A 112,779-nucleotide genomic window follows, 5' to 3' on the forward strand; every position below is an offset into this window, starting at 1 on the left:
AACTGATGTCACCGCTAGACAGATTAAAATTGCAGCTCAATAGAGGAACTCACTGTTACCAAGCAATTTCATAAATGAAGTATGTTCTGGCAGAGCGTCTCTGAAAGGTATTGACAGTGATCCAGACACTAGAACCTAGTAAATTTCTTGGGTGAAATCCTGGCTCCGTTAAAGCCAATGGCAAAACTCCCAGGCGCCTCAATAGAGCCAGGATTTTAATCTCTCATGCCAGTTGCAACACATTTCTATAGCCTTGGGCAAACTATGCTAACTCTACCTCCCCAGTTATAAAAATGGGTCACTACTAACCACTGCTCTTAGAGATACTGTGAGGGATTTGCAAAAGTGCTTTAGCAATCATGAGCCCTAAACAGAAAAGGGAAGGATTATCAAAGAGTGCAATCCAGCAAACAGGCTACTTCTGCAACTCGTAGTCAGGGAAATACTCCATTGATATAAGCACCGTTTCAGGAAGATTAATTTCTTGTCCTGTGGAAGCTGGGTAAAAATATCATTTTTATGTATTCCATGCATAGAAGATTGGTCCAAGCTCTGCTGCAATCCCCTTTCACAAGAATGCAAAATCAGTATCTTCATTATTTTGATATTTTGGAAAATTGTATTTGTATGATCATTTATGGTCTCATGCACTTCATATGCCAATTATGCTCCTTCGTAGGCAAATTATGCATGTGAGTAGCAGTCGTAGCAAGTCTGAGATTAACAAACACCCACTGCTACACAAATGCACACACTAACTTCGCGTAATGCACACATTTGTTAAAAATTAATTCTGGTGTGTTCTTGCAAATAAGTTTTATGGTTGTATGAAGAGAGGCTATAAAATGAGATTGGGCTCCTCGGTAGGTGGCATGTTACACACTTTTTAAAGAAATATTACTCCTCCCATATAAATGCACAACAGATGTAACATTCGACCTAAGCAATAAGATTTATTACTATTTTTAAAACAAATTCAGCACAGCTTAAGAGAACACTGCACAGAATTCTTTTAAGTTAGGAAGAGGTTCTTCTTGTCATCAGTGCATGTTTTGCATTTGCTAATTCTTGCCCTCAAAGCCAACTCAGTGTAGTATTTTAGGCCTCTAACAAAAGTGATGATCCTGCAATCCAATTTGCTAACATAGCACAGAATAGTCTCCCTCTAGTCACTGCAGGCATGGACTCATATCTCTTTTAATAAGTAAAAGATATCAGCATGCCCTCTTTCTGAGCCCAAAAATATTTCAGGTAATTTACGTTAAGCATATTACCAGCAGTACATGCAATCCAAAGCAATTTTCACACATTGTTTGGCAATGAAAAAGTAAAACATTACAGCTGTGATCAAACAATGGAGTTTCATTTATATTGTTTTATATTCATTTCTTTACCTCATGCACTTTTGTATATTTATCTTGTTTCATATTTTCTTCAGAGGCCACAGTTCTTCTGTTTTCTAAAAATAACCTGCCTATGCATAATCTTCTCCTTTCAAAACACTGTTGATCTTCCTCTTGTTAGGTCCATTTCCAAGATCTCTGCGTGTGGAAAGCAGTGAGAGAGGGATATGTGCAATTTTACTAACACAAACATGTTGAAAATACCTCAAAATAAGGGACAGTTCTGGAAAAACACCTTAAATGGTAAACAGTTCTGTGAAAAATCAGTAGGCCTACACATCATGTGGTAATCTTGCATTTTGAGTGAGGGCAAGAAACATGAAAATCAAAACATAACTGGACGTAGTATTAAGATCACATTTAAAGGAAACAGTTTTGCTGCTCAACAGCTTCATCTATTAAATCATTTTTCAGATTTTGCATTTCACTGCATATTGCATAATCCAGAATGGTCCAGCAGGCAGCCCCTGCACAGTCCTCTCCACTTGTCTCAGGAGAGCTGCCACTGTGGAAATTAACATTGGAGAAATCAATGCATCTGAAAGTACATCTCCTACCACACTATGCACATAGCCAAGCATTTAAAATTGTGAACTTCCACGCAGCCTATTAAGAGAATCTCAGCACTGGTATTCAGCTTCCACTTCATTTTCCCTGATACAGTTAACTATCATCTTCTAGCCAAAATCACCTTCTGATCCTCATCAAGTTCAAAGCATTGTCCCAAACTTAGGGCTGCCCAAGAAGTCAAACACATTCTCTTCCTGGAGAAAGGCACGGCACAAAATTCTTGGGCACTTGTCTAGATGACCCAGGCAAAATTGGGAACAGTGCAGGATCTAAAATCATATCAAACACATCATCTCAATTTAAATGGATACTTTCCCAATTCCTACATCATCACAATTACAAATGCCTGGAGGTTCTCTTTGAATCACTGTTCTCCAAAGACATTAGTCAGGGAGTGGGTGGTCACTTGGGTCCCTTGACATGGGGCACTTTAGGTAGTTTTTTAGGAGATATGTTGACAGTCTTTAAGAAAGGCTGTAATGCCACTGTCTCCCCTAGGTAACTGCACATCAGCCAGCTTCTAGGACAAGAGGTTCCCAGATCTTTTGTAGGGATGCATCAGTTCTGTGCCAGGAAAAAAAATCACACTAAGTTTTCACCTTTCATTAAGAGCTGTCAAATTCAGGGTACTGACACATGGACAGATGTTGCATGTTCCATTTAAAAAGCATCTGAGTGCATTTGCAGTGAGCATTGTGATTAGATCCACAGACCAGGGAAGTTTCTACCTGTCTAGTGCACAAGCACTTGCTTACAGCAGTAAAAGCAGTTGAAGAGATGTCTAAAACAAACAGCTCAGCCTGTTTCTATATCCCCTTTAGGATATGGCTTTCTGCTAAGGCTTTGTGGTGTCTGGAACAGTGTCTGGCTTCCTCCAACACACTGGGAATGTCCATCTCTACTGTATCCCATCTGTTTGGGGTAAGACTTGACATCCAAAAGAAGAGAGTGCTGTTTTCACTCATCCTTTCAAGAAGTCAGTAGCTATACCTGCTGTGTGCTTTGCTGTGATGAGGAAAAGATGATTCTCTGTCCACCTGCAGAGATACAGGGCCTCTCAGACTTGGAAGAATGTCCTCATTCAGAGGCAGAGATCCGTGAGCAGCTGACCACCAAACTGCCTAACATGTACAAAAGACTGACTAGGGCATATAGCACAATTAGGCTTGTGTAATCCATTACAGTAGTGCATTCTTACCTATCCTTTGAGTAAATTTAAGTACCATGTTTGGAGATTTCAAAGTATCATTTTAAGATCCACCCCTATTAAGAAGCAAATCATGGAACTGCTCCTCTCAAACTGCAAAGATGAGGGGTGTTTATATTTCTGTATCAGCTGTACATGTCAAATGAGGGACTTTGTTCTGTAGATACACATGCAACAGATAGACCACATAGCTTCATGACCAAAAGCACTTAAACTTTAAGTTTTATCTTTTCAGATATTTTGAATATCCCCTGAAATGTCTGATAACATAACGGTTGGCAAGGGGAAAGAAAGGAGGGAGAAAAATGGGCTAAAAGGTATTCTGGAAACAAAGGATAGTTAATCATTCGTGTTGTCTGCAATTCCTTTGGCTCACAAAAGTCTCAAGACAGATTCCTGCTTTATAATGACAAAAAGTCCTCTACTGCCTTACCTTCTCTCATCTACAATATATGATGGAATCCAGAGATACAAACTGCTTGTACTTCATAGGCAAATGGCATGTCCTATAGCAGTTCATTTCATATCTCCCCAACAGCCCATAGGCACGGTTCCCCCCTAAAGCAAAGAATATCACCATATCATTGTGTCACTTATTCTCTCGAAGCACATCCATTTCAATCAGACTGTGCATGTGTGGGGTTTTTTTGTTTTGTTTGGTTTGGTTTGTTTCTTACTTTTTCCTTAGCTTGATATTCTCCTCTCTTCCTGGAGCTGGCCATTTTGCTTTGTTATACAAGCAAACCACATACTTCAACTTTGAAAGAAAAAGAGCAAAAAGAAGCAGCCAAAACATGTGGTGATTCTTATTTTCCTTTTAAGAGTGACAAAACAGCATTTGAAATTCAACACCCAGGATCAGTTAATTTTATCTGAAAAAGAAGCTTATCGTATAAGTTAACATTTGCTATGATTATAACCTATACAATGCCAATTTCATACGTAAAGTCCCCATGGTGCCCATTTAAGTTATCTTCACACTCTGGGAACATGGGCATGGGGCAACACAGGTTACTGGTTATCAGCCTTTGTTTTATTTTACAATACATTCATGAGTCTGTATTTCCAGCGGCAACTAGATCATGCTTGGTTAGCCGTTGCTGGTATTTGAAATTCAATGATTACCTTGGCTTCAAAGCGAGACAGTAATGCACATTTGTGTTACTCTCCCTTTAATGTAGTACAAAGCTGGACACAACTCAGGAAGAAATCCTTAAAATCCATTACCTATTTATGATCATGTACAAACGGATATTTATCATGTTAAAAGAGAACCATATGTTAAAGGGGAGGCTAGAGCCCAATAAATCTTCTTGAATGAAATTCCTTTCAAAAAAGGAATAAAATAATTAATGTTTGCTTTTGCCAGTAGAAACATTTGCTCATGAATCTCCTGGGAAGGGAAGGGCATTTAACCCTTTTACATGCCATCCCCTCAGACATCTCTGACCTCAACTGAAAAATAAGACAACAAAGATTCCCGACTCCATGCTGATGATTAAATTTCTTGTAAGAAACATCTGGATGAAATTTTCTTGGCAGTTGACTGGAAAAGTGTACAAGAAGCAGAAACAGGGAGCAGCCATAGTTCAGCTGAGTGACACAAAGATGATGCTGTGCAAAAGCAGATTTTTCCTTGAGCACATTAACTTCTAAATATTAGTTTGTGACTGTGCAGGCAACCTCATTAGTAGAAGAAAAATAAATCCCTTTTCTACTCTGCATGTCAGTGTAGAGAGGGAAAAAGGGCTTTGAAAGAAATCTCACTTGACAGACTCATTTTTATAAATAAATTAATAAAGGCCTTAAACATTTCACCTGCCTAATTCCTAACTTCGATTGCCAGGTAAGAGAAAAGTCGTCAACAAACTTTAGTTCCAAAAACCACTTTTTAAATTTGTGAATGATTTCAAAACTTCTGTGGTTTCCGAGAAATTCACCAACAAACTTGACGTAACGCCTTCCTACCATTTCAGTCAATACTAAATTAGCAAAAGTGACCAGTGATTTTCATGGCCTGACTTTTAAAACAGAGGTGTGAGGCCCTGCTCTCTGCTGTTTGAACTTAAAGAGCCTAATGCAGCCTAATGCAGTTCAACATATTGTTGAGTTTTGAAAATACAGACCCTGTGCTTCTTACAGTTTTCTATATGTACAACAGACCTAGAAGAGGGAAATTTTCACTGTTGCTATTGAATGAATAGCAGCAGGGAAAAACCTACACGAACCAGGCCCATTTTCCTCTGCAGCTACTGTGAAAAACAGGAGCAGCAGAGAACAGCACTGGAGAGAGTCTGACACAAAGACTCAGGAACACAGAAAGCAGCCAGGAACCTCCTGCTCCCTAAGTGCGAGCATGAGGAGATCCCAGGGTATGGGGCAAGGAGAAAGACAGAGACACTATGGCCTTGTCCTGAAGCCAGGGAGTAGAGAGCTTCAGATTTATCAGACTGAAATATTATTACTCCGACATGTATATAAAAAATGAAAGCTTCAGCACAGAGCAGGGCCAGTAATCTGCAATTCTTTGCAATTGTTGAAAATTTGATGGGGTAAAGGAAGGGCTTTGACTTTTCAGTTGAGACACTGCTCCAAAGAAATACTTATCCACATGTGGTTAGCATTGCTCAGTAAATGTATTTAAGTCACAGAGAAATTAACATACAGAGACAAAATCTGGATTAAAAAGTCTCCAACCCAAGCTTCAAGATGCTTACACTTTCTAAAGCACCCCTATTTATTTAGTCTATACCACTGTGATCTAGACAAGGGGCACCTATCCAAATTAGATTTCTCATATGGTAAGTTTCTCACTACATGAACATATTCACAAAGGTCCAGTAACATGTATTTGAATTTATGAGAACTTGATCTTTGAGATTTAGGAAAAAAATCTGGCAGATAATTAAATTTCAGCATGGGACAAGAAGAGCCAAATGGAATGCAGAGCAGAAATTCAAACACAGAAGTGCAAGAGTAAGAAGAAAAAAGTTTTGGAGCTGTTTTTCCTTCTACTGAGATAAATAAAATATTGTAAATATTTTGTACTACATTGTTCAGTACCACCACTGGAATGGTAATGAATGAATAAAAACAGAAGAGCAGTTTACAGGAGCCCAAATAAAATCCAATATTCAGTGAAAATAGTGAAGATAAAAAGTTGCCATGTAAAACATCTACATGCAAGGGCCACACCACTTCTGCAGGCAAGAGGTAATATCAATGTAGACTTAGGATATAAACCTGCCAGGTCATGTGTGCCATTACAACTCACGTGAGTTGATTTCATGGCTAGGGGAAATAAATTAAAACCACTGTATCAAGGGAAAATCTGCATTTTGTTAAGACACTTTCATGCCGCCAGTGTATGCTTTACAACTACAACAGACGCTTCCCTATACACGTTTGGTCTGCACCAAATAGGGAAGATGAGATAACATTCTGAATCCAGCAATGTGTATGCAACCAACGAACAATTAAATTATGTAGTAAAAGGCAGATAACAGGAAAACATGGACCCAAGACTTACAGTGTATCTAGAAATGTCCTTACACTTAAAAAATTATAATGCACTCCAAAATTCATTTGTTCAGGCAATCCACGTACAACAGAAGGCACTGTTATCCATATGAATCTATCAATTCTGCACAGCAAAAACCTGAGAAGTGCAACTCAATTAGATGCAACCTGGTCCCCTCCCAGTCATTCAGGTTCCTTGAGGACAAATGTTTCCTTTTCAGTCCATCAAATTATAAAAACACCACAAGAATTTGTACATTACAGTAGCTGGTTAGAAAGAGCATTCTGGTGGGGGAAGCACACTGCTATATTCCAAGAAACCTTCAGCAGTATTAAATTACCCTCCCCTATCACTCAGAAGTCATGATGATTTTAATAAAATGTAACGATGAAACCCTTCCCATTGGCCTTTGTAGCTTCTCCTTCAGTTGCCACCAGGATTATTTCCAGCAAAGTTAAATGCTGTGATCAGTCCTTTGTTGTCAAATGTGTAGCCACTTTGTTGTTCTATTGTCTTAGTCTCTAGAATTCAAAGAAGGGAAAAGATATGAAAAATGGTCTATAGAGAATACTTTTGCCAGAGATAATACAGTTCAGCTAAGAATGGAAAGTTGCCGAGTCAAAATTTGATTCCCTAAATGCACTGAGAGCAATAAATTACACTCAGATTTTCTTTAAATGCATAAACACACACATCTCTAGAGCAGAACTGAGAAATTAATCCATTACAAAATAATTGTATGTGACACTATTCTGCATGCTTCTCAATTAAACTAGAAGTTATCTTCCACAATGAAAGCTTTTTAAACTTCCAAAACCTTACACTGACTGTGAAGGCAATGTTAGTGATTAAAAAGTTACAAAGCTGTTAAACGCAAAATGATCTACAGTAATTTTCACTAATGACTGGTTGACAGCTAGGTATTGCCTTCATTTGCTCTTCATTTCAAATGTCAGATTGCACACAACTAGTTTGGACCCTGTTCAAACAGCAGCATATGTCAATGAGGAGGCAATTAATTAGAGGCAACAGTAATCTCTCTGAGTAACACACGCTTCCAGGCAAGGAATAATATGGGCACAATTTCCTACTCACACTGCTCAGGCCTCCTGTATGACTCACATTAATTAGCACAAAGACTCATTCTCTCTGTTGTTGCAGATGAGATGCAGTTCCAACATCCCTGCAACACATAAAATGGCCCAGGAGAAGTGACTCACCTGCAACAGTTCGCCGGTGTTCTGCTAATGTATAAATTTCCTGTAGCTGTTTCTTCTGATCCTCACTCAACGGTGCTGTCAGCGAATGGTACCAGCCTGCATCTCGGCTCTGCACCGCTGTCGGAACAGGAATGGATGAAAAGTGACAGCCAGCTTACACGGCAAGTCCATTTCAGAAGAACAAAATGTAACACGCAGAATCCCTAGTTGGTTTAAAAACAGAATGTGCACTGCACTGCAAAAAAGATCTAGTATATCCATCAGTTTGTTAGAACAGAATCCCTCTGTAATAGAAGCAATCCATTTGGGGGAACTTAATTACACGCTCTGCTTTCTGAAACAGGGAATTAACAATGCGGCCATTATTCACGGGCAATGATGAAGTTAATCTTTTAATTTAAGACTCATATCAAAAATAAAAGTAACAGGGTTTGTCAAACATTCTGGAGAAGGAGAAAACAATTTTTCCATTACGATTTTAACGTCTAGACAGTGACAAATGTTTCTACATATAGGATTCTCTCTAGTGACTGAGACCCACACATTTAGGCTGTGGCTGAAAAGTTCTGAAAGAGAACATGAAGAGAATTAGTTTCAGGCTGTATTTGCTGCCATCTGCTTTTTGTGGTACTCGCTAGCCAAACAATTTTAGGACTAGCATTAGAAAGTAAAATCATGTTTTTCAATTTCAATAATCTAAATTTTTACTCATAACACAGAAAAGGGTTTTCACCAATGATGACCATAGACATCTCCAAACCATTTTGTCATGTTATAGCATTCTGCCAACTAGCATACACCTACCTAAAAGTGCTTGTGCAAAAAACTGGTATTCATCAACACCATTTTCAAGGTCAAGAGGTGTGCTGAACCCTTCAAGAGCAGTCTCTTCCAAAGCGTCTTCATCCCAGTCATCGTCATCGTCATCATCGTCCTCCTCCTCTCCACCACCATCACCACTGCCTCCACCATGGTTCTCTTGCATCGCCTGGCTCACTTCATTTGCCTCCTCCTCATCACTTGGTATTTCTTCTGCAAAAGCATTGACTTATTTTGTAAAATACAGTTTAAAAATTATTAAGAAACAATGACTGATGAATGAAGAACAATGAATGAATCTATTTTTTCGGTTGAAAAAGAGACCCTCTGTTAATACCCCTCCCTCTTAGAAGAACTGGAGGAATGAAGCTGTTAAAATGTTTCCTACATTCAAGATTAGTAATACTTCTGTTTCTAGCAAGAACTGGGGAATGTGAAACTGACCTCTTTTTTCTTTTTTCATGTGTGCACAGTCATTGCGCAACCACAGAATCCTGAAATTTTGAGCAAATTTGTCTACGATAGTGTCCCATCACTGTGCTTTTTAAATGATGAACAAATAAAGACTTGCACATACTTTACAAATTGACACAAAATAAAGAGAAAACTAGATGGACACCAAATGTCCTGCTTGCTGTTCTTCAGCGTGTTCCTTTACTAGCTTTACTTTCCATCCTGTTTATGAAACAACTGTTATACCCTGGATTAAAAGCAACTCCAACATGCAATTACAAAACAAAAATTCTCCCCTCCAATCCCAAACCTTTAGTTCTTCCAGTGTTAACATGATAGACAGAATAAAGACAACCATATCTACAATAAGCAGAGGGACAGAACCACAGCACACAGATTTGAAAATTACTGTGCAGTTTCCATACTGTATTCCTATGCATTGAGAAGAATTCTGTAATTCCATTCCAGAATAACCATGTGTGAAATTTTAATGGATTATATAATCTGCTTAAACCCAATCTAATTTTCAGACCTCAAACCATCTATTTCCCGTTGCAAGTCAAGTAGATTCACATGTATCTGCCTGCAAAGTTGTCCAAAAATTTACTCCTCCTAACTCCTTCTCCCACCTATTCTTTGGACAGTTTTTTCCTTCTGCCAGCCACAGTAATAAGAGGTCTGTCTATGCAAGGAACCTTCAAACATCTGAAACACACTTTTCAAATCACTGTGTGCCACTTTCCATCTGGACCAAGACGACTTGCCAGGATTTCTTTCAAAGTTCACTGAAACAGGTCTTTAAAACAGCTGGCTACCAGGAACAGTTTCTTTCCAGCAATCAAGAGTATGGCCAGCACAGTCCTGGCAAATGCCTGCTACCTATGTGAGACAGCCTTGGGTGTTGATGGATGCAGCATATTCACAAAACAGCACAGTGGACTTGCAAGTTTTATTGTTACTTCTAAACCAAAACTACCCTTTCACAACATGTTAGCTATTATACATGGAAATAGGGCTTTTGATTACATTTTGGGAGGAAAAATCAATTCCTAAGGTGATCTTTCAAGCACCCAGTAAGCCTAGCTATTTTCAGCAGACTAATGAGTCTTAGAAATGAACTGCCATTTCTTTCCCCCTTTAAATTAAATCCAGACAAAATCCACAGTGTGAAAAGGGGAGATTTTACCATTATCTTCTGCAACGTGTTTTTCATCTTTGGCATGATCCTCATGTTCTGTGAGTTCTCGTGAGGCGCAAACTTGTTTTAAGCCCAGGAAGAGGAGTAGGATTGAAGGGACAATCTGCGCAGCCACAGCATCCACTGCAGGTGGTCGGTTCTGCAATTCCATTAGGATGCTCAGTCCTATTATACACATCTTTCTGTCATGGAGTCTAAAACAACACACACTTGTTATACAAAAACAGATTTCCACTGCACAGATATGCAGAGAAAAATAACATTGTTGCTCCACTCCTAAGCACTACTTCAGCTAAAAGTCCTGGTACTTGCCATGGCAGAAGACAGAGACAATGTCATAGAGACCACCTGTCTTAAGTCCATATTCTAAGCTCCTAAATACATTTTTCTTTTGTTCTGAATGCAAGTTCCCCACTGGAAGGTACTGTATCCGATAACAATTACATACCTTTTAGGCACTGGCCAAATTCCTGGGACAATTGTTTGTGATTCCCAAATGCACAGTTTGTAATGCTAAATAAACACTGTCTAATGATTATGTAAAGTACCTTGTCTTTAGCAAAACATTTGATATAGATTATCATCATCCAATAGGACAGAAAATTAATTTGCATTGGCTTAGATAGGAGCGCTGTTGCAGGGACTGAAATTAGCAAAAAGACTATCAATAAAGAGTAACAAGAAGGAGGAATGCACGGAATTGTGGGGTGCTGTTAGGGAATGCCACAGGGCTTGCTGTATTTAAACATATTAATGAGCAGTCCCTCAGAACAGCTGTATTACGCATTCAATTTCTGACACTAACTTGAGACATATTGCTAACTCCAGTGAGAGTAGAGAAATAATTCCACAGCGTCAAGAATAACAGGAAGTACGCTCAAATGGGGAACTTGCAAATGAGTAGACCCCATGAAAACAAACAAACAAGCAAACAAACAAACTATAGGTAAATGAAGGGAGAGAAACGCATGAAATAAGTAGCAGAACGATTTTTATGTGCCCATAGCCAGGAAACTAGGTAAGAACCTATGCTCTTAAAAATAATGATTTATTTTGAGTTCTATAAACAGAAGTCATTTGCAAACAAGACAAGGAAAAACTCTCTAACTGCCTCTACAGACAGTCTTAGGTCCTACTTTAGGATACTGGAAATGCCAGTATTCAATTCTTCTCTAACACTGTGGTATTTTATTATTAAGGGCTTGAGAGGAGGTTGTTTTGTTTGAACTATTCAATTTGATACTGACAGATTCTTTGCAAGTCTTCTGCAGGACAAGTAGCTCCAGCAAAAATGACCCGACAGAAGCAAAGCAAACCTCCAGAGCTGGCTGCTATGCAAGTTTCTCTCCCCCTGCATCCACGCTTCAGTTGATCTTAGCAAGTCTTCCATCCATGCACTAGCATGGCACTGTTAGCACAGCTGCAACAGGATGGGGCAGAAAAGCAAGAGAGCAGGGGAGCCCTTATAGCATTTTTAACTGTTTCCAACTGGTAGAAAATGGCCATCCTCCAGACTCCTGGTAGAGTCTGTTTGGAATGAAAAAGACAAAAGTTGAGAGGAAACTATGAAGATGTGCATGAGAGCCCGTACTGTTATAACAGAAACAGCAATAAAACTTATAGGGGATCAGGTAGCTTAAGCCATCATTTCAAAAATTAATACAGAAATGCAATTTTAAAACTCTTACAATTTCATTACCAAAGATCCCATGTGACATACTACTAAACTATAATATTCAAGTGATCATGTATTACAGCTTTCTGAACTTCACATGTGCTTAAACAAGGCTGGGGATCTGGACGGGTTTCATTATACCACCTACTTTGTTAGTTCTGTTAGGGCTTAGTGAAATGTTTCCATTCTCAGAGTAGTTGACAGTAACAATAAATTATATAAGATCATGCATAGCATTATGACCACAGAAGTCCTTCCAAGAAAAACAATGTCGCATGTGTTAAAAGACATGCTTTGTCATGCTGGGTTTGACTGCTTCCCTCCATTACACAGGTCGAAAAATGCACCAAACTGCAAGTGGGCAAAGAGTGTCCTTCCATCATTGCTAACTGCAATACTCAAATACTTTTTCTCAAAAGGAAAGTGGCAAAAAAAAGAGGGCATACAAAGGAAGGAAACTGAAGCTGGGGAACAGGGTCTGCTTTCATCTCTATTACAGAGCAAAAAGAAATTGAATTAAAAGAAATTAATTCAAAGAAATTAAAGCCCTTAGTCGCCACAGTTTACCTGAAAACAAATTCATCACCATTTGCTCACATGTCAACATTGTGCAGATTAAAATTCTACCTAAAGATGATGCTGCCTATGAACAAAGCATAACTTTTATGGAACAGTCAACTTTACTGTAAGTACAAAAGGAAAGCACTTTCTTCACCTCCCCTCTCTGGCAGCACCTTTATGTAAGTCTTACCACAGCTCTGTAATCCATGCATAAGACTTCTATCCTGCATTTCACACTGGGAAGCCATGAAATTTCTTCAAGCCCCAAATGTATAATGAAGCATGAGAGTAGTTAACGTCACTTGGCACTACCTTTTATAATACATTTGCATAACCTATAGTCATATAATGCCAATTCCAAAACTCAACACAGTAAAAAGTCAAGAAATTGTAGTAATCAGTGGTTTAACTTCATATTAAATTACCTCTTCTGGACAGCAAACGAAAGTGGAAGACTCAAGCACTGCTGTTTAAAAGGTCATCATTGGGAATTAGTCAAATGGCCAACAAATACAGTATATTTGTCATGCTCCATTTTCAAGAATCTAAATGGAGAGTTGTAAAATGAACACATGACTTTGGAATATGTACATTATTAGAATGCCCTGCAGGACCAAAGAAATTGAGGCATCAAGCCATCTTTCGTGAACCTGAGCCAGAAGGAGACTTGTTTCTTCCACCTGTCAGCACAGACAAACAGCAGGATGAGCATCCACCTTGGCAGAAGTTCAGCATTCTACCATGCCACAGCTGTATCAAGTACCAGCAAGATTCAACAAGCAGAACAGTTTAATGTCATTTATGTATTTTTGTAACAGCAAAGAAAGGCTTCAAGATCCTTCCATTCCCCTGCTATCAAAATGCTCACCATTTCAGCACCCTTTTGTCTGCACGAACAGGAGCCTCAATACAATTCTCTTTAGAGCTTTGTCCTTCAAGATCCCTACTTATTTGCCCAGCAACACAGAACAGTCCTCCCTAGCAATCGCAGACTCCGTTTGATCCCTCAATGGCATATTAAGCATGGAGTGCTAAACATGCAAACTCTGAGTTGCATATGGCAGTGCAATGCACAACTACAAGGCAAGTCTATTTTTAACGAGCTGTGTGTGGTCTTCATAATCTGCAGGACCTTTTGGAGCTAATACACTTGTTCCAATACAAGATAAAAAGATCTAAGAATCTTTTGTATTTTAAACTGAGTTGAAAGTATTTCAAAGGGAAATCACTAAGCCTTCCTCTCCTTTACTGGTATGCTGTGCTCCTTTTATGTGAGGATCAAGTTTCTATTACATCAGTGCACTTCCTGGACAAACTGCAAATAATTAGCCAATTCCTTCAAGTTACAAAGTCGGAACCAAACTTGCTTTATTGTATAAGTTTGGGATTTTATACATGACTCCAAGAAAAGTAGGGTTTCTAACTATTTAAACCCCTATCAAATAAATCCTCTCATTCAGCTTTAAAAAAGAAAATTCTTCTTTTTCCAAAACAAAAGTTAGGTTTTCCTTTCACCCCGGTTTCCACAGAATAATTTTTAATAAAAGAATAAGTCATGCACAAGTTTTGCCCACCTTTCAGGCTCTCAGGGAAAAGGTGGAAAGCAGTGAGGAGCAAATGTTTTTACAAATGGCTTTTCAGTCCTTTGCCCTTATTCAATTTGAAGTAATTGTAGAAAACATATTTAGAAATAAATATAGCATGCTGTGGTATATGGACACACCCACAGATGTGTAATATCCATGATGACATGCTGGATTTATGCACAGTCTTATGATGAGTTCTGAGCTGTTCTTGCCTGGTTTATTTCTAACATTCCAAAATTCTGAACAGTTTTAAACAGTTTCCATATTTTGAATAACATGAAAGAACAGTTACTTGTCTTACTGCAATGGCTTTTTTTCCCCAGATGTATTATTCACATGGATTCCATTTCATGAGCACAGAAGTCCTACTAAAGAAATATTGGGCTCTTTTGGCCAGTGCTGTCTTTGAAGGTAATACCTTCAAATTCAGACATGAATGGGGATCTGCCTACAGAGCCTACATACACCAAAGCAGTCAATTTCTCTTCTATCTCCACATAGTTTCATTGCTAGTAAGGTAGTCTATGCAGCAAGTCTACACACTGCTGTCCCTTCATCTTAACGCCACTAAACTGCATACTTAGGACAGGGGAGGGAAGAAAACACATTTTCACACAGTACATTTGGTATGCATTTTTAAAATATTACAAAGGACATGCTGAGAGCAAAAGCTGGGTATACTAGTTGGTCACTGATTAACTGGGAGTCACTGATGTATTGCAATTATGAAGAAACATAATGTAATGCTACCATGTACCACACAGTGTAAAACCAAGAGGGACACTAAGGCACTAATGCAGCTGTACCAAGACAATGTATAATTCTGTTCAAGAAAGATGAACTCAAATAAGAACTGGTACAGAGAAAAGCTATCTGGATGACTGGGGAGTGGAGAAACCATCTTATAAGAGGCCCACTAGAGCCTGTTTATCTTGTTTAGAACTGGGAGAAATAAGACTGTGCCAGTAAAGAACAGGAAGGAAAAGAATGACAAGCTAAAGGATAAGGTATGCATCCTTGGGGTCATCCTGGGGCCTCTTTTGGCCCTGTGCTCATTCATGGCTCGACTCTTAACACACTGACACTTCACTTAGTGTGTTGGCATATACTCTACACAGAGAAGGCATGTTCTAAGCCTGTCCATATATCTGCAGTCAGATGTCATGCCTCCAATGACAAAATGTAACTCATAGCAGGAAGATGAGAGCTGTCAACTACATCTGACTGTCTGCTTTGCCCTTAAGTGGATTTGAAGCTCTCGCAGCCAGGCATCACATCTCAGCTGAGAGGCAAGCACTAACAATTGAGCACTGGACTTCAGATCCACACAGCATCAAGCGCATGACAGCCTTGGTCCACTCCCTCCACTTACTTTACAAATGTTCAGCTCCTGCCTAAGTGCACACTAGTTCAGTGTACACACATATTCAAGGGAGGTGTGAATGCACTTTACGTTCAGGAGTGTGCCAAACAATCAATACATCATTGGTGTAAGGATAAATATGCAAAAACTGACATGAACAACTGGCAGAGATTAAAACCAGAGTGTGGGTTTTATTTTTCACCGGAGGGAATAACGTTTTTTAACATTAAATGGAGCAGTTAAAAATATTTCAGAAAATACAAAACAGAAAATATGTATACATAGTATTTGAGAAAAAAGTTAACATTTCCCTGAAATCCTGCTGGTCAGCTCTGAATATTACTCTCAATGCATGCTGGATCATCTCTTGAAGAAGCAGATAGTTCATGACTAAGAAACTTTAAAGAACTCTAATGTACAGTATGTATTGCACTCTCGTGTGTTACCTTGCAACACAGGAAATTCAGTGCATAACTCAACAGACAAAGAAAAAATAAATACACATAGGTCACCCTTACCTGCATCATAGCAATTAGACCTTGCTAGTGAGGGTTACTGTTATTTAGACTAACCTAGAAATGAGATCTTTTGCACCAGCATAACTAGGGATACAAGCCAGAAGTGAATAAAAAAAGCAAAAGCATGGACTTTGAAAAATAAAAACACAATACTTGCCCAAGAAAACAGTCTGTGTCATTCATCCACTGGTTTATGAACTGTGCAGTGATGGGCTCAGGATTGTGTGGAAATCTGATGTTCTCTAAGGTGTGTAGAAGTAGGTCAGGATTGTAGTAGAGTGCAGCTATGGCAACCTGAAGACACATAGTACGAAGCTCGCTTGTTTTAACTCCTCTTGTTAACCGCTCCAGAACAGCCTCCACAAAGAGTGGAATACACTGGGCATATAATTATGAAGGAGAAGGGGGGGAAAAAAAGGAAAAAAAAAAAGACATCATACATCCTGCCAGATTATACAAAAATTTAAAATACATTTATCAGAATCAACCTCCAGAGTTAGCTGAAGTCCAGGTATATTCTAAGAATGCATTCTATTCATTTCCTAGTATAAAAGCGTTTTAAGCCTCTGATTTCACGCTTATAAAAACAACTATTCTCTCAGCTAAAAATGCCAAGGTTATTCTCAACACAAAGGAGACTATTTGGGGCCATTTGGTGGAATTTGTTTAATCTGAAAAAAGTTTTAGAAAAGAATTCAAAGACATTCTCATCTTGAATAAAAACATCCAACAATTTTAAGACTAACAGGCATTAGGAACTGAAATGAGCTAAAATTGCAAGAAAAAGAAAAAGTTTTACCTAATAAATGTAAAGTGATGTTAAATTTCTTTGAAAAGTTTGAAACAAGTAAGTTTATTCAGATAAAAGCTAGTACACACATACTTCTACCTAACAAAATAAGCACCTACATATATTTAAAGGTGCAGGTTTATGCTATACATTAATTTGGGAAGCATTATAAATGTTTCAGTTTGAGTTTCAGTCAATGTGCAACCATTTTAATTCACAGAGTTGTGGAGCTCAGTTAAGCCTTCCCCACACACTTACTTCAATGCAAATGCATGCAATACACTTTAATTCCTTCCAGATTTCTTCTAAAAATAAAATCTTTCAGGGAACATTTTTATCTTCAATTATTTCAGTTCTACAGTAGTGAAATTATATTGGTTTCAGCAAAATTAATTGAAAATTAACCACTGAAGTCCATGGATTGCACTGTGGCAACATCAAACATGATATGTGAAAGTAATTTAGGCTGGAGTGTTATGTAGAACATGAGACCAGAATTTAGCCCTTAAGAGAAAAAAATACACCATCTAAAGTGTGTTCTAAGGAACTCCAAAAAACTGAGATTATGGTTCTCCCAGCAACCACAGTCTAGCCACCCTCTACATACAAAGTTATTTATTTCCACGTGCACTGGGTAATTCAAAATATTCAAAATGACCAAGTTCATACTGTTTGGAGAAACAATTTCAGTAGTTTGATGTATACAATTAACTTCTCAACCACAACAGTCTTAACAATGTTTGTTTTGCATCAGAGGGAAAATCCTATTAGGAGAAAGCAGGAAAAAACAAGCCTGCACATCACACTATACTCTTATTGTTCAGTTTACCTTCACATTCCAGGCACGCCCTCTAATCTCAAAAAACAAAACACAAACTCTCCTGAGCCCATTCACACCTTTCTATCTGTATTTCTTCCTTATTCCTACATTTTATATCTCCCTCAAATTCCCTCAAATTCTCTAATTCCAACTGCTTTTCTCAGGAATCATACACATATCATTAGACACCAGTAAAAAAGAAAGCCTGCTTAGTGTATATCACCTGGTCAATACCGCGTCCTTTGCATTGAAGAACAATTACTTCCAGGAGTTTGGCAGCATGGCACTCTGCATCTTCTCCTGCATCTCCTGTTAATACCTACCAATCCGAATGACAAATCAGTTTATCAATATTAATCAAAATCAGCTTTGAAAGCAAGTGCCCCTGTACCTCCATACATATATACTCAAACCTCTACATGGCATTTACATAACCATTCACCATATATTTTGGGATGAATTAAGAAAGATAAGAAATCATCTCTACAGGACACAAACAAGAAGAGATGGCTAAAGGTGAATTTAAAAATTCAGAAGAAATCTCTACAGCTCTTTATGAATGTTAGTATCTTTTATATGCTCTTTATTGCCTTTCCTTTTTTTAAGCAAAATGTTACCTAAAAGAATAATTGATGTTTTCTACATTCTGTTTTCACTTTGTGATTTCAGTTCTAATAGACACTGGCAGTTTAACAGCCTGGCAAAGTGAAGTCCTGTCTCTAGGCTAATTGCTGATTAAAAACAAGATGCATGCAATCACTCCATGTATATGTACATATGCGTGAAACTGACTGTTTCTTCTCAGTTCATTTCAACCCCAGGGCCAGTGTCAATCAAACCTGACAAAGGAGCAGAATTCTCAAACTCATAAGTTTCCTGAAAACAAGCAGGTAGCTAGATGCAGAAGACTCTATAATGCCCCAAGTCAGAGAAAAGATGCAGTGTGATCTCATACTTTATTACACACAAGAGAATAGGTAAAAAAGAGAAATATTACAAATGTGGGAAGAACTTCAGATGAGTTCGCACCTTAGCTGACAATTAGAGCACCCAATCACAAGATACAAAACCCAAGGTAATCAAGCCTCATGAATTCCTCTGCTTACTGAAATAGCTGCTCATAGAAGAGAGTCAACATAAGCAACAGCACTGCAACTTTCTCCCACAAATGTTTGTGCATATACTTTCCTATAAAAGTACGTCACTTATAAGTGTGAAGGTGTTAGGTCTATTTGAAACTCAGCTGAGACAAAACTTCATTTTGTTCTGAAATGATCAGCCACCAACTGGCATGTTCAGGTCACTCTGTTATTCTGTATGGTTGTTAAGCACCACTAATAAGCATAACAGTAAGAATCAGAAGCCTTACCTTTTTACACATAGCGTAAATGATTTCTAAATTCTTTGGGTTAGACAGTAAAGTATCAGTGTCAATGGTCACATAATTATGCAAGAGCGGCATCATATCTGGGGAAGAAGGAGAACAAAAGAGAAAAAATTACAAACTAATCCCTAAAAGTGCTAACCAATAGGGCCCTAGTCCCATAATGTAATTCATTAGCTCAGATTCCTGAACATGGTTGGAAATTCAAACTTTGCAAGTCTATGCTAACAGAATTCTTTGTAAGGTGCGCTCTGCAGGATGCATTTTCAGAATAAGAAACAGAATAGGCCTACAGTTAATCAATGAATTTGTAGTTTCATATTAACTTTGTATATATCAGTTTTCTTTGAGTTTAGGACCCCCTACAATAACTGAGCAAACTGACAGATTTGAACAAGCTTCTCCCAGCTAAATATGCTCTTGTTATACTCCCACACCAAACAGACGGTCAGGGTGTGACTCAAGTACATGATCATTTCAAACCAGGACACTAAAGGGAAGTGACCCTTAGAAGGTGGGATTTGGAGATGAATTCCCAAATGGTTGAAACATCAACAGAGTAGAAGTGGTCATACCTGCAAAGTACTCAAAGCAATCCTGCTGGAAAACCTCATATAAAACACCTAAAAGCTGCCACATTTGGGGTGAAATCATCTGGCATGTCAAGCTGTATGCCAAAGAGAGAATTTCTTCATAAAACTCTGGAGAGGAGAAACAATTTGAAGTAGGGTGCTGTAAAAGAGAAGTTTTGCTCGCAAATACCATGAAATCTCAAATGCAAGCCCTAGGTCATACAGCAACTAGAAGACAGCATTTAATAGCTAAATCAATATGTAGAAAAATAATACAAATTGGAAAAGATTCTTTTAGAGAGGCCTTATGTTGGCTATAATTGCAATGATATGCACTGTTTTTCATTATAAATGTACACTGGAAAACTATATTACCACCACACCAAAGACATTGCTTTTAAACCACTTACTGCACAATACTTTTATTATCTCAACCTTTGTTTTTCTTTAAAGGCCTTATCACAAAGCGTGCAGCTTTTTAATACAGGAAACTGATAAAATAGTAATGTAATTATGGACTATGTCCATAAAATAGTAATTTAATTGTAGACTTTGTCCTTTAACATAATTAGCCAAAACTATAATCAGAGCTGCATCTTCTGCTTTAGATCTGACCTCCAACAGATAGTAACTGACCTGACTGGTGTGAAAGAGGAGATCAGGAGAAACAAATCATAACTGAAAATTAACTTCTTTTTTTTCTCTAAAGAAGTAGCATAAAAAAAAGAGATGAAGTCCTGGACAGGAAGACAGTATTGTTCGCAATAATTAATTTTAAGAATTTTCTGTGTAAGGATGTGTAAGATTTTTCTAAAAATTAGTTTTAAAAGATACCTATAACATGTTTCTGCAAAACGAGGCCAATGATCTGCAAACAAATGCTCTCCAGCTGTTGAGTTATCTGAAATAAAAATATAAAGCAGTTTATTTAAAAAATCTAGAAAGAGAGTAATTTGATCAAGATATTTTACTAACTCCATTTAAGTGAGAAGTTCTTCAAAGCAAAATGCTTTTATCACTCTCTAAATTTAGCAATCACAAAAACATTATGAAATAAGGCCTCACTAATGTAAGTACTCACGTATTCAATAAGCAGTATTACTTTAGAACTTGTCACTTACAAAGTGTTCCGCTATTTTAATATTTCTTAATTAATGGTTATTCTACAGCTCCCACTGAAAACTCTCTGCTGCTTTTCCTGGTTACAAAGCAAAGGCAACATAAACACTATGCTCAAAGCGTTTGAGACAAGGCCTCCATTCAAAATCTTTGAAGAAGAAGGGGTTAAAAGGAAGAAAGGAAGAGAGGTTTTTGCCTCAGGTCCATGGATAGCTTCTCAGAGCAGGCTCAACAAGGGGAACACATGCAGAAATTGGGAGAATACAACTGTGTTGAGGTCAGGCAAAAGCTGTTGTGAGGCAAACAGCTGGAGTGAGCAGTTTTACCATGAGGAGATAGTTTATTAGACCTTGCTGCATTGGGCAGGGAAACTGCATTTAAGAATGATACTAAATTACAAGGAAAACTGTATGGCCACATTACAAGTCTAAGTAAAACCAGCAAATACAGGCCTTCCATTTTATTACCCACGGCCACTCATTACACACACAATCTTGCAGGATTTCAGGCTTCCTAGATCTGTTCTAGGAAAGGATTTAAGAATGTGACCCCAGCTTCTTCCACCTAACGTCAGGCAGCTGACTAAGACACTTGACTTAGAAGTGATGGTCCTCTAAGCTCCCTCCATAGATAAAAGCAAGAGGGAAAGGAACTTTTAAGGAGTTTTCAGCGTCATGTATTATTTATATATCACTTATATCACTTCTAATATCATATAAGATCCTAAGATGAAAAGCACTCTGCATGGTATTTTAGTTTGTGCTTCACACAATAGAAAAAGAAGCTGCTAAGTTCATCCTCAAAAGCTCCACTCCAGAGGTTTTCCCACCCTAAAACCTGAAGATCTACTTCAGACTATCATACCTAGTGCTCAGCTTAGCTACCAGATTTTATTGTGGTTTTCCAAAGATGCAAAGGGCTCTTAGAAAGGAATGGAAGATGTTTTGAAATCCAAAGGAAGACAATGTTCATATGAGAAAATAATTAGCATTTTAATCAAACTATTTTTAAAATTATAAGCTTCATAAAAAGATTTACTTCAGAGCTGCAATGAAACTTTCTCATTCTAAATCAAGGAAGCAAAACAACCTAGGACAAAGCACCTTTGTACTTTATGTCAACTGAGCTCAAAGTTACTGACTGACTGTGACTCTCTGGTCAGTCACTGAACTCCTTCCTACCTCAGTCAAACCCAGTGGTATGAGCCGAAAGAATCAGTCTCATTAGGAGCCAGGCAGCAATCCTAATCTTGTGCTTCCTTAAGCAGTGAGTTCAAAAAGGGGGTGGGCCTTCCCTAGTAACTTCTCTGAATATGTGAAGTGTAGATTTATACTGAACCACAACTGGGAAATCCACTGCTATCAATTCTATCCAAGAAACTGCTGGGTAAACAGCAAAATATGAGTCACCATTATCAAAAATTACCCTAATGCAAAATGTTCCTCTCTAAAATTTATTTTAAAAGTCTGTAATAACTATCCAATGAAGTGTTTACCAGAATAATGGTTATGGATTTTACCCTCAAGAGATAAATTCCCCTCAAAGGTGAGGGCTAAACAGTTCAGAAATCACAAACACAAACCAGGCTTTAAATTCATTTTTGTCAGAGATCATTTGCTACTAATTCACCATCCTACCTACAGTAAATAAATATTCATGTCAGTTCAAGGGATGAAACATACACAGAAGTGGTTTGTTATCATGAATGAAAGGCACAGATGGAATAGCAGGAGAAAAGATGTATAAAAAAAATCTCACCTCCTTGTGGTCTTCCACAACTGTCAAGATAGTGTCAATTGTGTGCAAGATGCCCATGGCCATAACTGTTTTGTCCTCCACTTCCTCATATTCCTCACTCTGAAGTACTTTACCAAATATTTCAGCCTATGAAAGAAAAGCAACCAATCTGATATTCAAGAGCCAACCTACTATTCTAATTTGTTACGCAAAACCAAGACAGCAAATGAAAAAGCAGTAATGCCTTATCTGTAACAGAACTGTCAGTGCTGAAAAATATGCTCCTTACTTTTGAAAGCGGAATATATATTATGAACACTATAAATGGAACTTTTATAAGGATCACTTTAAACAACATGCATTTCAAACAAAGCTCATAAAATGTTTACCAAACCAGTCATGTGCCTGTGACTGATCTGTTACTCTACTATTGTCTCTTACCAGGTGTTGTGTCATGTCAACAGCGATGGTAGCTACCTCTTGACTGTACTCACAGATCATCTTCTGGATTACATTTGTAAGATCATCATTTTCCGTCTCTCTAACAATGTGTAAGAGCTCTTGCATAACTGGCCTTACATATGGTTTCACATATTCTTTGGCTAAAAAGACAATCCAAATGAGACAAGATCAACTATTCATAAACAGCAAACACACAGTACCTCAAAATTACCAGGTGCCTGACTATTCTTGAATAAAATCATTTAAACAAAATTAATTCACAAAAAAAAGCAATTAGTCAAGGCATTTCTACAGCCCACAGCTAGTAAACTAACAAAGTAATTAAATAAATTGTACCTTCACCACATTCAATACTGAAAAGCCACCTACAACAGTATCCACTCTTCTGGGGGAATATGTGCCCTCATACACAGAGGGCATTCAGTCTTAAACATACACACTACTTCACTTCATTAAAAAGAAAACAAAGACAGGTATTATTTACTCTGTTAAATGAAATATGCTGAGTCTATGTTCTTTTTTGCAGAAACCTGTCAGAAATTTTGGGATGTACACAGTAGCTAACGGACAAGTGAAACTCTAAACATGATGAAATGGCCAGAAGACTATATCTTTAAATGCTAGAAATGTTTAAATACATCTGCACCAAATTATAACAACTTCTCCATCAAAAAAAACAGGTCAGTATATACAGTCAATGAACCACTTTAGCTTACCTTGCTCCTGGTTGCTTATTAATGTCTGAAGAGCTATTGCAGCTTCTACTTTGACAGGCATTTCCTTATCTTCAATCAGGCTCTTCTTTGCTAACTCTACTGCATTCCTTAAGTTTAGCTCATTGTGGAATTTCAAAGCACTGAATGAATGAAGAACCCAACAGGACTGCATGGCAAAAAGAAAAGCAAGTTAGGGGCTACTGCAATTTCTAACGTTTTTAAACTAATTTAAAAATGATGCTAACCATCTCTGTCTGTTCGCATATGCTGTTTTGTTTCCTTAATTATGGTGTATTCATGCAATAACACATAATACAGTTTTTGCATTCAAGTAATTCTTTCTTTTACTTCCCCAAATTCCAGTAAATTCAGTAAGCACATAATTGACATTCACAGTTTTAGTGCTTCTGGGGAAAATCAGAACAGAAATTTAAGAAAATTAGTAACTTCTTTCTGACTGATATGGACATTCAGGGATTTTGTCCAAGCTACACTTAAACTGGCAGCATCTACTCTGTAAAAACCCTACCCGTTTTTCACAGCTGTCAACAGCTTGAGTTATTGGGATCTGCTAAGGAAAAATGGTCATAAAATGGCCTTTATAGGTCACCATACAACCACTGCTCAAATTGTCCAGTCTGATCAAAGACATGGGCAATAACACAACACAGACTTTCTATCAATTCCTTTAACTGACAAATCATTTTTTAAATCAAAATGCTGAAAAACTACTGTACAAGTTAGTTGTTTGAAAGTATTATGTATTTGGATTGCTTTATTTCTTTTATTAACATCCAGAAAGAAGTTAAACTGCAAGGGAAAAAATCATGGCAAATATTGAAATTGATGTACTTTGTGAACTTACTCTAGCTCTGAGGTACCCCAGGTTAGACATGAACAATGGAAATACATGATTCTGTAACATCAGCTCCATTTGATCCTTGAATACACTCTTCTGTTGGTGTAAATAAAAATTTATTTTGGAGACTATTCATTTTATATACTCCATTTTAGCCAGTAATCTGTTTTAACCAACTTGTGAACCATCGGAAAATACAATGACTTGTAAACCTAATAAAAGTATTCTCTATCTCAAGAAGAGATCTACGTCTCATACCCTAAGCTGAAAAAACATTGCGAGGATAGTAAGTCAAAAGCCGGACAAGTGAAGAACTTGTATATATAATGTTGAAATCTACATTACTGTTTATAATACTGTACCTGGAATTTTTATTTTTTCTAACACAATTGATTCCAGCAGATTTTTACTCTTAAAAATGACTCAGGACCAAGCCTAGTATTCCCAGGCCTCCTACAAAGGAGTACATACATAGTTGAAGATAAATATAAGCTTTAGTATGAAACAGAGTTGAGGTTCAAATGCCCTGCTTTAACTATAAATAGTAAAAACAGTTATTTTACACACTACAACAATAACTTGCATCTTTTTACATACTAATTGGTCAACTAAGATAATCCCTTTGTGATAGAAATCTCCTTGTCTGGAGAAGGATATTCAATGAAAACTGTTCCTCATTATTCCAAACTTGGCAAATCCCAAGATATTCACAGGAAGCCAGGACCACCAGCATGGAGACTTGGGACTTTTCTAGCATCTATAGCTCCAGCATATTAGAAAGGATGTATGCTGGGGACTGTGCAACCATCTAAAGGAATGACTAAGATATGAAGAGGGTGAAAGGGCATATACAATACAAAATACATCTTAAGTGATCACAGTTTTACTTCACTAATCCATACATCAGTTTTTTCCACATGGATTTCCAAACCTTCAAGGAGGCAGATGAAGAACTGGGGAGAAAAAACAATACAGAGAAGGGAAAAGAATTTTCCCTTCTGCACACAGGTTAGAGATTTGCACGTATTAAACTGGAGTCTCTGTGGAGATGCAGATGGCTAAATCAGAGTCATAGTGTGTATAAGCTAGTTACAATCCCTATCTCAGTCAACTCACAAGTCAGAAGACACTTACAAATCAAATATTTTATGCAGAAACAGTTCACAGAATTCTTCAGTCTGACAAATCTCAAATACAAGAAATTCAGAGTAGAGAGAGGCAGTGTTTGGGAATCACTACTCTTTTATAAAGTGTATTATAACCTCATGTTTCAAGGCTGAAATTTTCAAATAGGAGCAGTATACTGGAATAAATCCCCCTTTTTCCTCAGGACAGCGATAAATGGGTTTAAAAACCCCCATTCAACATAAAAGGCTCCTCCCAACAGGGACAATGTCTTCCTCTTCACTGTTATACCCCAACAGGAGGGAGGGCGTTTACATTCCAATGCAATCTACAAACATTTTGCAAAAGGTTATTGACGTTCCAGGATTTCATATCAGCTGATGGACAGGTACATTAGCAAAAAGCAAAAGGTAAATGCTGGTAACATATTCCTTTTATATGAAGGCTAGATGACACAACCTGTACAGAAAGAAAACTTACATAAAATAAATTTTTTGCATACTTTCAAAAGGAAGCCTCCAGCACGAGGCCTCCATTCTCATTCTAAAAGTGACGACTTTTCAGCAGTTACTTTTGACATGGAGAGAGGGCATACCTTGGACTCCATACTCTACAAAAGCATAAGGGAAACTGTAATGAATATTACCTTATAGAACAAAAGTGTGGATTAAAAGTGTATTCAAACTTCAGAAAAATACTCAACCTTGTGAAGATACTGTGATATAAAGAATGGAGGAAGGACAGAAGCTCTGTGCTCCTTCCACTTATTTGCAAAATGCTCAACTGGCTGATGCAATGAGACTTAAAGCCACATATTGTACAGTAAGAAGGCTGAAAACTAGACAAAACATTCCTGCAATGTGTTAAGTAAATATTTTCCTGGAAACAGAAGCAGCCCACAATAGTGTAAGCTGTTGGGGGTTTTGCTAAAGGATCATAAGCAATGTTATTGATGGAATGCATATTTGTTTTCTTAACACCCTTCTATTTTACTAGTAAAGCAGGAGAGGACCAAGGGACTGTTCCATAGCAAAAAAGTGGAGTTTTGGAGAAACTTGGAAGAAAAATCTGGGTTTAAAATGGGAAGATAAAAAACAGCAAAGAATGTTAATAATTTTAAAGAAACAAACTGTCAAATTCTTACTATACAGTGCAATCTCTCTACAGACTTCATAAATATGATTAAGGGCTAGGCATACTTTATAGGCTAACCTTTTGGGGAGGAGGGGAAACTGCAGTTGATAACAAGAATTACAAACATAAACCTATTTCACTTCCTTACCCACTTACCTTCAGTAAAATATCAGCTAGGGATCCTATAACATGCAATGCTCCATCTTTTTTCCTTGGATCAATGTTTGGCTCTGTCAGAATCTGGTAGCAATATGCCATCATTTTTGGTAATACCTATATACAAGACAGAAAACACAAGATTTCCTTTTGTCAATGAGGTATCTAAACCAAATTATTTCAATAACATTGTTTTAGTTAAAAGATCCATATGATTTTTATAAGTAGATATTTTAACTTGGCCCAAGTAACTGTGAGGTACTACGTGTAGCACCTTTCCACAGTTAAAATTTAAAAGCTTCTTTTTTCAGCTTTTCACCCATACTTGTCAAAATTAAATTCATCTCCTTGAAATTTCACATTAGTAACTAAGGTATTTTTTTTGTTTTGCAGCAAATCAAAAAAGGTGATGAAAAGACAAGAGGCTCAAACAGTGTAGGTACGTCACTGATTTTTTTTTCCTCCTTACTTCCCTTCTGGCTTGTGCTATACATATATAAATATATGCGCGTGTGTATGTACATACATGCATGAACATATATATATTTAAGAACAGCTTGGACTAGAAGCTGAAGTTGTCTTCATGACTGATTTTAGTCTGTTGGTTTTGGCAATAACTTGTATATTTGACTAGATTTGGAAAGGTTTCTTGGCAACATCAATTATTTAATCTGGTTTCCACATACATTATGTGCTTTGTTGATTTTGTGAAATTTTATGACATTTGTGCATCTCTGTAGAAATTATGAAAACAAAGAGGTCAGAAGGCAAGGACTGTTTTGACAACAGAGAAGTAGAAAGGTCATAGGCTATTCCACCTGACATAAAGACTATGCTCTTCTCTGAAAATTTATCTAGAAAAGAAACTCCATGCTTACTGTATATCAAAATGGCATCCAAAAAAAAATTAGCAGCTTTAGCAAACTGACACATATTTTTCAGGGCTAGGCTGACTTCCCTTTGCACATATCACTGTAAGCATAGACAGATCTACAGAAAAGTTATGTCCTCATTTACAGAGCAGCCGTATGGAATTGGTTTCATTCTTGCTAATTTCATTGCTGTCAGCAGGATTTTAAATAGCATCAGTGAAAATTAACAAGGATCAGGTTCACTTTTCCCCCTGCTCCAGTTTGGGAAGCTCTGAACAGCCGTGACAGAGAGGCAGTTTGTAAACTTGGGAAAGTATCACTACATCTGTTCCAGCTCAGTTTGTATCTGGCAGGTTAACTGTTCAGCTGCAAGCGGAATCCTTTTATTTGTTTGTTTACTTGTTTACATTTTAGTTCTGCCAAAATTGATAGCACTCAGCCGGGAAAGCGTCTGACTATCTACTAGTAAGCAGGTTTTTCAAGAACACCTTTCTGTAGCAACTTGAAATTTAAGGAAAGATAATATTTTTAAGGAAACTTCAAACCATTATGAAGAATTAGTTCCATACCTCTTTTCTCTTCTTTGCTGCAGTATAAAGGAGATTCTGTGCTGCTGTTGTAGTGGACGCATAATCCTCAAATACATCTAACAAATTAAAAAAAAAAAAAAGAAAGAAATATCTCCTTCACTGAATACAACATAACAGTAAAATTCTGATAAACCACTTTGTCTTTCTGGGACATCACAAAATCGGGATGACTGCATAACTTCAAAACCCTTCATGGATGTTTTCACTTCATGGTTAAAGCATTTGGACCCAAGTTTAGGTCACATACGAAAGCATTTACTTCTTGCCTTCCTAACCTACTGACCACTCATCATTCTCTTTATTAGGAATGCATTATTTATTCATTAGCTCTTTTGAGAGCATGTATTTAAGGGATGAAAAATTCTGGCTTTTTTAATTAAAACCATTATAGAAAGAACACCTCTGCATTCCAGTGCCATCTGTATATCATATGTACACAATTTTGGATTGATTTTATTAAAATCTCATGGGAAACTTTGTATGTAAAAAATACTTGGATCTGGGGGAATCTTAAATCTGCTGAAAGTTGAAGCTTTTTAGCTTCTTTCATTACAAGTAAACCTCCTTTAATCATATTGAAAATGTAACTTATACCTTGAAAAATAACAATCTGTGCTGCCAAACATGTTCTAGCCCAAACACCTCTACACAAATCGAATTAAATAAAAAAAATCTAGAAAGATAATCTCAAAATGTGGTTGAAATTACACAATAACTTCTCCTGAGATCTTGAAGATAAAAAATGATTAAAAAAATACTACCATACTACTGAAATTCTTGTTCTAGACCAAAATACTAAACTTCAATTAAATGTACTTTTATGTTTGTTTTTTTACCTCCCATAATAATTCAAAACTGTATTTAATTGTCTCAGCTATACATAAAAATAGGATTCATTGTTTGCATAGAAAGAACTGAATTCAGATATTGAAAACCAGCTACGTATTTGCACCTCAGTGACCAACACTATCTTGTGATTCATTATTTTTCTATAATAGCCCTCCAAGTTTTTTTTAGTTATTCTATGAACACTTAAATTCTGTTTTTACATATGCTAGTCAAAAATCAACTAACTAAAAATTCCCAGATGCTACATGTCTCTGTGCTGCTTGGCTTACTCCAATTTTCCAGTTCAATTTGCTATATTTTTAAAGTACCCTTCTCTTTTCAATGACACGAATCTCGTAGTACGAGTAATTATTCATAATATGTTCAATGTGATATTCCCAAGTTTTTGCACCGCCTTTTTAAAGAATACGTTTTTCTAATTATTTCACAATTTAGTAAAAACAATTGGCAAAATATACTGAAAATATGAACCATTTTCAACAGGGAAAGAGCAAGTCAGGCCTCTTCTGGTCAAAGTGAGAGCTGCAAGAGCTTGCGGCCAGCTGTCATGCCTGTGCCGAGTTAACAACTTTGCATTCTGAAACTCACGTTGCCAAGTTAGTCAGCCAGTCTCCTGGGCTGCACAGGACACATCTGAAGTGGCAAACCAGCTCTCAGAGGATCATGTAGCTTAAGAGCACTAGCCAAAAGGCCAAAACTCGCTCAGTCTGCCTTCTTTTAACTACAGATGGGTGAGATTTAAGAAACCAATTTTCTCTTTCTATTGTTCATGAACACTGGTAAAGATAGAGAAATTACAGTGGCAAATGCAGGCATCCCATGACTGGGACTGCAGTTACAGTGAAAGCAGAAAATAAGTGCTAAGTACAAACATTTACCAAATTTCATGCGGATATATTCATATGGATCCTCTTGCCAGAGTTCTTCATCCTCATCTTTGTAGCACATTAGGGAGAATATCACGTCTTCTGTTATACTCTAATATTAGAGAAGTTAAATACATGTAAGTACAAGAAAATCAAATTCCAGCACAGCCTCCCTCCACTATGAACTAATTTACTAGACCTACTTTTCTGCGAAGAGTAAAATTCTTTCAACCAGTGCTCTTTTATTTTGGCTAGCAGAGATAATCTTGTAATACACATGCCTTCCTTTTGCAGCAGACCTAGACAGCAGGAACAATATAATCTGACTTTACTCTAATCCGGTGCCACACACAAAATACACTTCAGGACAAAGTTTACAAACAGAAGAACACAGATTTCTGCCGAAGGAGCTCACAATGCAACGCTTACATAAGAACGGGTTTCAAAGTTGTTCCTCTTAACATTCATGGGACAAGGGAATTTACGACATGAAAAAAATAAAAGTATGAAAATCACTTTTCACTTGTTCTTATACATACTAATTATAAAATAAGTCCTTAAAATAGAGGTTCAGTTCCTTATACTTCATGTTTTCTTTGGTCACTATCTTGCACTACCATCAATTATGAATTTCCAAACCCACGGTCATTTCTAAACACTAACAACTGATAAAAGCCAGAACATTAAGATTTTGTTGCAGACTTCAGCAAAAGAAAGAACTGGTGGAATAGAATCTTTATTTCAGTTAACAATATTTGCAATAAATAGTAGTAAAAACTAATCACATCAGTGTAGAAATGCTATTTTTCCCCAGGTTGACTGCTGCATGAGAGATTCATGAAATCTTTAAAACGGAAAAAAAAATTTTTTTTTTAATCATCCTGATGACATTCGGTGTTTATGACTGGGTTTTATGCACTGACCTGTATGTGTGGCTTCATCTGCTTCCATGTTACAGAATGAATGACACCTTGGTTCAGATAATTTAATGTTTGTTGAAGGACACGTGGAGCAACATAGTCTTTTTGTCTGTATTGGTCTAAGATTTTTAAAAGAACCTAAAGAAATAACAAATTGATATTTTTAAAGGAAGACCACATACTATATTTTACGCATACGTGTGCAGTGGACCCCCTCAGTGAATATACATGGACAGATAAATTAGTTTTACAGCAAAAGTTCCAGTGTTAGCAACCACTGCAATGCCTTTGATCCAAAGGTTGAAAATCATTTTAAACTTTAAGAATCTGGTACTGCAAGCATTTGTTTATGTGTTTACCTTTGCTACTCTAAATAATCCCACAATGTGATCACTTGTTATTGTAAACCAAAGCTACACTTAAATATTCACGGACTCACAGTTTACATACACCTCAGCAAAATTTGGAATAGGTAAGGAAAAGGTATAGGCAGGAGATTTTCAAATTTGAGTGCCTACAGGTTGGTTTCTAAATCTAAATCTATTCATTTGTAAAGGGCAGGCCTCTAAAGAAAATAAATGACCGTGGAAGAACAATGATAAAAATAGAAATACTAAGCTAAACAGGAAAACTAGGTTAGCACCTAAATCCGTTAATCAGAAGAGATGCCAAAACCTTAAACTCGGCTACCTGTTGTAACAATCAGATAGTATCACCTAGCATGCTACCACAAACTCTATTGCACAATGCTTCTTTATTATAAAGGCTTGCTACACTAAAAAAACACTACAGTACAAAGTCACTAATCTGCACTAACAGCAAATGAACTATATGTGTTAATAAATGTAAAGAATTGGCAAGTACATGAATAACAATAAAGGACAATTCATATAAAATATTCCTAAGTCATCTATTTTCAGAAGGACAATTCTGCTTCATAATTCTTCACAGCACTCTAATCAACCTTATTTTGAACATAACACCTTCCTTGGCGTACTGCATCTTCTCTTAGTCTTTTATACCATACACTCCTTGGACAAGGATTGTCTGTATCTGATATAGACTCTAGTATGATGTCAGCACTTAACAAGTGATAAATAAGTAATGAAGGCTTAGTAATGTAATAATGCATGATAGCACTGTAACTCTGCAGAGAAATGCAATGAATCAGCATTTAAGAGGCAGAAATGGAAGAAACGTGCAGATCATCCAGTCCATTTGTCTTGAAAGATTAGCTGCTCCTTTTGCTACAGTCTTTTAGCAGAGGTAAATTTTAAGTATTTCAAATTACCATTGCCCATGGGAATCTATTTCATCACTCAGGAGTTAACCATTGCAAAGAGTTTAGAATAAATAATAAACTGTTTCCCCTTTCTGCTTATTTCATACTTACAGTCTTACCACAAACATTTCTCTCCTTCTTTAGTTCTTATCATTTACATATATCCACAGAATGAATACACTGATTGATAAACTGCTTTTTTGTCAAAATGGATGGAGAAAAGTCATTTTGCTTTTTCACAACATCTTGGTATTTTGAAATCTAGTTCAATTCTGACTTCAAGTGACAACAACAGTTTGGCATCCTTCATAAAAGACACTGAAAATTTAAACTTGTGAGAAGCCTGCAGATGCCATGTCAGGGACATTTCATCTGGCAGTGTGCTGAGGAGCCACATACCCTGGAAATATAAATTATCCAAAGAGCTGTCACTTGATAACAAGCTTTCCCAGGTGTTTGTCAGGGTTTACAGGCCAAAGAAAATCAAGAGCCTAGAATCATGAGCAGGAGAGACTACTGCATTCTCCCGGCTTCTTAGGAGCCTGTTACGTAACCATGTTATATGTAACCCAAAAGCCTGGATGCCCAAGAGCATCTTTTGAGCCAAAAACCTGGGAACTACCGCTCCCAGTCATCCAGTATACAGCAGGCCAAATGAGAAACAGGAGGAGCTGTGCCAGAAACATCTGAGCTTGGGAGCCAACATTCTCAGGGTTTCCAGGCACCCAATTCCTATAGCCATTCCACCAAATCAGGGAGATGCTGGAAGTCTGGAAGCCCAGGTTCCAAGGGGCCGGCAGCTGAGCTGGCAGAAAAACACAGAAAATTCTGAAAGGAATTGCCTCTCTTCTATGCAACTTTATCAAAACTGAATTGTCTCCGCAATACAATGTTTATCACAAGCAAGCAGCATTCCCCAACAGAAATAATTTTTCTTGCAAACTGAATTTATGCTATATTTTCATAAAACTTGCCTTCTAGGCATGTAATAACTTTTATTGTTGTTCTCAAAACACCTTCCAATCTGCTTATATCTTCCAGAAATAAAACAGTCAGGCCAGAATCCAGTGTTCCTAGGCTGCTTGCAGCAAAAGTACTTACTAAAGACCAGCCTGAAAATACATCCTCCTGTGACGTGATGCCTCTGCATCATTGTTTTTTTCTGTCAGATATATCTAGAACATTTATACACAATACTAACACCTGCCTTTTCAGTACTCACCTTTTCTGAGAATTTACTGTGCAGCTTTTTTGAATCACTGAAAATTTGTGTTATTATACCTCAGTTGAGGATACCACTAAAAAGAGTTCTAAAGAACTTCTCAATGACCACAGTGAAAATTTGCCTGACTGTTCAGTTTTGTTTCCTGATTGGACTTCTATATGAGTGCCCTATTGAAAAATAAAAGTTTGTTCAGCAAAAATGATCTAATTCAGAAACAAATTAATTGTTCTTACCTGTTGTATTCCTACAGCATATGTTTTTAAGAAAAACTCAGAGAATTCAAAGTATTCTTTAGTTACATTTCCGGGACTTCCATACCTTTAAAAAAGAAGAGAACACAGATATTTACACTGTGAGAAGTCTTGTGCGTCAGGAAAACATAGTACTTTTCAATACACAAAGGACCCTGAGCAGCCGTCCATCCCCAAGGAATCCTCTTCCACAAATATCCTTCTAGGCCATTATCTCCTACACTATGCTCCACCTTCCTTTTCTTTTCTTAGATCCTCCTGAAGTACAATACCATAGCCAGGTAAATATAGATGCTTTTTTGTCACAAGATACGTAACTTCCATGCTTTTGGATTACTTTTCAAATCTTTCCATGCCTTTATACTTGATAATATAAGCATTGGTAACTGGCTGTAGTTAAAAAAAAAAAAAAAAGTACTCTTCTTGCAGGGCTAGTTTCCTCCCAGCTTAGAGCGCCAAATATTTCAGTAAGATCTCAAACCAGTGGCTGCACCAGTGTAAGTCAGAGCAAAGCAGCAGGACCATCTCTTTGGCAACAATGATCTCTTAAATCAACTGTAACTGCACCCCAAGTAACATTAAAGATTTGTAACCCCAAGATAATTTTTAATGTGTTCATTAGTTCATTACCGTTCAAAAAGACGAGCTACAATATGCAATGCCCACTTCTTGCATTTCCACCACACCAGCTCTGGCCTATCATCTTCATCAATTTGCAAAGTCTCCTATAAATAAATAAATTTATTTTAAATTAATTGTGTGCACTCTTGAGAAAAATTATGTTTTAAACATTCCTTACTTCTGAGTATACCAATATAAATTCATAGCATTGAGTAAAGCTTTGGTTCTATTAACAGTCGTACAACATTCAGGAATTTTTAATATCTTAACTGGACAATAAAACTGTGTATGTGCAAAACCCATACAATGCCTGTACTTTTAATTTTCAAAATGACAGACCTTCAAAAAACTGAAACTCTCACATATACTTAAATAATATACAATAGCTAGGACTTTTGCTTAAAAATGAAGCATACTATTCACCCAAAGCTACATACCCTAATCATATATTAACACAAAAGCTATTAAAATGATGCTAAGGTTGTGAAATATACTTCTAAAACTTGGGAAATATCAGTTAATGTTGCACACACCCAAGAACTGAATTACTGTTTTTATTTTGTTCTTCAAGAAAAGTAGAGAATGGATGAAGAAAAAGTCAGACAGAGACAAATGATGCGTTTGTGATGAGCTTTTGCTTCTTGTTTGAGAGAAACTGGTTAAAATGTTTGGAAACTTTCAAAATATCCAAGACTGGAATTTATATATTATCACTGCCTAAGATATTGAAACTATGACAGCCTACATGATCTTCCCGCATTTACGTCAGAAACAGCGCTTAAAAATAAGAATCTTAAATAGATGACGTCTTAAAAAAAGAACACTTAGAAAATCTTCACACAGATTGTTCCTCAAATGCCAGTACCCAAGTATTAAAAGTCTTTAGCAAACCAAATCTTACAGGAGGCACATTTCTATCAATGATAGTACGGAAGATCTCCATCCACTGAGTCATCGTCTGGTTATTCACCAACTGGAGTGGCAATGCATACTGAAATAAGAAAAGAAAACACAGTCATGAAATACTAATTTTCTCTGAAGAAGGTAGATGTTTCTATAGTATGTACATCCCCAGGAACACCAGGTTTTAAGTAAAACTAAAACTAATTATGTTTTCAATAACTGATTTCAATACTACTCTAATCATATCCTTGTTAGTACAATTGACAGAGGAATTTCTCAGCAGACACTATTTCTGAAAGTCCCTTGGCCTCAGAATTTACTGATTCTTTTTGTTTCTTCCCCTTCTTCATAATAGCCCAGCTCACTTTTAGGGACCACCGCAGTGTCACAGAGTTTTGGAAAACCAATAGCATTTTAGTAAATGTACTCTATTTTGCATTACTATCTAATAAATTTTATTTCTCTACAAAATCCAAAGCAACGCAACAATATTCAGCCAAGCATTTGGAAAATAAAATGTGATCTTTGGTTCCCTTTAATCCTTCTCCCATATAAAAACAAATTATTTTAGCTTTTTAATCCCCAGTAAGATCTTTCAGGCTGCTCCTTATACATATGATCTTGTTCTACTTCTCATTCACTAAGAGTACCTCCTTCACCAAACTCATCTCTGTAGAAGGTATGTGACTCAACAAATAATTTCTACCAAATTTTTAGAAGATCATGAGAAATGCCACCTACTGAAAAGCAGCCCTAGTTGACAGTAATACTACAATATGCACTACTGCCACTTTCAGGGGCTAAACAGCACAAACTAGGTACTCGTATATTTTCTATCAGATTACAAGTGACTGCCAGTTTTGAAAAAATAGGAACATTCCTCCAGCAAGCTTATAGGCAGGATGTGCATAAGTACCTAAGTTCTTTAAAAGTTTAATCTGGAGGATCATGTGACCAATTTTTAACCAGAAGAATCTATAAAGGTCATATTTTTATAGAAGATATTTATTGCAAATTTTTCCCATCAAAACTGGTATTCAACCACACCCATGTGTGCACTGAAGGGGATTGCTGTTCCCAGCAAAGTAAAATTTTGGTTTTCCTGTACACAGATGCCAACCTGAACAAGAGCATAGAAGATTTTTAAAATTTGTTTCTGAAGCAGTACAGAGTAATGGGAGTTATCAGGCAGAAGCTGTATCATCTGCTGCTGAATCCGAGGCAAAAATATTTGCATTGCTGCTATGAGAGGATCTCGTTCCTCTGCTTTCTTGTATCTGAAAGGAAACAAAAAGATTGGTCAAGGTCTATACAGTGGAAGTTCTAAAGCCTATTCCCCACCAGCAATTTAATTACTGTACCCTAAAAAAATTAATATCCAGCACTCACTCAATCACTCCCCCCTCCTCCAGCTCCCATCTCACAGTTCAAACAATTTGTGTAATTCTCTAGCCTATAAATAGAGAAATTAAAAACAACAAAAGTTACCTCATGTAAATGCACCTACTGGAAGGAAGGATTAATGTTCTTTGCTACTGGATTGTAAACTCATAGGAGCAGGGACTTGGATTTCTCTGACATTCATATTGGTGCCACATCCATATTGGATGATGAACAAATAGGAGTGAACAGCCTTTGAAAGGGAAAGACAACTCCTTTGTTTTATCAAGATTCTCCCTTTCTCCATTTATACTTCTTTTGTATAGTTTATACATATGTTTTTAACACCAGATAATTTTAAAAATGAGTGAGAGGGCTCATTAAGCTTCTGCTAATGTATGCTTAGCAGATCTAGACTATGAGGAAAATGGTATAGATAACAGAACATAGGACTATGTGACAAAGACAGTACTACATTCATGACATAAAAATAAAAAGTAATTTGCATTCATATATCCAGCATTTGGGGAACCTTCAAACAACAGAAGTTATAAACATTTAAGAAATCTTTCACAGATGGGTTAAATAGGATCAAAAGTTCAAAGTCTCAAGAAAAAAATGTCAGCAAACTTGTATAGATTATTGCTGGATTCTCTGCTTTCACTGATGATACAAAGATGATGAATAGTTTTCATTTATTTGCAGGAAAGGAAGCATGTGACAATTATTAATTCCCATTCTCCATCTGAATTCCTTGTAGAAGTGCTGGTGCTCTTAAGAATTTCATTCTCAGTAATCAGCCAAAAACAAAAGTGCTGACTCCTGGTATACTGATGGACATCAACTTACTCATAAGTCTTCACCAGCTGATACAGGCACAGGAGGCTCCCAAGCCAACTCGCACTGTTCTGAGACTGCAAGTAGTAGCCTATCTTGTCTACCACAGCCGTCCAATGGCCAGGAAAGTCATGTTTAATGATAGCACGGAGGCACATTGTCAGCTGGGCTCTAGAGCAGGAGAGGGAAAAAAAAAAACCAAAAAACACATTGTAAAGTAAATAAGATTATTGTTATATCGTTTAATATTAAAGGATTGATACCAAATCTTGGTTTAATGGCTACAATATACATATTATATCATATATACCACACATATTTTGACAGCACTGAAAGCATTCTGGGAGATGGCAGAGGAAAAGCAAGGAAAAAAAATCCCAGAGGATTTAACTTTAAGGAAGAAACTAATTTCAGGATATTTTAGCTACTTTTTCTCTCTTCCTCCTTACTCTCCACACCTACCAGGCAGTATTTAAAAAAATAACTTGCTTACAAAACCAGCTAGCTTTGTCCTTTGAAAATGAATGCTCACACTTTTACATGCTTATGAGGTTGAAAGCAACCAGAAAAACATGAATTTGTACATTTTTATTAAGCAATACTAGTTTGTGTTATGATCCAAGTCAGGATTTCCTCATAAAATTATGGTTTTTCTGAGATCTTCTAGAACAGCACTTCTCAACCTCTGAGGAAAACAAAGAGCAAATGAGGTAAAACATCATACCATTCCTCTCCCTCCATATACCTTCAGAGGTCACCCACTATGGTGTGGGAAGACAGGATTTTTAATTGACTGAAGTGAGGGTTGAGAGGCATTACACTAGAAGTTGTAAATGCTCTTAGCTTTGCCAAAGGATAAAAAAAAAAAAGTCTGCAAAAATATAATTTCTTATATATTTAGTCTTCCTTAGGTATCCTCTTGCAGTCCATCACATAAAGAACGACTGTCTCAAATCGGTTCAATAAGAGACTTTCCACCTACTGATCCTTTCAGCTTTGTACAAACTTACCTTCCCCCTCAAGCCTTTGGAGTTTGTGCTTCTTGCTGATTTGGTTTCTTCTCCCTCCCTATTCTCACAAGCAGACAGTGAAAATATCAATATCACAGCATCATACTAGTTATAATAAAGTTTCTTTGACATTTTTACCCATCTGGCAAATCTACAGGCTCCTACACAGTATTTAAAAACCCATATTTCATTTAACGTGATTGTCACAGGGTTTTCAACAATCCTTTCAGATGTAGATTGTCACTGCAATGTCAGGACATTTTGAGTATCAGGTTGTGAAAAGATGCCTGAACTAATTTGCCAAAAACTCCTCAAACGTCTATTATTGTGTGTTCTTTTGGATGAACTTAATATTGGTAATTATGATATGATGGTATGGGAAACTACACGCCTTTATTACATTATGGCAGAAATGACACAAGCTTCCTTATATTGTAGCGCAATCTTGGCAAGGAGCAACTATGTGTTTTAGTGGGGATTCTAATCATCTAAGTTAGAGAGTGTAAGAAAAGCTGAACTGGAAAAGATGTTTTAGTTCATTTTCTTGTCCCAGAGCAGGACCATTTATATCCCAAGCATTCCTGAAAGGTGTCTGTATAATCTATTCATACAGACCTCCAGTGATTGAGACTCTATAGCAACCTAATATATTAACAATGCTTCATTATTTTTTATTTAGAGGGTTTTCCCTAATTCTAATTTCAGTCCATCACTAATTTTCCTGATAAGACTGCTGACAAAAAAAAAAAAGGCGTCTTTGGGCACCTGGCAGGTGGAGAGGAGGAGAGATTTTCTTCCGGTTTTCAAGGATGAACATCCATACACTAGAGACTAATTCCATCCTATCAGCCTCATTTTACTTAGAGTGGTGAACAATCACAAATCGTAGTAAGTCTGTGAATCTTAACTATTCTTCCAGTAAAAGGAGAGCAGCATTTCTTCATTTTCCTAAATCTTAAGAAGAATGCTAAACACATTTAAAAAACTGGGATTACATACAGAAGTTGCAAAAGCAATTGAGAAAAGGGCTACTAGAAAAAACAGATCTTGGACAGTATTTCTCTGAATGGGTAATTCTGCATTCCACATTGACAGCAAACAGAGGGCTATCAGCCAAATAGACAGGATATCACTAGAGCAAGTTTTAGAAGCTGCTTTAAACTGCACCATAAAAGGATAAAACACATCAGTGCTCTTAGCCAGGTTAATACATTTCTGAAAAATAAGTGCACATAAATATGCTAAAATGGATTATTGTCATTATTATTATTATTATTATTACATTTCCAAAATAAGTAGACACTTTATTTCTCAAGAAATTAAGATTCGCACATTAACTAAATCTAGACCAGTAGGTCTGAAAACCTGACCTTTAGAAATATTTCTGCTTAACATAACATACCTCACTAAGTCAGGAGAACGAATTATTCCTTCTACAATGTTATCACGAATCTGTTGACGATCATTTTCATGAATATTGAATGGAAACACTGCTTCTCCAGGAGGTGGTTCACGGTCTGGCCAGTACTGTGTTACCATGTTCTTTAGGTAAATGGCAGCTAAGTATAAGCATTGTGGAAATAATAATTTAAATTTAATTCTACACAATCTCCACATTACTCTGTGCTTAACATGTAGTACAACTGAAAGTAGAAAAATGAGTAGAAAAGACGACTAGAAACCACTACAGGTTAACAATTATAAGCACTAAGCACAGCTGAGTCAGAAAACTGTTTTTTCATCATTACAGACATCAGGCTTAAGTGCCTCGTATTAAACTGAATGGAGCAGTATTTCTGTCAGCTTCAATTGGGGTATATTCTTCATTGCAACAGTCTTGCATATGGACATAATATTTTATCATTCTAGACAAGCAAACAAAAATCTACTTATCTACATTTTTACTCACCCTCACGATAACTACTCAGGTTCAGTAAGTGAAGTTTTGAAAGATTCATTTAAACAAACCATGGCACACACAGATAGGACATTTTGCTTGGGGAAATGCCCAGTATGAAACTGGCACACAGCCTACCTTCTTTTCGGACAGAAATGTTTGTTGTAAATTCCCTAAGCTTTATCTCAATATTAGGATTTCCCATAACCCTTTAGAATTGTTCCTGACTATCTCACATGCAACACCATGAAAAATAAAGTTAATCTTCAACTGAAAGTAAGCAGCATTTATGCCTCAAAATACTAAAATGCCTGTAGATGTTTTTTAGCAAACACAGGAAACATGGTGTAAGATATTAAAGGAATGTTCATAAAAAACTGTTATCCCTTTACTCTTTTGGTTGATTACTGACTAGGGACTTAAAGTATAAATAAGATATCCTTGGGTACAATCATTTTTCTTGATTATGACAAATTACAGAGTATGAAAATATTTAGTTTGTTTGTAAAATATTTAATAGGAGAAAAAGGAAAAACAGTTCTTTTTTTATGACATGCCAGAATATTCAGACAAAAGCCAAGTCCAGAAAGACCAGCCCAGGATTTTAATTTACTTTGTCCACAGATCATGATGGTGTGCAAATTCTTGGCTTTTTACAAAATCCCAGTGAAATCTATTGAATTACAAATTTAGTTTAAATGTACTTTTCTATTTTACACCCCCACTCTGTAAAAATGCTGAATTATGTTCTACGTACTTGCTTGTTTTTTAAGGAATGATACTAAAATGAGATTTTTCATTATTATTTCATCATTTCATTTTTATTATTTTATGAAAATGGCCTTATGGATTCTGGATTAAGCATCAAACTTTACCCTAGAATGGTTTAACAATGCCATTCAAAGTTGGATTCTCTTTGATAATATACACGCCAGCATGACAAACAGCATATGTCAGCATGCTTCAACACACTCAGGGGATTAATAGAATCTGTGCAGAAAAAACAGTGCTTCTACGGGAAATGCTTTTCCATAGGATAGAAACAGAACTGTGAATGAAGCAATACTCATCTTCTTCAAAAAGCTGAATATTTTCTATATCTGTAAAAAATATTGCATAGGAGTAGTTAAAATAGATTATGAGAATTTAGAATCTGATCCTACACTAATGCATGCCCTAAAGTTAACTACATCTCCACACCTGACATCACATACTGTTAGGCAATCTTTCTAGAGGTGCTCAGATTGTAAGTTTATGACTTACTTTTGATGTGGCCTTCCTTCATATCTACTTTTGTGAGTGGACACCATAGATACTAACTAAGCATACTCGGGTGCCCTTGATCTATAAACTATGTTTTCACTTTTTAAAAACTTACACTTTTCTAGGAAAAAGGATTAAAACAGAGAAACACTCGTTCAAATGAGATCCACTTTTTTTTTTTTTTTTAAACACCTTCTCCTCTTGGCTTTGTCACTGTTCCTGAGAAGAAAGGAGAATGCCTAAGGCTCCCTGGATACTGAGATTTGACCAGAAATCATTCTCTTTTAATAACAATATTACGGTAATCCAGTAGGGATCACTACAAACACAGGGAAGCCAAAGCAAAACTCTGTCCTATACCCATGGTTTTATCTGACCTTTATATAGGAAGGAAATGATGCAGAAAAGCTGCCCTGCTAAGTCTTTACATTTCCATGGTCAGAACAAACACAAAGTTGCTTACATCACAACAGCTCAATACTCTGTTGTAATAACAAACAGATTGACTTTATCTTTAAATAAAATTAAACAAGAATTTTAGCTCACCTGCTTGACGTACTGGAAATTCAACTTGATCTGATACTATGATTTGCAGTAGACTTGGAGCAAAATTGATGATCTTATAGGACTGAAATACATACAAAACAGTTAGTAAATCACTGTATTTAAAGAGGACTGTATTACCAAAAGCTGAATAAGAAATACAAATTAAGAATTTTGTACAGTGTTGACTATCCTCATGAAGTATGAAAGAAAGGTTTTGGCACCTGGATTTCCCAAATCAGCAGCATTCCAAATAATTACTTGTAAAAATGGAGCATATAATGGCACATAGGTGGAAGAAGTAACGTGACAAAGCTCTTATTAACAATAGTCAATATTTAAATAATTCTAACTATGCATAATGAGAAGCATTACATATCCATCTTTGAATTATTTAACTTAACCACAATGGATTGTGGTAATAGAAATACTGAATTTTGAAGGGATTTAAAAAATAATTTAAAATTATTTTCAAGTATAAATAGCATCTACATGAGCCATGTGTTATCCAGCTATTTTTTAACTAACTGGATGTATAGTGCATGACAACAGAAAAAACAGAAATTGGGGAAATATAGTGGAATAACCATTTTTAATTAAAACCAAGTGTAGACAGATAACTTTTCAAAACCCACAACTTTTCTGGGAACTTTTCAAACACCGCATTAGCTGCACAGCTGAAGAATTTCAAAGAGAAAACAATGCTCACAACTTCTGAGCAAAGCACACCAGATTTAAAAGATGTGAAAATCTGATAGTATTATACCGCTGTCACTCAACAGGGGTCCTTCAATGTGAAGAATCATTGACTCAGCATGGTGCAGTTACTGCTAAGCCTTGGCAACATCAGTAGTTACTAGCAGGTCAGATCTTTCATCATTAGATCCATGAGCTTGATGTTCAAAGACAGATGTTTCTTAGGGGCTAGATGACAGAAGTTTTCTCTATTTCGCCTTTTATAGTATTTCTTTTCAACCAGATTACGTCTGGCAGCTCTTTGGTTATTTCCAGAGCTGCACTTCATAGTATACTATATCCTCTCTTAGTGTCTGCATCCAAAAGCTGTGAAATAAGAAGTACGCTCTTCTCTTCATGTGCCCAATTCCTTGACCTAACATTTCCACAAGGTAAAACTACATAGCTTTCATGATGCCATGAGTGTAACATCTGCGCCACAACTCTATCATTCAATAATTTTGCCAAATCACTTAACTTTCTGGCCCTCATTTTACTCATTGTAATGATAGTGTAAGTCTAACTTACTTTGTGCTCATTTGATGTTTACAGAGCAATCTGAGATCCCAGATAAAAGCAGTAATGGCAGATCAAAAGCATACTCTCCTGCAATTCCCTTCTCTGTAAACTTTAGTTACTCATAAGCACTGCTCAAAATAAAATAAAAGCTGTAACAGAAAGCACAGGAACTCCATTCATCTATGGAGGCACTGAAATATTAGCTTTCAAAATCAAGTGGTTGAGGCATACTGAATTCCAAAGACCATCTTTTGATCAAGTATACTGGAGTCCAAAGACTGTTCTTCAATCATTAGAAGGGCAGAATCTCTACAGCATTGGTACGTTCGAACCCACGGGCCTGAGGTGCGCCCTAACAGCCTACAAGCACTCTATGCAACTTCCAGAGATTTAAGGAAAGCACAAGGAATCTCAACAGTGCAGAAAACCAAAAATGCGCACAACCTATAACTGTCTTTTTTCTTCTAAATGGTGCCAATATGCTGTCCTCAGACCCAATCCACACACAGCTTTTACTGCTGCAATTACATTAATTATGAATGCAACCTTTTTTTTTTTTTCCTTTTTTTCTCCTGCAGTAATCCTACCAGTATCACATTCAGGGTGAACACAGTGATAGCAGTATAAATTATTCTTCTTTCTCTATGCAAACAGCTTTTACTGAATCTACATTAAAGACACAGCTACTCCAGGGAGCTTTATTACTACCACTTGTGCTGGCACACAACTGCTATCCCTGATATTTTTCCAGGATATACATACATATGGTTATTTGGCCTGCAGAGTTCATTTTCTCAGCAAGTGCCTGGTGTGACAAAAGACACATTACACAGAAGATACGCACAGTGTCTCAGAGGAGGCCCCGTTCCTACCAGCACACTGTTAGGAGGGCTTCTTCACAAAACATTTGAAATACCAGCACTCCTAACAAGATTGCAGGAGCACAGTATCAAGTTCCCACTAAATCCTTCTATGCCATACTATTATCTTTACTTTTACATTATGATTTTTAACTATGCCCTAGCTTGATCATTCATCCTATAATTCACATTTTCACATAGCATCATCTTCTACCATCTCATTATCAGAAACATGAATGTTGTAGAGATCAGAGTTTGTGTGCCCATTTTAGAAACAAGACACCTGATTCTTTTACATTTGTGAAGCCAAAACACCATAGTGCTCACTTCTGCAGCACCAACCCAGTCAGGAAAATTACCCACTGCTTGCAATTTTCTGAACAGAGGACTTTTCAAAAAGCTGTGTGCAGCAACATTTTTCCCATACCAGCACATTCTCATTGATTTAATTGTCATGCTAATTGTGAACTTGGGATTTATCCTTCCCCTCCTTTGCTTGTGAAAACCATATAACAGGCACCTGGGCAACAGCAACTAAAGCTGTAAGTATCCTGTGAGTAGGTGCAGAACAGTTGTCAAATGTGCATCGTGTACATGGAAAAGACAATGAAGAGATCTCAGAGCTGGATGAGTTCAGCAAGACAGTTATTTGTATTGTTACAGCTGCAGGTGAAATCATACATAACATTTACAAACTGAGAACAGGAGCATCACCAGTCCCACGAAGGGAACACAGAGCTAGCTGCTGATTTTCAAGAGCTGTACACAGGAGCCACAATGAGGCACCAGATGGCTGAAAAAGACCTTCAGCAGAACTCTGATAACACCCTATTTATCTAGCAGCACACTGCTTTGTATGAATTTGTGAATAAATCCATTTGTCTTGCATTTACATTTTAATGATTTGGTAAAACTTTCTATGAATGTTCTGATCAATAAAGGCATGTTTATTTTGAAGGAAAATAAAAAAATTTTTGAAAAATAAACTTTGAAAAACAAATTTTTAAAGAACAATGATTATTTTAAAGCTGTGTAAAACATATACTGACTACTCTTGCATGAATCACAGATCAAAGCAGTTATATTAAAAAAAAATCACATTTAATTTCCATTGAAATTAAGACGAAGGGATACAGCGATGTGCAAGGCTAGCAGCTAAGCTGGAAGAGGCATACAGCTAAGCACTGAGAAGATATCACTAGGTATATTTAAAGCAATGACCGAGGAAATGCGTATGGCCCCAGGTGTCTTGTTCCATCTGTGTTCACTGCCTCAGGATCTGTACACTGGAGCTATATGTTTCCCTGCACTCTGTTCGTCCTTTTGCCTTTGGTCTAACATGCAATTCTTCCACTCCTCAACATCACAGCTGCACTCTTCAAAACACATCCTTTTGTGCCTATTTCCTCTTCCATTTCATCTTACATGCAACAGATGCCATCCAAGAAAGCCTCAGATGGGTCACTGAAAAACAGCAAGATGAACGCCATTACACATAAAGAATACAAGGAGAGATAAGCAAGAAAAATACGTACAAAATTGGATCAAATGGCTCCCCCAATGGATCCCTCTAAAGCAAATACTTTTCAAAGTTAATATTTAGATGTGGCTCCCAGGATATCATTCATTATATGCTACTAAATCTATTTCAATAACTGTTATTCTTGCATCTTGCTTGTTGCAACATCAAACGCCTAAAGCAAGCAGCTACTCAGTAGTCACATTTGTCAGTAATCTTCCCGCTATAGTAATAGCAACCACTGGGGCTGACTGCAGAATGGCAGGGGAAGATATTTCTTCCTCTGCAGGACAACAACAACAACAACAAAAAAAGGAGTCTTCTATCTAGTTCTGCAAGCCAAATCAAGACCATCTTTCTCTGTCAGCAGTAAACAAGATCTCCTTCTTTTTAATCTCTGAATCCAAGTATGGCACCTAAAAAATGGCTTTTCAGCTCTTGAATTAAAAAAATCAAGGCACATTTTTGTTCATAAAGATAAATACACAGGGGAAAAAAATGTAGCCTGAATATCTAGGCAATTAACTGTTTGCAAAGATTATTTTAAGGCTTTCATGTATTTGAGTTGAATGTTCTACTATATGTTTTACTGAGCTTTATTTTCTGCTTGCTATGCACTGAAAATGTGTTACTTTTAAACTCTATCAGTCTTTTTTACACTTGGGAATATTTTTGCAGTTGCTAATAGTATTCTCTTGTTTTTTAATTAGCAGTCACAGACAGGTTGTTAAAATAAGATAGAACTTCCAAAGACACTTCCTTCTTTCCCTGCCTACATGCAAAATCATTGTTTTGGGAGGGAGGAAAAAAAGCACACAGTGTTTCCACACACAGTGAAGATAAAGATGCATAAGAACACTCACCTGAGCTTCCTTCCTCTGTGGGTTCTGTTGCTGAACTCCTCCAGTCTCGAATAAACTCTGCTTTCCACAGAATTTCTAACATGCAAGTCAACCTTCCCATAAAATTTGTTTTGAGTATGAATATCTGAAATTCCTTCCTCTTGGTAACATGAGATGGTTATTGAAACTTTCACAGTGGCCTTAAGATCCCTGACTGCTACGATACCAGCTCAGCAAAGATGTGGAAGAAATGGAAGGAAGACTAATTTTATTCTGGACTCTTCTGCTTTTTGGCAGTCTTGTCACACTTTCTCTTCTCCCAGCACTGCTCACCAGTTCCTGTCAAAGCCAAATTCTGCGACTCCTTCTAAATGTTTGAAGAAACATCTGTATTTCTGCCACTGTGTTCACACTGTCCCCTTTGTCACAGGCCAAAGAAATGTATGACAGCAGGTTGAGCCAATGAAGATTAACATACAAAAATTGTAATGGTAATCCTATCTGAATTGGAATCAGTCAGAAATGATTTTGTATGTTCACATGATCAGACAATAACACTGCACCATATTCCAAGAACTGATGCACAGAAGCAATATTTAGCCATTACAATTTTTTTAAACAACAAAAACCTAAAGTCAACGAGCCAGACCAAAGAAGAATAAAAGCCTAGAACAGATATCAAAGAGGCATTATAGACAAGGAGGTGTATGGAAATCCAGTATCTTTCTTTGATATAATAATTGACTGTTCTAGTAAGTACAGTGTGATAAATATGTTCCTAAACTGCAGACCAACTATGTGACAGAACTGAGAAAAAAAAAAAGAAAAAGAAAAAAAGAGGGGGATGGAAAGATGAGTACATTTAGAAAAACAACAGGCTAACAGGGAAATGACAGTGGTTATGTGACAGAAATTACTGATCTGACAGGAAATTACTACTCTAGTTTATCAAGAATCACATTTCAGATCAATCCCACATTTGCATCTGTGCTCAGGTCACTGAGAGAAGTGAAGTTGTCTGATGACAGAGAAGTTGCAGGCATCACTAGAGGGGAAAGATTAGAAAAATTCTACAAAGAACTGAATGATCTTTAGAACTAGAGCAACAGAAATGGAATGGAATAACAGGACAAAGTACAAGGTCATGCACTCAAGGACTAATAGGAATTTCTACTAAAAGCTCGAAGCTTGTTAGTGAGGAACAACCACAGGAAAAAAGGACCTAGGGATATTAAGTGATAACAGATATATAGACCTTTAACATGAAGAAGATACCTCATTTGATAAATGTAGTTCTAGCATGTATCAGTGGCATTGAGCATGAGGCTACCTAGAATGCTGTGAACATAGATGACCAGATTTGCACAAGAATGATTAATTCAAAGGGAAACAAGTGCAGAGCAGAGCTGCGCTCTCATATAATTAGATTTTATAAATCCAATTTTATGATAAGGCAAAGGAAATATAGCTTATTGAAGCTAGGAAAATATAGGCTGCTGGGACCACAATTTTCTGTACTAATATGTCAGGGTGGGCACCAAGGGCTGAAGAAACCTCTTCTAGGTAAGAGACAGGATTGGCACAAACAGACACAAATGGACCACAAATTAATTTAGGTTGGAAAATGACATTCATTTCTAGCTATGAGAGGAAGAAAGTTCACAAACAACCTTCCAATAAAAATAATACAGGCAAATCAATAGTAATTTTTAAATGGAATCTTCATTCCATTTCTGAATGCAGTTGGATGATAACCCAGAAGGTAAACAGCAACTTCATCAGTTTAGCTGCAACTTTACACAGGTGCATAAACATACAGAATAGAACAGCAGGTATTTTCAGACACACTGGTGACTTTTTACAGGTAGACAAGTTTTCATTCACTTTAACTCCATTCAGCAGAGTTCAACATTGTAACCATATTAGGGAGTCAGGACTATTTTAAGATTGTCATTAAAGGACTCTCTGTATTGGTTCAAGCAATGAAGTGTCTACACAGAGACTAGTACCAGTAGGTTCTGTACAGTGTGGGAAAATCCAGATACTAACTGGATTCAAAATTGAAAGTAAATGCACACTGTGTATGGGCTAACACAAGACAAGTTTCACCTCAACTCTTCAGTGTATATCAGGAGCAGCACCGCTTTAGCTATTGCAGAGAATAAAGGTGACCCACTGTTTTGTTTGGACAAGTCTTGTATTACCACTTTAAGCTTTTTTTTTTTTTCTAGAACAATGTAAAAGTTAGAACAGCATCTGGATTCCAGTATTTCCAGGAACAGTTACATGTCAACACTATCATGAGCTACATGGAAGTCTGACACATTGCTTTGAAGTCTTGCTTCAAAAGCACTGAAAGGCTGCAAGATGTCAAAGGCTGGCAGTAGTGACATTCTTCAGAAAGAGTTGTGTTCCACTCATCCAAAAATTCATGTAAAATGCAACACTGCATCACTACATCATATCAGTCAGACATATCACACTCCATTTAGTAACAGGAAGCCTATACAATAATAGGTATGTCTTAATTTCAAGACTCATTTTTTATGATCATTAGAGAACAGAAATTGTGTCAACTATTTTAAATAAAAAACTCTTTTACAAGCTGTTCTCGATAAATACACTTGCAATCTTGAAACTAAACCCTGGGTCTTTCACAAGGATGGCATTATCCATCACATGGCTTTAAAACATTGTACATACTGTGATCTCAAAACTCTTGCAAACTTTTCTTGAGCCTTATAATACTTATAAGTAATGGTAAAATGATAACATTAGGAGTGCAACCCAGGAATCTGGACAGCTGCTTCTTTGTTCTAATCCTGCCAAACAAGCAACAGTTTATTGTTGTAGTTTTGATTCCTGTGCAACAGGCTGCTGACAGATATATTTATTTTTAATTTCCCCCTCAATCCTTAATACTAAAAATAAAAATAAACACTGAGCTTTTTTTTTAATGTGAGACATTTTTAAAGTAACTATGCCAAATAAAGAAAAAAGGTTTGCATGTTCATCTAGCTATTCCCTAGAGCATTCTCAATGCCCAGCACTTAATCCATCGATTTAGTAAAGGAACTTGCCAACCGCTAAAGTAAGGATTAGTTACATGCAATTCAGAAGGCGTTTTAAGTTGCCTGAATAGAAAATTAAGCCGGGGTAGCAAGTCTGAAGTAGCACTAATTCCCGATAGCCAGTCTGACCATTTTGTTAACACATAAACAAAGTGCAAAATCAAAGTTTTTTTTCCAGTATGATCTGTCACGCATTCCATGAAATTGTATACGTTACGGCATTATTAATGCCGTGCAAGAGAACTTCTTTTTACTTCCCCCTCCCCCCCCAATCGAAATGTCCACATCGCGATTGCGGCCACCGTTTTGATGGGGCGCAAACACTACATTAGCTGCGGGACCTCGTGATGTGTCACCCGCAAAAAAAAACCCGAGTATCTCACTAGCATCTCACGAGTCTTTCTCACGATTTTACGTAGCAGGCTGCTGCACGAGGCAAGCCCGCGGCTGGCGGCAGCTCCCGCCGGGGGCCGGGCCGCGGGCACCCGCCGCCACCGCCGGCCGCGGGGGGGGAGGGGGGACCCCGCGCCGCCCCGCACCCGCGGAGCCGCGGCCCGCCCCGCCGCACGGCTGCCGGGCGGGCCGCTGACAGCCGGCGCGGCGGCAGCTAACGGCCCCAACGGCCGCTTCAGCCGGCGCCGGGGGAGGGCAGCGCGCGGCGACCCCCCCACACGCAGCGCGGGCCCCGGCGGGCGAGGAGGGCCGCCCACCCCCCCGCCGCTGCCCCTGCCGGCCGGGCCGGGCAACCCCGTGTCGCCTGCCGGCCGGGGCGCGGAGCAGCGCAGCGCGGCGCGGCGCGGGGGCAGGGCCTGCCGCCGCGTCCCAGCCCCGGATGCCGGGTCCCCGCTCACCTGATTGAGCTCGTTCTCGGCTGCGATGCGCAGCTTGGGGTCTATGGTGCCCTTGAGAGCCTGGATAATCCTGTTGGGATCCATTCTGCCCTGCTGCCGCCCCGCTCTTTCCTTCCCTGGCCGGTGGGCAGCGCTTCGCCGGGAGGCGGCGGAGGAAGAGGAGCCGCCGCTGCTGCCCCCCCGTACCACAATCACAAGCTCCTGTCCCCCACCCCCCCGGCTCGCGCTCCAGAGCCATTCACCGGTTTGCGACAGCTGGCTATCGGGAAACGGGCACTGCTTTACGGCCACAGCACCGCCTTCTGGCTTCGAAGTGCGATCGGCGACTGGGGGACGCCATGTTGTTGTACGGAAAAAAATCAACTGCAACCGCTCGCAAGGAGCGGGGCTGGGCTTCCAGGCCGCGGCCTCTCCGGAGCCGCGTGGGGGCGGCCATGTTGCGGTACGGCGAGCGGGCTGGCGAAGCCCGCCGCGAGGCGGCGGGGAGCCCGCGCCACCTCGCAGCGGCTGCGGCGCTCGGGCGGGCAGGAAGCGGCCAAGGCACCCCAAAAGCTTCACAGACGTCTTGCTGCCTCACCCACGGCATGGGGGACGTTTCTGGCCCGCTGGGGTCATGTTTCTATACTCCTTCGCTCTTTATCAGCATATATTCACCCTGTGCTTAAAAAAATAAATAAATAAAATCTGCTTTTCCTGCTGACTATGCAATTCACTCCTTTTTCTATTGTTTTTTCAGTTTTGCTATTAGGCTCGGTAAGTGAAGGCTGTGCATATGCCTGTTCAGTACTTGCTGCTACGCAAGTTGTTTGCAGAAGAATTAAAGTGAGCAGACCGAGGCAGTCCAGGTGACAGAAAAGCCAATTCCCTGTTCGTGAACTGAGGGTGTGCACAGTTACGGGGGCACCTGGGGTGTCACCTGCTGCACCAGCATGACGCGCTGCAACCCGCAGGAAGTCACTCCGAAACTTGTCGCATGGAGCTTCCTAAAATGCGTAACGGTATATAGTTGGGACACATAACATTATTTCTGCTATACTTCCGAGCACGTCTGTGTTACTTGTCCTTCATCATATGGACCCTGAAAACTGGTTTGCTTCTGTTAACGGCATTTGCCAGTGAAGGTGGATGGATGGTGCTTACCGCCCAGCTTCTCAGAAATAGATAAACACTTCTAACTACAAGCATTTGCCCTGCCTTGATTCTCCACTTCTTTCCTCCCATTTCTTCTCTTAGATCCTAGAACCAGCAGCTGAACCAAAGGAAGATTTAAACATCTTAGTAGGTATAGGTGTAGCATAACTCTTGAAGGTGCAGTTCATGGACAAACAGGATGCCAGAAAAGCCTCACGACTAATCTAATCTCAATGAGCCAAATAATTCTGTTACTTCTTCCAGTAAAGTTTTACATAATGTTTACAAACCAGAGAGAGATGTGTTATGTGGCAGAAAGGCTATTTGCTGAGTGCTGGAAGAGACAAGCGCAAGGACAATTACAAGATCATACCAAGGTATTATATAGACGCCTGAAGAACACAATTTGACAGTATGTCATTTCAAAATTTATTTCATTACTGCTCAATTAAGAAATAAATAACTTGAAACAGCAGTACTTCCCTCAGCCTGATCTGTACTGAAGAATAATCTTAGCAACCATGAATGCACAGGAGTGGCCATTTATGGTAGGGACAGGATCTCTAACAAAGTGGACTGGAGGGTAATGTTTGCCAAAACATCTTTACTGCCACTGAATAACTTAAGCTCCTAAATTACTTACAAGAAAAATGTTAAAGCATCTAATGCTATAATGATTTCCGACAGGAAATTTTGTTCCCTAATACTAGGTTTGCCTAGATTCAAACAACAATCTAGCTGTAAAATGAATTGCACCTACCCAATATTCACAGACTACGGGCTCTCTTGTGGTTTTCTTCAAATTTTGAAGTGACATAGAAAACTGATTAGTGCTAAGAAGTTCACTTTTCTGTTCTCCATTAATGCAGCTCTAGAACATGTAGCAAGAAATTGTCTTTCACAGGTATTTTTATTCACCTTTTTCATTTCTTCTTAGAAGCAGGGGAGAGTATGTTCAGTAAATCTTGAAAAGATACCAAACAAAAAACAGTATGAGTGTAAAATGCATACAATGCTAACTATGGCAATTCTTCATCATTTTGCTATTTTGGCTTAAGCAAAAGTTAGTAAATAAGACTATGCCAGTGAAAACCACCCATTTTAAATATCTTGAATCATTTATCAGACTAAAAACAACTAATTATTTTAAAGGATTTTTAATGTTATATCTATACTTCTAGTTCCAAAATTAGCATGTTAAGACAGTTTAAAAGCAGTTCTGTTTTATTCTGTTTCTATGTATAAATCTGTGGTACAAGAACTCAAACATGATAAAATTTATTCCTTAAAGGATTTTAATCTTGTGGAGGTGGTGACATAAAACTTATCAATAAAGAACAGAATCTGCCCAAAGGCTTTTTTAACATTCTCTTAAAATATTTTTCAGATTTTTCTTGGACTTAGCACTCACATTAAAAGCTGTACATTTTTAACACACAGCATGCACCACAAAAAAGTAGAAGACCCTACATCAAAGATTTTACTTTTAAGACTCACTTTTTGTGCACGCAGCCATCCCAGAGGCAATGTCAACAAGTCCCTAAATCAAGTCACATCTAGTTCAGTAATTCTTATTATTTCCTTTTTAATATGTCAGCAGTGATTTAGTTGTGGATAGCATTATCACAAGCATTTTAATCTATCTTTGCAGTGTTTTTGATGTATGTCTGATATGTCATGAAGAAGCATAGACATGAGAGACTAGATTATTCTAGTAAGGATAAGCTTAGTCCTTAATTGAAAGATTTTTATGTAACATCAAAAACTTCAGAATGAAAGTAACAACTTCTAATCAAGAACTCATATGCTTTTTTGTTAGGGCAAAGATTCTGTTAATATTTTTGGCTTCATTCACTTCAAAAATAATAGACCTGGCACGAAATTAGAATGTCTTTAAAAAAATTCATGTTTTGCTGCTCTGGAAAATTAAGAAGTCTGAGGTCAGAATCTCTGCAGATTTCCTTGGCAACTAGAAGATCTATTTCTGCCTAACGCTGCTGCTGAGGTAAGACCCAACACTAAAGGAGCAAGGAACATACAAAGAAACCAAGGATAGATAAGTGAAATCCAAGTTGCACAGGCATGCAATTATGGGGGGAAAAAAAGGATGAGAATAAAAAAGCAGGGGGACATAAGGGAGAGCAAAGATTTAAAAAACTCCCAGACTGTTCAGGTGCAGTGTAATAGCAGAGTTTTATGAAGTATTTAGAACAAGCAATCATATTTTGAAACTCAGTTGCTGAAACCAAGGATTTTTAAAGCAATGTAAGCTTGACCTCAAGGAAAATCAGACTAAATTCAAGACAGTAGCTGCGAAGTATCTTAGTCAAGTTCAGGAACTTTGTGAGATGCAACAGAAAACTACAAAAGCCTTACTTATTATAGCTTGCTTAGAATAAGTTCTTTGACTTTTAGTTGTTTGAAATGCATGTAGAATTTATATGCATTTTATATGCAACATAGTTTTCACTGTAAAATACACTTAACTCCTCTCTACTGCAGTATTCAACAGGAAATATTGTAATAAATATCTACCTACTGTTTACGCCCAAATACCTAAATAGTCTAAGATGCAAATTAAAAATGCACAGAGAGAAGATGTTAAGCCAAAGAGGAATAGAAATCAGGATGGGCAGTAGCAGATACCTAGGTAAGGAAAGCAATGACTGGACTAGAAATTGGAGAGAATGGGGGACAGTAGCAATAAAGAACTCCAGGAGAGGCAGACTGGCCAGGGGAGAAAAATGAATTAAGAGCCAATGAGATGAAGGGAAAAAAAAAAATACAATGAAGAGTTAGTGTAGCAAAAAGAGCTGAGAATAGCTGAGCAGAGACTTGCACAAGAAGTAGAAAAATACAGAGACTGGATAAAAAGACAAGGAAAGTCATGACAGAAAATTGTTGAAAGAGAATCTAATCTTCCAGATATATGTCAGTTTTGAGTAGGGTAACTTTAATTTTGCATTTTTTCCCCATCCTTTAATCCACCATGGTCATTTTCTGATTTCTAGAGTCATTCTGTCTTGTTTTTACCTCATATGACTTGATTCTAAGATCAAGCATATGCATAGCGCACAGTCTCTGTTGAAATGTTGCCAGAGGAGCAAACACTGGAATCACAAGAAGCTCTGATAATGGTGAAAAGGGCTTTGCCTCAGTAAGCACAGCAAAACTGTGTGTGGAAGGGAACTGGAGTCACCCAGACCGAAGAACAGAGATGGAAAGAGACCTGTAAACCAGCTTCGGGAAATACAAATTAGGTTAAAAATAAATGGTTAGCTAGGCAAAGACCCTAGTACTGAGGTGGCCAAGGAGTTAAGGCTAGGACCATCTAGCTGGTCCCAACAACATCCCAACAGATGAGAAGCTAGATGTAAAGCAGCAGTCATCCTAGGACAGGTTGAGAGATAGGAAGCAGAAACTCATAACTTTAATTCTCATTCCAGATCCTACAGAGAAATGAATGAGATACCCAAGTTTCAGCATTCCCCTATTGTCAGCAATTGCATACAACCTCATGAGAAAAAAATCTTTTAGTGCTTGTCCATACAAAAGATCTGCTAACCATCACTATCAGTTCCTCTGTGGCCAAACGATTGCCTCCTGAAGTCACGGAGTGAAAGTACAGGTCACAAAAGTAGGCATCATCAACATGCCAGCAATGGAATGCATTTATGCAGTCCACTTTCTTTAACATCCTAGGAAACTGAACTGCATTGAAGTAGTTAAAGCAATTACAATTCTGGAATTTCCCAAACCTAGAATTTATTACCTCTATGCATATAAATTGATTCAGTGCAATTGCTTGACTGCAGTCGAACACCACCCAACTATGATTGCTTTATTCAAAGCACAGAACTGGCTTTCTCCCAGAACAGGTTAGAATAAGTTCTATAAGGCACAAATATAGCCATGTGGTCCCCTCCTCATATGATGTGGAAGATATGAATGGCAAACAAAGCAAGCAGAAGCAAAAAAGTTTCATGATTAAGCTGAACTTCACCCAAAACATCTGTATTTTTTGCCTGAGCCAGAGAGTTCTAATGCAATGCAAGCCATGACATAAAGCCAAACTGAAGGGAATGTTCCTCATCTTTAGAGATCTTAAATTTATATCACTGCTATCTAGCACTGAGATGCAGAGCTAAAATGTTGAGTATAATTAATAATTCATTCCTTGCCTCTGCCAAAGAGATCCAAAATGCTTTAAGTCAGACTAACAAATCTTTTACCTTGATCTCCCTCTTCCTGTGTTCCTCCTGTACATATAACATTGAAGAATAGGACCATAGTTACAACACCTCTGCTAGGATAATGATTCATAGAAAAAGGCAAGACAAATAATATAGAGATAAGAAGAACATAAAAGTGGCCATACTAGGGCAGATCAAGGGTCTACATAGCTCAGTATCAAGTCTCAGCAACAACCCATCAGGCCTTAGGAGGACTAGACACAGGTCAAGTATGACACCCCCTCTCCCAGTACTCTACCAACCTCCAATTATTTTCAGACAAGTAAGATTTCAGTTTCTTTTCCAAGTACTTTCGCAGTCTCCCCTTGAATCCTGATAGCTTTCTTTTAGGGAGCAAAGTTCCAAGGCCGCACAGTAGACAGTAACAGACGGACACCAACCTCACATCTCACATCCTGACTTTGGAATGTTTAACTCTGCAGTCTTCATCCTGCTTTCAAAGTTAAATATTCTGTAATTGTTCCTGTGTTGGATGCCCTCAGCAAGTTCATTCAGATAATAAGGATACCAATTATGGCTGCATGAGAATAATTGATATACCTCTAGTTTTTGGTTGCTAATGCAAACTACCTGCTTACATTTGGGTATGTTGCACATAATCCATAGAGTTGATTGACTAAGCACCAAAGCCCTTGAGTACTTCAAATACAGGTACTTTCAGAAATTCAAAATACATAGCTACTGTAAGAGTTCTACACTTGCCTCTTAAGAACAGTGACTAGTATTAATATCATGGCATAAAAGAACCGTCACGCTATCCAGCCAACCAAGTTCCTTTAGGTAAAGCATCCCATTGTAAATTGTAGCTAAAAAAAAAGATGCTCGTAGAAAAAGTATGAGAAAAGACAAAATTACTGCATTGTAGTGAACAAATCACATAAAGTGATACCATCTGTACTTAGTGCAAAGCCTTCATTCCAAATCAACTATAGTACTTATTCATGAAAGACCTAGACAGTCCAAAAGCTGTGAACTAGTATTTTCCAGCCAAATCAGTATTTCACAATATATTTTTTTCCAGATACAACAAAACCTGGAGACCTTCAGACAGCAGATAAAAATTTATAAGCTTTTTCTTTTTAATAGGATTGTTTATAGTTGGGAGAAAAGACATACAAAAATAAGTTAATCAGGGACTTGTGAAAAAGTGCTTAAATAGAATTAATTCATTTTTATCTTGTTACAGTACATCACAAGACCATTTCTGTAATTAGAATAGACAACCCTCCATGCAACTCTAGTACTTATTTTCTTCAAAAGACATGGATAAATTTGATACAGAGCTAGCAAGGATGATCTGCAGCAGACACACACCAGGCCTACAGCTGCAAAGCTTTGATCAGAGTCAGAATTCAGAAGTAGTCTTCCCCACTGGTCATACTGTCAGAGCAACTGTAGATGATTTATAGCAGGCAAGGAGAAAAATGTAAACAAACTGAATCAGTACAACAAAACAGTGAAATCCTCTGCAGTCCCAGCTTAGCACACAGGATGGGGGTTTCCTTAGCTGCAGAAAGTTAGTTATGAGAGTTCTGGTAGATCATTCATATCTCACACTTCCATAACCTGGGGAAAAGGAAAAAAAAGAAAAACAAAAAAGGCACAAGTCCATTAGCATGTGGAAAGCCTTAAGAAACCCTTCTATTTCAGGGTGGTTCCAGTATATCACTAAACTCGCAAAAGGAAACATTGTAACAAGGTAAATTTTTACTCAGTCCCAATCAAAGCCTAATATTAGCTCCTTATCTTGAATTCTATAAAATTATCTTCTGCAGGCTATACAACTAAACTGGATAGAATTTAGATAGTATCAGATTTCCATAGCAAAGGTAGCAATAGGAAATTAGCAGTACTGGGATACCCCTTTGCGGGTTTTAATCTGATCTGATTATTGTCCTTCCATAGTTAAGACATATTACTAGCACAACAATTCAAGCAAGCTGACTGAAGAACTACAGAGGAAAAAGTATTGGTAGACAGCATTTACATGAAGTCCACAACACACCCAATGTTACCTTAAGTATTTTCAAATTGGGAAACTCACCTTTTTAAATGCTGTTAAATTCTTCTCCCAGAAGTAGAATATGGATCTAAGCTTTTAGTCTGGAGATACTCAGGTAGACTGAAACCATGGCAGATGAAAAATAATGTACTGGAATATTCTAAAGTACTTTGAGAAGTTTTCAAATAAGTACTTAACCTTGGAATATAAAGAACAAGGATAAATGCATTTCTTCCATTATTCAGAATTACATGAAATCATAAGAAGCCATATTTCTATGCATTCTGGACATCAGAATAGCAATTCTTTATCAGTGGATTTTGGCTAGCTATTGAACTGGAGAACTGAATCGTGCTTTCTTCGGTACTATACAGTATTTTTAACAAAGAAACGTAGCCTTAGCATTTAAGATTCAAGTACTAACCTTTTGAGATGCATCTTGTCTGAAAACATATATATTGAATGTTTTTTTCCTTGTTTTTAACAGGTTAACTAGAGCCACGTTTATTGCTCTGACTAGAAACACAGTAAAGAGCAATAGTTTCAGCTAAGGAAGCATAAAAATTCTGTAGTGTAAAACTGATCTTTTCAGTTATTATATATGAAGACAGATTCATTTGAGTTGTATAGGGGTTTTTTTAGATGGCAAATATAGTGGAAAAACAAGAGTTTTATTTTAAAGTAGCTGGTACTGTAGAGATGATGCTCATTTGGGCTGCTAAAGCCTACAAGCCTGCAAACGTTTTAAAGGCATCCATCACATGATTTATAGTCAAGCTTGCTATCAAGGAATGATATGTTAAATTTGTTTCATATCTTCATGCTTCTTGCTGCTAGAGTGTACTCCTGTTTGGAATTTAAACATCCATCTTATACATACAAATGGACAAGCCAGCTTTTTGAACTTGAGATGTTTCCTTTATCTTAAACATATGCAAACTAGAGATACACAAGAGCTTTGCTAGATCCATCAGTAAGAAATAAGATTAAGTCAAACAGATGATCACTGTAAGGGTCAACAAAGCAGTTATCAAGACTGATTAAACTGGAGCAGTACAAAGCAACATGCAAGTCTCATGAAGTCATAGTAACCATATGTTAAAGGCTGTCAAAGGCCAAGCTTATTAACAAAGCTTAGAGGTACTGGTAGTTGCTCTTAAAAAAAAAAAACACACACACACACACCAAGAAATCCATAATACTGACACAGGTATAATGAATGGCATCCTAAATGAAGGTCTGATGCTAAATTAGTTTGCAGTGTAAGGGAGACCCTGCTGTATGTGCAATGGGATTCATTTACTAAATAGTCCCTATGCAGATAGCATGGGAGAGAAATGACCAGGTAGTCATCAGTACTTTAAAGGGCTTTAAAAAAAAAAAAAAAAACCCACACACCACACACCCCACAACCAAGTTGCAGGTCTGTTAGAGAAACAATGGAGATGTATAGCCAATGCAAGCTGAACTTCTTTATGCACTTAGTATGAGACTCTACCACATTCACATATTAATATGCAATGAGAGTTGACTTAAGTTTAGGAAAAGGCTCTAATTAAGCACTTAATATACTCCAACCACTTATTCTTTTGAGAATGTTTTAGAAAAAAATTATTGAATATTTGAAAACTAGCATCTTTAAAAATAGAGTATAGGGTTAGTATATGATGGTTAAGGCTCAACATTGCTGTCTGGGGTGGCAAAAGTCTAGGTACTAAAAGCTTTATCCCAAGCTTCTCATCTCAGAACTTGCCAAAAGAATCAATATGCTTTTTAGTGTGATCACCCTCCAAGCAAGCATCAGTATGAAAAAAATCTAAGCTTGGAATAAAATCAAGAGCTTTATGCTAGCATCTTTACAAAGTCATGCCAGAAAACCTGCTTTGACATCTATATGGTAGCAAGGGTGAACTGTTTCAAGTTGTGAAACCTGTTACCAAGAAACAGCAGCTTTATTCCACGTCAATTTTTACTTTTGTATAAAGTGGGCAGCTAAACTGCTTTTAACTTTGAGTAGTTCTAGTTCATCGTTGGATGTACCAGTCAGGCTTTTCCACTAGCTATCTTAGTAGTGCACTAAAATTATAGAACACTTCCTACATGGCCATCATACTGCTAAAGTTTCTAAAGGCAGAAAGAACTAGTGATCTACAGTCCCCTTACAAATTCAGACTTTTATTTTAAACATGGAAGAGCTTTATAAAAATGATATGTTGCAGCTTAGACAAGGGCATTCATAGTAACAGCTCTTTGGTCATATGATATGGACCAAAAGGTCATGAGATCACTAAAGACTGATCACACTCTTTATCTGTAAGAAAAGGGTTTCATGAATACAAATGCTAGGAAGCACTTAAGTTGGATTTAGAATTTGAGCAGAAGGTTTCAACTAACTACCAGGTTCCTCAGCAGTTCTGATCAGAAGAAAGGATCAGGTTGTAATGCAAGTTGTATGGCTTCCCCCCACTCCATGAGACTTCATGACATCTGTGATTCACAGATGTCAGTTTTACCTTTGAAATATATTACATCAGAATGAAATCTGCATATTGAACACAATATAAGCAAGCCCTACAGCAATTGTTTGGAAGCTTAAGAATTTCAACCAGTTACATTACTGAAGGGAAGTCAGTGTGACAACCAAGAATTAGATTTCCAAGAGTTAGATTTAAGTTTCACAGGATATGTATTTAAAATCAGTACTCCTAATCAAGTGTACAGTGTTCCACTTCTAATTTCTTGACTAGCAGATAAAAATGAAGTAGGTAACAGTGGAATTCATTTTGATGAAGAAAGGAACACTTAAACTGCAAACAAGTACCAAAAGAGTAGTCTCATTTCAATTATACAATTTACCCTGAAGTACTGAAACCTATGACTAGGTTCTGTAAAGACATGCATGTATGCCCCACAACAGAAGTTAATAAGCTCAGTTTCTTGATATATTTTGAGAATAAAGACAACTAGCAGGATTAATACTAAAATGCATATTAACTTGTTTTATTGAGGCACAACAAGGCATTGTGAATAGCCCATACTTGAGGCAATCAATAGTGTAGTAAGCTGGACATTAATACAGTTTAGGGTAAGTGCAAACAATATACATTCACAGCTTTACTAGCAAGGCTACATCACAACTGATAAAGTGCCAAATTAGTGCTGATTCAGTACCCCAACTCCATGATTTCACCTTGCACAACAGAACCATCATTTCCCCCAATAATGGAACCACATATCTTCTATAAAGTCAGTAGTAAGTGCATAGCTAGTCCCACCCCCCCCTCCACCAAGGTGTTTGGAGCAGCTTTTTTTGTAAACATTGCACTGGATTTCAGTCCTGATAAAGGAGGTATCCTGAAAAGGTAGAATATTTCCAGCTACTTCCATAGATGGCTCCCCGATGCAGACGTAACCAGATCTGGTCTCCCTGGAACAACTGCAGGACTGCATGGTTACTAGCTGTTTCATGATCAGGAGCCCCATCGTTTGCATATGCTGACACTAGGACCTCTTCATTCTTCATGAGATTCACATATAGGGGAACATTTACAGCCAGCTTCAGCATGTGGAAGATGAAGACATAAGTACCATTCACTGGACAATTGAACCTACCAAGCTGGATATCAAAAGTTTCTCCAAGGTTGTTCAGCAGCAGATCAAACACAATAGGCTGGTCTAGAGTCCCAGGGGCCAAGTTAGATGTTCTAGCAGCAGAAAAGGCAACTCTCATCTGCTGGGGGAGGGGATAGACGTGCACTGGTAGTATGGTGGCAGCTTGGCTTGTCACTGGCATATCAACAGGGGTGATGCTGCGGGAGTCTCCCTGACCAGAGTCCCCACTGTTAAAGGTTTCATTGTCTCGTTCTGGACTGCTCACCTGAGAAGAATCACTCCACCCTGCTGTTAAAGATCATTAGCAATAGTAAATAATTCTTGTAATAGAAGGATAACCTTAAATCTGCAGGCATATTTTTAAACAGCAACTGTACAGGTATTGCTCTAGCTTAAGAGTCTTGCAACTACAGTAAACTGTCAAAGAACCTTTGAGAACAAAACTTTGAAGTTGATTTACATTCACAGCACTTGCATTCAGCAAGAGGGGCCATAGTTTGACCATGAACAATGACTTCATACTTTTATGAGAGGAGAGGACAGTAGCTAGCAACAGTAACTAGCTATGCTAACTTCTGTCATTTCTGACAAACTTTGCAGTACTACCAACAGCCAAGTAGTCAGTCACCTTTAAGACCTGAAGCTGCACTTCAAGTTACTTGAATACTGCCCTTCCAGAGTTATTCTTAACAGGTCATGGCAACTTATGCTAGGACATAAAGTCTGAAAAAACAGAGCTGCTTTTAAGAAGCTTTCTGCACCTCATCACCTACAAAAATGAAGCAGTTTAACTGTTCAAGTGTCAAAGCTAAAAAGATCTAGTTCAGTCTTGGATGAAAACATTAATAGAGCAGAGAAGTTTAAGACAGTCACCCTCATGTTTCAAGCCAGTTATTTCTACTGAAAGGAACCCATTAAGATGCCTGACAAAACTGGAGTTAGGCTTCTAGATACCTTAATGCTAAACAAGTATATGTCTATCAACTATTCACCCACCACAACCTGTTTTTTAGTTCTCTTCCTCTCAAATATACTCTAGTCAGATTCTAACTGAAGTGACTTGCTTTACTTATCTTAAAACAAGACTTCCACGACATGCAATACTAATTTCCCTTAACTCTTCAAATAAATGACCTAGTTATTCCCCCCACTTTTCATCTGTAGCATTATTGGTTTATATCTGTTTACAGCTCTTAAAACAGATACTGTTCATGCTCAGATTGAAACAAATCATCTCACATATTTCCATATCTTTTGTAATCCAGCATGGAATTACAAAGTAAAGCTGTATTTCCAAATAACTTTCTCTATGGAAAATAGTTCATCTTGCAAAGTTTGAGATCCATTTTGATAGCTTACCCAATCAGGAAAGGAGAACCATACAATTAACTACACAACTGGCTTATTAATAAGAAGCCAAATGCAACATTGGTAATACCCTGTAGGTACTTCCTAGTCAACTTATTTTTGAAGAAAATTCAGCAAGGTACCATTTGTCAGAGGACTTTAACCTGTGAAGCACCAGATTGAGAATGGTGAAGTCAAGTTTGCTGCTATGGTATGCTGACATTAAGAACTGTCCTTAAACTTTCATCTAGCTCAGCTAATTCTGTACCAAGCTTGAGCTGTTTGGTAACAGTAATACTACACTGTTTTTATCACTATTCAAAGTAATAGTGAACTTCAGTATCTGCTACACCCAAGCACACGCACAAGCTACTGGGAACTTGATGTCAGCCTTACCTCTTGAATTTGCTCGAGGACCACTAGTTATCCCACCTCGTTTATAGCACTGCTGGTAATTAACATCCTAGAACAAAAATATTAGCAGATGGTTATGAGCAAATTGAAAACAAATGGTTACCAAATAAATAGTATGTTCTCATTTCGCACAATTCAAGCTTAAGTCTTGTTCTTTACAAGAATGGACACTTACATGATCTGTCTTGTTTCCTACAGAACCTGCCTATCTGGCTACATTAGGTAAGAGATCAAGACATACTCAGGCTTTATGTCAATGATAGATTCAGTACTTTAGACATCAAGATAGCACAGAGTCAGGAATATTCTTGTGCTTCAGGCAAAGATTGATTTAATTAAGGTGATCTTGTCTGCACTGCATTGAAGGGCTTTTCTGAAATACATAAAAACTCAGTGAAATGAGAGCAAGTAAGCTCTTTGTACAGAATGCTGCATCTTTTCAGTAATAAGGAAGATCACATGTAAAGGGAAATACATTGTACAGACAGCCCCCTCACCTATTAGGATCTAGTACATACACCATTTGCTTATTAGGTGCTTTTTAAAAAAAAAAAAAGATGAGCTACAATCAAACTAAAGGCTGGCAGGACAATAACAGTAGCCCTTCATTGCTTGTTACTATTTCCATAGGAAAATTAACTATGAACACTAGTCAACATTAGAAGCACTGCTACATTTTAAGCACAAGTCCAAAAGCACAGATTTCTATCCAAGAATGTGGAATGAATGCTAAAGATACAGTTAGTGGTCAAAATACAGTAAGAAAATCCATCCCATCTGCTCAGATGAAGAAAGAATAGCACATAAGCAGATTTCAATATTTAGAAGACTGAGGATATAGGAGCATATGGTTAAGAAACTCCAGGATATCCTGCAGCCAACCAGGGCTTCTAGAATTTCAGTAGGGTTAGAACCCAGAGCCTGTAGGGCCTAGCATGAAGGTACCTTTTGGATAAATAAGAAATTGCTGGAACAGATGTTCCAGGCTGCCCAGGGGGAAAAAAAAAACTTCATTCAAGACTTATGTTTACATGTTATGAGTTGTGCATATTACTTCAAAAGGCTATCCTTAAGGAAGGATGTTTAAATAGCCAAGAAGCCATAATTCCAGCATGATTCAGCAATGACAACAGAATCTACACAAGCAGAACAGAAGTTTGACAGTAGTAGTTAGAGGTCAGGAAAACAGCACATTTGTTTTTAGTATACTAAACTTGCTTAAACAGGAGTCAACCTGAACAGTTGAAACTTCAGCACTTTCTAAAAGTGCACTTCACAGGTTCAGATAACATTGCAAGACTAATTCATCCAACAGTGACAGAATTACTTTAAACTGGTTTCCAGTACTCCAGAGATCCCATCTCAAAATAAAGGAAGTCAAAAATCTAAATGTGCCAATGTTTGAAAGGTGGAAGCAAAGTTCCACATCCTCTATGCCAGGTAGCTGGTCTATTCTTAACCAGTAAAAGGGGGTTTGATGGGTAGGACTACAATAAGCTCTCAATTTTTGGTCTTGTGGGAAGTGCCTTGGAAACTCAGGCCTAGTCACGCACATTATCAACACAGCTCTACAGGAGTCCATATGTTACTACCATTTGACATGAAATGCCCATTTATTATTTGTCAGAAACACTAAGTCCCAATATACACTAGCCAACTAATAGCTTGTCACTGATATATGGTGTGCAATACTGATAGTATGACTCTGCAAGAATCCACAAGCCCAGCACCTTCTAAAAACCAATATACAAGACAAGTCAACCAAGCAACTCAAAACATTTTAGAGAACTAGTCTAAGACAGTAACAGAACTAAAGAGACAGGCTGCATCTGTAGAACAGGAGCACAACAACTAGATATAAGGCATTTCCAAAGATCATATCCATCAGGGAAGGGGGCTGAGGTCTCAAATTTATAAACAGTTGTTGGAGCAGTGAACTCTGCCACCTCAAAACAGCCAATTCTACCATTTCAGGCAAGCAAGAGAATTTCTTAATACCTGCAGGAACCTCGTATGTGTTATATGATCAGACAAAATATTGCCAGTCACTTTACTGATGTAAAAATCACGATTTCACTGTTTCCTGAAGGTACTATGGAACCAGCTGGGCCAGTCTCCCACAGGGGTAACAAGCCATATTTGTCAGGAATGAAGAGAAGATTACTGTCCTGCAGAGCTTTGCATCAGCTCTTGAAGTTGAACCCTACAGATTAAAGGACTTAAGATCCTGGAGAAAGTACAGACTCCAGCTTTGTCTTTTGCCGTAAATACTTTCTTAGGATCCCATAAATTCCAAACTATGGAAGACATCCCATGGTGTCACATCCACTCCTAGTTCTTCCCCTCTCCCACATCCAAACACTCTACACTCCTCCCCCCCCCCCCCCCACCCCAAGAGGGCAGACTACCTCCAAAGCTGAAACATTATCAGGGATTTGCTGGCATAGCCCAAACTCCTATCAGGTGGCTCAGGGTAAGCCAACTAGGCACTATAGGTTTGTTACAACCTCTTATAATTCCTATTGCTGAGAAGTTGCACTTTAACTGACAGGAAACAGCAGCAGTTTAAGCTTCCTAGTTTTAGCTTCTTTTGGAGAAAGATACACACGCTCAAGGGCTAGTAGAGAGGTATAACAAAACTCATTTAAATGTGACACCTCAGATTCAGTCAAGACCTTATGCACAGGGACACATTAAGTCACTGAATTTCACCTTCAAAGTAATCAGGTGTGTTCAAAAGGTAGTTTAGTAGCTAAGGGATAATTTACTCACACAAGAAGCAGCAATCAAGTTCAGGTGGTCTTAGATGTGACCAATTTGGAAATTAAGCCATGTCAATCACAATTATTTCTCCACTAAAAGCACACAACTCATTTACCTATTCCAACCAGCTCTTAGACTGCTTGCCTTGCTGTCTTAGCAAGACAAGATTCCTTAATTTGACTTTCAGCGTCATACTGCAGCAGAAGTTATTCATCTTCCCACTTGCTTCTGAGTCAGTTGTACAGAAAGCTTTGTCTGATGGTTTAGATATTGATATACTTGTCTCCCTCTGCTCCTTCTTCCCCCCTCATTTTTACAGCTTGGTAACTCTGCATTTGGAGTTAACAAGCAGAAAGCATGGTACAACAGAAAACTGAAGCATCTGCAGAATTCACTGCAGTGACAAGGTATCTTTTCCTTACATTAAAGGAATTCTTCCTCACCCCTCCCACCCCCAAGCTAGTTTAAGGAACACTTCCCCAAAAGCAAGTTTGCTAGTTTGATACCCAAAATGTACACCTCATCTCATATTCCAATGCAAGAATGTAGCAAGAATATAATTCTTATTAGGACCACCTACCCACCTTGATCAAGTAAGACACCACTGACCAAGAGAAAGGCAAGTTGCTAGAACTGATTAAAACCAGGTTAACAGTTGGTTTTTAACTTTACCCCTTTCAGAAACAGAGCAAAGAATGAGATGGGTAAAGCTTCCATTTTGCACTAGCTAACATTTGTCAAAGTCTGTGCATTCAAGAGGAACAAATTCATGTATTCCAGCTATGCTCTACCACCTACTTAGTACTACAGATTTAGGTTGCAAAACATGAAAGTCATTCTTGGTTATGATCCACTACATATCTTCAAGATGAGCCAACTCTTAAAGAATCTGCCCTCAAAGTGTCAAGTTTGCTAAAGCAGAACTCTAGGCTTTTTTGTACTCCGCATAAACCTTTAATAGAGATATGAATAACTACTCTTAGTCACAGTGCAAAAAAGTGCTGATAACCAGGGGACTTCATTAAGACGAGGGAAACAAGAATCTTGCCTATTTAACCACATTCTCAGCCAGTCCATTTAAGAGTTCATGTATTTGACACTAAGGAGGAGACACTAATTGAGTCCTAACTTGGAAAACCATAATAAAATGATCTCATTATGCCACATCTTATTTGTCATCTGTTTGCATTTCGGAGATTCACCTTGGACTAAGTTCAACTTATCATGCAATAGAGTTCTGCCTGAACTGATTCCCTATTGCAACTGCTGTCTACTGATCAAAAAAAGTGTTTGTCCAGAAAACAAAGTTAACCTCTAGGCTGTAGGAAGACAATCGTTCACCTGTTGGGTGAATGAAAAGCTATGGTATAAGAAGAGGTATCTTCTGTGCAGTGCTCATTAAGAAGGCTACCAGAAACAAAGTCAATACTTACCCTCTGAGAATATGGCATTCCAGGATAATCTCTACCAGGGAATTGCAGCTGGCCATAGTTGCCATTAGTTATTGAAGGTGAGCCTCTGTAAGCATCAAAACCTGTTCAAATGAAGTGGATTATTCAATATTACTGAATGATCTAGTTTATATTAGAAGCACAGAACACAACTAGAATTCCCTTCTGGGAATTATCTGTGTTAAGTTATTTAACTCCACATCTATTCCTTCTTTCAGAATTCAAAGCAGGGTCCATCACTACTATTAGGAGTGCATTTCAGTAGCTACCCAGAACAACTCACTCTGCATTTATTAGTGTTACATAATTAGAAGTATTAACATCAGACCTTAACAGTTGTCTGTTTGATACTAATGGGATACCCAGAGCAGCTGAAACACTCTCCAGATCCAGAAACACTGATTTTGACAGAATTAATACTTCATTTTGCTATTACAGATGCTTAAGTATAACTTACACATTTAGGTACTATGATATTTAGCCTCTTTATTAGACTAACCACCAAATTGGATCAGAAAGCAACTTAGTACCAGAAACTAAAATCCTTAACTGCTCATAAGTTAGGACTACATAAGCCCATTTTTGGGTACATGTTCCTACAAGATACTAGGCAGTGGCAGCCTAATAGCTGAAGCCACCTCTGCCTCAGTCTGGAAGTGCTCCCCCACTTCAAAGTGGAGTAGGTTGCAGCTACCAACAACTGATGAGAAGTTAGTATCTGTTGAAGTCAACTGAAGCTTTCCAAACTTCTACTAGCAACAGAATGGCAACTGATTTACCAAGACCACACACTCCTTCTCTTGAAACCCTTCAGTTATTGTTAATCCAGAAAGGCTCTCAACTACTGGGAATCTCTCCCCCCATCCTAGTTTTCTGCTGCTACTATTAAAGCCACTAGTGCTGAGCAAAGAGCATCTTTCTTCAGGCAAAAGCTGACATCTGAAAAGGAAATACCTGCCCAGAATTTAGTGAGTGAAGATAAAGGCCAAGAGAAAGGATAGATGGGGTAAGGAGTTCTGAAGAGTAAACAGACTAGCAAGTAGAACAGTCCATATAACTACGTGATTTACCAGCCTATCAATGAAAATTTCCACTTTCATAATTCAAAAGGCTATGAAGTTGTTTCATCAGTTAACCTCAAACCAAAAGTACAGGGATTATGAATAAAAGTAAGAATGAATTTGCTTAAAGTCCACAAAGGAAAGCCCCATTCTTTGCACATTACTATAAAAATTATTTTAAGGAATCCATGTAGAAAGCCTAAACTCAATACCATGTTGTGTTAAGGCATGTTCTATTGTCACTACATTAGAATTTTCTTTCAAGGTAGTAGTATATAAAGCACATACCTTTGTATCCACCAGGGGAACGATATGAATTGGCCAGTGATCTTCCGCCTCTGGTGGATCCTCTGACAGACCCACGACTGTTAAGGTAAGGCTGAGGCGGTCTGGGAATAACATTAGTCTGTGCTGGATAAAAGGCAAGGCTACCATTGCTAACAGGAACAGCTCCATCAGGTTGATAACTAACTGCTCAAAATAAAAAAGCACAAATTCAGAGTTTAGAGCTGTAATATATTACCACACCTATAAGCTAGGGCAGCATCAGGAATTTAAGAACTGGATAAAGCTGCTCTGTATTTCCAGTTCTCATGCCTTTCATACTCTAAGTAAGATCCCTCCCCTTTGCTTGGTATAGTTGTGAATGATTTTTGTTACAAAGTGCACTATAGAGGCAAAACAGCTGAAGCTATCAGTATAAGCCCTTAATGTATTCAACAAGATTTAGTTGCATAGTTCAAAACCACCTTGTGAACAGTATTGAGAAAATAACCAAGATAGAATAAAGTTAAGCAAGAGCTGATTAGGAATTCACTTAGAACCAGTACTGTTCTACCAGCAAGATTTGAATGGTCTATTTCATGAAGTAGATCAGTGTCAATATCCTTCAGCATGAGGAAACAAACTCAATCTTGTTAAGACAAGAGCAATGATAGAACAACTATAGAAAGCTAGGTATAAGTTCAGTCTACTCTGAGGACACATTCCTTCCACGTGTTATTAGACTGTTCAATCCCAAGTAAGGGGTACAGCAGCATTCAGAAATGCTTTCCACTCACAAGGTGGTTATTATGTGGTTAGATTTAACTATAAACATTGTAACCATAAATGCTTCCACAGAGCCATGCTTTATACCAATCCAAAAGCTTAAAACAGATCCAAAGTGACAGCCTAAACTCTTTCTGAAGTCCGTGCAGAACCATTGCACAAAATGATTAATAAAATCATGGAGTTCCTCATTTAGAAGCTGTAGAAGGCTACTGATCACCTCCTGCAGTCTGATGAAAAGGAGCATTAAGCTAAACAAGTTTCACTGATCTGCTATAGTTGTCTTGTTTTCTGGCACTCTTAACCTTGGAATGTCTCATTGACTTCATACAATATCAATTAATCTCTATAGCAATTGCTATAAAGAGTCCTTTGGTAGAAAAACTGAGTATATTAGATGACCTTGAGGCAGATATGTCTTAGCTTTGACTAGATGTCTTTCTACATCCAGATTCCTACTTGTCAGCTTCTTTTCATCCTGGAACCTGTTTCAGGCAGATTTAGGGGCTAGTTTCATTCAAATTCTTAGAAATCACTGTCAGCTACATAAATTCACCCAGTATCAGTATCTGAATGTCAAGCAGGTCCATTTTGTGTGTTGAATAAGGCAGTTCAGGACCCTACTTATCAGAAGTATTCTTCAGATATACACACAGACTCAATCAGCTAATAAAATAAGTCTCTGTAAGAAGTCCCTAAGCTGTACCTGCTTCAGGTAGGAGTGTATGCACAGTTACTGCAGCTTAGCTGATTCACAGAACCAGAATTACAATAACTTGTGACAGAAGCCTCCTAGTTCAGCAGGTAACAGAAGCAGCAAATGGTATGAGTTTAGGGCTAGATCTCTGCTACAGAGAGCTAGAACTTCAGCATAGTAAGATTCAGTTGTAGTGAAAAGTATTTGTTTTCATGATGGGGTGGCAGATATGATCTGTCTAAGAAAGCTTTAGTAAGGTATGCAATATCCACGTGAAGACTTTAGCAAGTACTAGAGTACAATCCAGATAGCTAGATGCTTTAAGATAATTATATTGCAAACTTATTTTAAGATAATTACATTGTGAATATATTGTGTATTGAGTTCAAAGGAATGAAGATAGCAGCCCATTCTTAAAACGAGAAAATTCTAAATCCTAATCTGCTCTCAAATGGCAAATTTTAGTCTTGCACCAGTAGCACAAACTGCTTATCACTTTGGGTAATTCACCTAAGCACTGACAGCCTATCACATAACCTTTTCCTGTTCACCATCCACCACTTCTTAGCATCAGAAGCAGCATTAGTGTTTGTTACCAGACACTAAATTAACAGTTCCAAATGAAATATTTCATCACTGCTTCAGTTATCCAAGCCAAACAAGTTTGCTTGGAAAAGTGTCACTGCATGCCTGAATTTCCCTCCTGCTGGGGAATTATCTATATTGGGCTCACAGGCAATACTGTCCATGCAACTAATATAGAAACTAGCAGTTTTTAAAATTAAGTTCACATACCATACTGTCAACTAGGTTATGAGATGATGTAACCCTAATGTTACCACTGAAGTTATGCTGTGTCTGTTAAGAATTTCACTGAATTAGAGGAACCTCCATATACTCATAGCATAGGTCAATGAATTAATACTACTATAAGCTGAAGGACCTTATTTAAATGCTGTTTGAAATACAGACAAGAACAGTTCTCACCTGAAGACAGAGATTCTTGTGAAAGAGATGTTTGTTCTGCAACATGAGAAGACTGCAACTGGCACTGAGGAGGAGTCTGTGTACTTGCTGTAGAGAAACTCTGATTATATCCTGCAGAATATGAAGAATCCTCTTTAATTTCCTGGTCTTTACGTGGAGGCAGCGGTGCATTCACCTTAAATACCTACAACATATGAGACAAATGCTTAACACACCACCAGCTAAAGTCTCCACCTAATGCCATCACTCTGCTATGCCCTGGTTTAAGTGCATATGCCTAGAGCAGTTTCTAGAAGACCAACTGTTTCTTAGGATGAACTGAGAACTAGATGCAGTAGAAACCATCCTCCTCCCTTTCTATAAGCTTATAAGAGCTTATTCTTGTGTACTTAGCTAATAACCAAGAGACATAGCTCGACTGACCATAGCTATTGTGTTCAATCAACAGAACAGTTACCTTATAGTAAGCAATTTTGTTTCCATGTTAAAGCCACTTAAACCCTCAATGACTACCTGTCCTACAGCTTTTTATCTAAAGCTAGGACAGCTTGTGCCAAGATAAGATATTCAGGTTTGGGAAGAATTTGTTTCCATACACATATTGGATGCTAACCTAACTCTGCCATCCACTGAGATAATTACCAAGACAGCTTTCACCCCCTTGATAAGCTGAGCCTCAACTTTCCTTCTCTTGTTAGCTGAGGTATCTAAAACACGCCAAGTAAGAGGCAGAATCCAGCAATTTAGATGTTAACCTTATAGCCTGGGCAGTAAGTTGGTGTGCAGATATTACTGCTAGCTAAATCTGTGACCTAGAGTTCAATCACTCCAGTGTCTGTATTGCTTTATGGCCAAGTTACCCGAATTGATGCAGTCAGAGGTAACAGCTAGTATCAAGATCAAATAGGAAAGAAGTCTTCCATTTTACGTAAGAGGATCTAAGTTTCAAGTAAAGAGTTGTCAGCAGTATTGATACCAAGTCTAGAGGTAGGCTAGACCATTTTCCAAGACCTCTGCCTGAAGATAGATCAGGGAAAGATTAACTACAGCTAGATACACAGAGCAACTTAGCAGCTTGACAGTGCTTGTTGTGTTCAAGAGTATCTATAATTACAACTGGGAAATGAAGATCTTTCCCACAGTCAAGGAACCAAGTATTGCTTCTAACAGAGATGAAGCACAGAAATCCCTCATGATATTGAAATAAGGAGTACAAGTTTGAACCATTACGAAATACCATAAATTCTGGGTTTGGACTTGGCCAGATGAAGTAATCTGTGATCCCAAAGCTTAACTGACAGTTGTCATGTTTTAGATACCTGGAATTATAACAGATCTTGAAGAATCTGAAACTGGAGTGTTGTCCTTGAATATTCTATGTGGTATCTATCTGTTCAGTCTCAAGGATGCGTAGCAAGACTTCTGTCAATCCAGAAGTCTAGCTGGTCTACAATCCTTTTCAAATAAAGGGGATCCCATAATGGGATAAGATACCCGTGCCTGTCTTACAGCCAAGATTATCAAAGCTGGCACATTATGTGTTCTCAGTAGCACTCAAACTTCTTGTTGAATGCAAGAGTCAGCATTGGATCCTTCATGCTATCAAACAAAGCATGACACATTGACTTAATTCCCACTGTATCAGTGGGTAAAGGCATACCTACATGAAAAGGAGCATAAGACCTTACACAATCAGAAAAGACACCATGCATAGGGAAGTCTGGCTCATAAGCATACAGCAGTACTCACTCCTTTGAATATCACTATTTTGTGCCTCAATTCCTGGTCCAAAAAGTTCTGTACATGCTTCTATGAATCTGTCTAGAGATACTACACTTGCAAGGGTCCAAAAAGTAATATCCACAATATTCTCTGGCAAGAAACTCTACATTTCAACCACATGTCAAGTATGTTCAGAACAAAGAAGGATATATGCGAGACAAGCAGGTGGATGCCCCTTCTCTTAAAGCCTCTGTATGTGCTTTGGGCAATTAAGGCAGAGCTTTCAAGCTTTGAGACTGCTTAGAGCATGAAATACAGAATCAGAAATTCCAGGTTCTTCCACATGCCTCCCCCATCTCTAGACACACTTGATACTTCATAGAGGGAAAATCTGCATGGTGGCAGTCTTGCAGAAACAGAAAAATAGCTTAAAGGAAGTCTTACTAGTGATCAAGAGACCCAAGCAAGGGGAAGTTATTACAGTTTACTGCCACAAATGGATTAAGGTAAAGCCATACTAACAGTTCCCTTATCAAGAAGATATTACCATAATGGAATTTTAAGATGTGTGGCACTGAGATACACCAGGAGAAAAAGCAGTGCAGACTAACTTTTCAGTGATCACTTATTCCTCTCTAGTTGAGCATCAAGCCATTCTTCTAGCCACACTAAAAGACTATAAAAATGAAGTACTATCAAATTCAGTCAAAAATTCCTGTTGTCAAAGCAAATCCACTCAGGAACAGTGCTTTGCTACTACTGTAGCAATCCTCACTAGCAATTGCAGAAGTTAACATTTAGTTTGTTTAGAAAGAATCACTTTGCAGTAAAACTGAAGAATGCAGTAGAGTCAGGCTGGTAATACCCACATCATGGACTATTTGTAGCAAGTGGCCTACTTTTTCCTATCGGTGAAGGTTATAGGTGAAATTCTAATGGAGTTAGGCTACAGGTAGCATCTGCCTTTAAGATTCTGTAAACACAATAGCAGCAACAAGGCAGTCAAGACTTCTGAGGACAAAAAGTAACCGAGACTTCCATTACTGTCATCGCAGTGTCATTGGTATTTGGCAAGGAAGCACCTGACTTCTATCTCCTGAAATCTGATGGTTGTGCTTTCCTGGCAGCAGTGAAAATCTAAACAGTGGAGGTAGGAAGTAAGCCCTACATTGCAAGGTCTGCAAGACTCAAAGCCATCACTTCAAGAGGAATTATCATAGTGATTTAGTTAGATATCCGTTTTATCAGCCTGACCCAACATTCCAGTTGGTGTGCTGTTTTCCAGGAGCCCTGAAACCTTGAACATTTAACATTAACATTTAATAATACAGCATTAATTCAAGTAAACTTACAATGGTACCAATTTGATCCAAAGCACTCTGAGAATAAACATTAGGTTCAAATAGTGATCTGAATGACTGAGACCAAAACCCATATTTAGATCATGACAGATGCTCATCTTATAGACTTGGTCCCCAGAAAGACTCTGGATTCCTTGATCATAGGATGCTGCTCTAGAAACATTATGGAGAAATCCACTTTTAAGAAAAAAAAATTTTCACCTGACTTGGTAAGTTAATCAGTACTCCAGGCTTAAGAAGTATATTTTACTTAAGTGCTCTGTATTATCCTAGATAAGAACTGAGGTGTAATGCTAGTCTTTCTCTGTTAAGAGATTTGAACATAATGGTCTTTGGTGTATGCATGCTTGAATAACACTAGGAAGAAGGAACACAAACCTCAAGATGTTTTGCATGACCCACAGTGACTTAATTTGCATAGCATTTAATCAGTTATTCCAGTAATAGCATTATTTAAATGGATCTAACTTAGAACAATCTCCCCACCACCACTAGCCTGAATAAGGTGCATCAAAATCACATGCCTCTGAGGAGGGTTCTACTGGAACTATTTCTACAAATACAGAAAGGCAGGAGTAGGGGCATCATGGTAGTGATTTACTACCAACTACTAGACTAGATGAAGCTTTATGCACACCTAATAGCCTTTCAAAGCATAGGAATTTTAGCTACCTACTGCCACCAAATCCTACTATATGTCTCAATACAGCAAGATGCAGGCTGTCCAGCAAGCTGTGGAACTGCATTAGTACAGTTGCTGAAGTGAAGAGTGCCTTCAGAGAGTCTCAGATGACCTGTTCCTAGCTTTGCTTTCGAGCAGTAGAGAATATGCTACCGTATGGTGAGAGTTTGCTGCCCTCAAGGGAAAGAACAAACAAAGATCATTTACTTCACAAAGTCAAACCGGCAACATCACATGGAAGGATACCTATGAAGGGGGTTTACAAGAAAAACTAGCACAATTTTTCAATAATTAAGGATAAAATTGCTAATTATCCCAAATGTAGACAGTGTTAGAAACAGCTACCAGTTGGCCCTGAGAATTTGTGCTTGAGTCAGTGAAGGGCTCATAACTAGAAAACAAACTGCAAAACTCATTGAATTACATTTGTCTCAAAGAAGGACATCCACAAGATTCAACACTCAAAATGGGAAACACATAGCAACTTCAGAAGATATTAATGAAGGTAGTTTTAGACACATTAAATAATCTTTTACTATTTGAAGAACTGATACGGAAATTTTTTCAGCTTTATCTTGTGTACTGTGTCTCAAGGTTATGTAGACAGAAGTGAAACAAAGTTAGTTTCAGCTTTTTAGCTTCTTCTAAAAAAGGGAGCACATAAGCCCAAGGACAGGGAAGGGAGCATAAATAGCTACTACATGGAGACCCTTCCTCTGGGTCCTTCTAGGAAGGGCCTGCACCTCAGATTGCTGGATGGCAGAAGAATGTTAGTAACAATGAACACCCTGAAGACACACTGATATGTGCAAGAGATTGTAGACTTTGTAAACTCTTCCCTAGAGATCTACTACTGACTACTTGTTAGACAGGATAATGAGTTAGATTCTTGCTTATAAAGGACATGTTTTCCATGATTCCAGTAGGCTGAGTTTGAGCCTGTCAATACAAGTGATTTAAACTGCAGCAAGTCAAGGTCAGGCTACAGAAAGCTTTACAGCACTAGTGATAGGGAAGAACTTAAGGATTCCACATTTCTCTGCAGTCTATTACTTGCTATCTATGCATAAGTACAGTCAACTCCACCTTGTGGCATACATATAAATTGGTTGATTTCAGATCTGACTTCTCCCTGTTAGTTCCTTGAGGATACTAAAATTATCTCAGTATTCGGTATTGGAACTAGACAGGGACCAAAGCAGAATCTCTGTTCTTAGAGATGAGCTGTTCTAAGCTCTGAAGGCAATGGAGAAGCAGAGTACTAAATTAGTTTTTTGATATTAAAACATTAAAACATTAAAATTACTTGAAGTTCTGTACTATATTATGGAGAGCCAAGTTCCAAGTATTAGGACTAAGTTACGGACATGCTTATCAATTATTTGTGTCAAGTCACATACTTACAGTCTGCATAGCCTGAAAGGGAGCTGCTGTTATTGTGACAGAACTGCTACTTGCAGGAGGAGACTGAAAGGTTTGTCCTGGTGGTACTGGTGACATGGAGGTGCTTGAAGTAGGCAATGGTGACTGTGGCTCACTTGAGAGGGGAATAGTTGCCTGAGGGAAGAACAAAAATATGTAATGAAAGGTCACCTGATAATTATCAGGCAGTAACAGAAGCAGTTAATTTGCTTTAAAGCCTGGACTGTCAGAAGTCAGCAGTTTCTACAGGATGACATTTGGACATAGCAGAGCCACAAAATAGCTTTTGCTTACAGTTTCAAATCTTGCTGTGCATCCTCAGCAATCAGTACTTCTATTGCAGTCTCTGCTGATTAAGTGAAATGTGCCTATGCACTACTATACATACCACTCATTGTAATAATTTCACCATAGAGACATTAAGATATTTTCCCCACCACTAAGGAAATATGGAGTGCTTTGTCCAATTTATTGGAAGGTAATTCCTTCTGGATAACATTAAGTGACTTCTGCCTCTTTCCAAAGGAACTCAGAAAAGCTTTTCAGGGTTTAATTTTTTTTTTCCTCCTTCCTCCAACTTAGTAAGTTACAGCTCAGATTAGAAACAGGGCTGAGCTGTCCAAACAAAATATTAACCAGCATTAAGACTCATCTATGCAAGTGGCAAAATGAAATGTTTATTTCAGATACAAGTATACTGTAGGAACCGCAGTTCAAAAGGACTAGTAGGGATCTCTACACATTTTAGCAACCAATATATTTACCTTACCTGTATTACTCTATCCCACAGTATCATTAATAACTGGACTGCAAGTTACTTGTGATGGCTCACCTGGGCAATTTCAATCTTTTTGGGCATCAGTGGCTCAGAAATATGTGAGCTTGTCTGATACAGTGGCTGGGAAGTATATTTCTCAGTCTCTTGAGAAAGCGATGCTGATGCCTGAAAGAAGCCGTACATATGCTAGCTATTATAAGAAGCATTGCAGAAAGCACAAGGTTCTGGTAAAGCTATAACATTACCAATGTATGACTTTAAACAGGTGGATTTTGAGAGACCAAAGCAAACAGTAGGTCTAAAGTGAACCAAGCAGTCAGCTTAGCCAAACGCTTCAAGTAATTGGCTTTAGATTACCCTTCCTACACAACAGGTTGTACAACTGGCCTTCTGAAATCAGATAATTCTAAGAACTTTAGATCGCTCCAAACAGTTTAGTGAAGTCTGACAGACCTACCTCACCGAATTAAAATCAAAACATACGTCTGATATTAAGCTTCTGGAAAGTTTTGTTTAACAAGGCTTCAGAGCTAAACTTAGGCAGGCAACCCCTGCAAAACCTACATGTTATGTTGTTTAACTCACACCTGTAATGCTAGGTTTTGAAGAGTTGCTTATACTTAGATACTCAGTCCAGGGCTGAAGACTACCAGTATTATTCTTACCATGTATACCATCACAGGTACTTCAGCCAGACCTGCACTTACATACTAGGGGAGTGCAGTGTCAGTATGGAGTGCATTTCCTGATTGTGCAGGGATCAAGCTATCCTTTTAGTGCTGTCCACAATCCTCCTGCTGTTTGTGGAAGAGAAAGCTATCACCTCAAAGCTAAGGTACCAGAGATGAGCCAGGCACAAGCAACCTGAATTCCAAACACTAAACTAGAAAAAAAATGACATGCTATTAAATCAAGAGTCCTACATTATAGCACAACAGATCTGGATACATATTAAAACAGCAGGTTTAATCCCTGTCAACACAAGAAATCTGATGTCACTGAAAGTGATAGAAACTGTCAAGAATGAGGCCAAAATGCTAATCCAAAGGTAGCAACATAGCAGTCTTGACAGGTGTAGAGTTGAATACATGTAGTATTTACCCCTGTTCCTTTATATAATGTACAGTATACTGGAATGTGTGTATCAACAAGAAACACCAGAAAAATGCATGAACACTTCCCCATTATAACCTACATCCTACACAGTATTAGAGAGTCCAGTGGGAAAGACCACACTGCTTTCCTGAACACAACATACTTCAGCAAGAGTTCTTCAGTAAGACTTTGTTCTGCACAAGCATGAATTGAAACAGTGTTTTCAACCATAATATACCTGAACGCTAACTGCAGTATTTCTTCAACTACTGCTTGAGAGAACAGTCTTATACAGGAGTGTCATTTTATGACACTATCTAAAATATGCAGTCTCTATGTTGTCAGAGGGGATATTTTGTGCTAACCAAATCAAGTATGTTGCTCACATGTTCCCACAAGAACACATACACCACTTTCTAGCCTGCATCTTTCATCCCACACCCTTCCCATTTCACAGGGCAAACTGTTCACTTCAGAACATTCATGCACTATCAGGAAGGAAACTTTTCAAACCCATCCTGAAGTATTACAGGACAGAGGACATGCTGTCACTGTTACTTGTGCTCTGTTCCTGTGCATTGTCCAAGTATGGTCATTTAGGAGAAGCCCCACCACAACTTTCAGTGAGGGATGGCTATCTGAAATCTGAGTGCCAGTGAACCCCAAGAAATATTACCTGTGCTGTCTGTGGTGTCACCAAATCTTCAGTTTCAGAGCCGGAGAGTGTCTGATCAGCAGATGCTAGGGAAGTATTTGAACCATGCAATGTCATGGGAGAAGCAGCAGCCTTGCAAGAAGAGAAATCTGAGATAAGGTTTTGAAAGGCTGTCTGGAATATTTCCTTGAGACTCACACTTTGGGAATAAGTGAACAAAGTCTACACCTCAGAATGAAGCAGGAGCCAACACACCTACATGCTTTGGCCAGTTACAGTCTTTACATTTCTTAGGAATTCTTACTGGTGGCAAGTAAACCTATTTAAAACCAGTGTAGTGTGACGTGAGCACAATACTTAAGGTTAACTTTCAACTATGGCTGTTGAAGTTTGAGACCTTGTATCTTTGGTACAAGTGAGACATGAACAAAACTGAAGTGGATGTGCATTATCTGGAAAAGCAGCACACCACTATTAGCTATGACTTGAATCTATGGGTTAAATATTAAAACTATTCCAGCACATCTCCTCCAAAGTGTTTTGCTTCAAGAAATTTCAAATATTCACTTCTGCTACAAGAAAATGAAATCAATTCTGTCAGCATTTGAATGATCTTAGACTTGCAAGCTACTAAAATTCAAATTATACAGAATGTTAAAAAAACATTGATAATACAAAAAACAATTGAGATATAGAAGTTACTGGTAACAGATGTAGTATTATTTTCTGGCTAACACTTTGCCTTTTCAGAGCAGCCTTAACTTACTTGGAGTGGCTGTTGAAGAAAATCACTTTGACTTGGCAGTTTTTGTTCTTTTGAAGCTATAAAAGAGTAATGAATTAGTCAAGCAATATTTGCTTTTAAGTTCAAAAACACTAAATATAGTTTCAACATGAACTTTGAGAGCAGTGTGTATGAAGATATGTACTATTTTTAGTCTATGCACTGCAGGTGTTTGGACTTTATTCAGCACCAAAATACACACATTTGAAAACCAGTTTTTCAAAAAACAGCAGGTATTCAGTGATAGAAGTATTTCTGTTAAGATAGATAACCACTGTCTAGATAAAACAGGAGCAATTAAACATTTAATAAGCTGGTTAAGTCTGTTTTATAGCTTAAGTCCCATATAAGCAGTTTCTTATCATGGCCCATCATAGAAAACTTCAGCTAGATAACTGCTCTTTATCCTGAGCTCATTCATGGCTTGCATCTATTTATGCCACGTCTAGACAGATTTGGCACACAAGTATAGCATGCCCATTCTGCAGCTGGGTACATCAGATGTATATGCCAGTGATTATACAAGAACTACATTTCCAGACAAATGAATCAATTTAAGCCATCTCCAGCAGCACTTTAAACAGGTGAGAGTGTCTCAAGCTGCTCTTTTGTTATGTCAGACACTGGTATTGCTAATTAGACAAGCTGTTTTCCCCCTTTGGCCTACTGATTCACAGTCCAAGCAAAACTTGTTGGTATTCTCAAAAGCTTACATACAGTTTGCACTTATGTTATCACCTACCTACAGGACTACTTGCTGGAGTAACTGAAGTTTGTTGGGATGAACCAATGGCACTTGGTGAAGCTTTATCAAAATCCAGAATGGATTCCTTAAAAAGAAAAGAATCCTCAGCTAGGAAAAACACTAAATTCCAGATATAGATGAAACAGTATCTTGTCAAATGAGGATGTTAACTAAGTACAGGTAGATCCATTTATTCAGTGCACACATGCATTCTCAGCACTATATTTTTCCTGATCTAGTAGGTATCAGAGCTTTGTGCTACAACAGCAGCAGTGGGGGACAACACATACTTGCATGAAGTTATAAGTCCCTTGTATCTGAGTCATCAGATCTTGAAGTTTTTCCCTTCTTAGTACTGGATCTTTTGGAAGAGTTGAAGTAGAGCAAAATTCTGCAGCTGGCTGATGTACAGGTTTAGGCACCTAATAAAGAAAAAGAGGATATTAAAAATACTGGAAGACAGACAAGCTGCCTTATCCAACATAGTTCCAGACCAAGTTAGATATGTCTGACACCACAGACCAAGGAGCTCTGCGCTGTTATTGACATTTCCTGAATCAAGCTTTCGCTTCATAACAACCAGCTTACTATTGCCACAATTAGTTAAAGCCACAGAATTAATTCATTTGTTTTCTGATAGCCAAACAGCATAAGGCAATAAGTTATCTGCATTTAATGTTAGATTAAGCACCTCCATTTAAAGAAACACATTTAAGTTGAGGGCCAGGACAAATTAAAAAACAAACTGCACTACAAGGTTTAACACATACTTCTTCCCAGTAGAGCCTGTGCCAGTAAGTACAGATCTTTTATTGGGATAGCATTTCCAGAGATTCTGAAGAAGCTGCACCTAAGAGATACATTGCAAGCAAGTTACTTGGCATTAGATCCAAGTGCTTGCATTTAGGAGCCAGATACTCTCAATGCACCAGCTCCTGCAAGAAATTACATTAAACTTTTTGAAATTTGGCATGAAACCTACACCTGTGCCCCCTCATGGGAGCCTAACATGGTTGCTAAGCACAGGCTTCTGCTTAAGTGTTTCAGATGGTCCTTAAGAGCTCATCCCAACTGATTCTCACTTCACCTTATTTAAAGGGGGAACATTTCATTAGAGAACAGATGAGTCTAAGGTACCAGAAAGTCAAAACAGACTCCTTAAAAAGAAGCCCTGTTATTTGCAGTGACAATCATGCAAGACTGCTTTCTAGATAGTCTAACATGTATTTTGAGAGTAGCTTGGGGGAAAAGTAGGCTTGTTATTATTTTAAAACTACAAATTAATGATTCTGTAAAGACTCATTGCTTTTCTGTTTGTCTCTGCAGCTAGATGCAAATCAGAAGACAAAGAATAGTTGTATTATTTCAACTGGTCCAAATGCTGATGCACACAAGAACAGGTGTTTGCACTGTATGGAAAGCAAAGGCACGTTTGTCTTTCTAATAGGAGGCTGCTACTTTAATACAGTGTATAACAGTATTAAAGTATTTGTACTAAGTCATTACAAAAAATATGGCAGAAGGGTATACATGTCATGCCATTCTGATTATCAAGCTGGATTCAAAACAAGTTGAAATGCTCTACTTTGTCCAGTTTTAGGCTAACTAGCTCAGAAATGCATCACCCCTGCATTTCCTCTTCAACAGTTATCTGAAGCTAATTGCTAGCATTTGCAGAAATTCCTGTAACATGCACAAGAGGCTTGCAGGGTTTAGTGAGCTTCACAAAGCATAATCTATGTACATGCAGCACTGTATTAACTCTGAATGAGTCCAGTTCCAATATCTATGTGGCACACATGATAACTATGTGTTGAGCTGTCAGAAATTTGGCTATTTTATTCTAGAGCTAGAAGCATAATACAAAGATGCACTCTTCCAAGTATGCTATTTTAATTAGGATTTCTGATCCATAAAAAATAACTTTTACTACTGACTGTACACAAGTTTATATTGCTGCAAAGTTTCCTATAGCAACAAACAGGAACTAAAGCCATTATGGATCCAAGTCCAGGACAAAAGTTATGATTAAATAAGAATATAACTTAACAAGCTATCAGTTAATTATGAGGAATGTGAATATTCCTGTCCATCACTTTACTAGCCCTCACTTATAAGCACAAATAATCTTAAGATACTTGCTGTCATAAGCCCATTATGCAAACTGCTTGATAAATGCTTCTCTTGTCCTCACTACCCTTTAAGATGCAAATTACCAAACACATTCTATGTTTGCAACTGGTAACAGAAGAAGCTTTTCACCTTTAAGTCACCTAACCAGGTTAAGTCTGGCAGTGTCTAAAGCTATTAAGATTGTCCACTAGCTACCTAAGTTGGGCTTAGCACATTAAACACATCAAGTAAGACCAACAGCCTCAAGGGGATGGAAGCAGAAAGAGACTGTATCTTTGACAATGATAAATGAGCCACTGTAAGCTTCTGCATGCTTGTGCTACTTGTTATAGTCATCTCCCTCCCCAGATACTCTTGACATCATGCTGTATGCCATTATGCTCACAGCTTTATTTCAACTGGAAGAACCATACAGTGTTACATACACAATGTTAGGGCATTAAGCCAGCACTGAAACAGACACCTCCCCCCCCACAAAGTTGCTTTGTTTCCTTCATATATTAAAATATACCAACCAGAAACAGCTGTAGTGCCCTTACCCAATATGAATTTGTTGTTTTGCTACTGCTCCAACTAAAATATTTAAGGTAAGTGCAATATAGAATATATATGAAAAAGCACTAGGAAGTTAATGGAGTACTTCAGGTTTTGTGCCTTCATGAAGGAAGATGCTTTGAAAAAGAGCAAGTACATAAGATTCTTCAGAGGTTTCTAAACTGAAGTTTTTCTAGCCTAGGATTAGATGCTTCTGGAAGTAATTGCAGGCTGGCAGCAGATTCTTTCATAGAGTTCAGCAGCCTAGTAGTCCAGCTTACATATAAATTTATGTTTGCTGACATTACGTGTTTAACATTAGTGCTTCAAGAAGCATTCAGGTTAGAGTTTTACACAGCACTGATACAAGTTCAGGTTTCAGAGACTTACTATTATGACAACAAATTAGACCTTAACTTCAACACTATGCATTCAGCAAAAGTTATTTTTACTTACAGCAGTTGTATAACACTTGGGAATCTCCAGAGAACTAAGAAAAGCAGTTGAAATACCTACAATTTGTTTTTAGATCTGCTAAACCAATGCAAATAGACAAGGCTGGCCAATGTGCCTTGACCAGCTTTGGAATTTTATTAAAATGCCCAAGTGTTAGGTATTTGTTAAAGTTTGATATTTTTCAGATACTAAAGGTCTATTCATACATACCAATACTATTCTAATATACATTCCAGCTACCTCACATATTAGTAAAACTCCATTCTAAGACACATGCCCTCCTTCCTCAATAGGACAGTCAGCTGTAGAATACCAGATCAGCTAGAGTGGTGACACCTGAGCTGAATCACAACAATGATCAGCACTGCCATGTAGATAAAACAGTCAGCCTTCACTTCCTACCTAGAGCAGCATTCACAGCAGGTATGAGTAACTTTACTGGGTAACAGCACAAAGTTTCTCAGTTTTGCTTTCACAGAGAAGGCTACAAATTCAGCCATAACCATGTTTGCTTGTCCACAGGTTGCACAAATATTTACATACAATAACAATTTAATAGATCTGTGCATCAACTCACTGTTTTCACAGGCCCAGCTTAACTACTAGGTGTTACAGTACATTTAGTTAAATGAGCATCTTTTGAGACATATTGAAACCTGGAAGTTCATTAAGAGATGTCTCAGAACTAACAGATTTATTCCAGGGAGTAAAGAAAGGCTCAGTGACAGCTCCAGAGTACAGAAGTGACATGAGCCTTTATCTACCATACCTAGACCTCTGCCCAAGGTCATTTCATAGGTTCTCCCAGGGAGTAAAATGAAGCCAGCTATAGAACTCCACTGCCTCCTCTTGCCTTTGCTCATGTGAGGGAAAAGCTTCATTATCCAAAAAAGTTTAAAACATTGACTACTAATTATATTCTCTCACCATGTATATATACACATATACACACACACAGAGCTCATAGGTAATGCTAGGGTACTTAGTTTGACTTAAGACACTTACTTTTTAAGAAAACTGGTTGTAGGAACTAATGAGGTTGACAAATACACTACATTCTTTTAATCATTCAGCATGCTTTTGATGCTACAATTTCTCAAAAGCCACTAAGCAAAAATAAAGCCAGCCGATGCCTTCTGTTCAAGTACACTATAGTAAAACAACTCCCACATAGGTCAAAGTTTTGGAGTACTTAGAAAATATGCTGCATTTACTTCATTCAGCAAGTCAACTTTTAAGCAACTTTACATTCCAACATTTGATTGTTTGATTTGGCTGACTTGCACACCTGCACGTTACTATGAAGATTCCTAGGCAGCCTGCAAGTTTCTCCAACTGACTGCAGCCCCTCCTTTTTCCTTACTGCAAAGCTTTGTCCACCACTCAAGCCATCCATCTTCCCATCCTATACAAAAATAAGAGGCCCATCTCATTAGGAAATATCTTGCATTTAAGCTTTAAGTTAATCTGAACACCAGAAACTCAAACCATCTTAAAATGCTTAGGGAAAATAGTTCCAATTACAGTAGGGCCATGCATAGTTAGGCACCCAACACCTACTTGTGCTCAGAGCTGCTTAGTGTGGAAGAACCAGGTTTTGCACCAGTATCACCACCACCAGTGGACACATGATTCTAGTCAGCTTCAGGGAGAGATCAGTCAAGCTGAAACACCTTACACCCATTTTGTTACCCAGTGCTGCATGTTACCCACTCTTTTTATTTCCTGTTCAACCTTCTGTTTGCGCTCCCGCCTCTAGATACAAGAACATCCATTTTTCAGTTATGCCAAGTTTACTGACAAGGCTTAAGCTTAATCATTTGCTATGAATAATACGAGAGAATTGATTTCTGTTTTCTTGCAGAAGCAAGGCAGTAGTGCTGACAGCTCTCATTGTATGAGAGTTTAATTCCCCTAACTCTAGATTAAATGCTGCTCTTGATGACATAACTGAACTCTGCTTTGCTTATCTTCATGGCATCAATTGTAGCTACCTGAGTACAGATAGCTCCTCTTTACATTACCTTTGCTTTCCTAACAGTCTGTCACATTTTACATTTTTAAAACTATGCAATTGTTAGAATCTCCAGGACAGCACTATGGCTTATGCAACCATCTGGAAATACATATTTAAGCTCCTGTACAGTTGATGTTGCTTGATCTAGATGTTAGACATCTCTAGAATTAGCAGCTATTTCAATCAAAAGCCTAAAAATTACTGAAGTGCTATTTGTATGCAGTCACAGACAAAGTATTTGATCCCTGGATGAGTCATACTGCTTTGTAGTAGTAACACTGGACAGAACCAATAGTTGGGAATGAACTAAGTTCATTCTTCTCTGCCTTATGCATAAAGCAGTTATTCAAGGCTCAAAAGCAGCAATACTGCATGATGTAAGTGGCAGAGGGGACTGTCTTGCTGTTCAAACAATTCAATTCTGGCAGTTAAGCTTTATTTCCCCAAAGCAAGAATGAAATGGAGGTCTAAGTATAGGCCTACAAAATACACCTTATAAAGCCTTTGCTAATATGCAGCTTTAGTCCAATACACTAGTGCCAAAAGCTTATGACAGTTAATACTACATATGCCAACTCACTTCTTTGGGTTCCATATCAAACTTCTTTGGCCCCATCTGCTCCTTTGGCCCAACACTTGCAGCTCCCCAGGACTTCGGAGGATTCTGTAACTGCTGGGATGACACTTGCTGCTGCCTGTCAGCTGCTTCCCAAGCCTCTTGAGTCTCCTGCTTCTTTTGTTCTGGCTCCTCCCTAACATGGGCAGCCCAAGCCTTCACAGGCTCCTGCCTCTTTTGCTCTGGCTCTTCCCTAACATGCATGTTCCATGATTTCACAGGCTCTTGCTTCTTTTGTTCTGGTTCCTCTCTAGTTTGGCTTACCCAAAGTTTTGGAGATTCCTGCTTTTGTTCTGGCTCTTCCTTAACTTTGGTTACCCAAGGTTTTGGAGATTCCTGCTTTTTCTGTTCCTGCTCTTCCTTAACTTTTGCTACCCATGGCTTAGGCGACTCCCGTTTCTTCTGCTCCTGCTCTTCCCTAACCTTAGCTACCCAAGGTCTGGGTGATTCCTGGTCCTCTCGAACACGTGCTACCCAGGCCTTTGGAGTTTCTTGCTTCTTCTGTTCTTCCTCTTCAACACGAGCCTCCCAGGGCTTTGTAGACTCATGCTTCTGTTCCTCCCCTTTAACACGGGTTTCCCAAGGCTTTGGAGATTCTGGTCTTTTTGGTTCCTGCTGCCTAACACGAGATTCCCAAGGCTTTAAGGTCTCCTGTTTCTGCTTCAGTTCCTGCTCTTCAATATCAACAAGCATTTCCCAGGACTTTGGAGGTTCTTGCTTTCTAGCACACTCAGCTTCCCAAGATTTGGGTTCTTCCGGCTTCTTCTTGACAGAATACTCTGCTTCAGGCAAATAACGCCTGTTGAGAAACTATATAGACCAAAGAAACTTAATGGCTCCCAAAAAACATTTTGCTGCTACAATTCAGGTCAGTTAAGTTAGGTCACCCAGCTACTGAAAGTTTCTGGCCAAAAGCAGAACCTAGACAGTTTAAGCACTAGCCATAGAAACTGTGCAGACAGCTGTAGCTTTGTTTTACAACACTGCAGTCACTGACTAGTTTTTCTTGGCATGCCAGAAGTATGAAAGAGTCCTGAACAGCAAAAGGGAAACATGCCAGAGCTGAGTGAACCTATGATCCTTATTCTCTGTCCTAACTGATGTTCATAGGCAATGCCATATCAAGTTCAGTTGCAATTTTTGTGAAGGTAATTCTCATCCTAAATAACATCTAAAGTGCTGTAGTACTTTATTAGTAGCTGTTCTTCTGATAAAATAGCAGCACCACCTCTCCCAAAATCTTTGGCCCTTTGGAACTCCAGTAACCAAGTATAGCCAGCCCTCCTTGTTCTTAATAGGAGTTTAAAAACAGGTCGCCAGACCTCAGAGTTAGTACAACTGGATTGAACTCCAGTCTGTGCTTATTCTCAGCAAATTTGGCAGCTCAGTTATAAGATGTCCTCAAGTTTTCTTGAGTTTCTACTTTGTCATAAACAGGAAGTAAATATCTAAAGTGTAGGCTTTACAAGACTTAGTGGCTGTGATTTTTCTGACAAGTCACCAGAAAAAAAACTCGAATCAGATAATGTTACAGTAGATTACAAAAGCTTGTTCTAAAGTACTCCCTCTAGTGGGATATCTGGGAAATAGGGATTCAGCATTAAGCATCAGCATATCTGCTTCCCAAAGGACACCCATCCTCCCTTCTGCTCTAAGCCTAATAGCTTTCATGATATTGTGAGTTGAAGCTTGAGTACCTCGAGTTTGAAGGGCTGTTTAAACAAGTCTATACACCCTTGTGCACACAAGATTCTGTCTAGGGAACCCTACTTTTCTGACAAATCAGTAAGGTCTACATCATTCTCAACCCTACCAACATTGAGTCTATTGCAGTAAGTTCAGCTTTTAGAGACAGCTCTAGTAAATGTGTATTTTCTCTATACTGTAATACATAGGAAAAAAAAAAAATCAGTGTTTCCACTTCAAGGCTGATGCTTTGGTTTCTTCCGTGACATGTTCCTGCACAGTAAAGTATTACATTGTTCACATGATCCCTCCCAATTTACCCCCAAGTACCTCAGAGAAACCATAAATTTGGTGTTAGAAACAGAAATGCAGCTAAGTCTTTAATGCTTCCTATGTGAGGCAAGACATAAGCTGTTGTTCAGACTCCCTTTTGAAGTTTAAGAAAAGGACTGCAGAAGTGCAGTTAAGTTTGATAAGTAACAATACTAAAGTAAAGCAGTTAGTGGATTCTTACCTCTTGTGGCTGTATTTCAGACTTCATAAGCTCCATAAGGGATTCTAGAGAAAGGATGTTAATTTGTTTCAACTGATCAAGTGTAAAGAGGCAAATTAAACACAGTACCAAGTCTCTAATTCAATTAGAATAGTAATACCAGTTGCTAAATGAGATATTCTGAAAGCTCAGCTTGTCATTCAAAATGAGATGATTAGACAAGCTTTGTTAAATTAGGTTTTTACACTTGAATTTTAGAGTTGGAGACATTTTGAAGTATCCACAATTTGATTATTGTAATATATAATACTCCTTACACCTGTCATTTCTCACAGCTTCAACAGAGGTTTATTCAAAAGGCACAAACCCATCCTATTATTACCATCAGTAAGATTGTTTTCTATTATATTAATCAGAATAGGGTTGCAAGCCTTTCAGGCTCAGTTTTAGTTACTGTATTGCAAGTGAGCTATAGTAGAGGATTAGATTTAGCATGAAGCTATGCAAAGTCAATGCTCAGTTCAAGCTTATCCCAACATTAAACAGAAATTAACCCCTAAAATATTCCACCTGATTCTTTGACAGACTCTTCTTTTGACATCTGCCTTGTCCTCTCAGATTTTCTATTTACTTCTTCTTCCAATTCTTTTACTGACACAGTGGTGCGAGGAGTCGGAATACTTTCAAAGTAACCAGAGTCTAGTAGTTTGGATAACAGGTCCTTCATGTGTTTATCTGAAGAGTAAAAAAATCCATTAAGATATGAACATTTCAGATTAAGTGTTCAGATTACAGTTCTGACTCCTTACTTCCTCACTTTGGATAAATTGCAACTTCAAGATCTCAGGTCTTGTTGAGTTACAGCAGTCAAACATTTTAGTAAAAGAAAGGATTTGTTAGACTGCTTCATATATTAAAGCAGAAGGCATCTTTGCAATGCAGAGGTAAGACTGCAGCTTGTGTTTAAAAGCACACACTAGGTCAGTATTAGCAACACAGGGCCATGTGGTATCCCACTTACTTAGAAAGGGATTTGTTTACCATCTATAAACTAACCAGTGTTGATACTAAAAGCATATTGTACAGACTAATGTGGGTAAAGCTAGCCAAAGACACTATGGAACTGCCCCACAGATCTCTTAATGGTAGGATGGTGTGTTTAGGGAGGAAATTAATAAAAATTGAGAAGCACAAAAATGAACAGGGGAAAAGCAGGGTTATGTCCCAGGCTGAGTTTGATCCGCTGAAGCTGGGGGAGGGGGGGAAAATCAAGTAGAGTTCACATGTACAAAAAGAAACTTCACTGTATCCCTGCAGATGATTATGTAGTTTTCCTCTTTATGCAAAAAGGCAGACAGCAGCTTTGAGTACAGAGTAAGACCTCAAAAGTAGCAGTAATACTAGATATTGTGTCAGAGGGGCTAGAGGCAGGGCAGCCTTGAGAACAGGATGAATATTCACCAGTGAAAGATCAATCCATCAACAGCAACAACCCAATGAACAAGAAGAGTAGCTAGAATTTGAGAGTTATATAGAAAGTTGTCTTCCAAGACAATAAAAGCTAATAAGAAACCATAATGGTTTTACCCAAAGAAAGTTCAGCTGGCTTACAACAGGAAGCAAGACAGTCACTAGAAGGAGGACACAGATACTGGCAAAATAGTTACAGAAGCAGTTTAGATGATAGCCAGAAAAAACAAGAACATGGAGCCCAAGATATCCAGGCAACTGTTTGTTCACGCTAACAGAAATGAGACAAAAGCCACCAGCTTGTAGCTTTACAAGGCCAGCTTGCACTTTGTCTATAGCTGTATGAAAAGAGCAATGTTAACATTTAGTTGTCAGTTTGACTATCCATATGTGGGTGTTAGATAGGGTACATTAGTGCTCTGGTTTAACAGTTTCAACAATGTTATTGTCAGTGACAAATGAAAGATTACTGCCACACAGCCATTACAAGACTAGAATAAACAGCACAAGTAAAGTCTGCTTGCAATGGGAAAGACAACACAACTTGCAGTTTCTGAGTAAGCAGTTTCCTCACAGACAAGATCTAAGCAGGAAGGAAAAGCTCATGAAACCAGAATGGAAATACATTCTGTGTATGTCAGTTTACAAGCAGGGTTTTTAAAACTAAAGAAATCAGATGGAAGAAAATACGTAAAGAGTCCTACAGATTTGAGTGCTTGAGAAATGAAGACATTTCCAACAGGTCAAAGTGAGACTGCACTGTGGATGATTACAGATCACAGCAAGTGCCATTAATGCCTCTACCCTCACTGTGGTGTCTTAGCACCGTAGTCAGACAACAAGTATGAACCTGGAATTCCTACAAGATAAGAAAATCTTCAATGCTAGGGACCTTTAGTTCTGGGGCCACTGAAGCTTTGTACTGCACAGAAGTGTACTGAACTACTAAGCATTTCATGGCTGAGAACAGTGTTACAAACTTAACTCATTTGCACAGAGCTACCCAAAAAGCTTCCCTCTCCTGGTTCTGTAAGGTATTCATGCATCAGCTTTTGAATTACTACCATCATTAGTCCTAGAAGGATCTAGGCACATGCACCAGAGATGCTAGCACATCAGTACCCACAAAAGAAAGTGGATCCCTTTCCCAGGGGAAGACTGTTACTGCAGAATAGTTACTGTATCTGTACTTAATAAAGTAGAATTTAGAACAAAGAGCACTTGAAAGTGCTCAATCTAGTAGACTTCTATGTCCATGTTAATTTGTTTTAGTATGTTAAAATAGCACTCAAACTTCAAGTTTTAGAACCAAGTTATTTTTTTCTAGATGAGACACTTACATGTAGTTCCAACCACAGGTTTCTCACTGCCTTCTAGAAGGTCCCAGAAGTAAAGAGATGATTGTTCCATCTGGTCTTCAACACTTTAAATCAAATGACAATTTTACCAGATAGAGTCATAGCTGAAATTTCTAGTCTTGTAGTATCCCACCACCACCCTTCATTTTTAGATACTGACTAATATTTAGCCTTCCAGATTAAAGCAGTATACTTGCAGAGTGAATCCCAAGTCCATTATCCTCTATGGAAAAGGATTCGTCTAGATTTCTACATAATTTGTGCATGATTTCATCTGGCAAGCTAAGTTCTTCTGTTGGTAATTAAGACAGATTGAGCCTAGTACTATTCCAAATCATGCCATAAGGCTGGACTTCATTCCAAGCCAGGGTTCCCAGACAGGGAGACAATTGCTGTTTTAGCAACTAACGACTTTTAGCGGATGCACACATGCGGGGGCTACCATCAGCAGTTCCTGCTGTTCTGCTACTTGTTGAGAAACTTTGACACAGGCCCATTACCACCCATGTACACTACGAGTTAAGTGCATCATGATGAAACTTAGTGTCCTAAAGGGCATTGTGTATTACACTTTCACAAAAAGTGTAATCAGAATTCTAAGCTAGAACTAGTTATTTCACTGAGATGAGAAACACCTATTCTGTGGCTCTTTACAAGTAGCTCTCCTTTAAGAGTTAATTTTAAGAGCAAAGATTAGGCAAATTGAGCATATGACAAAAATTTGGGAACCTAAATCATGTTTGAGTATGGAAATACACTTGTCCATAAGATGTTTTAGCTTACAACCTAATGACAGCCTTTTCCTTTTTTAAAAATGGAATTCTTACTGTACTGTTATAAAACAGCCAAGTGGTCATGCTAAATATTAAAAGGGGTCACATAGTGGGCATGATGCCAAATTAGTACTGGCACATATTACATCTGTTGAGACAACCTGTTACCTTTAAACAAAGGACATTTAATGCTAAGGTATCACAAGCCTCTTCAGTCAAATTCTTTGAACTGCTTTGAAGATGAGAGTAAGAACCTCTGGACTAATACTTCATGTTTCTTCAGAAACAAGGAATAGAACTGTATCATCAGGTATATGGAACAGTTCTGTATTTACTGCAGTTCATTTCACAAACAGTGGAGGCCTCAGTGAAACAGCATGCCAGCCTTCCTGCCTCATGGTGGCACTGGAGTGGTTCTTTTCATAGAAAGACATAACATACCAGGGTTTGTATCTGTAACTTGTACAGCTAGGGTCATAATTACCACAGATTTCCTTTAAGGCTCAGAGTATGAGGTATTCCTGCTACACTCCCAATCTCAGACAGCTGTTAGAGTAAGTATACTGGAACAGAATTTTAATTAGTATCCCAAAACTTAATATTTCAAGACACAGCAGTGTCAAATAGAGGACACTTACTGTATTGAGTGTAGCATACCAATTAGACAAAAAAACTTGAACTTACCTCAGGTTCTCATTTCTTTCTGGACATGTCAGTTTTGCAAATCTTATGAGGTAGTCTAGTTCTTTAGAAGGCAAGTATATTGCACCATTCACACCACCTTTGAAATCTTTCTGAACATGCTCTTGTGTGAAGTTTTGCAGCACATACTGGACTTGAAGTATTGTACGCAGCTTTTTCTTCTCTGCTTCAAGCTTCAATAGACTCTCTCTTCGCTGAGCCTTTCTCTGGGCTTTCAGCAGCTATTTGAATACATTAATTCAACAATTAAACACAATGGCTGAGTAATAGGATTCTACAATATAAAGAACACTGAGTTCTAGTATTGATCATCCTACATTGATAAAAATAACTATTCACCTTGGCAAAATTACAGAAGTTGCTAATTCTTTCTTCAGATACCCAAGACCTTTGAAGTTCTTCCTCTGACTGAGCTCCTGTACCTCCACTCAACTCTAAACATATAGCTTTAGTCAAACTGGAAACTGGTGGTTTCACTCTCACTTGTACTATGCCTTTAAGGTATTTAGATCTTGATTATGGCATAATACTGATTGCTAGTTGCTTTATTCTAGCTACTTTCACAACTGAACATAGGGAATTGATAAGTGCACAAATCAATAATGCACAAGTAAATGATCACCTAGGCTTTGAAAATTTGTCACATGCTCTTAGTGATGCAGAAGTTACTTCAACTACCTATTCATTTCGATTCAAAGGATGCAGCAGAATCCTAGAGTTACTCCCTTATTTCTGTTGGCACAAGACTGAACCACTTCATTAAATAAGTGACAACAGAAGTCACACAGATAACATACACAGCTCCCACAGATTTGGCAAGAAGTTTTGTATCACATATTAATAGAATCATGCTGCAGAAGCTACTCAAATAACTGCAGAACTTAGAATGCCTCAGTATGAGGCATTAAGTTTCATTGCAAGATCTGTGAAAATTCACAGCTTTCTAGAACATACTGAAAGGAACATAAGGATGCTGTTGCAAGAACTGCCCCTAATTTTCCAGTAATGAGTACTGGCTATAGAATCCATATTGGTAAAAGTGGATGCAAAATAGTTTAGCCTTAATTTATAACACAAGTTCAAGAACAAATATGAACTGGTAGAAGTTAATGCTAGATTTGTTCAGTAAACACCTAAAGAAAAAAAACAAGGTCACAATCCTGCATTTGATATTTCACAGGCAGCTCCATATGAAAGCAATATGAAGTAATCCAGTATTTTTTAAACATTCAAACAATATACACAATAGTTCATGCTTCACATACAGTAACTGAGAGAACCCAAAGCTGCAACACTGCTGAAAGGACTCTGCTTACATGGTACAATAAACCTTGAAGCAGTACCTGGAATTAGCATATATACACAAGAGAGGCCTCTAGCAAAATTGTTTGGGTCTCAGCCAACACTGAAGAGCCATTTACCAGCCCTTCAGAATTCTAGAAGTGGGAGAGACAATGCCAGAGCAGTGACTAATCATGTTTAGGATCCCCAGCACTACCTCAGATCAGATCTTTTCATAAGGATAGCATTTGCTTGAGAACTAAGAGACCAGAGCAGTTTCTTCAGCAATAAATAAAATGTTGCTTTCATAAAAATACTGTACATAGTGCTTTAAACCCTGAATAAAGTCCTAAACAAAGCTGTAAATCATAACTTGCCATAATTGGAGACAGCTACTGCAAAGTAAGAAGCAGCAAACTCCTCACATTTTGGTAAAATGTTAGAAACATGTATTCCTTACAGAAGCTAAAGTGACTTACTGTTAACCCCAGCACTTCCCCTTGCTGAAAAGGGATCAAAGAAATTGAGTCTGGAAGGGACCTTGGCAGGTCATCTAGCACAGCCTCCAGACCAAAGCAGGGCTGCACTGAATCCAGACCAGATGGCTTAAGCTTTGTGTAGTCAGGTCTTGAAAGCATCCAAGAACAGATTCCACAGCTTCTCTAGGCAGCCTGTCCCAGTGCTTAATTATCCTCAAAGTAACAATTTTCCTATTTAGTCTGAACCACCAATTTCAATTTGTAACTATCCATTCTCCTGTCATGTACCTTGGTGAAAAGTCTGGCTCCATCCCCTCAGTAATCTTTGGTATTTGAAGGCTAATATTATATCTTCTACCAAGCCTTTGCTTATCCAGACTTAAGAAGCCAAGTTCCTCCAGGCTCTCCTTGAATCTCATGGCAGAAGAAAACCATCCAGAAGCCCACCACTGGGCTAACTGAAGTTTATCCACATCCTTCTTATACTGGGGGACCAAAACTAGGCTAAACTGGAGTCGCCTAGCAAGCACAGTCAAGTTCCAATGACTTGATTTACTGAGTACAAGTTCTTATGGGGGTACACAGTGAATAAATATTATAGAGGCCAGTGATACACAAAGCTGTCAATATTCACTCTGCTGTAATCACTACCCCAAACAGTTTAAGTATATTGAGATCTGAGATAAAAAACTTCCAACTATTTTGCATACTAGTATATGAACATAACCATTAGAAGAGCAGCACAATCCTTTCTAAAGGGGATAAGCTTATAGCACACAAATGTCACAGTCACCTTTTAACAACACAGGGAACAGCATTTTTATACTTACATCCTGGCTAAGACCTGAAAAAGTCTTCTGAAGCTCCTTGGCAAATTCTAAGTTGTGTACCACTTCATCATATTTCTCCACTGCCTCCTACAAAGGAATAGGTAAAAATAAAACACATCCTATTGTAAAGCCATGCTACTTAAAAATTCTTACTGAGAGCTAGTTATTTAGTGGGTACTTCCATTTGAAGTTTACTTTAAGATATGTTCCATTCTAGGTTTAAAGTACCAGTTACAGACAGTTTAGAATATCATTCTTCCATGGCTACTCAAGATTCAGCTGCCCAAATACCCTAATATTTTGCCTGTATTAGACTCTCCAGGCAATATCTTGTACAATACTTAGTATACTACTGTCAAAACAGGAAAGCCTACATATCAGTTATTTCATTTTCTGTTTTTCCTTTTGTTCCCATAGGCCTCAGCAATAACAATAAAACAGCTATTTAAAGTCAGACACTGATATGGAAGCTTGGAAAGAATACAGGAAAAAGGCAATTTCAGTACAGAACATTTACTCTGATACTTAGCTGAAAGCATTTGCAGGTAACTAATTTGTATGAACTTTAGAAATCAGACCAGTCATACTTTCAGAAATTAGTCCTTCAAATTTCACTTCCACAAATGAAGCAGTCTACCTCCATTAACAGCTTTAACATTTTACTCTCCAGTCTTCAAAAAGACTAAAGTAAGTTCTTAAAAGCATTTTGATACACAATCTTGAGTTCCTCCCTTTCCCCACCAAGTCTGTTCATTTTATAAGTCTCCCTGATAGCTCAAGATAGCAAAACGCTGTATTTCAGATATGATGTGAAGATACATGCAGCATAAGGCATGCCTGAGAAGTAACAGTTTCAGATGTTCACATGTGCTTTCCACTCAAAGTATAGTTCATAATACTTCAGAGGTTGTTCTAGAATGGGTCTGACAGTCTAACAAAGCTGTTTCAACAAATAAGGTAATATTAATGTTGATACATGTGTTTAGTTACTGTAGTGCAAGCTTAATTTACTGTCCCAATAAGATCAGGGACATGCAAATTCACCATCTATGTGTTCTTAAGCAACTGGAAAACAAGTTACAGGTTCATTTGCTCTGCAGTCTCAGTTTGATTGTTCAGTGACTTGTGTTTGCTAATTTGTAGTACACTACACATCACTAAACATGAATGCTACTTAACACAATGAAGTCTATTAGTTATTGTAAAGCACTCAGTTTTAAGTCATCCTTACACTACTTATCATGTAATTTTAAAGAACTAATTAGCAAGTTCACTTAGTACTTAGAGAATTTGGCTTTTAAGATCCTAGTGTCCACACATTTGACACACAAGACCCATCAAGAATTAACAATAACTTATTAGGCAGATTGCAGTAATTGTATCCTTGGCCATGTACACTCCAGAGTAAAGCTCAATACCTTAAAACATCAAGAACCAAGAATACAGTTACCACTGCTCAGATAAGCTATAACTCAGTCCACAGGAACACAATGGCTTTCTTTTGTTATATACTCAATATTAACATTTAGTAAATAGAATGATTGAGTGACAATACTGAAAGTCTGCTCAGCCTGCAAAACAGTTAAAATATGGACAGGGAGAGAACATTTAACTTACTGGAAGTTACTCATCTTTGAAATAATTTTTTTCCTCCCTAAACCAAGGCTAGCATACCCAGTAAATCTGGCCAGCATTCATCATGAGTAATTAGTTTAGTTCAAGATCCTGGTGAAACAAGTGGATCAGATGTATACTTCTACCTCTGTGTGAGAAGCAATGAAAAAAGATTACATGAAGTTACATTAGAGACATAACTTTAACTGCATATAATGCAGTGCTACAAACTTTGCATTAGGCAAGTGTAGGTTATTAAATTCTGCTCTAGCTTCAAATACTAGAGCCCAGTATTTGTATATAAGTTAGGAAACTGCATCTGAAAAAAGTATGAATGCAGTATTTCCATATCTTAACTGCTGAAAGGGGAAGTTAGAGTATTAGTCGACTGCTGAGTGTTGTCTTTGATATGCACTTCTGCAATAGTCATCTGAACAGTTAGACTATCATTGGTCACTTCACCAGCAAGACTGAATCTTGTTCTCCATTTTAGAAGTTTGAGATATTCCAGAAACTTAATTTAAAAATACCTTAAAAGTTAACCTCAGCTTGCAAGACTGAAAACCAGTAACTGCGATCTTTGTCTACACAATTTCCAAAGTTGTTTGCAAATACATGCAGCAGCATTAAGAACATCTACAGAATCCTTCACTCCCTCTTTAGTCTCCCACTTATCTTTCACTTTCACTGGATAACTTTCCATAGTCCAAAGGGTCTACTAAAGATAATGAATTTGGAGTGGCTTTAAAAACATGCTTGAGACTAATCAAACTTCTGCAGGAAGAACACTGTTCAATACTGTCACTTCATTAGTGACAGAAAACTGATTGTTTTCAATACCTAGGATCTAATCCCAACAGCAGACTCTAGCCCACACATTTCCACATTTAGTTAGAATCCTTTAGTGGAACTTAGAGGTCATCATTCTGCTTCAAACCATCAAATTCATTCTACTTCTGCACTTACAAGGGCAAGAGGCTACATCAGATTTAGTAGTAAAGTGCTAAATGATCATTCACTCCAATAGGTCTACTCTGCTTTTAAGTTACAATTTCCCCTCTTATCCCATTTATGACTAGTTTTCATTTACAAGCAACTCAGCAAGAGAACAATATTTGTTCTCTCAAACTGCCACACACTGAAATAAAGCTAACAGTCAATGAAATATTTGGAGTTCATCAGCAGGATGAGCACTCTCATTAAAGTGTCAATGCCCTTTATCACATGATTGATCTTTAAGTTGTCTATGAAGTACATTAAAAGACATGACTTCTCAGATGACCAAAGTGATAACCAAGAGCCTCATTTAAACTCTTTGGATTATGCAAAATTAAGCCACCCAGATGTGCTGAAGAAATGCTAGCTTTCATAATGTAGAACAAACTAATTTTCTATAATCCATTTTAGTCCAAGACGGTGGGGACAGACTACTGTTTTAGTATCTGCTTAGTACCATTTCTGAAGCAAGTTTAAGCTAGCTTCATGAAGCCTATCATATCTGATGAGTAGTATTCTTACATTTTGGCATTCCAAATTATAGCTATCGTAGGTACAAAATGAGCATATTATTCTGGCAGCATGTAAGAGTAATAGTGACTCTCAGCCATGTAAAGGCAGTGCTGGAAGGACATGAGAATAATTCCAACGACACCTCATAGCTGAACTCCTGCTGTATTAGGGAAGCCTTTAGATCCTGTACAGATTAGGGCAGAGTCTTCCTCTTCACCAACAGGAACTGTTGATGGATCATACTTTAACAGCTACCCATAACTGACAGAACTGCACAGCTAGCAGGCCATTTGAAATAATACCTCTTGATGAAGTCAGGAGGATTAGCTACCTCAGAAGTCTTGAGGTGTGTGTTTGAATACTGCAATGCCATGCAGATAAACTGCATATGGACACCTCCATCAAGAAATATAGGTGCAGGAGCACTGAAGCTGAAAGTCTACAGAGCAAAGATAAACAAGACCTTTTATTACTTCATTAAACAACATGAAGGTTAAAGCAGGAGACAAGGCTTGTGGGCTCACCATTCAGCTCAACTACCAATAATTTATCCATTTGTTTTGTGAAAAAACTGCTGAAAGTCTGCAGGCATGGCTTCTGTGAAGTTACACCAGTATCCTCTTCAGCAACCTATCCTTCTGACATGCCTGAAGATCTGAAGTCCATCCCCTCCCCAACAAAGTTAAAACTGGTTATCAAGCTTACCAACTGGTCTTGATTGAGGGCTTCCCCCTTCTTTAGGCGATCTTTGTAGTCTTCCAATTTGAGCTGGAAAAAAAAAACCAAATCAATTTGTTACACCAATTTCTGTCTAATGTGGAAAATTGCACACAGTGAGTGAAGTTAAATACTCCTTTCTTTATTTTGGGATAAGTTTGCATACTGCAGCAGAACAGGAATTTTATTGTTTCCTCTTATTTTCAGGAGAAAGGAACATTGCCAAGTCAAAGGCATAGCAATACTTTGTCTACCTCAGACTCGAGGCAGCCTACTTCCCTTTCATACCTTTGATCTTTCATTTCTTACTTTCTGCCTTTGTCTCATTTGAAGAAATACTAATACATTAACCCTGGATCTTTAAGAGCTCCAAAGACTTCCAGCACTATTCTTGAATAATCCTACTTAACTTTTCACAGCATCCCTTGCTAAAATCTGGCTTCAGTTATGTCAAAATTTTATAATACTATTTCCTAGGAAAATGGACTAATGTCTTCTGGGAAGAAAGATTTCTAATATACTGAAACAGTCTTTAAAAGCTAAAGCAAACTATGCTAAACTAAGTTGTTAAATATTACAAGTTTCTTTATACACACAGGAAAAAGAACAGTGAGTTCACTGCCATGAAGTTATATACTACTTTGTATCTACTCATATAGAGTTACTGACATAGTACCAATATAAGGCTAGGACTAGGAATACTTTCCACATATTCCAGTAAGCCCTGCCAGTTTTCATTTGTGAGGCCATACTGCCATACACACAAGAAAGATACTAGAGAAATTCACAAGGACAAGCTTCCTTGGATAGCATTAGCACACAACACAAAGTTGCTTCATCACATGAAAACAAATTTATCTGACATTATTCAAAAGTACAGGCATGCATTAGCATGACACAGTCCATGTCTGCCATTTAGATGGGACCCAGCAGTCATACAGCCTTTCCTACATGAGGATTAAGCCCCCCCAATAAACACGCAGAAGTTGGATCTAGTCTCTCCTCTTGCCCTAAAAGCGATCATGCATAAACCTTTTTAGACATTTGCTAGAATCCACAATATATTGAACCAATTGCTTTTTTAAAATGCTTATCCAGTACTGAAAGTAACAGCACCATAATTTCCTTAATTTTACAGAAAATAATGTTATTAAAAAGCATGCATAGTCCTAACTTTCAGTCACCTGGGAATCTGCTGAAAAGTCTTCAGAATGCAAATGCCTTACCAGCTAGATCCACAATATTTTAAGTGCATAGTTTTCTTAGTACCTTTTCCTACTAATACTATCCCCTCCCCCCAAGAAAACAGTTGAAACCAAATCAGGATAAGAGCTTTTATACTGAAGGCCTCCAAAGCCTTTCTAGTAAGATTTGTCTCTACTTAAAAAGGACAAGCCAAAGATTCTATGTGAAGTGAAGGGCAATACATATTTAATATAATTTGGCATTTCCATGAGTCAGAGTAAACAGTGTTCCTAATTTGGAGTTTTACATACATCTCTACATCCTAGTATTAGATGCATGTAATCAATAAAAATATGAAGGTTTCTGCAAGACTATAAGCCATCTCCAAATCAGGTCTAAGTTAGCTCTGATGTAATACAGTCCAAAGAAGTATCTCTGATCCTGATGAAAATTCAGTCAGCTTTGTTAACTATTGGAGGTGCATTGCAAAACCAGCAGAGAACTGGTGTACAGTTAAATAGTTTAGTATATTCCCAGTTCTCTGAAGCCATAACACTATTCTCGCAGTGTCAAGTGCAAATAGTCTGTTTTTCAGAAGTTTACAGAACACTGTTCTTTGCTATACACTGGTTCTAAAAGATAACCTAGACAGCACAAAAAGCCACCAGTAAGCCTGAACTGCAGCCCGTGCCCATGTCTTTTTATATTATTTTATAATATATTATTTTTAAGAAGCTCACTATGTATACATATTGTAATAGAGTATTTTCATTAAACATTAATTTTACAATGGACAATTTAAATGTGCCATAGCAAAGAAAAATTAAGTTACCTTCTTTTTCTCAATGTTCCTGATCTTGTGTTTGAGGCAGATAAGCCCATTATCAATGTAAGTCTCATATGCCTGGGAAGGAGAGGCTGCCGAGTTTAGAGCAGACTGCAGGGGACTAGAGGGAGGCTGGCTCTCCCCAGACAGGTTCATCTGCTGCTTGGCCGCCTTCATGCTCTTATCCTCCCCCTCCTCTGACCGGCCTGAAGGCGATGGGCGACGGTAAGGGGCTTGGGAAAGCTGCACCATTGAAATGGATAGAGCTGCAAAGAAACTGCTTTCATTCAGTTTTCAGGTTTGGTTTTTGTTTTTTAAAGTTACTCCTTTTCTTACCACATACCTACAACAACAGAACATGGAGCCACAGAACAGAGCCTCAGGAAGAATTCAATCACAATCTTTTACTCTTTCACCCTCCCCCTTTCAAAATATCCATAGCAAGAATTTTGAAGCAGGTCAAACTTTGTATTGTTTAAGTGTCCCCACCCATCCAGACACCAGAAATCCTTTACATAGGCAGAATTAGGCAGTATAGGGGATGATTCCAGAAACCCAAGTGTCAATATAAAACTAGGATCATTTCCTGCACACATCACCCACAGGGGAAAAAACTGCAAGCAAGCAATTGCAGATTCTGCTACCAGTCTCACACCCAGGCTCCAGCCTTAAAGATTTAGAAACAGTATGGCCAAATTTACAACTCTTCTCACTCCCATTAGATTAGTTTTATCCCTTCATGACCTTAGCAGCAACCCGAGCAAGCATTTAAGCTAAAAAGAATTCGCTTAAAGAGTGGAGACAGGAAAAATGCTTATTAAAGCAAGCTACAGCTGTAGACTCAGTTCCAACAGCATTATCCTTGAGGAATCAGTCTCCATCTACACTCTCAGTCCAGAAAATGTGCTTAAACCGCGACAAGACACAAGCCTTAGAGGCAGGGTAAAAGCTTTAACCTTGAACAGAGAATTTTTGGTAAGAGATGCCCTGCCACAGCAATCTTCCAACTACTTACAACGACTTTTTTTTCCCCCCAAGCAATGACATTACATTTCTGCCTGCCCTCTAGCCACACAGGCCTGCAACGGGGCTGCAGCACGCAGGAGACATTAGCTAAAGAAGAGGGGAGGAAAAAAAAAGAAAAAAAAAGGGAAAAACAATCTGCATTTCCCCAGGATGCCCGCTCAACTTCTGCCTTCGGGGCTCACCGGCGGGCAGGGAGGAGGCGCGCTGCCACCCTCCCCCGCGCAGCCCCGGCCCCTGCCCCCGGGCCGGGGACGCGAGGCGCCCGGACCAGCCCCTCACCCCGCCGGCCGACCTTGCCGCCCCGCGAGGGCGCGGCGCCCCCGGCCCCGCCGCCCCGCTCCTCCCCTGCGCACGGCGGGGAGGGGGGAGGGGGGAGGAGGAGGAGGAGGGCGGCGGCGGCGGCATTGGGGCATTCACCTCCGCCTCCTCCCCGCCGCCGCTGCTCCTTCCTGCTCCTCCCGGCGCTGCCGCTCCCGCTGCGGTCGCCGCCGGCGCCGTCGCTGTCGCAGCTGATGCGGCGGCGGCGCTGCGGGCGGCCCTATAACGCCTCGGCGGGCTCGCAGCCCGCCTCCCTGCTCACCTCAGTGCCCGCACACGCTCGGGCCCGCCCTGCCGCCCGCCCCCCGCCTTATATAGCGGCCGCGGGCCGCCGGCCACAGGGAGAGGGGCGGGGCCTGCCGCTGAGGTCACCGCCTGCCAACCAATCGCCGGCGCCGCCTCGCCTGTCTGTTTGCCTTCCGCGCCCTGGCCCCACCCCGCCGCCACGCGCCCCCCCTCGGCTCACGTGACGCGGGGGGAGGGGACGGTGGGGGTCCGTTATTCGGGGCGGGGGGACCGTTACCCGTCGGTGCGTGCGAGGGGTTGGGGCGCGCGCGTGCTGCGTCTCTCTGTCAAGGTCACTGGGGGCCTCCACGTTGGGACTGCCTTTGGGAAAGGGCAGTTTGGATTTAGGAGTTGTGAGGGCCCCGGGTTTCCATGCTATAGGCATGGAGCTCTGGGGGAATCAGAGTCTCTTGGAGTCTTGCATGGGCGAGAGCCCAAAGTGACAGCCCTGGCAGGAGGCAGGGAGCAGGGTGTCCTCCCAGTGATGGGTGCCACGCCATGGAGGAGGGGGGTGCCCTGGGATGCAGGGTTTTATCCAGGAGATTGATGACTTCCTTAGAGCCCCAAGGAGCTGTTTCTGGAAGAACACAGCCTGCCTCCTGCTCCATGGGAAAGGGACATATGGCATGACATGACCCCATGCCCTGCTCTGTTCATAAGGGAGAGGTGCGTGCATGTCCCTGCTGAAACTATGATCCTCTTTCTAGTAGCATGTATCACTGCATCCTCTCAAAGCAGTAGGCCCAGCAGAGGCTGACTTCCCTCTCCAGGCCACACCAAGAACATGTCACCTCAGTGAAAGTCGATCCAGGGCTCCACCTATCCACAATGCAGGAGCCAGCTGAGCTGCTTCTCTAGCATCTTTTGGGTGGCCATAGGAAACGAAGAAATTTTGTTTCGTGCCTGTTTAAGCCTAGAGAACCTAGAGGGTTCTTCCACGCCACTACAGAGCCCCTTGAGGAGATTTACAAGACTGGATCTTTTTATATAACAAAAGATGTGTATGTCCTCTATAAATGCAACCCTGTCATGTAAACACTTAATAGCTAGTAAAGTGTTTAAATCCACTGAATATAGACAATTAAATAACCACAAGGTTAATGCATTTTTGTTAACCTCTAATAATGCAGTCAGTGCTGTATAAAAGCCTGAAAGAATAGAGAAAACAGACCTTTCCAAAGACCAGAGGATTAAGCTGGAATATCTGAGTTTCTCTTTTTTTTAGCCATTACCTCAAAAAGCAATAAGTAATACAGCAAGTTCAGAAAAATTAAGAGTTTTATAAAAGTAGAGACATTTAAAAAGAGATCAAAGTAAGGAAAGATTGTAAAGCAAGGTTTTATAGGGATTATAAAAGGTGCTCATGTAGCACACTGCATGGATGAAATGACTGTATAGGAAGTGATCATACAAAAGAAAGACTGTTTAAAAGCAAAAACAAGCAAATGCTAAATGCTAATATGATGAGGAGTATTCATAGAATAACTCAGAATAACTCAGAACTTGAAATCAGATTTGGCCATATAGAACCAGTTGCAGCATCCACAATCTTACCACTTCTGACTTTATCACAAGTCTTGAAATACTTTCTTTTGCTTAAATTCCTAGCTCTTAGAATCAAATGACTTCATGAGTCTAGTTTTCATGATTGTGAAGAAATGCTAGTGAATAGGACACAGCTTGTAAAACGATCTCAAAATACACAGTAAAATTATTTTATTATTCAGGAGGATGCTAAATCAAAAATTCTGAAATTCAGAGATGGCAAAACTTGAATCCGAGATTTACTCACCTTCTCATGGTGCTACCCACAGCAGCAAATGTTACAGAATATTTTTGTTCTTACAGAAATTTACATGCATGCTTGACTTCTTGCCCTTGACTTCAACAGGACCAGTCATAGTACTGGACAAAGTAAGGCTCACTTATCTTTCCAGGATCAACAACTTATACTGAAAGTCTTTCAAATAGATCTCTGTTCTTTGTGTGTTTTTGTACAAAGCTAGCACTGATGGGCTAGATCCTTTCAAAGTAATTATAAAATGAATGATCAATTAATGCATATGTTAATAATAAGTCATAATTAATGTGCAGACACCTGGGACTATTCTAGAAATCATAATTACAGCTGGCAAACTACATTATGGTGCACTTTCACAATTAGGAAATTGTATAAAAGAGGGGAAAAAATGAAAGGACTCATACAAACCCAATCCATATTTAAAATCAAAGGATAACTGCATTTCATTATGAAACAAATAGAGAACACCTATTTGAGACTGAGACTATTTGTACATTTAGAGTGTATATGTGTAGTCTCTACACTACTTTAAGCAGCATTATTAATGTTGCAAGGTGAAGCACTTCAAAGTTAGGAAATGCCGGAATAAAGAGCAGCCTAAATGAATTTGTTTAGTTCCATTTTGCAGATCCATTATGACATCATCTTTGAGTAGATGATCATAGGTTATTTTTGCCACACAGTCCTAAACTCTTTCAGTATTCCCAGCTCAGGAATTTGTGGATTTTACTCCAGGATCTGAAGAGGGTTGCACTCTAATCATAGAAAAAAACATTGTTCACTTTTTTTCATGTTTTACCAATTCTGCTCATCCCCTCCAACCTGGCCTGCCCTCATTCTGTCCCTGTCTCAGCTGTTTATCCCATTCTCATTTTCCTTGCCTTCCTGTTTCCACTCCTGAATCTCGGGCTCCTTCTTTCCACCCAAGTACGCATGGTGTCCCAAGTCACAGACCGTTCTAAGGAGTTGTATCTCCTTTACACGCAGTTCCAACTCTTTGCCCAAACAGTGCCAGTCTTCTGCATCTGACTCTTCATCCAGCCTCCAAATTCAGTATCAGTCTGGCATTCAGTGTCAGTCCGCCTCCCTCCAGTTACAGCGGGCCAACCTCCAGTTAGCCATGGTGAAGACTGAAACCAGGTTCCCCCTTTCATTCCCTGCCATCCCTTTTGTTATTGTTATGGAGCCCCAGAAAGTAAATGGATGTATAGAATAAGATCAGCTGCTTGTTGACTTTAGCAGAGAGACATACCTTAAATGTGTTGCAAAAATTTTACAGTGATGGGCTAGAGAAGTCTGTTTCAATCATCTTTAAAAAAGAAAGGCTGAAGAATTCTGGAACCAACAAGGGATAAATGAATTAGATCTCAGAAAGAGGAATATTAGTCTGAGTTACACCCAGTTTATTGGAAGAACCTGGAGGGACTTCGGAAGCATGTTGCTGCAAGACTATGCTATGCTGCAAGGATTTTTTCACGTACACACCATGGCTCTCTGTCTGCTGTTCAGAAACGGAAGCCAAGGAGTCTGGTTAAAGGATGTTTCACTCAGTACCCAGTATTGCATGAGGTGCACCACAACACAATGATTTCTAACCAACTTTTGCAAATGCTTCTTAAAGATACAGTTCCCTAGTCTCAGTGTCTTTTCTCAGCCTGCTCCGGTTCTTCTTTTGCCCTCCAACTCCTTGTTTTCTGTGTCCTCCTCAGAACCTTCTTCCTCTTCTCCCTTTCTACCTCCACATTCAATCCTGCCTACCAAACTGGTTCACATTCCTGCTTTGCTTGTGCAGCCAGTGTCAGGCACTTATTCCAATTCCCAGCCAGTTTCCTTTCCTCATTCAGTCCTAAGCTCACCAGAATTCTTGATTCTATTGACTCCTTTCCATTCCCCTCACTTTGTATTTTTTTACCTTCTGCATTTGAATCAGATGTTTTTTTCTTCAATAACGTTCAAGGAAAAGAGGAAAGGGAGCCATGACGGTAAGCAGAAATAGTTACTGTGCCTGAGAGCAGCCATTACAAACTTAGTCCAATTTCACCTATGTAGCTTCAGGCCAAAGGGAGTATATTTAATTAAAACCCATGTTAACACATACAAGATCTGCAAGGGAATGGAGTTATGCTCACTGGCAGAAGCATCTTTGGAGAATTTACAAGCTCAGCTGAAAGAACTCCGTGTTGAATATGTGCCAATTGACTACCTAAAAGCTGATTTTCAGGAAGACACTAGAAGGCATATTGTACAAAAGCTGCTCCTTGACAGAGCTGAAATTCCTGTTCCCAGGATGTGGGTTTCTGGAATTTCAGTGAAAGTGCAGAAAGGACCCAATGAACTGTTTTTTTCCTCAGCCTGATTCTTGAAAATGACTAACCTGGTGGGACTCAATTCACTTGGAGGCAAACACCTAGAATGGAAGATTTCATCTTGAACCGAAAAATCTGTTAAAGTAAAGGCAAATAAAAAAATAAACTGGGAAGTTTGGGCAACCTTAGAGAGACCAGCTGAGAAGAAGAAAAAAGTTGTTGTGGTCCAAGCAGTACAAACAGCAACACCTGTTACTCTTAGTTTCTCTGTGGTTACTCAGAACTTAATCAAGCCTCAGCTGCAAAAGATGAAGCATTCCAGAATAGGCATTCATATTGGATTTCTTTTTTGTGTGTGTGAAAAAAAAGAAACAAAACACTCATTTCCAAGGGTGAGATTAAAGAGAACATTTGCCCATAAATGCTTTGCAATAGGGACTGGTAAATGAAAGTGGATTTATCATTTATGTCTGAAGCATTTGTTTTATTGACCCTATGAAAAAAGTTTATGTACTCATAAGCCTTTGAAAGTCGCAACTCGCATGTGTGTGTGTTAGTTCCTTGGTAGCTAAACTCTCTTCAGAGTTTATGTGTGAAGAACATGCAGACTGTAAGGTTTTGAATGACCTTCGCATTCTGGTGTAAGGTCCACCTTCCTTTTCAGAATATGGATCATACTCCTATGTTTTCTGTGTTTCTGCTGCTGGGCACATGAGCAAGAAGATGCTTAACTCAGATGCAGAAGAGATAAGAATTAGAGAACACTGGGGAATCATTGGAAATTTGATGCAAAAATACTGTTAAAATATTAGCAACCTTGCAAAATTAGATACTGAAAAGCTAGAAAGTAGTAAAGTAACATTTCCTGTACAACCAATATTAATTCAGTTCACTTTATGTCTATCCATTGGCATTTTGATAAATCACTTAAACATATTCAAAATGTTATTTTCTCCATAAATCCCTCCCTTCCCCCTCTTTTGTTCTTTTGTTCTGTGCCCAGGATGGATGTGGCCTTAGAACAAAACTGGATCGTGCATTAAAACAGTTGCTGTGTGCGGGGCTCGTACCTAATTTTTGCAGAATTAGACTTACAGTGAATGAGCAAGATAACTGCAGGAAAAGCCAAAGTGATTTTATGGATAATGCAAGCAAGCACTGACCTTTAAGCTAGATTTATTCCTATCTCAGCTACAAACTTCCTACATAATGTATAGGCAAATCACTGCCTTGGAACTTCACGTGGATATGATCTTCATCTTCTAGATGGCCTAGGATCTGGTTGCAGATTTACTGAACATTCACGGCTGCAACTAACATAAACAGGAGAGATGCTCTAAGCATAATATAGTCCTTTGTATACAAGGTATTCTGGAGAATGAGGCATTAAGTGTCTCATATTATGCACTAAGAGTTAGTAGCATCTGTGACAATTTCTCAGTGTCTCAACTTCTGCCTGTAGAAAAGGGGGATAATCCCCTCTCCACCTTTCACAGATATGCTGGTTTAAAAAAAAAGATAACTTTGTGAAGTAAATATGAGATATTGTAGAGCTAAATAGCATGTGAAAAGATGGAAGGGATGCAGGGATGGAACAGTATGCTGTAAATAAGAGGAGGGTCATACCATAGGCAGTAAACACTAAAATATTTAATAGCATCTCATTTGTGCACTATCCAGCCTATGTATTGTACAAGTCCTATGGAAATATACCATGTTATTAACATCATAATAAGACTTCTTCATTTCTACAGATAGCCACATTTAGGAGCTGAATTAAGAGAGCAACCTTAATTCTGGCATTGTCTAATTTCTGAATGCTTCACTTGGCGGTCATAATGTTCCAGTAAAATAAAGACAGGAAGTTAAAAGTGTGAGTAAACGGCTCAGTTTATTTCCTCATGCAAAACCAACTCATTTGTTTCCAAAACATACCTTTATTGTTTAGTTTTGGTAGTCTATGAAAAATATTTTCTTCTTCCTAAACATAGTGGAGAGTTCTGTGACTGAAAGAGTTTAATATGAATACTAACTTTAAAACTGCACATATTCACATTTCTGCACAGAGATTAAGTAAATGATCCTCACAGCAATCCTGTGAGATAGGTCTGCTGTCTTCATCTATTCCTCTGCTAGAGTCCAGATAGTCCATTGCTTCTTTGCTTCCCAAGAAGTAGCCATAAATTGCTAAGTGACCCTGCCCTTCTCTAAGCAGTCTTCCCTTCTTCCACACAACTTTTCTCTGCATTCTTTTAAAAAAGAAAAATAGAGTTTTACAAATGTGAAAGACAAAACTGAAGGACCCAAGAGTAAGAGGTGAAGAAGTGTGCCCCGTTTGTGCCATCTCTCTTCAGTCTCTTATAACAGCATCAAATCTACATTGCTGGTGCCCTGTTCTGAAATTGCTCCTCTGCTGACTAGGGAAAGCCCCATCTGGCAGATCCTCTTTCCCTGTAATTTCTTCCTTGTCATGCCCCTTTACGATGGCAAGGTCCTGCAGCCATTACACTTCAGAATTTCCCCTGTGCTTCTCTGTTCTTACCTGAGCCTCACCAAAGTTATTGTTTCCTTAATTTCCCACTGGTTTTCTTGACTTTGTCAACCTCTAGAGTCTCTCTGTTCTCCTTGCTCCTCCAATATCCTTTCTCGGATCCCTCTGCCTTACATTGCCTTCCTCCCATGTTGTCCTTTCTGTTTTTCTCTCACTTCTGGAACTCTACAGCAGAGCTTTACTGAAAGCTAGTTCAATTTTTCAGTATTACTTTCTCCTTTCCAGATTCCTCTGAGGTCACCTTCCCTACATGTGGCTCCTCATTCTTCCATCACAGCCCCAAAGAGCTCTTCTTTGCTGCAGGCCTCCATTAAAATACTAATCCATTATGTCTAACTTCCTCTGTTACAGCACTTGTTTGCTATGGTCTTCACCTCCATTGAAGTAGCTTCCCAGTTGTTTTTTAAACCTTTCTCAAACATCTGGTTTCCTTCTTAATTCAGACTCCTCTGTTCTTATTCAAACATCTTTTCTTCTTATAGAATTGGACTTGCTCACACGTCCACAGAGTCAGTTTCAGGAACCTTAATCGCTAATGGCTCCAGTCTCTGTGTTGTAGAGGATCTCCTGGCATCTCACAAGCATGAATCTCTGACTGGCTGTACCCTTATGACCATGGGTGCATGGCCCAAAAATGTTTAAGTCAAAAAGGTCTTCCAATATAACAGCCTTACTTAGATTGTTTTTATTTTCTAGTTGGTCATCTTAGATATGATTTAAATTGCAGTGATTTAGACAGCTTAGAAGCTTTCATACCTTTCATTCTATGACCAGTAACCCCGTCTCTTCCAGAGAAGCTAATGGATTTTTATTACTCCCAGGGAAATATGAATGACACATTTATTTCCTCCTTATTGCCACCTAAACACCTCTGATCTCAGGCTTTTCAGGTGGACCTGTAGTGACTATCTTCACTTGTGTTTCCCCTTGAATCTAACTGATGTCACAGCTGCATCTGGGACTCAGCTAAACATCATTTCAAAGTTTGATTTCAGACCACTGCACATCATCTCTGCAATCTGGTGCCTGTGTCTGTATCATTACCCAATGTACTGTTAGGAAAGAAAAAATTGGCCCTCCTTCCTGAGCCTCTCTCATTAGGAAGAAAGGATGAATGGCAGACAACTTGACATCCCTAAAATCTGTTTGTCACCCAAACTCAAGACTCCATTACTGTAGCTTAATTTTTTTTCTGTAAGTTCTGAGTAATTATTATATTCAAAATGTTATGCACCCTGTATGTAACTGAATAAAAACAGGGGCAGAATTTGGCAGCCTCACAAAGTGCTAATATGGGATTCAGTTGGGCACGGGAGGACAGAATGATTAATAAAAAAAGCTTGAAGAATGTAGAGATTTTTACTATCAGTCAGCCTATTTCATGAATCTGTGTCCCTGTAAAAACTTGTTATTTACAGGAAATAACACAATACTTATGTGGGGAAGATGTTAACACGTTAAAAATCTAGAAATGGTAAGTAGAGAATGATAGACAAAATAATAAAAGAGAGTCCCCAAACAGCCCTCTGATAAATGGAGAACTTGTTTCTAAAAACTTACATGTATGTGCTTAATTTTATGCTGACCATTTTCCCAGAAAATAAAACAATATTGTTCACATGAATGCAACTAAAGACAAGTATAAATATCTATAGGATAGAGACTTGTTCTTTGAGGACCTCCAGTGATTCCTTGTAGAATTCAAAGTATGAAAACCAACTTTGATCATAGTCCTTAATTTTCCTACATTTTAATAAAATCAAGACAGTCTATTAATTTGTAGTCTAAGAATATCTTACATTTCTATTGTAACTTTGACTTTGTTAGACTAACCAGTAAAGAAACTGTTCATAAATCTATCAGCATATTTTAAGAAATAGATATAGATTTTATCAGAAATAGAAATAATGTTGACAGTTTATAACAGGGCTGTAACCATTCCAACAATTTCATAAAACTGTTATCAGAGGAAGAGCAGGATGTGTTTATCCGGGGAACCTGAGAACTTGTGTCTTGATGTTTTTCTCTGCTGTTAAAATCAATTAAATGTTGGACATTGTTTTAATCACCTGCCTCACCTAACTCCCATTTTCATCTCCTCACAATATTTATTACGAATAGTAGTTCAAATGCTCCCTCTTAAAATACCTGCATAGAAACTAATCTGTTTTTTTTTCCCTTAGCTTATTAATCATCAGTTTTGCCACAAGAAACAAGCTTTCATGGGAACAGTTTGATTAAGTACTTTGCATTTTTAAGTTGGCCATGGTGATAGAGTGCAGCCAGTCACACAGGTACTGGAACATGGCAGTTGGCACCACAGGGAGCATAAACTGTGCTTGATCCTGCAGATTATTGTTCAGGACCCTAATTAAACATGCCTATAAATCCATACTTAACTGCAAGCTTTTGAGTAATTCCACTGACTTCATTAAGACAATCTATGTACTCTGTGAATTTAGTTTTTATTATAAATTCTTATAGAAAAACATGGTTATTTGAAGTTGTTGTTTTTCCTGCTCACAAGAAATGTGATTTTAATGGGACTGCTCATCTTATGAGAAGCAATAAGTGTTTTGTTGAGATAAGAATCTTGACAGTTTCCCAGCGTAGTATTTGTATGCTAATGGCAAAGGGACATGAAAGAACTTTCCTTGAAGTGTTTATGAATAATTGTTTACTCTTTTTATTCATATAATTCAGATATATATGTATTATTATGTCTTAAAAGTTATGAACACTGCTCAATGCAGAGATCCTGATAAAAAAAGGAAAACAGAAAGCCCTGGTGTTTCTGCAGTGCTTTGAACATGCAGAGATGTACTGTTACAAAAAAAAACACAATGAATAATGTTGTCAAAAGCATACTGTTATTATACCTCCTACAGGCAATGGAATATGAGAAACATTTTCTGGTTAAAAAATCCTAGAACCATCACTGAAGCTTGCCAGAACATAGAACTGTTTCTCTAAATTGTTCACAATTTTTCTATTTTTCAACCAACTGTACATCAATATAACAGAAGACCAAAAATCCAGTGAAATAAAAAGAATCCTCAGCCTCCAGTCAAGTTAATGGCAGCAGGCAGTTTTCAGATCCTCAGAAAAGCAGACCGATATTATACTAT

The 112,779-nt window shown here is 38.3% G+C and overlaps 2 protein-coding genes and 1 long non-coding RNA gene across 9 annotated transcripts; all 3 read right to left on the reverse strand.

The window, feature by feature from the left end:
* Nucleotides 1-3,972: 3,972 nt before the first annotated feature.
* Nucleotides 3,973-51,012, reverse strand: IPO8 (importin 8). The gene is made up of 25 exons (XM_013947785.2): nucleotides 50,674-51,012; nucleotides 42,280-42,361; nucleotides 39,976-40,132; nucleotides 37,576-37,734; nucleotides 36,467-36,623; nucleotides 35,345-35,434; nucleotides 34,453-34,547; nucleotides 33,805-33,889; nucleotides 31,068-31,202; nucleotides 30,157-30,256; nucleotides 28,409-28,485; nucleotides 26,968-27,084; nucleotides 24,559-24,648; nucleotides 23,694-23,859; nucleotides 22,957-23,117; nucleotides 22,537-22,662; nucleotides 20,494-20,560; nucleotides 19,663-19,788; nucleotides 19,073-19,170; nucleotides 17,927-18,022; nucleotides 16,251-16,471; nucleotides 10,379-10,584; nucleotides 8,725-8,952; nucleotides 7,921-8,037; nucleotides 3,973-7,221 (listed from the first exon to the last, which is right to left on the reverse strand). Exons 1-25 carry the CDS (start codon nucleotides 50,755-50,757, stop codon nucleotides 7,124-7,126), a joined length of 3,138 nt encoding a protein of 1,045 aa, XP_013803239.1. The 5' UTR covers nucleotides 50,758-51,012; the 3' UTR covers nucleotides 3,973-7,123.
* Nucleotides 45,019-50,138, reverse strand: LOC106488758 (uncharacterized). The gene is made up of 2 exons (XR_001293280.2): nucleotides 46,773-50,138; nucleotides 45,019-45,854 (listed from the first exon to the last, which is right to left on the reverse strand). It is a non-coding gene; the product is annotated as an uncharacterized lncRNA (long non-coding RNA).
* A 6,179-nt stretch (nucleotides 51,013-57,191) lies between the features above and the next one.
* On the reverse strand, nucleotides 57,192-102,951 carry CAPRIN2 (caprin family member 2). 7 transcript variants are annotated; one of them, XR_010885989.1, is made up of 22 exons: nucleotides 101,371-102,438; nucleotides 99,342-99,404; nucleotides 98,968-99,075; nucleotides 95,514-95,600; nucleotides 92,906-93,144; nucleotides 91,431-91,513; nucleotides 89,191-89,355; nucleotides 88,642-88,685; nucleotides 86,406-87,251; nucleotides 80,976-81,107; nucleotides 80,683-80,770; nucleotides 79,923-79,978; nucleotides 79,178-79,288; nucleotides 77,461-77,571; nucleotides 76,611-76,763; nucleotides 71,442-71,625; nucleotides 68,996-69,178; nucleotides 67,629-67,729; nucleotides 63,415-63,481; nucleotides 61,672-61,959; nucleotides 58,102-58,257; nucleotides 57,192-57,623 (listed from the first exon to the last, which is right to left on the reverse strand). XR_010885989.1 is itself a non-coding variant. In XM_067307590.1 (21 exons), the coding sequence occupies exons 2-21, from the start codon at nucleotides 101,614-101,616 to the stop codon at nucleotides 61,391-61,393; spliced, it is 3,636 nt and encodes a 1,211-aa protein (XP_067163691.1). In that variant the 5' UTR covers nucleotides 101,617-101,630; nucleotides 102,808-102,951; the 3' UTR covers nucleotides 61,032-61,390. The 7 variants fall into 7 exon arrangements, 6 of the variants coding, with proteins under 6 accessions (XP_067163691.1, XP_067163717.1, XP_067163728.1 ...); XM_067307590.1 differs by lacking the exons at nucleotides 57,192-57,623; nucleotides 58,102-58,257 and adding an exon at nucleotides 102,808-102,951 and having other exon boundaries at nucleotides 61,032-61,959; nucleotides 101,371-101,630; XM_067307616.1 differs by lacking the exons at nucleotides 57,192-57,623; nucleotides 58,102-58,257; nucleotides 98,968-99,075 and adding an exon at nucleotides 102,808-102,864 and having other exon boundaries at nucleotides 61,032-61,959; nucleotides 101,371-101,630.
* Nucleotides 102,952-112,779: the final 9,828 nt, after the last annotated feature.

This window comes from Apteryx mantelli, chromosome 1 (genome assembly GCF_036417845.1).
Source record: "Apteryx mantelli isolate bAptMan1 chromosome 1, bAptMan1.hap1, whole genome shotgun sequence".
Taxonomy (NCBI): Eukaryota; Metazoa; Chordata; class Aves; order Apterygiformes; family Apterygidae; genus Apteryx; species Apteryx mantelli.

Coding starts and splice junctions, on each gene's coding strand:
- CAPRIN2 (XM_067307590.1), bottom strand. CDS start 101,616: ATGGTGCAGCTTTCCCAAGCCCCTTACCGTCGCCCATCGCCTTCAGGC. Junction 88,686..89,190: donor AGAGTCTGTCAAAGAATCAG/GTGGAATATTTT, acceptor TCCTTTCTCTAG/AATCCCTTATGGAGCTTATG. Junction 63,482..67,628: donor GAATGCCATATTCTCAGAGG/GTAAGTATTGAC, acceptor TTTTTGTTCTAG/GATGTTAATTACCAGCAGTG.
- IPO8 (XM_013947785.2), bottom strand. CDS start 50,757: ATGGATCCCAACAGGATTATCCAGGCTCTCAAGGGCACCATAGACCCC. Junction 28,486..30,156: donor ATATATCCGCATGAAATTTG/GTAAATGTTTGT, acceptor TTAATTTGTTAG/ATGTATTTGAGGATTATGCG. Junction 22,663..22,956: donor TTGACATGACACAACACCTG/GTAAGAGACAAT, acceptor TTTCTTTCATAG/GCTGAAATATTTGGTAAAGT.